Raw genomic sequence first — 121,896 nt, 5'->3', positions numbered from 1 at the left:
TCAAAAAATACTTTTTTTTGAGGTATTGGTTATGTTTTTTTTCGAACCTAATTCCATTTGCTATATTATTATTCTTTATACATACATATATATATATATATATTGCCAGTCCTGGGCTTGAGCTCAGGGCTTGAGCACTGTCCTTGGACTTTCTCAAGGCTAGAGCTCTACCACTTGAGCCTCAGCACCACCTCTGGCTTTTTGCTATGTATGTGGGGTACCAAGGAATTGAACCCGGGTCTTCGTGCATGCTAGGCAAGCACTCTACCACTAGGCCAAACTCCTGGCCCTATACATATATTTTGACTCATGCTTTGATGCTTTGTTACATTTGACATATTTTGTAGTAATTTTTAAAGGCTATCAACCTAGGTATGAGAACAATGGGTGACCGGCTTCATTTGAGCTTATCAATCATTAAATAAATAGTTTGCACTCAAATTGCTTTGCAAATTTTCATGCCATCTTAACAAGATCAAAAATTGAAAAATCAAAACATCCTTTTTTTTTGCCAATCCAGAGGCTTGAACTCACGGCCTAAGCACTGTCCTTGGGTTTTCTCAAGACTAGAGCTCTATCACCTGAGCCGTAACAGCACTTCCAGTTTTTTTCTATGCGTGTGGTACTGAGGAATCAAACCCACGTCTTCCTGCATGGTAGGCAGGCACTTTACCACGAGGCCAAAGTCTCTACCCTAGAATATCCATATATGATTCATGCAAGAAAGTCTTCCAAGTAAAATCCAAAAAGAAAGGGCTCAGCTCTAATATCAAGAGTTGTGAATTATGGTGCTTTATAAGCCTTTAAATGAAAACACCAAATTATATGTTTTGCATATATTTATTTATGTACTCTATGTTTTAAGTTTGAACTCAGTGCCTAACACTTGCTATTACACTTAAGCTATGCTCCAGACCAAATTGTATGTTTTAACTAATGTTTATATAAACATGTTTATATGAATAAATCTATGCTTTTAATTCTTAAATTAACCACCAGTTCTATTCATAGCACGCAAGGGGACATCTCTTCTCTCAAACGTTTAACAAGTGAACTAAAATTTGAACAAAGCTCTGAGGTACTGTGAGGAGGCCATAACAGGATGGCATACCTATTCTATGTGCTTAAAAAATAAGCCTGGGCCTTTACATTTACTCCCCAAGAGAAAAACTAAACACTGTAAAATATTATCAGCAACATGAATCAAGAGACCATCAAACAATAGTCAATGTTGTTTTAGTCACTGCCTTTCACATACCAACCTGAAAGCACTACAGAATTAGTTAAGTGTATAGGAGGGGGTGGGCAGGAGAGATCGATCCTTTATATAGAACGTATGTCTTTTGTATACTTCTGCCTTTCATTACATACTGAAAAAATAGAAGATTCTTCGACATCTGGTCTTCCGTTAGCAGGGCGTTTTTCTTCATCTCCGGAATGGTCAGAAGGTTTGGAGGCTGTCTTAACCATGCTCTGAGTATATCAAAGTAATGTCTTTGTGCACTTCACAAAACCAAAGTGAGAGTGGTGTTGCCAGGATTTGTTCAATTCAGAAAACTAGTTCATTATGGAAAAGTATTCTGCATCTTGAATGTAACCCAGAAAGCACATTAATAGGGAAGACACTGACGTTGCCAATATTATTAAAATTATAAGTTATATGAAACTACACTGCTGTTGAAGGCCATGGCTGAGTGGATTGGTTCGAATGCCAGGAGGTTATAATGGTGTGGATTAGTCAAGGTTTTCCCTCCCCCTCAAACTTAGCATTTCAGAGGCAGTGGAGGACAGCTGAAGAAGAACACGGAGGTGGTCTACAGGCTCATGAAGGCCAGCCACGCGCAGGTCTTGGTTTCCAGAGCAGTGGTTTGCACTCGGGAGGCGGCGCAGGGAGAAGCAGATGGAGAAGCCAGTGGCCCTCCAAGCCCTCCCAGCCCTCCAAGCCCTCCTCCAAGCCCTCCCAGCCCTCCTCCAAGCCCTCCTCCAAGCCCTCCCAGCCCTCCAAGCCCTCCTCCAAGCCCTCCTCCAAGCCCTCCCAGCCCTCCTCCAAGCCCTCCTCCAAGCCCTCCTCCAAGCCCTCCCAGCCCTCCAAGCCCTCCTCCAAGCCCTCCTCCAAGCCCTCCCAGCCCTCCAAGCCCTCCTCCAAGCCCTCCCAGCCCTCCAAGTCCTCCTTCAAGTCCTCCCAGCCCTCCCAGCCCTCCAAGACCTCCTCCAAGCCCTCCCAGCCCTCCAAGCCCTCCTCCAAGCTCTCCAAGTCCTCCTTCAAGTCCTCCCAGCCCTCCCAGCCCTCCAAGCCCTCCTCCAAGCCCTCCAAGCCCTCCAAGTCCTCCTCCAAGCCCTCCAAGTCCTCCTTCAAGTCCTCCCAGCCCTCCCAGCCCTCCAAGCCCGGCCTCCCCTCGGCCCTCCCCGGGCTCCTCCCTTGGGGTCTTCCCCTCCGCCCTCCCATCGGAGCCCCGCCCTGGCCCTCGGAGCCCCGCCCTGGCCCTCGGAGTCCCGCCCTGGTCCTCTGAGCCCCGCCCTGGTCCTCGGAGCCCCGCCCTGGTCCTCGGAGCCCCGCCCTGGTCCTCAGAGCCCCTCCCTGGCCTGTGGAGCCCCGCCCCTGGTCCTCGGAACCCCGCCCTGGTCCTCAGAGCCCCGCCCTGGCCCTCGGAGCCCCGCCCTGGTCCTCGGAGCCCCGCCCTGGTCCTCGGAACCCCGCCCTGGTCCTCAGAGCCCCGCCCTGGTCCTCGGAGCCCCGCCCCTGGTCCTCGGAACCCCGCCCTGGTCCTCAGAGCCCCGCCCTGGCCCTCGGAGCCCCGCCCTGGTCCTCGGAACCCCGCCCTGGTCCTCAGAGCCCCGCCCTGGTCCTCTGAGCCCCGCCCTGTCCTATGGAGCCCCGCCCTGGCCCTCGGAGCCCGGCCCCTAGTCCTCTGAGCCCCGCCCTGGTCCTCGGAGCCCCGCCCCTAGCCCGCGGAGCCCCGCCCCTGGCCCTGGAGCCCCGCCCTGGCCTGTGGAGCCCCGCCCATGGCCTGCAGCGCTCTCCGGCCGCCTCCGGGTTCTCTCGGATTCCCGGTCCCCTCACTGCCCCGTCGCCCTGGCGAGTTCCCCTAGCGGACCCACGGCCTCTCTTTCCCGCGCTGGAGGCGGTGCCGCGCAAGAAAAGGACGCGATGACGTCAGTCCGCCGGCAACGTCCGGGGGGCGGGGTCAGCGCCTTGCACGCTGGGAGAACATGGCCGCTTCCGGCGTCCCGCCTGGGCTGTGGCTGGCCTGACCGTGGGCACCGCCCGAGCCCGCCGCCCTCCGTCCTCCCGCGGCGGTCTCTGACTTGTCCGCCTCCTCGCTCGGCCCGCCGCCATGGACAGGAGCTCCAGCTGCGAGAGTCTGGGCACCCGTCCCGCCGCCGCGCGGCCGCCCAGCGCGGACTCCTTGTCCAGGTAACGGGGCGCGAGCCGCGGGCGACCTGAGGAGACGGCGGGGGGAGCGGGGGACGGGGCCGGCCTGGGGGGGGCGGTCAGGGCGGCCCGGGCGGGGCGGGGCGGCCGGGGGAGACCCGGGCGGGGCGGGAGGGGGCCCCTGGGCCCGGACGCCGGAGGCCCTCCCTGCCCAGCCCCCGCGCCGTCCCCCGCGCCCGCTCCCGGTGCCGTCCCGCCTGAGGCGGCCCCCCTTCCCCCTGTCCCCTCCGCTTCCCGCCTTCCCGGCAGCCTCAACCCTTGGCCCGCCCTCTGCCTCTCCATCTGCGGAAAGTCACCGTCGTGGACTCGGGTGGCCTCGCAGGGACGCTCCCTGCCGAGCCGGCCGGGGGGCGGGGCGGGGGGCGCCCTCTCGGGACGCTGTCACTGGGTCCGTGTGGCTTGGAAATGGTCACCCGGGAACCTTCTCGGAGACCTCGCCGCGCGGATGCCGCGCTCGCTTCCGCGATGGCAGGGCTGTCAGACAGAAACGGCTGCGCAGCAGCGCGCAGCGTCGGTGTTTCCACCGAAGAAACCGCTTTGGCTCCTGTAATGCGTCCGGGCTCCGCCAAGTCAGGGTACTGTCGGGTTTCCTGCACACACAACAGATACCTACCCACTCTTTTCTCGGAGTCCTAATCAGACCGCCTAATTGTTGGTTTAAGTGCATTCTCTACTTGAGGGCAAGAACTCTTTGGCGCTGAACACAGAACCTGCATGACCTAGGTGCAGTAGTTTTTTGTTTGTTTTTACTTTGTACCTCAAATTTTTCAGGAGAAAAGATTTTTTTCTTTGTGTTTGCTTATGTACATATGTTGCAAGCATTTATTTTCACTAGGAGATTTAGAAATTGAGGGTTCACACCATCAGCCATAAAAAATCATTTAGAAAACAAGTAGTAAAAATTATAATTTTAAAATTTAATTTAATTTTAATTTGTATGTTTTGCTAGTCCTAGAGCTTGAAGTCAGGGCCTGGGCACTGTCCTTAAGCTTTCTCAAGGCTAGAGCTCTACCGCTTGAGCCATAGCACCAGTTTTGGCTTTTTTTTTCTTTCTTTCTATGTATGTGGTACCAAGGAATCCTAACCCAGGGGTTTGTGCATGCTAGGTAAACACTTTACCACTGGGCCACCCTCCCGGCCCTACTTTATTCTTATTGTGTATAATCCATTAGTCAGACACTGTAATCGTGGGATGTTGACTGACGGTTCACCTAGTCTTCCTGTTCCTGTTCAAGGATTAGGCATTCTGTTCAGGTCCAGATGCAGGTTAGATTTATGTGAATCCTCCTGCACTATGAGTGGATTTTACCTGTGTACCTAGTCCCCTCTATGTTGAGCTATGTGCTCTTCACTTTTGCTCTTCTTTACTGTGTCTTCTTTTTCTGTATAATATCTTGCCAATCATTTTACTTTTTGTTTCTCTTAGTCATCATCTAGGCTCTGTTTATCCTAGATTATTTTAATTTTGTCAGCTGGTTGCTAGTTGATAAATTTATTAGTATTTTTGAGCCTCGTATAACATGTAAATTACAGTTAAAAAAGAAAAAAAAACTCCCAAGATGTACCTATACCAAAGATAGTTCTCAAAGAATAGCAGCTTTTTATTTTGAGATAGGATTTGCTGATGTAGTCCAAGCTGGCCTTGAACTCAATTTTCCTACTTCATCCTCCGGAGTACTGTCACAGGTGTGTGCCACTGCCTCCTACCTAACTCACTGCAGTGTGAAATTGCATATCCTTCTCAGTTTTTTAATGAACTTTCTGCCTGGAGAGGAACCAGAATTTCCAGAATTTCTCATCTTATTTTGTTGCAAGGTTTCATCTTTGCTTTCATCTTCAGGGTCACTTAAAAGTGCTGTGTTCCAGGAAACCTGCTTTGGGGTTATTTCAGTATTGGTAATAGATTTGTGTATGATCTTATATTGTTGACCATTCATTTGCCTTTTGACTCTTGCCCAGAATTAAATGTTGGAAGCTCTTGCTGTAGGATAAAGTATAAAGCTCTCAGGTTGCAGTCTTCTTGGCAGCTTTCATCAGACACTATCCATTATTTTGGATCTCGTTATTCTTAGGACTCTAAATAACTTGTATGTCCTCTTACACCCAGTATTGTGAACTAAACAGGAAATGGTGTTTAAATTATTCAGAAAGATCACTTAAAGACCATACGTATATCTATGGCAATACTGAAGCTGAGGTTGGTTACCACATGCCTTTGTTCCTGGCTGCTGAAGCTATTGTCAGTAGTTTTCTAGGGCAATCAGTAGTTCTTCAAGTGTGCTGAACCACTATCAACACTATCCCTTGGGAATTCATTATAAATGTAAATTATTGGTCCCTGCTTCAGACTTGATACAGTTAAAAACCCTGTGTTAGAGGAGCATGCCCTCCAAGCAGTCTTGATGCTGCTAAGGCTTAAGACCCTCTTCCTTGGATCTTTTGCTAGTTGATTAAAACTTCATAGCTCCATCAACATTAGTTTAACTGGACCAAATGAGAGTTTATTTTATGGTAGAAATACTATGTCTGTTATTTAAGGTAAGCATGTAAATAAGTCAACTGAATTAGTGATTTTTTGATAATGAAACAGCTTTATTACCAGAGAAAAGTATTATATTTATAGGATACTGAAGACTTAAAGTAACACTTTTGAGCTTTTTCTTAAAAGTAGATACATTAAGCCAGACTCAGTAGCTCACACCTGTAATCCTAGCTACTTGGGAGGCTGAGATCTGAGGATCATAGTTCAAAACCAGCCCCGGCACTAAAGACGATGAGACTCTTATCTCCAGTGAACACCAGAAAGCCAGAAGTGGTGCTGTGGCTCAAGGGGTAGGGTGGTAGCCTTCAGCTGAGCTGAAGAGACAAGCCCCACATTAGACCCCCGCCCTCCCAAATATTAGACTTGTACAAAGGCACTAAACTGGAAAGGAGTATGGAAGAGGTCCTCTTGATGAAAACAGTAACTTTATTGCAAAGAAGGAATTGTGCTTTTTCTCTCCTACTAAGATTCTATGTGTGTGTCAGTGCTGTCCTCTTAGCTATTGTCTTGTGCTTCTTTACTACTTAGTCTAGATTGAATAAGGGTAAATACTACATTAAAATGAACTTTAAACCTCAAAAAAAAACCCTAAATGCTGATATTTGGGGAAGCATTCTTTAAAGTTAGGTTTCATTTTTATGTACTTATTTATGACTCTGGGAATTGTGATCTCTGGGCCTCGCACACTCCTAAGCTAGCTAAGCTCTGAGTTGCATTCCATTTCTTAAGGTTAGGTTTTAGAGTTAGCAGAAGTAAGCAGAAAATTGAGACTAGTAGTGGTCTAAAAAAATAAAAAAGATGTCTTTCCTCTAAAATCTCAAACATAGCTGTACAGACTTGAGGTGAGTCTGTGTGTGAAGGGCCTAGAGTCTCTGGTTTCTAAGCGTCCCTTGTAGACCCAAATTGCTGTTGGAGTTGATGGAGAGATTGTGTTTTCAGGAACTGAAGAAGGGCACAGTCCCTTGATTTAAAGAGTGCATTTTTTGGTGATCATGGATTCTATCTAGGTGGCTATGACTGTGTCTAGCTCCAAGGGAGTCAGGATTCATAGTTCTTCCTTGAGGCCTGGGCTGAGGTAAAAAGGAGAGATTGTGTCGCTGAGGAACAGGGAGTGGCTACTGAAGACAATTGGCTGCTTCTCCCATAGTCTACAGGGGAATCATTCAAAAGCCAGAGGCGCTGACCAATGTCATGATCACATAGAAAGTACACTACCAGACTGGGGCCATACCCTGTAGCAAAACCAAAAAAGAAATCTGCCTCAGAACTCTTTGAACTCTTCTTCAGTTCAGCAGTAATTTGTTTTAATACTAGTTCAGGAGCTTAAACTTAGGGCATAGAGCCTTAAGCCTTAGCTTTTCCAAAGCTTAAAACGTTTTCAAAACAAATGCTCTGTCACTTGAGCCACATCTTCATTTCTGGTCTTTTGGTAGTTACTTGGAGATAAGAATGTCTTCTTGACCTTGCTGCTGGCCTCAAACCACGGACTCTCAGATCTCTACCTCCTAATGGGTATGAGCTACTGTTACCCTACCTTCGCTGTACTTTTTTTGTACATTACTTTTGGGAGCCTGATTTTTACAATCCTGATCCAGGTTCACAAAAGCGAAAGTAGTACATTTAATACATTGCTAGATCAAGATAGGACAACTGTGCTGTTTCATCGGGAAGCTGGGGGGTGGGGGAGGGGTTGGGTGGTTAAGTGGTGGTGGTGGTGAGGCTTGTGGCCTGTGTGGTTTGTTCCTGTCCAGCATGATGTCCATGTCTAAACCCTGCTCCCATGTGTTTGTCTCCTACAGTACCCTCTGTCTTTGACTATGCTTTTTTTGTTCCAGGGCTCAGTGATTGTCTCCCTATGGGAAATATAGCTGTTTTAGATCATGTTATTTTGTGAATACTTTTGCTATTATTTTGTTTGTTTTTATTACTTTGATCTAAACATTTAGTGAAAAATCAAGAGAAATTGAAGGTGTATGCATTTTTGTGTTACTTAACTAAAATACCTTTCTTTGGTGCCTGCTTAGGCTCGAACCTCAGACCCTCAGGTACTGTCTGAGCATTTCACCACTTTAACCACAGCTCCAGTTTTGGTGCACACGTGTGTGTGGGTGTAGAGGGGAAGAGAAAAGGGATGTAGAGAGAGAAGTTTTGTGGGCTTTTCTGACTAGGCTGGTTTGGAATTGTGATTCTCAGTTATCAGCCTGCTAAGTAGCTCGGATTATAGGCATGAGTCAGTCACAGGTGTCTATGTGTGTGTAGAAATTAGGATTGAATTTAGGGTCTCACAGAAGCTGGAAAAGTTTTCTACTTTTGTTTTCCTTCCTTCCTCCCTCCCTCCCTCCCTCCCTCCCCACTCTCCACCCTCCTTCCCCCCACCTCTCTCTTGCCATGGAGCTTGAACACTGGGCCTGGGCACTGTCTCTGAGCTCTTTGGCTCAAGATTAACACTCTACCACTTTGAGTCACAATTGACTGGAGACACAAGTTTCATGGACTTTTGTACCCAGGCTGGCTTTGAACGGTAGTCCTCAGATCTCAGCTTTCTGAGTAGCTAGGATTACAGGCACCCAGCTTCCTTTTGTTTTCTATTTTGTTTCTGTGATAGGCTGTCTGCCAACTCTACCCCCAGGGACCACACTACCCTGCCCAATTTGGGCATATAATCTCAAATATAAGAAAGTTAATCATTTAAGATGCAAATATAGTAAATAATATCTTCTGAGTTGATAATGACATTTAATCAAGAGACTGAGGATCTTATAGACATGACTAACAAATATATCTATTACTCTGCTAAACTGAATTACTGAGTGGCAAATGAACAGCTATTGGAATCAAGCTTTGTCAGAAGTTTGTGCATTAATAGGGGAAAAAAAGGATAGTTCACAGTGAGCTGCTGATTATAATCCTTAATTTTCTTGATCTTAGCCAAGATTTCACTAAAGCAAAGAACAAACCTTTGCTATTAATATTCCTCCAGCAAACCAAAGGCAGTAACTATAAGTAAAAATAGGAATGCCTAAGATAAATCTTGCTCTGTAAGTGATAAATATTTTAGTAATTAATTTAAAACATTAGTAATGAGTAAATGCAATAAAACAATAGCACCTAATTTTTATACTTAATATGTGCTAGACAAAATAACTTCCTCTATTTTCTCATGTGATCTTCACAACTGCATAAAGTAGTAGGAGTGATTTTTTTTTTATCATACAGATAAAGCTGAACATCAGAGTGAACCCAAGTCTGTGTGACTTCATAGTCCATGTACTACAAAGATCTTAACACGCTGGAACAGATACTCTGATCTGGGCTGAAACTTTTCAGTGAGAGCAAGGAGGGCTCACTCCCACTGGGTGAAAGTTGAGGGCCTTCTCTTGACAGGATGCCATTTTGTTGGGGGAGATGAAAGTATATAATGCTTTGCATACTGAATCTGTCCACATTTGGAGAGAATGTTTTCTAGCGCTGAGGATTTTTTTTATATAGCTAAAAAGCAGAAGGGTATTTTTTCTTCATCTGATGAAAAAAAGAACAGTTTTATATTTTGATGACCCAAGCTATGAAGTAAATCAAAACCTCTGCTATTTCTTCTTCTGCCCCCACACAGTTATTTAGGACACTGAACTCTTGGGTTCATTCAATATCTGAATTCCCCTAAGTTCCTTTGTGTTTGTTTACAGTTAATGTGTTAAGAGCCATGACATTTGAAGATCATCTGAAGTGAAGATAAAACATCTCAAAAATTATAATGTAAGTGAATGGGAAAATACAAAAAAGTGGATAGAAGTTATATTGTCAACAGTATGTCTGAAACCATATATAATGAATCTCAAATGGATTTGTGCATATGAGGAAAAAGTAACTTCAACCAGGCACAGTGGCTCATGCCTGGCATACGAGCTACTCGGGAGACTGAGATCTCAGGATCGCAGTTTGAAGCCAGTCTGGATGGGGTAATCATGAAACACTTATATCCAGTTAACCACCAGACAGCTGAAGTGGAGCTGTAGCTCAAAGTGTACAGTATTGGCCTTGCGCAAAAAAGCTCAGGGACAGTGCCCAAGTCCTGAGTTCAAGCCTCAGGACTGGCACCACCCCCTAAAATGAGTAATTTCAGATTTTATTCTCCATTCAGAATCCCTGTCCTGAAAATGCCGTGTTCTCTTACAGCTGCAGAAAACACTCATTAAGCTTTCACCATCCACTGCTTTTGGTCTCCATGGTCGACCACTTTCCTTTCCCTCTTTTATACGTGACATGTGACAGAAAGGTGATGGCAAAGGTTTTAGAAGTAAATACGTGGCTCCAGGCGCCAAGGTCAAGCCCTAGGGAGATTCGCACAAAATGTATTCAGCTATGTGGCTGTAAACCATTGTGTGATGTGATGAGGTCACATCACAAGGTCATGAGTCTATAGTCCTGATCTTGCTTTTTCTTTATGATTCTGGATGAGTCACTTGTGTAGTTTTCTAATGAGAAACTGGAGGAAATGGTAATCTCTTGTCCCGTACTTACAGAATTGTGAGAGACTAGAAATGATGGTGGTTGATGACAGAACCATCAGTGTGCTGTACAGGTGTACATACTCTAATTTACTTGCATTAATTTAACCCTCACAGCAGATTTTCCAGTATTAGAAATGTCATTCCCACTACACAGATGAGGAAACTGAGGTACAGAGAGGTTAAATAACATCAACTCACGCAAGGTACTTGCCACCAGAAATCAGTTCTGGGCAGTCTAGCCCCAGAATTGGTAGTTTTTGTGGGAAAACATGTAATGTGAGGGGTGAAAGCACTGTTAACATTTTGTGGAGGGTTACAATGTGCATCGTTGATTTGTACAGAGAAATTATATCTTGTTACATTGAAAGAGTTTAGTTTCTTGGGAAACTAATGGTTATATGACTGATTTACATAATGAATTTAGATTTGCATAATAGAGAACAATACCTAAGAACTTTTTGTTTCAAGACCTAAATTCCCTTGTGTTTTCTATACTTGCCTAGATTCAAGTGTTGTTTGGTGAGTATTAGCTCAATGAATTGCCTATTTGTTTTCAAGCTTCTGCTCTTATACTTTAGTTTGGGACAAAATATTGTTCCTGGCTACTGTGCTTTGAGCTCTAATAAATCAACCAATTTTCAGATTATTCCAGTGTCTCTCATAGTTAACCAATATGTAAAGAACATCTTTTCTCTCTGTTACTTTTGAGTTCATAGAAGTTTTTGTTTAAAACTTAAAACTGTCCTTTGAGTTTGGATCTTGAATTTTGCGTGGATTCTGACAAGCCTTATTTCTTTCGTTTCTCATTTCCTAGAATTCATTTCAAATATTATTTTATACCATCAGGGGCACTGGCACCTTGCACCTTTGTGTCTCTTCCCTACCAGTATCCTCCTTTGGTCTGTCTGTATGAGGCTGAGACGCTCTTTAATAGGGTGTAGTGGCTTTTGGAAGTTGGGGGCTAGGACTTGTTTCTCCTGCCCTTCTCTCTTATCTCCTGTACCCACACTCATATTTGACCAGAATAATTTGGCTTTTACCAGCTTTATTTAAATTTCAGATAAGATCTCTGGAAAAACTTGCGAAGAAAACACTTTTACAGACTATTTTCTGTGCAAACTGGTTGTTTAGACTTGCTGCTGACATTACCTATAATATGCCGTGGTTTTTAGTTGAATAAACATAATTGATGTGACAACTTTAGCTATCCTGGTCAGGTATACCTAATACTTTGGGGTTTTCCAGAACAAGTGCCAGCAAGCAACAGCTCAAATCCCTTTGTTTTCCTAAAAAGTATGGAGTGCAGCCTCTCAAATACATCATTTATACTATCTCTCTTGTTCTATAGATTGGTTAAATTAAAAAAATGAAGCTTCCTGACATAGCATTGTTTTAAATTTATTTTTCTGCCAGTCCTGAAGTCAGGGCCTGAGCACTGTCCTTGGGCTTTTTTTCCTCAAGGCTAGAGCTCTACCACCTGAGTCTCAGCACCACTTCCGGCTTTTTTCTATGTATGTGGTACCAAGGAATCGAACCCAGGTCTGCGTGCATGCTAGGCAAGCACTCTAACCATTAGGCCAGACTCCTAGCCCTGAACTAGCATTTTTTTTAACAAGATGCTGATTAGTTTTAGTGACTGTTTTTTGATTTTAGAGATTTTGCAAATATTCTGACAATGAGTCTTTTGTGTCCCCATGCATTATACACATACAGGCCTTTATTTTTTTTTAAATAAAAATTTCAACAAAATGACTGAGAGCTTGTGTTTCTGACACTGTGTAGTCCATTGTGTAAATACTGAGCAAAATTTGCATTCCTAGAAAAGCTTGTTTACAGTCAGGATACAGAAAGCATTCTTTAACGCCAGGGGCAAACTTGTGTAAACCTTCAAGACTTTGCTTACCAAAATGCTTTTTTAAAGTATCTTATCTTTCTGGGGTCCTGTAAAATGTAATCAGTGCTAAGAGTAAAGTGACTTAAAGCTAGTACTTTAGAGCTTGTTGTAGTTGTGCTTAGCCAGATTGAAGTGTAAGGAGCACTGTCCAGACCTCCTCTGGACACATTGTTTTCTAGGATAATGAAAAGATTGGTGACTTCTAATTTCCTAGGATATCTTAAATATGGAACATTTATCTGCATTTCTAATTGCCACTCTTTTATGAGTGGGTGATGTCTCTTTGAATTTTAAAGTGCTCAGTGAAGAAAAAAATAATGTTTATCTTTTGGTGTGTGGACTTTATTTTTTATTCATTTATGAAGTATCTCCAACTGAGGATTGACTGATACTGATGAAGTAATGATAAGTTCTATTATTGTCTGCAAACCAGTGCAGACAGTGAAAGTTGTGGTAGTGGACTTAGCTGATTTAAGCTTGAATACATTGTGTTAACTAAGATGTATCCTGGCATGTTTATACATAATTTTAACAAATGGACTCCCATCTAAGAGTAAGAGCCATATAGGAATATTTGTGGATACCATGAGTCATTGTCTGGGGATAGTATCTGGAGATGGGATTCTCTTTGTAGAAATAACAAGGATTTTTTTTTTTCATAGTACTTGTATCAAAATTTGGGCTGAGAGCATGGCCTAGTGGTAGAGGGCTTGCCTAGCATGCATGAAGCCCTGGGTTTGATTCCTCAGTACCACATACACAGGAAAAGCTGGAAGTGGTGCTGTGGCTCAAGTGACAGAGCTCTAGCCTTGAGAAAGCCCAAGGATAGTGCCTCAGCCCTGAAAATCATTTGTTTAAGTGCACTCTATGTGTATGGGTGAATGCACACATGCGTGCATGTGCCCACACGCATGTACTCCCATGCACCTAGATGCCGTCTTTGAGGATTTTTTGCTCAAAGTTAGCGTTCTGCCACTTGAGCCACAGCACCCCTTTGGCTTTTTTGGGGTGGGGGCAGTTAATTAAAGATAAGAGACTCAGACTTTCCTGCCTGGGCTTGCTTCAAACCGTGATCCTCAGATCTCAGCCTCCTGAGATCTAGGTAGGATTGCAGACCATTGGCTCCTGGCTGAGGTATGTTTTTAAAAAAGATCAATGCAGGTGGTATTACAATACCAGATTCAAACTCTACTATAGAGCCATAATAACAAAAACAGCATAGTATTGGCACAAAAACAGACCGGAAGATCAATGGAACAGAATAGAAGATCCAGAAATAGAAACATATACCTATAGTCAACTTGTATTTGATAGAGGAGCCAAAGATATACAGTGGAACAAACACCGTCTATTCAATAATCGGTGCTGGCAAAACTGGGCAGCCACATGTAGAAAGCTAAAAATTGACCCTAGCTTTTCGCCATGCACAAGCATTAACTCAAAGTGGATCAAAGACCTCAGTGTCAGACAGGAAACCGTGAAATTGCTACATGATAGAGTAGGAGAGACACTGGAACTCATAGGCACAGGCAAAAGATTCCTGAACAGAATCCCAGGGTCACAACAGATTGGAGAGACTCGATAAGTGGGACTACCTAAAAATAAAAAGTTTCTGCACGGATAAAAACATAGCCACAAAAGTAGAGAGACAGCCAACCAACTGGGAAAAGATATTTACCAATAATGCATCTGACAAATGCTTAATATCCAGTATCTACAGGGAACTCAGGAAACTAATCCCCCCCAAATCCAACAAACCATTTACTAAATGGGCAAGGGAACTAAAGAGAAACGTATCAAAAGAAGAGATTAAAATGGCAGAAAAGCATATGAGAAAATGTTCATCATCCATGGTCATAAAGGAAATGCAAATAAAAGCAACCCTAAGATACCACCTTACCCCAACAAGAATGGCCAAGATTTTAAACTCAGACAATGACAGATGCTGGTGGGGTTGTGAAGTAAAAGGAACCCTGCTGCACTGCTGGTGGGATTGTAAACTAGTTCAGCGACTCTGGAAAGCAGTGTGGATGGAGGTTTCTTAAAGAACTGAAAATTGACCTTCCCTACGATCTCACCATATCACTTCTGGGCATCTACCCTGAACATCATGACCCAAGATATGATAAGGACACCTGCTCAGCTATGTTTATCTCTGCACTATTCACAATAGCCAGGCGATGGAAACAATCCAGATGCCCTACTGCAGATGAATGGATACAGAAAATGTGGTATATATATACAATGGAATTCTACATAGCCAACAGAAAAGATAAAACAATGGCATTTGCAGGGAAGTGGATGAATCATATTGAGTGAGACAAGTCAAGACCAAAGGAACAAAAGGTGCATGGTACCCTTAATATGTGGCTATTATATCCAAACAGTGCAAGAGCGAGGACTCAATATTTGCATATCCAATGATATGGACATGGTACGGGAAATATAAACACAACTACATAGACATAAAAACTTATGACTCTATAGATACAATGTTTTATTATATTGATTAATACGTATCTATGATCTACAAACCCTTAGCCTAATTTTTATTATGTTCTAAAAATTAAGAGCCTGTGATTGTATATAGAGATTCCCTTCTTAAATACTCGTTTGCTAAACACATCATTTGAAATATGATGTAAAAATGTTAATAAATTCTTAAAAAATTGCACACAATAAATTCTCAGCAATAATTGCAGCTGGAAAAAATTCTCCTAAATTAAACAACAAAAAATAAAAGTAGTGCTTCCTTACTAGTTATTTCCAGTAACTAATGTCTAAGTTCATCTAAGTGCATTTTTGAATAGGCACTTGACCTCAGGACTTGGGTGGAAAATTGCTCTGAGAATAGTGTAGCAGGAGAAAGAGCACTGTGTTGTGACACCAGCAGACCAGCATGTAGGAGGGGCTTAAGAGTCAGATGATGGGATTTGTTTTGTTCTCACTCTGGTGAGATAGTGGCTGGACTTTGGGGAGTGGAGGGTGACTAGTGCCATACTGTACTGTGGGCTCTTCTTTTACTAGAAACCTGAATTCAGGTATGCCTATGCTTATATTCATTTGGCTAATTTCTGGATCCAGAAGCTAGCATTTGAATATAACTGACTTCATTCTTTCTACTTATGAATTGGGAAAAATGTAACAGCATAAATGGCTTGGAGGGGTGACTCAAAATAACTTCATATCTGTGAAGGCCAGGTCCACCTATTTGTAATCTTATAATTATGTAATCTCACTCTTCATCAGGGCTGGTCATCAGAATTATTAAATTAGCCTATAATTGCAGCTTTAGGCTCAGGTATTTTGAGCTTTGGGGGAAAAGAAATCTGTAGATGCATAAATGTAGAGTAATTGATGTCATTAATAGAGTTCCATCATTAATGTCATTCTAGAATGCTGGTTATATTCTGACCAGTGTTGTTGTCTTTCAAATTCTTGTTGTTCTAATAAAGATGATATACAGAGGTTATAGTTGTATAAGTCAGGTAAAGTGTGTATTCCAGTATTGTTTTTGAGAAAATACTTTCTATAACTAGTTCATTAATTTCTGTGATATATGTCTGGGTTACGACTATTTTTGGCTACAGGTATTTTGGGCATATTTATTTGAGTAAAGACCTTAATGTTCTTGAGGATCAGAGTTGTTTTGCTTACCTTAGAGATGTTTCCTGTTGCACCACTGCTTCTGTACATACAGAATACATTTCATTCTCCATTATTTTGAATCTCAGTTGTGTACAGATTATCCAGGGCCCAGATACCTTTTGTTTATGACTTGGATATTTGAGCCCAGTCATTCTGAGGGATTATTGACTTATTTTTATATATTTCTGTTAAAAGGATATGCAGGAACGGAAGGAAATAGTGATTATAATTTTATTTCATAACTTTAAGTTAATGGTTTGGATAGAAATTCCAACAGCATTTATGTGAGGGGCCTTGGTGTAATTAAGAGATGACATTGAAGGACAAGTCCCTGAGTCACATGGCACGGTCGTATGTGAGCATGAAGGCACAACACATGCTTATCTGTGGCACACACTTACCTATGGCATAGGGGAACAAGCTTGTTTGATAGCATGATTAAATGGCTAGAGGGAACTGGGAACTGAAGATGAGTACGTTTTGGGGGCAGATGTTCTGGAAGAACAGCTTCAAGTCTTGCTGCAGAGATGCCTTTTCTTTGCTCTTTAGTTGTTTGATCAAGCCTCTGAGCAGTGGCTTCATTCTGCAAGCTTTAGTGCCGCCATCACTTTCGGATGCCACCCATCTTCCCCTGCAGCTTCCAGCTCCTGTCCCGGAGTACTGGCAGTCTCAGTAGAACAGTAGACCCCACCTGCCTCCTCTTCCAGTCTCCAATTCTTCACACCTTTTGGCTGCTATGAACCACAGCACGGTCTGTGTTGGTGCAGCTGTTTAAATGTGGCTGTGTTTCACGGGGATCTGTGCTCACGTCTCATGGCTGGGCACTGGCTGCGATTTATCTCTTGAGCTACTGCAGAACTGTTCAACTATTTCAACTGGTATTTTAGTACAGATGGCATTTAATCACAAGTTAGCTACAAAAATAAGGAGAAAATGAAAACGTTCTCAGTTGATTAGCTTTTCTTTGTTTCCATTCTAGATCTGGATAGTGTAATTTCTCATGACTAGTTTTATCATTTAGATTCTTGAATGTAAACCAAGTAACTACTTCCATTTTTTAATTTACTTCCCTTCTCTCCTAAGAAATTGCATCCTGTTTATTTTCCGGGCAGGTGATTTTCATGTTGTAATTTAGTCATTTTACAAACAAGTTTGTTTTAAAGACTAAAATTCAGTTCTTTTTGTTGTTGTTGTTGGTCCTGAGACTTGAACTCTGGGCTAGGGTGTTGTCCCTGAGCTCTTCAGCTGAAGGCTATTGCCCTTCCCCTTGAGCCACAGCTCCACTTCCAGTTTTCTAGTGGTTAATTGGAGATAAGAGTCTCACGGACTTTAGTGCCTGGACTGGCTTTGAACTGCGATCCTTAGATCTCAGCCTCCTGAGTAGTTAAGATTACAGGTATGAGCCACGGCACCTGGCTGAACTTCAGTTCTTATATATCAGAACCTCAAAGGGAAAGTCCCCAATACAAATCTGACTTTTGGCTTTAAACACCTGAAAATGTAAAAATAAGTGTTTAAGCCTTAATGCAAAATGTCAGGTTTTTCAGCACTCACTTTTCTTGAAGTATTTGTAACTTTTACTAAGATAATACTAATCATTCCATATGTGGCTATTATTTCTTCTTTAAAATAAATTTAACAATCAGGAATAAAAAGCTCTGAAAGACTTGAAGAAGTAAAAGTAGCTGTAGGGTGTCATTACTTGCTGTGGTAGGAGAGGTAGATATTCAGGTCAGACTTGTAAAAAGTGTATAATCCTTTGTAGTAGAAGTACAAGGTACAGAAAGCCGTCACACTGTCCTCATTTCTGTTCTCTGTACTAACCTTGTAGAACTGTGTATGGTTTCTCAGATGTTCTTTATGTTTCGGCCTTCTACACATTTGCAGTGCCTTTGTTTTCCTAATTCTCTTATGTTTTGGCCTAGCAATTTCCTATATTTTAAGACTCCATTCACACATCTCTTCTCTGAGGCTGTCCCAACATTTTCTGGCCAGAGTAATATGCTTTGGTTTTCATCTCCCTTCCCACCCACTTCTCTCTTACTTCCTGTGGGTTTATAGCCATTCTATTCCACAAGGTGTTTATTTCCCTCTCTGTTATAAGCTTGTGAATGTCTGAACATCAGCACTATGCCATAATGTTTGTCTGCCATCCCTGCACCTAGCATAGTGGGTTTTCTTATTGGAATTCCCCTTCTGAATGGTCTTTAGATGACAGAGTGAATTCACTCAGAATACGTTCACAAGTACCAGTATAGTCTATTCAGCATGAGCTTGACCCTCTAAGGATATAGTTTGTATAGCCAGTGCTGGAAGCAGCAAACACACCGGTGGCCCATGCCTGTAATCCCAGCTAGTCAGGAGGCTGAGACTGAAGGTTTGAGGCGTGAAGCCTTCTCAGGAAGAGTTCATATCCACTTAGGTAGTAACAATGCCAACTGGAGGTGTGACTCAAATGGTAGTGTGCCAGCCATAAGCAGAAATGAAGTCAAGAGCAAGAGGCCAAGGTTAAGATCCCATACCAGCACACAAAAAATGTTTAAAAAATATTGTTTGTAAGTTAGCTGCATTTGGATCCAAAGTTGAGTAAGTAAAGCAGGACTGTTGCCTATTGACAGTGGGCATTTTAATGCACTAAACAATTATAAATGCAACACTTAAAATTGTTTTAAAAACACGCTGTGCTTTTGTATTTTGTAGTGCTTCTACTTCTCACTCCGAGAATTCGGTGCATACAAAATCAGCTTCTGTTGTTTCTTCAGATTCCATTTCAACTTCTGCAGACAACTTTTCTCCTGATTTGAGGGTATGTGTGCTGTGGGGAACGTCTGATGGAGTACTTGCTGTTGGATGTTGGTAATCAGGGCCTGAAGGTAGCTTTCAGTCAGATGGACAGGAGACAGTAATCTAGGGGGTAACCCTTAAGGCCTCCTCTCCCCTCCTCCTCTTGTCTTCCTCTCTACTTTTCCTCGTGTTCCCTCTCGCTTTCCCTCACTCCCTTCAGCATAAAACTTATGTCACATAATGGGAAAGGACATTAAGCAGTCAGTGAATCCTATATGATAGACACTGTGATGAAAGTAAAGCTAGGGTACACAGCTGAGAGAACATTCTAGAGCAGTCTACTTCGTAAACTAATGCAGTTCAAGGCTGGGTGTGGTGGTGCACATTTCCAGTTACGTTATTTAGGAAGCTGAGGCAGGAGGATTGAGAGTTCGAAGGAAGTCTGGACTACATAGTGAATCTGAGGTCAGCTGAGGCTCTCCAACACCAGGCAAATGTCAGATATCACCTGTTTTGTTTGTGAGACCCTGTCACAAACAGGGCTACTGTTTAAAAATAAAAATCCTGTACTGGAAGATATTTACAAAAATAAGAACTTAAGGAAGGGGGTGCACCTATAATCCTAGATACTCAGGAGGCTGAGATCTGAGGAACATGGTTCAAATCCAGCCCAGGCTTAAAAGTCTGTGAGACTCTTATCTCCAATTAACCACCAGAAAGCCAGAAGTGGTTCTGTGACTCAAAGTGGTAGAGAACTAGCCTTGAGCTAAAGAGGTTAGGCATAGCACCCAGGCCCTGAGTTCAGCCCATGATTGACCAAAAGAAAAAAAGGAAAAATAAGCTTATTGGAAAGACCTAAGCATCATTGACAAAGAATGCCTAGAAGGGGGGAGGCATTAGTGAAGATAGGGCCACACATAGAGCTGCGAGCACATTGGTCTGAGAGGTGAAACCAAGATGGTGAGTGATTTTTGTCTTCAATAACCATTACTATGGAAAAGCAGATTCTCTGGAGTAAAGCCTGGCTGCAGGAGTTGGAGAAAGAAACTTACTGTTTGGCAGTGAAAATGGTCGGGAAAGGAGGCTTTTGGTGCCTGTTGAAGAAAAGCTATAGCATATGACAGCTTGAGGTACCTTGTCATAACTCCCTTAGAAAACTGCATTTTCATTCTTGCAGTGCAGTGTGGTGATCTTCACAGCACAACCACTACTGTTGACCAGGAGTTTCTTTTTTTCAACAGAATTCATAATCAACATTATGTTTCTTCTGAACAATGGAATGAGGACATAAAATTTCCTTTATTGTTAGGCTGTTATAGGTTAGATGTTAAATATATAAAGTTATGTGTGGGGCGGGGTGAAAGAGAGAATGTAATGTCTTCTTATATTGAGGTATTTGGTAAATGCCTTTAGAAAAACAACTTCATGTCATGAACTATATAGTTCATAGTTATAGTTTAATGTAATATAAATATATACAAACAGTCATAATCAGTTTAAATGTGAATAAAGAAATAGACTTTTAGTTTTAAAAACAAAAAACTTTTTGCCTGCATCCCATCTAGGTCCTGAGGGAATCTAATAAATTAGCAGAAATGGAAGAACCACCTTTGCTTCCAGGAGAAACCATTAAAGATATGGGTATGTAATTGTATTGTCTTCTTTCTGACAGTAAAAAATACACATAAAGAAAATAGATTTGCTTGCAGAGATGCTTCGTACCTTGACATCAAAGCGAAGACTCATAACAACCATATAGCATCAGCGTCAGTCTTGTATTTTTCTGTCGTGCTTTCAGTTGTAGAAGCACTTTGTGTATATTACCACTTGAGAAGACAGGAAGGGAGCCTAGAGACACTGGACCACCCCACGTAGGTTACAAGACCATAAGCAGATGTCTGTTGTATAGGAAAGCTGGCTCTGGAGGAATAACATTACATTAAGGTTTTCCTAGCTTGTAAGGCAAGTCTCTAAATAATGGTAGCTTTATTTAATTTTAAAAACTTTCCTCTAATTGAAACATGCCTTGAAAATCATGATTTGAAAACTGTAGCTCATAGTTGTGTATCTGAGGGAATGACTTTGAAGGTTAGAAATGGTTGTTACGGGGTCAGTCTGGTTTTAACTTCTCATACAGAGGCAGTAGGCAGGTGCTTCAGAGTGAAAAAGAAGCAAAGCCAGGGTGTTAGGAGCTCTGCCATTTTAAATAATACCTGGAACTCGTTGTTCTTACTGTTTGAAAAGCACAATGCCATATACATTCATCACTTAGCATCTAATAAAACACTGTGATCGTTTCTCTGCAAAATTGATCAGGATTATAATACCCACTTTGGGGGGGGGGCACTGGGGGGATCTCTGTTGGGACTTGAACTCAGGGCCTGGGCAGTGTCCCTGAGTTTTTGTCACTTTGAGCCACAGCACCACTTCCAGGTACCCACTTTGTTTAAAATAGTTTTATTTATATTTCGTTTCACAATATTTCCCTCAATTATAAGCAGATAAGCAGTGTGTGGCATTGTATGCTTGGAATATTGTATTTTTAGAGCTATGCTGACAAACTAGAGATGAGATTAGCACCGAGGACTAGAAATGGTGATGAAGATGGATGTGCACTGTGCCTTGACACATGTAACAGCTGAAGTTAACTGCCTTTAGTGTCATAGCCACGCCAGTTCTAGCCTACATGGATAGCACTGTCTTCTGTTTCTTTCTGTTCTATCTCAGAAGAAGAGATAGGCCTCTACCCCTTGACTCCTTCCCTGTTACTCTACACCCCTTCTCAGGTGAGTGCACAAGATTCTGAGGTTTGGGGAGTCCTCAGTGCTGTGATCTTTTTAGTGTAGTTAACACCAGAATGGCATTATTCTATGAGGAACCCGGAATAGGATACAATGTAGAGTAAACTGGATGTGTTGTCTTCTCAGCCAAAGACGTAACTTATATATGTCCCTTCACTGGTGCTACTCGAGGAACACTGACTGTCACCAACTACAGACTGTATTTCAAAAGCATAGAGCGGGTAAGACTCCTGGGATCCATTTTGTGTCTGTGTATGGTACTTGCAGCCAGTTTTATTCACTTCTGGTCATTAATTAAAGAAATTTTGATTCATATTTCTTGTGTATGCAAGAGGAGGGGAAGGTGAGCTTGACCCCCAGTCCTCCGGTGATGATTTCTGTCTATAGAGTCAGTTGCTTAGTTTTGTGCTTGCTTTTCTCTTAGGATCCTCCATTTGTTCTAGATGCTTCTCTTGGAGTAATTAGTAGAGTAGAAAAAATTGGTGGTGCCTCTAGTCGAGGTGAAAATTCTTATGGACTGGAAACTGTATGCAAGGTAAATTTTATAATATGAATATGATATGATTTTATTCTTTGTGAAAAGCCATTAATTGCAACTTTGTAGTGGAAACTGGTAGAAATGTCATTTTAGTGGAAGAAAACTACATTTATACTTCTCCAGTTCACCATCAACACCCTTGCACATCTCACCTCCAAATCAGTTGTTCCTTTCCTTATTCTACCAGTGCCCAGAGTAAAGGAAATAACACATATGCTGTTTCTTTTGATAGTTTTAGAAGTTATTTTGAGGTCTGGTATACACAAAGTAAATCTGGAACACAGAGTAATTGTGAAGAGCTATAGCAGTAAAATTACCCCATTATAACTAGTAAGCTAATAAAAATATGTAGAACTTCCACGCTAAAAGGAAAGGATTTTTGTTAGAGTAAGCAACACCTCAACTTCAGTTCTTCGCACTTTTTTTTTTAAAGATATGGTAAAGCTGCCATTTCAGTTTTGGATCAGACTTTTAGTGCACTAATATTGCATAGCAGTATAGTCTCTCAGTGTTTGATTTTACACAGTGAGGTATAATAAAGCTCGCAAATTCTGCCTAGAATACAACATTTAAATAAAATAGATAGCCTTGAAATTATTCTTGATCTCATTTTTTTCTAGATGCTGTTAAGATATCCACTAAGAACATGACCATCTGTAATTAGCTAAAGCATAGAAAAGCTTAGGAAATTGCTCAGAGACAAATAATGAAAGATCCTGTCTTCATATCTGTTTGCAGCAGATCCTGGAAGATACTAACCAAACTATTCAGAATTTTCCTGTAGGAGATAAAACTCTGGTACAAAATAGATCTTCAGGCGAAGTTTATCTGTCTAGCAGAAGGGGTTTCTAAGGAGGCCCAGTAGAAAGGTGTCTAGTAGAAATAGTAGGAAAAATCACTGGACACAATGAAAATGTCTAACTGGGTTTTAATAGAGAAATCATGACACAATGGGCATTCACAGGAAAGAACATGTCCTGTAGTGTTAGTCATAATACTAAGCTTCAGATGCAGGATTTCTAAATCTCCAAAGTCTTTCATCACGTGCTGCTTCTCTTGCCAGCTAAGGTTAATATGAAAGTATAGATAACATTTCTTCCCTTGAAGCCTGCCTTGTGTTTCTTTTTCATTTCTCCTGCTTCCAGGAGCTGTCCTCTGTTTTTAAATTCAATTTCGGCAGATCTTAATGGGTTTTTTGTTTGTTTTATTTGTTTACTTTTTGGGCTTTGGGGCTTGAACTCCCAGGGTGCTGTCCCGGGGCAGTTCTGCTCAAGGCTAGCTCTCTACTACTTCGAGTCATGGCATCACTTCCTGTTTTCTGATCATTAGTTGGAGATAAGAGTCTCGTGGACTTTTCTGCCCAAGCTGCCTTTGAACCATGATCCTCAGATCTGAGCCTCCTAAGTGGCTAGGGTGACAGGCAGACGTCATCATTGCCCAGCAATCTTAATGTTTTATTGGATAGTTCCAAGTTATCTTATTTATCAAATAAAACAACTGAACTGTGATTAACCTGGCTTCTAAATCTTTTCTAGGATATTAGGAATTTACGATTTGCTCATAAACCTGAGGGGCGAACAAGAAGATCCATATTTGAGAATCTGATGAAATATGCGTTTCCTGTTTCTAACAGCCTGGTCAGTGTTTTTTATGTGGGATCTGCACATTTAACCAGATGTATATAGTAATTTAGGCTTACTCTAGCTCATTTCAGAGTATCTCCAACATGTAATTGTGTGAACTTTCATCTACAGGGTTTCATGACTCAAAGCTGTATATGATGATCTTCATTATAATGTAGTTGAATTTCTACCATTATGTCTATAAAAATGATATTTTTAAAAATTCAAATTATAAGCCAAAAAATAAGCCCATTGAATGTTTTAGAAAATATAAAAACAACAGAGCTTCCTCATCTCTGCTAGTAACTATGATGTCCTTCTATTACTTACAAGAGAAGAGTCCTTGTTTAAAACAAATTTCATTATTTAGAATTAAGCCTACAGAAGCTAATGATTACAGAAGAAAATATGTTAACAGTATGTCAACAGTTGGTAAATTTCTTGAGTTGATAGCTGCTTTTTTTTGGGGGGGGGGGTCATGGGACTTGAACCCATCCTGGGTGCTGTCCTTAAATCTACCACCCTACCTTTGAGCCAAGCCCCACTGCCCATTTTCTACTGATTAATTGGAAATAAAGAGTCTCACGTCCTTTTGTGCCTGGGCTGGCTTTGAACCTTGATCCTCAGATCTCAGCCTCCTGAGTAGCTAGGATTACAGGCGTGAGCCATCACGCCCAGCTCTCTGCTTTTCTTTACCTTAAAAAATACATAATATATTTTATAAACTAAAAATATAAACTAAAAACTAAAACAACATGAAAATGTAACAAAAATATTCTTGCAAGCAAAAATAAAATAGGAAAATAAGTTAAAACTTTTAAAGGACATATTTCTGATGTATAATGTGATTGCATGTCAGTTAACGATGATCTCTGTTTATGTAGCCTCTATTTGCTTTTGAATACAAAGAAGTATTCCCAGAGAACGGGTGGAAACTCTATGACCCTCTTCTGGAGTATCGAAGGCAGGTATGTGCTGCTTAGTTTTCAGTGTTAGTGTTCTGTGTTCTTTTCATCATAAAAAAAAAAAAAAAAAAATAGGTAGAAGCAAGAAGCCAGGCCGAGTTGTTTTGTTGGGGAGTACTCACCAGTCCTGATTGTTGGGCTTCCGTGCAGGTTCTGCCGATTGCATTCCAGAAGGTCAGTAATCTATGAAACCCATCAGAGAGTTTCTAAGTGTTTCTTTAAAAATGTTTACTCTTCATACAGATAAAAGTATAAGGAGGGCTTGGAGTTAGGCCTAGTAGTAGTGTACACATACACAGAAAAAGCTGGAAGTGGTGCTGAGGCTCAAGCTGAAGAGCGCTAGCCTTGGGAAAGCCCTGAGTCCAAGGTCCAGCACTGGAAAAAAAGAAAAGAAAAGAAAAGAAAAGGGTACGCATATATAAGCGTCCATATTTTTATACAGCACTTAAGAATACTCTGAACTTAATTTAAATATTCTATAATTTAACTCTGAAAGTTTCTTTATAATTGTTCTGATCATAACTGAATTTTTGACAGTTTTGTATTTTAATAAATATAAATGTATAGTGAAATTCCTGTTTGGTGATGTTAAGCACAGCACTGGTTTACCTTGGCTGGTATGTAAAAATGTCAGCATTTTGACATGATTCTATCACGTCTTTTTTGTGCATATTAAAACTTCTGTTGTCCTTCTGAAGTATTTCCCATTGTGTGGATATTTACTAATACCTGTTTGCTCCTTTATCCTCTTGCCTTTTCTATTTGAGACCCTTTTGTTTTTTAATTCTTCACCAGTGTTACCAGCTTTTGAAGGGATCCTCTGTATTTGCTTGGTACTTTTCATGCTCTAGAAGGAAGGTATTCTGCATCTGTTTTCTGACTGCTGCTCGGGGTGTAGGGTAGTGTCTGGCACACACTAGATAACAACTGTGAACAAATGAAAGCATGAAGGAAAGTTAGTTTGCCCATAGTGTCTGCTCTGGATATATTTGTTCACTAATAAATCTCCTTTATGTATTGATGTATTTACTAAGCCATGGGGAACACATGTACATCGTATGTGTGTGTGCCAAGATTTTTGTCAAGCATTTCCTGAATACTAATTCAATTATTTGTCTGCCTTGAGTCTGTGAGCAAGGTACTAATATCTGTACAGAACAAGAGCAAACTGAGGGCAGGAACATTAGATCATCTGTCCAGGTAGCATGCGGCTCAGTGCGGAAACTGGAGTGTGGGTCAGGAAACATGGCTCTAGACCCACGCTCTTCACCATTACAGTTTCTCCCATGGTCAAAGCCATTTTTATAAAAGGGTAAGTTTCTGATCCCAAGAGAGTGTCACTTCCTGCAAAGAAAACTTTCCAGAGTAGCTCTAATAAAGATTGTATTGTCACTGAGAAGAACTGGTTATGATTGAGGACACCGTCAGAGGAAGACCTCCCACAACCCAGAGGCCGGGTGGTGTCTGGCTGGCAGGCTTCCCGCCAGGGCCGCATACCTGTGGAGCTTTTGTACATCGCTGTGTGCATTGCTAACTTACGTCCTGTGGCACACATGCGCACTGTTCAGTTTGGAGATTCTAACATCTCAAAAAGAGCCTCCCTAAATTGATGAGAGCTTTTAAATTGACAAAATTCAAATACTACAATACTCACTGTTCTGATGTTTTCATCCCACTGGTGTTTGGTAGACTCATAGTTTATGCAGATGTCACATTCTAGACCATTGAGAAGACTTGGGTTTGAGCTTTCGCCTTTGCTCTGACTCTCACAATACCTTTGTGATCTCAAGTGAGTCATTTGTGAAAAAGTGCTTTCATTTTGTGGGTGTCTTGTGGGTCCTCCAGCTCCACTTCTCCACTGGAAGCCAGCTTGTTGGAAGGATCATGAGAGTGCCTTGTCTTAGAGCCTGGTGAACTCAGGCCTGGTGAACTCCAGTTCAGGTTCCCTTGGTATTCCTCCAGCCAAGGCACCAAACAGAACATCGGCTGTGGCTGGCTTTTTTTTTTAAGTAGTTGTATTTATCATAAAAACAGGTTCTCCAAAGAATAATGGCATTTATTTGGAGTAAGCAGAGCATTGCATTGGCAGTAGACATGGTATGTGTGCACATTCAAGAAGCTGAGGCAGGAAGGAGGCTTTTAAAGACAAATATGAGGCAGTAGACATGGTATGTGTGCACATTCAAGAAGCTGAGGCAGGAAGGAGGCTTTTAAAGGCAAATATGATGGCGGCACATTAGATATTTTGAAACAATCCAAGCCATCATGAAAGTAGCTCCAGTTTCAGGGTTGGACAGAGGTCCTTGTACAAACACTGTTTATGTTGGTTGTACAAACTTGTGTCTCAGCAGTTGTGTATCACAGCCTTCTTTTCACAACCTCCTGTTTGGGTCAAGGTTGACCCAGGCAAGTCCATTTTCATTCTGGCAGATTCTGGCAGAATGAATAAGATCTACAGTGATGGTACACTGTAACGAATCCTCTGATAGAGATCACTTAGTGATCTGGGAACTGATTTTTTTTTTCTTTTGCCAGTTCTGGGCTTGAACTTAGGGTGTGAGCACTGTCCTTGGGCTTTTTCAAGGCTAAAGCTCTTAACGCTCTGCCGCTTGAGTCACAACTCCGAGCCCTTTTTTTTTCTTTTATGATGAGTTTCCAGGGATCATAAAAGTTAAGAGCTTGTATAAAGTTCCATTCAGGGGCCGGGAGTTTGGCCTAGTGGTAGAGTGCTTGCCTAGCATCACGAAGACCTGGATTTGATTCCTCCGTACCACATACTTAGAAAAAAGCCGGAAGTGGTGCTGAGGCTCAAGTGGTAGAGCTCTAGCCTTGAGAAAGCCCAGGACAGTGCTCAGGCATTGAGTTCAAGCCCAGGGGCTGGCAAAAAAAAAAAAAAAAAAAAAAATTTAAAGTTCTAGTCAGCTTTCTTAATTCCAGCCATTTAATGAGTATATTTCCTATATAAAAGAGGATGGGAATTTTGTAGTATCTTTTTGTGTGTGGTGCTGGTCCTGCAGCTTGAACTCAGAGCCTAGGTGCTGTCCCTGAGCTTTTTGGTTCAAGGTAAACACTCTACCACCTGAAACATAGCTCCATTTCCACCTTTTTGGTGGTTAATTAGAAAGTCTCATAAATTTTTCTGCCCAGGCTGGCCTCAGACTGCAGTCTTCCAGTCTTAGTCTCCTTAATAGCTAGGATTATAGGCACCAGTCACTAGTATCTACTAGTTTGCTGCTTATAAATGATAACTGTGGAGAAGCTTCAGAACTTATGGTTCTAAGGAACTGTTTGGGTGGTGTAGCCTAGTGAAGGGCACTGGCCTCGCCTAGCACACACTCAACTCTGGAATTGTTCCTCAATATTTTAAAAGTAAACAGCATTACAGAATAAACATGAGTGAAAAGACCTTGTTTTAAGCATTTCCCCCGCCCTCTGTCAGCCTTACCATCCTTCCCTTGCTTTTCTAGTGTGCCTTAGATTAGCAACATTGTACCACTACCACAATGCTCCCAAGTGATAGCTGGGAATAGCCCTCTGGAAGATGCTTGAAGCCATGAACCACCAGAGTTCTAATCAGATTAAATGCAATTGTTGGCTTTTGAGATCAGAGGAACATTTGCAGTTCCACTTCCCATATGCTTACACAGTCTGTTAATAGTTAATGAATTCATACATGTTCTTACATCAAATTTGGTACAAAAGTGAACCCATCTCTGTGTTGAAACCTCTCCTCCTTAGAGCCTGGCCACACACCAGGTAGTCACTATGCCAGTTTTAAGAAATGAGTAGTGTGGGGCCGGGATTTGGCCCAGTGGTTAAAGTGCTTGCCTAGCATGCACGAAGACCCGGGTTCAATTCCTCGGCACCACATACATAGAAAAAAGCCGGAAGTGGTGCTGAGGCTCAAGTGGTAGAGCTCTAGCCTTGAGAAAATCCAAGGACAGTGCTCAGGCCCTGAGCTCAAGCCCAGGTCTGGAAAAAAAAAAAAAAGAAAGAAATGAGTAGTGTGGACAGGAGAGGTTGACAGGGACAGCGACTGCCCTGCTGTCTTTTCATGGTGTAGTTCAGCACTGGTCTCTCATTTCACATGTAGGGCATTCCAAATGAGAGCTGGAGGATAACAAAGGTAAATGAGCGCTATGAACTGTGCGACACGTACCCCTCCCTCCTGGTGGTGCCAGCAAATATCCCCGATGAAGAACTAAAGAGAGTGGCATCCTTCAGGTCCCGGGGCCGAATCCCAGTAAGTGTGTGCTTTGATAAGCCTGCTCTGCAGACGCCTTTTGCACTGCCTGATGCGGCAGGAAACGAGTTGAACAATGGGTGCATCAAGTGTCTTTATAGGAATATTGGAGACTGAGTTATTTTGCTAAAATTAAACTATAAATTTAAAATCTGTAAAATTAAAAATGCCTTGTGCTTAAGTTGAAAACATTTCTCTGTGCATTATTAACTATCTCCATGTCTTAGGCAATTTAGTATGGTGATAATGTTCTTTTCCATTAAATCTAAGAAAGAAGAAATAAAGAATGATGATCTAGAAATATCAAATCAGATATTTAGGCATAAAAGTCACAGATTGTGAAGACTTGAGTTACTTATTAGAGTTTTGCTGATTAAAGTAATAAAACCAGGCACCAGGAGTTTGGCCTAGTGGTAGAGTACTTGTCTTGCATGCACGAAGACCCGGGTTTAATTCCTCGGTACCACATACATAGAAAAAAAGCTGGAAGGCCAGGAGTTTGGCCTAGTGGTTAAAGTGCTTGCCTAGCATGCATGAAGACCCGGGTTCGATTCCTCGGTACCACATACATAGAAAAAAGCCATAAGTGGTGCTGAGGCTCAAGTGGTAGAGCTCTAGCCTTGAGAAAGTCCAAGGATAATGCTCAGGCCCTGAGCTCAAGCCCAGGACTGGCAAAAATAAATAAATAAATAAATAAATTAAAGTAATAAAACCAGAACAGTGGTGTTGACTTTGTTTTGGTTTACTACTTTTTCTAAGATAATAATTTCCAGTAGTCAGTGATTTCCACAGGTTAGTACTGGATTCAGAATTAGAACAAGTTTTCCAGATGAGAATGACAGAAGGGTGATTTTTCTTGACAGCTGGAGTTCTAGTGAGGAAGCAGAGTGTTAAAGAAGGTTTTGAGAATTACAGAGGAGCATGTGTTTCTCTTCTCCCCTCTGTAGGTTTTATCATGGATTCATCCTGAAAGTCAAGCCACAATAACTAGATGCAGTCAACCCATGGTAGGAGTGAGTGGAAAGCGAAGCAAGGAGGATGAGAAATACCTTCAGGCCATCATGGATTCCAATGCGCAGTCACATAAAATCTTCATTTTTGATGCTCGCCCCAGTGTTAATGCTGTAGCCAATAAGGTGAGGATTTTATCTACAGTTTGACAAGACAGACACATAAAAAGAAAACACTTTAAAATAGGATGAACTCTGTAAGAGGGAAATAACCATTCGAGTTTGTTTATAGTTCCAGGCCTACATGTTGTTTGCATATACACATTTGAAACAAAGTATGATTTTACTTTTGAAAAAATAACCACCATTTTTCTGCCAGAGAAAATTATTTTGTAGTATCATTTATGGTATAACTAGACAGAACCGTTGTTGGATATTTATGAGTTTTTAAAACTTAAGTTGTGGAGAACGATCCTAATTTTCCCTATCCTGCCCAGGTTTTTGAAGTCCTGGTGGGTTCAGGCATCCTTTATTTTTAAAAAAATCTCTCCTAAAGGAGGTGTGAGGAAGGAGGATGGCACGCTAGATCTTCATGGATGGAAATGTGAGGTGAAATAATTAAGAAAGATCTGGCCTCTGTTCTCAAGAATTGCCTTTTCTCCTCCCTGAGCTTTGTTCATTCATTAGCAGGAATGAAATCAGGACCTAGGAGGAGAGGGAAGGGAGAAAGGGATGTGAGGCAGAAGTTGTGGTAGGGTGGGTGGATGTTAGATTCCTCATCAATCTTTTTTTTTTTTTTTTAATCATTCCCACACCATACTTCTTTTTTTTTTTTTTTTTTCCTGGTCCTGGGCTTGAACTCAGGGTCTGTACTCTGTTCCTGAGTCTCTTTGTGCTCAAGGCTAGCACTCTTATCACTTGAACCACAGCACCACTTTGGCTTTTTCTGAGTAATTGATTGGTGATGAGTCTCACAGACCTCCCTGCCTAGGCTGGCTTTGAATCTCATGGATACTTTTTTTAATTTATAAATTTGTGTCCCTTCTGTCTGCATAGTGGAAATACCTTTGTAGCCCAGGGAATTATATATGACCACTTCTCTGGGAACCATGACCTATGTCAACAATAAAAACTGCCAGCTACGAAGTTCTTCATGTAGACCAACCCCAATTAATTTTGCCCACTAACTCTGCCCAAGGTAGCCACTTTTACAGTAATAATTTTCTTGTATTTTTTAAGGTTTTATTATCAGAATGTGCATCTCCAGACTGTAGTTTAGCCTTACCTTTAAAAATATTCAGTGTGTTTCACACCTCAGTCTACAGCCCCATTACTCACCTTTGTGGAGACGAGGTTATGGCTATTAGGAGTTGCTGAGTTTAGGTTCTTTTGTTTTGTTTTTTTGTACTGGGGATTGAATCTACCCAGGGTCTTGTGCTTGATAGGCAAGCACTACAGCTTGAACATTGCCCCAGTCTTGCTTTAGGTTTTTGAGTTAAAAGATTTTGATAACTTTACCTCGGTTGGTCTTGAACTCACAGTTGTCCCACCTCTCCCACTTTCCAGTAGCTGGGCTAACAGGTAGGTAAGGTATATGCTGCCCAACTAGTCCTAACTTGTTACCTACCCCGTGTTTCTAAGAAGTGTAACTTTATGCATTAAATATATTGTTTCTCGTAAAAATACTAATTCTAGAAAAGTTGAGGTTTTTCTTTTCAGCTAAAGCTTAATTTGAAAAACAAGTATTTTCTCATTCTGAAGATAGTTGTGTTTGGTATTCTATTATGTAGCAAATATATAAGCAGGTTATGATGGTTTACCTTGATTTGCTGTCTTTGACTGCTGTGAGAACCACCTAGGATATTAGTGAAGTGTACCCCTGGTTGTGCCTGAAGGCATTTACAGAGATTAGACCATGGGGGCTCTGACCCCACCATTTACCACACCAGTGGCCTTCAGATCAAAATCGTCTGTTGGGCCGTGGTGAGCTGAAGAGGGTGGAGGCAGTTAGGGAAGGAGAATTGTTGTGGGTGCCTTTCTTCCTGCAGTATTAATCACCACAGGCCCAAAATATGCCAGAGCTTCTGAATCCACAAGGACAAAGAATCCTTGAGCTTTTGTGATGGTGGGAGATGATTACTGGCAAATACGAAATCCATCAGGGCTGCATACAACTATTAGGAGTAATGAGGGTTGGCCAGGAGTTTGGCCTAGTGGTAAAGTGCTTGCCTAGCACGCACAAAGACCCAGGTTTGATTCCTTGGTACCATATAGGTAGAAAAAGCTGGAAATGGTACTGTGGCTCAAGTGGCAGAACTCTACCCTTGAGGGGAAAAAAGCCTAAGACAATGCTCAGGCCCCGAGTTCAAGCCCCAGGACTGGCAAAAGGAAAACAAAAAGAATGAGGGTGACGGCAGGAAGTGAACGAGAGTGGGTGAAGGACACCTGAGACCCTCACACATGGCGTCTGGTCAGTGGGGTAAGTATGAAATAGGGCGAGTGCCTATGTCGGTTTAATAAGGAACGTGAGCCAGGTTGTACTCAGTGGCCTGAGCCATCTATTGTTTCCTATTGTTTGGGTATTGTGTCATTTGTGATGGAATTCTATCTCAGAGGGGCTGTGACATCACTCACCGGTTCCCTTCATGTGCCCTCTCTTCAGGCCAAGGGTGGAGGTTACGAAAGTGAAGATGCATATCAAAATGCAGAGCTGGTTTTTCTGGATATCCATAATATTCATGTTATGAGAGAATCATTGAGAAAGCTTAAAGAGATTGTGTACCCCAACATTGAGGAGACTCACTGGCTGTCTAACTTGGAGTCTACACACTGGCTAGAGCATATTAAGGTGTGTATATGCTACTTTTTTGACAGCTTTGCTCATGTTGCCTCTTGTAATTGAAAGGGAACCTTTATAAACAGTGGCAATTAGACAGCCACTTTAATAACTGGAATAACTGTATTTTGATGTTTTGAGTGACTTGGTTCTGTTGTATTTATTTCCCACCTTACCTGGATGGGATCCTTCAGGTCCCATTCCTGAAGTCTTCCCAGCTTGTATTTATATTTTGTCCTTTTTCCTTCCACTTACTTGCTCTTATGTCGTACAATGTATGTATCCAGACTGTTAGGGAACCACTCCTCCTATGAGCAGGTACCCACTAAATACTCACTGCATGATTCATGGAGTTAAAACCACCTGGTCAAATGAGGTGCACCGTCTGGACACTTAGCATGTCAATGTTTGTCTAATAGGTATGGTAATGTAAACAGCTCTCCCAGGACTCTGTCCCCCAGAGCTTTCCCCTGCATGGACGTGTGGTGCGCTGTCCACTTGTTGCATGGGACCCTGCTCGTTTAAGCAGGGAGCTCTGCCTGTGATTTGTCTCCAGCCCCTGGGGCTGTGGGCCAGACTGTGAATGAGTACCTCTCAGGATAGCTCTTCTCAGTGAGCTGTAACTAAGCCTTTGCATTAGTGATTACTAAGTCTGAATTTGCATTTGTTCACAAATAGTACAGATTGAGGCTGCTTCAGAATACCATTTCCAGATATTCCTCTAGTTACAAATTCTGGTTTCTCATGAGCATCCCAATCCTAATCCTTGTGTGTGATGTCATCCAGATGTTATTACAGCCATGCAAGAGGATGAGATTACATTGTCTTTCTTGCTGGTATTGAGTTCTGAACTCCAGGCCGGGAGCTTGCCTCAGTTTGCTTGCTCAGCTGGCACACTTGAGCCACACCCCCAGCCCTGCTTTTGGCTAGTTGATTTTGTAGATCGATCAGACTTTTCTCCCTGAGCTGGCCTTGAATGGATCTCGGCTTCCTGAGAAACTGAGCCACTGTGCCTGGCTTTGTTACTCATTCTTAAGGATGTTTTGCTTTTGTTAGTTTTCATTCAGGATGTCGAAAAGTTAATTTGCAAATGGTTTCTACACATTTCTCGGAGGTTTTCATGCAGTACCTTTATATTATGCTTGCTATTTGCCATGAAACATTTTAGTCTACACATTCTTTTGGAATAAGTCAAATGTATTGCTTCCAGTAGACAGTAGAAACTTAGACTTGAGCCCTAGTATACCATTACTTTAGTTTATATAGATGTCTCAAATATTTAGAACTAGTTTTGCTAAAAAAAAGTTCTTGAAATGTGTTTGTTTAGCAAGTTTTGAGATGTATCTACAGCTTTTTAAGAAACTGATGCTCATAACTCCTCTTGGCAGCTTATCCTCGCAGGGGCTCTTAGGATTGCCGACAAGGTGGAGTCAGGAAAGACATCAGTGGTTGTGCACTGCAGTGATGGCTGGGACCGCACAGCTCAGCTCACGTCCCTGGCCATGCTGATGCTGGATGGCTACTACAGAACCATACGGGGATTCCAAGTCCTTGTAGAGAAGGAGTGGCTAAGCTTTGGACATCGATTTCAGCTAGTGAGTAAAGAACCTTGACTGCTGATGTGTCACATGCAGGCAGGCCCACCTAAAACCGATGATGTATCTAGACAGGTAGTCTGCCTGTACAACTCTTTTGTTTTAGGATGACTAGAATATTCTAAGCGTGACTGCTATCTGCAACCGGGGCTTAGCAGTCAGGTGTCTGACCCCATCCGTGAGGACTCAGTCATTCAGTCAGATCTGTGGGTGTTTCCTCCCCCAGACTGAGGCTGAGGCAGGAAGACGCAAGTTCCGAACCACCTGGTTATGCAACATCAGATCTTGTCTTAAGGAACAAAACGGTACAAATGGTGATAGGGTCCTAAAGCTTATCTAGCTTATCCAACAGCCTCAAAGACCACAGTGGCTTCCGACTTTTGAAGAAGCTATATAAAGCAGCCTTGTTCACCTAAATGTTAAAAGTTTGAGTTAGGAATACATGACAGTAAAAATAAAAATTCACCTCAGTTGAGAATAAATTATAGCTTTTTATTATGCTACCCAAGACACAAAACTCAAATGACTGACTGTCTATATGCAAAGTACCACACTCATCCTTCATTGTAAGCCACACAAGTTTCCAAGTCTTCCATTAGAAAGACATGTTACCCTGTGTCTGCACACAGCAGCAGGCACACCAAAAAAACTTTCTCACACAGGACCCAAATATGTGTCCCAGGAAGATTTTACTAAGGCTGTTTTTTGCTGTAGAATATAGAGATTACCAGCAGTTCTAGCATGTGCTTGTTGCCTCTGGCTGAAGGCAGAGAGGTTTCAGTTTTACCACTTTTGCTCCATTATTACAAATGCCAATGTGGGGAAAGGCAGATGCTATTGTAGGATTTCTGAAGTTCTTAAGTCTCTGGGCCACAACTTGAGAAGGAATGCCTGCTTTGGGAAAAGGAACTGGGCTGTTTGAATCATGTGGGTTCAGATAAGTGAAGAACCAAGAACCAAACTCAGTGAGTGACTACAGCCTCCTAAGACAGGTCAGGTGCTTCTGAGGTTTCTCCTGTGGAGGAGATTCATTCATTCACTGGCTAACAGTAAAAGAGAAGCATGCTTTCCGATCCCCCTGCGTAAGAAACTCAGAGACTCTCCAGGACTATTGTCTAGGCTTGTTAAACTCCCAGAACTTTTCTGGGGACCCATATATAAAAATGCAGGTATGTTCGTAATTGGCAGGATTGTGAAAGTTTCTATCTCCATACTATGCTTCTGAACAAACCTTTTTTGCTTTCTGTGCTCCAGAGAGTTGGCCATGGAGATAAGAACCACGCGGATGCAGACAGATCACCTGTTTTTCTCCAGTTTATTGACTGTGTCTGGCAAGTGACTAGACAGGTGACTTCCTACATTCCTTCCACCCAGGTGGCTGTGTTACCTGATATTGCCAGGCAGTGGTTTGCAGCATTTCACTTGGAGCATTGATGGTAGCTGGAGAACTTTTCTCCATTTTGAACTAATGTTACTATCAATGTGCTCATTTAGAGGATGATCTCTTAGTAATCTAAGGTAAAGCAATTAGCTAAGTAGTTGTGTGATTTTAGTCATCTTAAGGTAGTTGCATAGACTAAGCTGTCACAAGGTGGGGCTGGGAGCGTGGCCTAGTGGTAGAGTGCTTGCCTAGCATACACAAAGAGCCAAGTTCAATTTCTTGGTACCACATACATAGAAAAAAGCCAGAAGTGGTGCTGTGGCTCAAGTGGTAGAGCTCTAGCCTTGAGAAAGCTTAAGGACAGTGCTCAGGCCCTGAGTACAGGCCCAGGACTGGCAAAAAAAAAAAAAAAAAAAAAAAAACCTGTCACAAGGTAGGTGACAGACACTATTGTCTTTCTAAAAGCTTTGTAATAAGTAGGTGTTAAGTGAGCAAGATAACAACAACAAAAAAACACTTGGAAGAATGGTCTGTTATAAAGAAGGGTCAATCCTAGCTACTCAGGAGGTTGAGATCTGAGGATCTAGGTTTCAAACCCAGTCTGGGCACTATGAAGCCGAGAGACACACCTCCTATTTCTAGAAAATGGAAAGTGGAGCTGTGGTTCAAAGGTAGGGCGGTAGCCTTAAACTGAAGAGCTCAGGGACAGCACACAGGCAAGAGCTTTACTACTACTTCCTGGAGTAGGTTTGTTTCAACTTCTGCTTTGAAATAACAGCTACATAAATCCTATCAACCTTTGGGTATGGGCCCCAGAATAGGGTCCACTTTTGACTGACTGTTGTCCTACTTAACTGTAGGCAGAATTAATTATATTATCTATTTTGGCTAGATGTTATTTTACCTTTTTTTGACTTATGTAAAATATTTGCCTTTAGTAATTGTGTTAACTTTTTCAATCTACACATTTAGAAGCAACGCTGTATTTTATTTTGTTTTCACTGTGAGGAAATGCTCACTGATTAAACCTGTCTTCATTACTGGGCTAGCAGTTTTGCCAAGATGAAAAACTTATAAGCAGCCTGGGCAGTGATAGCTGTGGAGTACCACCTTGGGAGTATGTAGGATCTTACCTGGCCCTTCAGTGCAAGTGGTCTGTCATATCAACGTTGTTTCCATCCTCTGTGCTGTTGCATGCCACTTATACTGTCCTCTACTATCTATTAAGGTCCAGATTTTTATCAACCAGCGGCCCAGGCATAAAAAGGACCTGAGACTCTTACGTCCAGTTAACCTCTAGAAAATGGGGAAATGGGGCCTGGCTCTAGAGTAGGGCAGTAGTCTTGAGCTGGAGAGTTCAGGGACAACATCCAAGCCCAGGGGTAGGGCAAGTAGCCTCAAGATGAAGAGCTCAGGGACAATGTCCAGGCTAAGTTCAAGCCCCATGACCCACAAAAAAAAAAAAAAAGATGGATTTCTGGACCACAAAACCAAACCAGGACATAATGGTTAAATACATAGTCTCAAATGTGGTTATTTTATTACAAAGGGTCTATCATGATGGATGCAATTTAATGTGATAATTACATGTTTGTGCTGTTCACCTTGCAGTTTCCTACAGCCTTTGAATTCAATGAATACTTCCTCATTACCATTTTGGACCACCTCTACAGCTGTTTATTTGGGACATTCCTCTGTAACAGTGAACAGCAAAGAGGAAAAGAGGTGATGTATGAACCAGCCCCTCCCTGTTCCATACTTACACTGCCAATTTCACTTCCTGTATTACTTTTAGGTACTACTTCATCTGACAGGTTGTAATACACTTACTTCCTTATGGATGCGGGCCTAGTCTATTTTGAAGCACCTCTGTCATACTGCTGAAAGCACCAGCCAAAAACTGCTGGCTGAATTCTGGATGAGATGGGATCTCAGAAATACCACTGTCCCTTTATTCATGTAGAATGGAAATGCTTCAAAGTAACTACAGAAAAGATACATTTCACTGGACAACTCAAGTCCCAGAATAGCACCTGCATAAAAATCAGGGTTTTTTTTTTTTTAGAAGTTGTAGAATAGCACTGTACAAGATTCAAACCCTGAAAGGACAGAGGCAGGATGATTCCAGGTTTGAGGATAGCCTCAGGATCCCACCTACATTTTTTTTTTAAAGCATGGGTACCAGTGTAGCTCAGGAATGGAGCACTAAATTGCAAAATACTATCAAACTACTGCATGGCAAGCATATTTTTAAACCCCCTTACACCTTCCATGTCTGGTCATGCAATAAAAGTATTCCCATGCATGGTAGGTATTCAGTATTTTATAGAATGTTATTATTCATTCCTTCTAATGACCACAAAATGCCTCTGTAAATTTTACCTGTTAACAGCTGTTTCTTCTTTCTACAGAATCTACCTAAAAGAACTGTGTCATTGTGGTCTTACATCAATAGCCAGCTAGAAGACTTCACCAATCCTCTCTATGGGAGCTATTCCAATCACGTTCTCTACCCAGTAGCCAGCATGCGCCACCTAGAACTCTGGGTAGGATATTACATAAGGTGGAACCCACGGATGAAACCTCAGGTATGCGTGCTGTACTAGATGCTGGGGGAGCCCCCGTCTGTACATATTTTTAACTCCTTACTCTGGCCTGGTTCCAGTGGCTCATGTCTATAAGTCTAGCCAACTAGAGGGATGGATAACACAGAGGTTAAGGATTTGAAGCTAGCCCAAGGTTCACCTCAACCAGTAGTAATGAGTGTGTCTGTCATCCTGGCTATTAGGGAGGCTGAGATTGGGGAGCAAGGTGGGTGGTATGGTTAAAAGCTAGCTGGGCAAGGTTTGTGCTGGCCATCCCAGCTACAAAAAAAAAAAAAGTGAGACCCCCCCCATCAACTAAGCCCTGTCATTGCTTGAGTTTTGTCCTGTCCTTACTTAAGGGAATACAAAGCAGAATACAAAGCTTTCTCTAGTCTGAAAAAAAAGTGTAGTCCACAGTGAATAACAGCTAATGAAAAGCAGTGGGGGGTACAATCATGCCTGAATGTAACTTCCGCTCCTCACTACTGAGAAAGCACCCATTGCATGTTATGTTTTGTTCTTGTAGGAGCCTATTCATAACAGATATAAGGAACTTCTTGCAAAACGAGCAGAGCTTCAGAAAAAAGTAGAGGAACTACAGAGAGAGATTTCCAACCAGTCCACTTCTTCCTCAGAGAGGGGCAGCTCCCCTGCACAGTGTGCTACTCCTGTCCAGACTGTGGTGTAAGAGGGCTGGGACCCCTTCCATGAGTGAGCTCAACTTTACAGCACAGTGCCTCCAGCTTCTAAAAGATCTGCCTTTTACCTTGGCACCTGAAGGCCAAAATGGGGTAAAATGTGTTACACCAAGGCATATGTTTTGAGAGATCATCTAACATGGGGCCTCAGTGTACAACAGATCAAAATCACACCCTTTCCCCAGTTTTCCTTAGTGTAAGGAACCAAAAAAAAAAAAATTACTGCTGGCATTATTTATATACTATATAAAAGTTTCCAAACAGCGCCTTATATAAAGAGATGCTTCGAGGAGAAAATGGTAGGCACCCATTTGTCCACTTTCTCCCCACTGTAACTTTATGCTACTAAGATTGACTTTTCTGACATCTGTATATAGATAGCTTATGGTAAGAACACTAAGCTTAAATTTTCACAGAATAGTTTACTATTTTTTCCTAATTCTACTGAGTGATAAGTCTACCAAAGAACACATTGCATGTGAAGAATCAAATCTCAAGGCCAGTAGAAAAAAAATCCTGCTTCACTGTCCACTGTACACGTATGGTGCTGGCATGTAAACACGACTCTGGTAAGAGCTACATGTAATGCACTAACAAGGAGAAGAGACATCATACACTGTCCGTGTCTCAAGTCGCCTTTTGCCAGACGAGTTACTTGAAAATATTTAAGGGCATATCTGTCTTCTAACATCCAGATCAAACATCCACTATTTTTTTTCAATCGTTAATTTACTGTTGTATCATAAGTATATACCTGGTATTACCAAATGACTTGGTTGTTGTGTGAAAGTTATTATTTACTACTTATGTCTTCCACTCTATATTTATAAACCTTGTTCATGTTTGTCTAACACAAATGCTCAAAGTTCAAAATGTCAAAACTCCTGTGTGCATGTATGAGAAAAATTCCAGTGAAATCAACCTCCTATTACAAATAAGTGATTGATAGCTTCTCACCTCCTAAGGAACTGCTGTCAGTGGGTATGTACCACCTCTTCAAAGCTTTCCCATGGTGTCCCACACCTCTAGGGTACACACGTGAACGCCTGGACCATGGCTTACATGGAGAAGGACCAAGTAGAGAGCTTCAGTGCTAGACTGGCTGTGCTGCCTTCAATTGAGAGAGGCAGCTTGAATGAATCCTGGCTATGTGTGCACATGTGCTCCTACGGCTCAGTGTCATCACGCTGATCTAAAATAAAGCTGTACTACACTGGCTATCACAAACTCTCAGACAAGAAAACTGTAGTGCTTTCTTGTTTTTTACCTGAGAGTGTCAAAAGCTGAAGTGCCTAGTGTTTGAATCCTAGTTGCAGAATCAGGAAGGGATTTAACACTGTTCAATTACTCTCCTAATTACACAGTTATGTATACGAATGATCTGAAATTCAATTAAGTAGGTAACAAAAGTTTAATAATTAAAATGGTGATTGAGACATAAGCAATATTTACCATGTCACCAGAGCAGTTTCTCACCTTCATTGGGTCTCACTTGTCAATTCAGTGGTGTTGCAAACCTGCTCATCAGAAAACTGCACACACAAGCAAAAGTTTACATACAGTTTCAGGAGATTCACAAATATCTCAAAATCTAAGAATGCTAAATTAGTAATTCTTAACTAAGGAATCATTAATTCAACTTGAATGATTAATTCAAGAGTCTTGACAAACCTACTGTCTGTCCAGTATCTGGAACAATTCATACTGGCTGCCTTTGATAATCTTTATCCTCTGTGTCAAGTTAGCTCCAGGAAAGGGAATCATCAATGCTGCTCCTATTGAAAGTGACCCTTCTCAGTCTCTACACACCACCTGGCAGTTCAAGCTTTTTCAGCTTAGCTTCTACATATATAATAAGAATTCACATCATTACTGGATACCATAGCTCAGGTTTATCGAGATAACAAGCACCCTAACTTAGAAAAACATTCTTGAGAACTTACAACAAAGCCTTTGGTAATTGGCTATTAAGGAAAGTTTCAGTATTTCCTTTTTTTAAAAAAGCTACTTTATTGACGTCAGTGGTAAATTTGTAAGAAGCTAACATCTTGATCTATTATTTATATTAACACAACTGACAAATGTGTGTGTAGAGCTTACGGTGCATACCAAAAATTCAAGGGGTTCACTAATACTAGAAACCACAATGTCTCAAATAGCATCATTACAAATAAGTATCTAAAAACTGCAAATACTGAAGTTGTACATTTTCCCTCATTCTATTTCAAAATCTCTTGTTTTTACAAAAAAAAATGATTCTGTACTTTTTATAGGCAATGACTTAAAATGATCAGGGCTTTAAAAAATGTAATGGATTAAAATGCAATACAAGTGTATTTAATACTGATTAATGTCTGAGCTATCAAAAAAGTAAAACCAAATATGTTAAATATTGAAATATAAAAATCCTCCAATCAGGTAGTATGGAAAGTGAGTACACTTCATGCCAGGGAAAGATTTAAAAATGAGACTTTTCAAGGAAAACACTGCCTACAGATCAGCCTCATATTTTGAAATTTTAAACATAATTTATATGTACAAAGAGCTAGTTTTAAAAAATCACACCCACAAGTAAAAAACTGGTCATTTGTTTACAAAGTGCAAAATATCAGTACAGCAAATTCATCTCAAAGAAACAGTGGCTTTCCTAGCTTCAAAAGTCCTTTGATTTTCCTTTAAATGGTCTAACATTCAGTTATGCTAGGTAACACAAGAAGCTTGCATATGAAGCTTGGGCCCCTTTGATACCTGTTACTCATCCCAAATCAGCCAAGTGTGAACCTTGGAAAGTAAACTTTCAACATCTGATTGATGAAGTACACATTATCTGAATAAAATTTATGACCTGGTACCAGTCAGTAATCCCAACACAAATTACTGCTTTGTAATGAATTCTGTATGGTTTGCATGTCCTTCAATAACTGCAGATTTTTCCTGCTTTTTTCTCCAGGTCTCTGTTTGGCAAAATCCTTCTTACTTGTGGTCCCTGTGACTCCAGGGGAACGGTTACTGCTATTTCCTTCTTCTTCAACAGTCTTTTTGTTAGCTTTGGATTCCTTCTTCTGCCTATCAGTCTTCTGTTTCTCCAGCTACACCAAATAACCAAAGCAGGAAAAAGGATAATTTAGTGAATTTTGACTTTTCTTCTGAGACAGCCTTGCCACATGGGACTCCACTGCTGTCTGTTCCCACCCAGGTACTGGATTACAGGCTTGAACCATCAAGCCCAGACAGCATTGGTATTTTAGAAATAATCCTCAAACTAACCTAGACAGTGCATTCCAAGTATATTAATTTTTAAAGGTTTATCAGCATAAACATCTCAATTCTGGTGCTGTATCACAAATCAAAGTGGTAGGAAACTGGAAGGCTCATGGAGGAGGCAAAAATGAGACTTTTTAAATACAAACTTTGGAAAATGTGCCTTTTTATTCCTTCCACAAATAGGCAAAAAGAGCCAACAAGCCTGTACCCTAGCTCTACCATTAATAGGGGTTGGTGTGTCTTGAGGAAAACAGCTTTTTTTTTCCCCCCTCCCAGTACTGGGGCATGAACTCAGGGCCTGAGCACTGTCCTTGGGCATTTTCAAGACTAGAGCTCTACTACTTGAGCCACAGCACCATTTCCAGCTTTTTTCTAGGTATGTGGTACCAAGGAATTGCACCTGGGTCTTCACACCTGCTAGGCAAGCACTCTACCACTAGGCCAAATTCCTCACCCCCACAACCCTTTTGAACATCTCCTCTCCCTCCATTTTTTATCTACTTCCAGAACATACTTTTTACTCACTTTTCCCCAACTCCAATTTACGGCCCAGTGAGGGTCAACTCTGGTAAAGGCCAGCCTAGTTTGATTCTGCCTCAGCTTATGGGAAACTGGGCATCTTTCATGTGAGGAAAAGCCTTAAAAATAAGACTTTCAAGTAAATACTGCCTCTGGGCTAGCCCTAGCCTGATAATCCCAACAAATTTAGTAATCTCAAATATATGAGTCATGGTGTTTATTTCTGAATAAAAACTGGACTTCATCACTATACCTAAACATACAGAATAAGTAACATCTACAATTACTTGGTTTGTTCACACCTGATATTTTCTTTTGGAGATTAAAAACTTCTGATTTGAGCCGAGCGCAGTGACTCACACCTGTTATGCTAGCTACTCAGGAGGCTGAGATCCGAGGATCATGGATCAAAGCCAGCCCGGCAATACAATACAAAGCCTTGAGCTGAAGAGCTCAGGGACAGCACCCAGGCCCAGGGGTAGGTTGATAGCCTTGAGCTGCCAAATTCAAGCCCCATGACTCGCCCTCCCCCCAAAAAAAAACCTTCTGATTTGTATAACATCAACTGTGTAAATTCATCTCAGAAGTTACCTATAACACTTGTTTCCAACAATATTTTTGGGAAAATGACATTAGAAAGTTGAATGAAACAACACAACTACCTGCGCTTGGTATTTTCGAACTTTAGTTATCTGATTAGCTTTTGCCTCCATCCTCCCCACGAGAGACTCTAGTTCACACTCTAAGTTCTCTTTCAGTTCCACAGTTGGTGACTCCTGGATGAGTTTTGCAAGCTGCTGGTGATCACTATATACAGATCAAAGCAGATAAGGTTAGACCTTACCTTACACACACACGGTTACTGCTTTCTCTGTTAAAAAAAAAAAAAAAAAAAAAAAAAGGCTCAAATTTTTAACAGCAATTTTATTTTTTGGAGGAAGGGGTGGTCATGGAACTTGAACTCTGGGCCTGGGCGCTGTCCCTAAGCTCTTCAGCTCAAGGCTACTGCCCTACCCCCTTAAGCCACAGCACCATTTCCCCATTTTTTAGGTAAGAGTCTCAGTCTGTAGTGCCCAGACTGGCTTTGAACCTCTGTCCTCAAATCTCAGCCTCCTGAGTAGCTAGGATTACAGGTGTGAGCCGCTGTGCCCAGCTAACAAACTACTGGTAATTTTATAAGTTAATGTTCAAATTTCCCTCACAAGAACATTACATATGTAAAAAGCAAAATCTAGAAAATGCTCGTCTTCAGATGTGGTATCCTAACTCATGAGTTTAGTTTACTTAAATATATAAAAGTTTTCAAGGAAATGCAAGTATCAACCACTTTCATCTTCAAACTATTAGAAAAGTCAGATTTTACAGTTTTTAATAGTTCAGGACAGTCACCAAGAAGCTAGAAATCACTGAGAAGCCAGAACTAAATATAATTTTAAAATAAAAATCAAAACTCACAAGCTCATTTGCCCAAATTCATCCTGCAAAGTCTGTAAGACTTCAGACAGCTCTTCATTGATGTTGCTGGTGGAAGACGACGCCCCCAACTTCTTATTCTTACAACTCCTCGAAGACACTTGCTTTGCCAAAGGAACCCTGTTGACTACCCGATCATTGCACAGCACTTTAGTGTGCTGCTTCATCAGATGCAAGACGTGCTGAACGTTGGCTACCACAGCATGGCTAGGACTAGTGGACTGAAGAGAGAAAAACGTGAGCAACGGCATCCTCTCATCCTGCTTTTTACTCCCTAACTGGGTAAAAATAAACCACCTCAAACATCTAGGACTTGACTCTCCAATATACAGAAAAGTCACTTGCCAATCCCATGGATTTAACCTCTCAACTGTCCCTCCCACTTTCCCTACTGCTGCTCATTTGGTTTATACAGCCAGGTCTTTGTAGGGACAAACTTTTGTAACCTAGTCTCTTCTGTTACAGGGACAAACTTTTCTTACCTAGTCTATTCTGTCTCAAACTCTATGGTGCTTTCAGGTATCTTCCTACAGTATTACTCTGACCCCACTGTTCTATTTGAAATCCTCTAATTTAAGACTAAAAGGGGCCAGGCGCAGGTGGCTCAAGCTCGTAATCCTAGCTATTCAGAGCGCTGAGATCCGAGGATCATGGTATAAATCCAGTCAAGGTCAGGAAAGTCCATGAAACTCTTACCTCCAATAAACTACACAGAAAAAGCCAGAAGCAGATTTTTGTTTTTGTTTTTTGAGCCAGAGCCAGCTCTGGCTCAAGTGGTAGAGAGTTAGCCCCCGGCCCAGTGCACGTAACACACAAAAATAGACTACAAGAAAATAGACACCTACAGTTGCAACTATACTTCCTGCTTCCGACTCCATCATCTCCTAACTTGTTTGGGGAACCAATCACACTTAAAGATAACATTTCTTTTGCACAGCAACTTTTATACCATTTTTCAAACCCAGTTAAAATATACTGAAGGCTTTCTTAACATGGCCATTGAAACCTCGGTTCACAGACACTGTCCATTCCACAGTGTGTTTCTGAAGCATAGATGTTTACTAACTCTCTACTGTACAGAATAATTAGGAGTTCCACTCACCTTTCCTGCAACAAATGGCATATCACCCAAGCATAATCTATAATGTGGTTGTGTACCAAAATAATTCCTAGGACCTTTCTGGGGGGGGAAAAAAAAAAAACACCACACGTTGATAAAACCTAGAACACAAGATTTTAGCTTACAAAACAAAAACTACTATTTGCCTTATTTATACTGGTGTATGCTCTTGATTAAGCTCATAACACTACCTGAACATTACGGGAAAAAATGTGCCTGAGAAAGCAGTTATGTCTATATAGAGGCATAAAATTAAGTATCAGAAAGGACTTTAATAACAAAAGGCACTGCTGAATAACACCAAAATACTTCCACATGCATTATCTCATTAGCAAGGCTAAAAGGAGTGTATCTTCCTGTCCTTTTAAGTAAAGCCACAAATGAAAGAGGTTCACTCTCTCAAGCTTATAGTATACATGGTTCCTGAGTGTTCACATAAACTCTAGGATGATTCACAAATATTCACACAAACTATACCAAACAAGCAGCATGTGATCTGACTGCTTCTGCTTACATACCTTATCTGCTGGCTTTGCCTTTTTTTTTTTTATTTTTCTTGTACTGGGAACACATGCAGATGAAGATACCTTATCTTCAAAGATCAGTCTATTTGTTTCTAGACCAGTCTGCAACTAGAAAAAACATGAGAGCTTAAAGTTAATGCTGTGAAAATAAAAAACTATCAAATTTGATATCTGCCAAATAAAACCTTGCAAAGTATGATAGTAGTTTGTGAGACACACATCTTAGTTTTATGATGATGACTTCTGCCAGTCTGTGGGCCTTTGTCTAATATTTTAAACTGACACTAGCTAGTCTCTCAATTTTATCTTGAACTGCTATATTCTAACTGTCCTTTCTTCAGCTTGGAGCCCACAGGTCCACTACTTGTGCTTGTTCCACAAATTCCAAGGATGGGGATAGGAGTGTGGCTCACTCAGCTGGTAGAGTACTAGCCAATGAGCAGACACATCAGGCACCCAAGTTCAAACCAAAGAAGGAAAGGGAGTTTGGGGGATTTGAGCTATTAGCTAAGTATAGTAACACCAACTTAATGGGTTGACATTTTCTCATCAGTTGGAGAGAAAAATATACTTCTTTAACTCCATCTTAAAGTTAAAAGAAATACTTTACATCTAAAGATATCAGAAGTTACTTTGGTCTTTTCTCTAGAAATTTTCTAATTATAGTAATTTAAAATATTATCTTTACAGTAGGTATCCCATGGATTAATGAAGATTGAAAAATTACTAAAGATTAAAACAATTTTTCCTAAGTTAAGTGAGCATATGCCTTTAAAAACAGAAGAGAAACAAAGATAAAAGAAAGTCTGCTAAGTTCTTTAAATCTTTTAAAAACTGAGGGGGGAAAATGGCATTGCCAAGTCTCTCTCCAAACTAATTTTGAAATGTCAATATTAGGGAAGTTTGTATTTTAGTTTTTCAAGAAATATGATGAAGCAAGAGGAACATTCAGAACCATCAAACTAAGTGTAATGAAGTGATGAGATCTTGAGGTCGCTGTACACAGAGGGACTCCTGCCCCCTATTTCCTCCTCCCCCCACCTCTACCCCTGGGACCCACCACCACCACCTCTACCCCCCAGAACATCTCTGCCCTCTCCCCCCAACCACCTCACACTGCACAGGCAATGTACACTGGGCAATAAAATTCAACAGTCTGGAAATTACTTTTCTGGAAAACTTATGAAGTTCATCAGTGGGACCCATAAACAAAATGATGTTTTGACTACTTTAACTCTCTATTCCCTACCAGGGCCAGAGTTTCAACATTTCACAGTGCCTTCATCATCCATTTCATGTCACATAATTGCCCTAATACTAAGATATAAAATGAGAGTCCTTCATCAATGGCAAAGACCAGGCCAGGCTCTGCATGGTTAAACAACCTGACCAGGATATATAAACTAACACCTTCTATACTCAGAACCCTGTATTTTTTTCTCCTACTGCAATAGTGCACACATCAGATTGCCAAATACTCACTGGTAAAATGGTCTCAGCAACAACTGATTTAATTTCTGTTGCTAAATGGAAAAGAAAGCAAAGGTACCACAAACTAATTCAAAAAATGCATGAAACAATGAACTTGTTAACACTGGTTATTTCACACACACTGGTCTCAACACCACAATGTATCTAAGCATAACCCAAGGAGGAAGAGACCCAGTAACAGCCTACCCTGATGTCAGAATAGGCAGAGGAAACGAAAGCCACTACAGCCACGTAATTCAAGAGTGCACACCGAGGGAAATCTAAAATCTGACAGAAGTTAGGCTTTTGAGAAGAAATTACCATCCAGTTTAACAAAATCAGCGAATCAGAGATTTAGAAGAGAATACAGTGCTTCCTGTTCTATGGTGACTTCTGTGAGGAAAGCCCAGGCTAATGATCTGCAGAACCCACGTTCTTGTGTTCGTCTAAGAAGTCTTACAAGTGGGCTTTCTCCTAGAATCCCAGCTACCCAGGAGAATGAGATCCGTAGATCACAACTCATCTCCAAAGAACCAGCAAAAAGAAGCAAGGTTAAAGGAATGGCTCAAGTAACAGAATGACAGCCATGAGTGAAAAAGCCTAATGAGTGTGTGAAGTCCTGAGTACAAGCCCTGTCCTAGCATGCATGCACACATAGGTGTGTGACACACGCGCACAGAGAGAACAAAATTACATTTGAGTTTGTATACTGGACTATTCTAAATTCATTTAAAGTGGCCAAATACAATTTCATATTTATACCCACACAGCAGTAAAAAATCAAGAGCTTACTTGCTCATAATTCAACTTACCTCAGCTGCCTTTGCTTGCATGCGTTTTCTTTCCTCCTCTTCTTCACGAAGTTTTGCTTCCAACTCTTGCATTTTTTTCTAATGATAAAAATAATAAATTATAAGCAGTAAACCTCAAGCCTCTAACAGCTGTGAAGAGGTACATAATGCTCCCAAGCATCTGACATTTAAAAACTTGTCAGAGTAAAAATAATTGTTATTCTCACACCAGAGATACCCATTCTCAGTCTATTCAAAATGTATTCTTCTTCTAACAAACTTTGCTAACACTTCCTAGAAGAAGCATACCAAAAGGGGTAACAGTAAAAAGTGTAACATTTTAATACAGCTCACAGAGCCAAGTTATAAGCTTTAAGTATAGTCAGTATGCTTGTTAGTTCAAACTTGTAATGGACCTAACTAAGCTTGACAGCATCCAGGGTACCCTATTAAATCACTTGAGCAGCTGTGAGTGACCTCTACAGAATCAGGGGTAACATCTAAAGCCAAAGGTTACAGCTGGTATAAAAGCCAACAGGTTATATGGAGGCCCCTGTTAGTACTTTGCTCAGTGGTATTAAATACCTCCCAAACGAATCACAAAACTGAAATTACTTCAGAGAATAGACCCCCTTCAGGATACTCAAAAATAATATTCAACTGATTTTTAAAAATAACCCCTATACCTACCAAGACTGTAAAATGCCAACATTCCTCAAATCTTTAAAAACTACGATTTCTTTGCTATAAGTCCACATCTATTGGCATTAAATTGAGTGATAAGAAACTATTATATTTTAACAATCATGTTTATATTAGGCATAAGCAAGAAAAAGAACCTCCTGGACCTCAGCAAGGGCCTGCATCGTGGTAAGTTTGTTGTACTCCTGTTCCAGAAGGTCCAGCTTTTCAAGTTGACTCTGAACATGTGTTTGATCATGCTGCCGCTCTCTTTCCAGGGAAACCTGAGATACATCCAATGCACAATGATGACACAACGAAACTCTAAAAAAATAACTCTGAGCACATCTTAAAATGCACTATATGTTATTTGGTCTCTCAGGGAACTACATAAACTTACATAGAAGAATCCTACTTAAATTAATACCAGGCTGAAGAGCACCAAGAGATGACTAGTTAAATGAAACACTGCTCTGCCCTGCCATTATCCTACAGAAGGCAGGGTTCTACATGATAAGCATCCTTAGCCAGGGGCTAAGCAAACACTTATTACTTCAGTGGGCAATCTATTACTTAGGATATGTGTCTTTTGTGATTCCTTTGAAATCTTTCTCTACAAAGCCATAGCAGAGACAGTGACATTTTAAAAAAAATACTGCAAATGTCTTCCTTGCAAATGTGCAAGTTACTTAAATAACAAAGACCTCTAGTATAACAAAACTTTTGTTAAATAGCTATTGCAAAGAGCTTGAAGAAAAATCTTCAAAACTGCTCTCATTTGACTCTTTATAGATACTGCTTTTTTATACCACATGCAAAAGACATCATTATTACTTAAAAATATCCCACATGCATAATTTAAAGATAACACTATGAAATATACAAATAATCACAACAAAGAAACAAGATAAATCTTCAATGCCATTTAATGATCCAAGGAATTTCAGACCTGATCTATTATAAAAGTATCATTAGAGCTAGCACAGTGAGGATCAAGGTTCAAAGCCAGCCCAGGCACAAAAGGACCTGAGACTCTAATTTCCAGTTAGCCTCTAGAAAACGGGAAATGGGGCTTGGCTCAAGGGTAGGGCAATAGCTTTGAGCTGAAAAGCTCACGGACAGTGCCCAGGCCCAGTTCAAGCCCTATGACCAAGGGGGGGAAAATCATTAAATCTTCATATTTTGAAAAAGCCTTTAATTCATTTTTCTGGATGTCTGTTCTTGATTATGTCAATGAATCACCCATCATACCTGCTTCTCTAAGACCGATGTCCTCTCCATTTCTGCATGCTTAATCATATTCCGCATATACTCCAATTGTTTCTCTAAAAGATTACATTTATTTTCCGCAGCTAACAACTGGGATGCCAACTCTACAAATGAATATATAAGAAAAGCAGAATAGCTTCAGCAGGTTAAGACTTTGGAACTACTGTGACTCTCTTATAAAAAAAATATATTCTCTAGTCATTTAAGTTTAGATTACTTGTTCCTCACAACAAATCCAGGCACAATGTAATTTATGCTTAACGATAGCATTAGAGAATGCCAAGAATAACTTTACAATATTTAGGGCAAATTTAACTTCCTTTATTTACAATTAACCCATACCTTGATTGTGCTTTGATTCCTCATTCTTTGAATTCTCCCTTTCTTGTATCTGTTCATCCAGTACTTTCTTATATTCAATTGTTTCTCTAGACAAAGTTTTCACACTTTCTTCTGCCTGAATCCTTTCAAGCTCTAAGCGTCGAATCTTATCTTGAAGATTCTTCAAAGCAGAAAATATGGCTGTCAAACATAAAACAGGTAAACAGAATAGTATGAGGAAAGTTCAATAAAAAATTAATCTTAAAAATGTGATGAAGCCAGGCACAGTGGTGGCTCACACATGTAATCCTAGCTTCTCAGGAGGCTGAGATCTGAGAATCAAGGTTCAAAGCCAGCCCAAGTACTAAAGGACCTGAGACTCTTATCTCCAATTAACCTCTAGTAAAGGGTAGTGGGACTTGGCTCCAGGGTAGGGCAGTAGCCTTGAGTTGAAGAGCTCAGGGACAACGCCCAGGCTGTTCAAGTCCTATGACCCACAAAAGAAAAGTGATGAGTAGGTCCAAGGAAGCTCATTCCTTGAGAATAAATTATCTCATAATTTAAAAACAATCCATTTAGAGGCCGGGAGTATGGCCTAGTGATAGAATGCTTGCCTAGCATGCACAAAGTCCTGGGTTCAATTACTTGGTACCACATACACATAGATAGAAAAAGCCAAAAGTGGTGCTGTGGCTCAACTGGTAGAGCTCTAACCTTGAGAAAGCCCAAGGACAGTGCTCAGGCCCTGAATTCAAGCCCCAGGACTGGCAAAACAAAGACACAACCAAAAAAAACCCACAAAAACCACAACTAAAATAGTGGCAGAATAGAAGAATTATAAAGCAGTAGGTAAACACAGACAGCATCTATTTCACTGGATCTTCACCTCTGCTGTTGCTCTCTGGGTAGGCAAGCGTGGGCTTATGTGGAGAGCGTCGCAGATCACTATTAAGGAAAGGCTTATCGGGTGGGTACAGCACATATGGAGATGAAGAATGGCGAACCACACTTCCACTAGATCTTGACGGCTGAGCTTTGATGTTCTGAAAAACAATATAGACATTACCTCTCAAACAGGGAACCAAACGTAGTTATGACTAAGTCTAAGTACCAGACTATCCATGATCAACATGACAACAAAAAAGTGGCCTACTGACTAATTTGAGGAGAAATGCACCTTTTGAAGTATTGCATCTTGTCTAGAAAACACTATAAAACTAAAATCACACTCACATGCCTTGCCTTTGGATTTCTTAACAAGCACCAACACCCTTTTATTCATTTTTACTCTGCCTAGAGAAAGCTCCCTCAGTCTGTCACTGAAGACTGTCCATTCAAAACCCTACTATATGAGATACAGGTTTTTTGCTATAATGAAAAATGTAATCCTAGCTACTCAGGAGATGATATGAGAATCACAATTCAAAAACCCAGCCTGGGCACAAAAGTCCATGAGACTCATCACCAATTAACCCCAGAAAACCGGAATTGGTGCTCTGGCTCAAATGGTAGAGCACTAGTCTTGAGCTGAAACTCAAGGACAATGCCCAGGCCCAGAATTCAAGCCCCAGGACTGACAAAAAAGGAAAACTATCCCCTAGTAAAATTTATCCATGAGGAACAGGATTGTTAATGTTCACACCCTTGAAATCTGAATAGGAATAGCCTTCTGGTGGCATATTTTGATTTCAAAGGATCTTATGCTGTCTTATGACTGGATGTTTGTTAACGTTAAAATTTTTAAACTTCTAAACAAGCCATTTCTCATGCCTGGAGAAACAATTTAAATTTACTAGCCTTTAAGAAACAGTAGTTTCCAAACTAGACATTCTAATGTAGCAGGTTGTTACTTAAGATTATTACATTAGTGCTCGCTTCGGCAGCACATATACTAAAATTGGAACGATACAGAGAAGATTAGCATGGCCCCTGCACAAGGATAACACGCAAATTCGTGAAGCGTTCCATATTTTTACCAAGACGGGTGGGGCGTGTGTGGGGGGAGGGTAATGGTTACCAAGACATGTGAATTAATGCACCTTCTGTCTGGCAAATATCACGTAACCCTTTTACTAATTACAATAAAAAATGCAAAAAAAAACCAAAACAAACAAAAAAAAGATTATTACATTACCAGTTATATAGACAATCTTAATATACCATTACTAATTAAAATGCACTTAAAGTGAAGCTTAGTGCATAACTTTCCTTTGAGTATTTTTGGCCTTTCTGTTCAGACTACCATAGGACTGAGGGTTAGCCACCTCTTTGTGACCCAGGCACAAGGCAACTCAGCTTAAAATTAAATGTTCCTTATTGGGTGCAAAAGTGAAGCTCTCAGAGCCAAGAAAAGCCCTCCTCCTCCAATTTTAATCCTGTATTTATATAATTTATACAACTACTGAAAGTTCCTCTTAATTTTTACCTTCTCATCTAACCTCTGAATTAATGACATTTCGTTCAGTACTTCTTAACCTCCCTAGGCTCTGTCTGCCAAATGATTGCCTCCATTCTGCGGAAATGTTGTGACACTTCTGGGCTCATTATCAGCCTAGCAATATACAGGGAAAGCTGAACCCAAGGAAGACTTTTCACAAGGTGACTTGACTGCTTTTCCTCAACTCAAAACCTCTACGAAATTTTCCTGGTATTCTGGCTTCTTCCCTAGCTTTCAGAGCACTTTCCAGTTCACCTTCAACTGTACCTCAGCACCATCTCCGTTCGCTCCAAATGACCTGAAAACTCTTGTCCAGGAAGAAGCAATTACAGTTCCTTTGCCAGGCCGGTGGCTCCGCGTTGCCTAGCCTGCCAGTCCCCGCTGACCAGCCCCCACTAACTGCGCGCAGGGAGCTTCTCTCCAGCGCTCTTCACTCCTTTGGGGCCATTTCCAACTGGGAACCAAGGTCGAGCGGCTACGAGGGCTGAGCTGGACGCTGCCTCTCGGACGCCGGCGCTCCCGCCAGCGCGGCGCAGCCCCGCACCAGCGCGCGGCCCGCGCCCGCCCGCCCGCGCCCGCCCGCGCGCGTCGGGATGGCCGTTGCGCCGCCGGCCCCGGCTCCGCAGGCCCAGCGCGGAGACGACGCGCTTCGGGGCGGCAGCCCGGAGGCCCCGGGCGGAAGGCGGCCCGACACACGACGGGGCGCCAAGGGGCGCCGGGACCGCCGGAACCCGCCCGAACGCCACCCGCTCCTCACCGAGAACGGAGCATCCGAAGCCGCGGAGACCGACGCCGCCGCCATCTTCCTACCTATCCCTCCCGGGCCTCCGCAGCTCCAGGGCGGTCTCCCAGGTTCGAGAGCCGCCCGCCCGGGGCGACCTGAGCAGACGCCCAGGTGGAAGGGGCGGCCTGCCGGAGAGGGGCCCGGAGAGGGGTCCGGAGCGGGGTCCGGTGCTGGGTCCGGAGCCCCCACCTCACACCCCGCAGGGACGCCCTCTCCCGGTGCTCCCGCCGGGAAGGCTCGACGCCCTAACAGACGCGACCCGCAGCCAATCAGGAGAGCGAACGCCTTCCCGGGTCTCGGGGGCCCGCCCTCGCGGTGACGTCATAAGCCGGCGCGCGGCGGAGGCGCCTGGGCGGTCCTGGCGGCTCACCCGCGGGCCGCCCGGAGCCCTCGGCCGACGGCTCCGGGGAGGCGCGGCCGGCGCTCGGCATCGCGGGGGCAGCCGCGCAGGATGGAGCCGAGCTAACGTAAGCGGGGCCTTCACGCACGGCCTCAGTTCTCCAGAGCGCGCGAGACAGACTCGGGACGCCTCTCAGGTGCGGTACTGACCACCTCGGGCCCACCACGAGTAGGCCAGGGTGTGGCGTCCAGGGTTAGCCCGAGGAAGACCGGGGAGACAAAACGTGAGCCGGGGCGGGCCGGGCGCCTGCGCGGCTCCGGGCGCGCCACTGGCGGAACCGGCCCGGACGGAAGCCGGGGGGCGGGAGCTGTGGGCGGGAACTGTGGGCGGGGCTGAGCCGAAGCGGATTTCGCGCGTGCGGAGCGTCGTTCGCTCATTGGCCAGTGCCTTCCGCTCTTTGTGGGCGCTACCTGCGTCGCGCGGGCGCCGGGCTGGGCGGGGCGGCGCAGTGACGCGGCCTCCCCGCAGCCAATCAGAGAGTGGGATTCGAGGCCGGGAAGGAAGCGGATCTGGCGCCGCGCAGCTAAACGGCAGCCAGGGCCCGCATCGTCTCCCTCCGCCGCCGTGGGGCCTAGGCGGGAGCATTCCGGGTGGCGTCGCTGGGGGGGGGGGACTGGGGAGGAAGTGCTGGCGGAGGGAGACGGCGGCCGCTGCGCTTGGGCCGCGACTCCGGTTCAAACCCCAGTGAGCCCTAGGCCGGGAGGGGAGGTGGAGCCCGCGGCCCGGGCGGCGGCGCCCGAGACCCCGCGGGGCCCTGCCTCGGAGCGGGATGGCGGCCTCGGCCCTGTACGCCTGCACCAAGTGCACCCAGCGTTACCCCTTCGAGGAGCTCTCGCAGGGCCAGCAGCTCTGCAAGGTCGGTGGGCGCCGACTAGGCGGGCGGGGGTGGGGGGCGGTCCTCGGCGGGGCCCCGGGCGGGTGGGCGGGCAGGCGCGCTCCTAGGCCTGGCCCAGGGCGGGGTGTCCGCCGGCCGGGCCCCTCCACAGCGCCCGGGGTCTGGAGACGCCGAGGCCCTGGCGTCAGTCGAGGACGCTCCGGGGGGACAGCTCCCTCTGGTCCCCGGCCAGAGGGCTGGGCCGAACGAGGCCGCCACCTGCCCGCGCCGCGGACCCCACCGGGTGGAGGCGTCCTATCGCTCTTCCGCTGGTCCGTCCTCCCCTTCCGCTGGGAGGTGGGGACGTGTTTGCACTTTCTTGCTAGGAACACGAAGCCGCCAAGCTGATGGCATCCTTCCCTGTCCAGGAAAGCGAAATCGACTGGTTTGGGAACAGAATGCTCTGATTTCCTGCTCCTCCCATCCCAGTAAAGTCGGGGTGCTGTCTGTGAGCAACGGTGCAGAATAATAAGTAGTTTCACACTTAAACAAACCTTGAGATCAGCCTTGACAGCGTTCCTAATCTGTCATAGGCCCCTAGGCCTAATAGAGACAAAGACACCTAGCCTCCCAATAGGAGTTTTACTGTAATTGACCATTGATTTGTTTAATTATCCAGTTTTATGTTTTGTTTTGTTTTTAATGTTTTAGGCATCTAACGATGTTGGGAAATTTCTAACAGGAAAATGAGATTTGGGTCTTTGAGATAGATACTGACTCACAGATATTGTCTCATTACAGGAATGTCGGATTGCACATCCTATTGTAAAATGTACTTACTGCAGATCAGAATTTCAACAAGAAAGGTTTGTATACTGAACTCTCTTTGATTATTTTAAAAAAACGCTAAGTGTAGGGAAGACTTGGATGTAATAATACCATATTTGCATTAAAAGCAGAAATTTGGAGTTACAAACTTTTTATAGGTGGTGGCGAAATAATATTGACCCCAAACAAAACAAAAACTTTGGTGGTTCCTTTACTGCTACATTTAGTTTAAACACCGGGAAATGTGGGTAATGTACAAGCTTCTTAACAAAAAAATGGATACAATTACTCTTAAGCCTTAAAACAAGTAAGATGCTAATGGGTCCAAGGAACAAAATCTATAGTGCTACCAGTTGCCTTCTGAAAGAGAAACCTGGCAAATGGTTAGATGAAGAGTAGTACAGACTTTTATAACTGGTAATTCCACTTAGAGAGCACACATAAAAACAAGTAGCCTGGGAAGAGAACAAGAAATTTTCTTCCAGTAGTAGCAGATATGAAGATTGGGAACTAGACTGGAGGTGAGGACTTAAAAAAAGCAATATACATGAAGCCAGGCATGGTGGAGGATACCTGTAATCCCAGCAATTTGCAGATAAAGTTAGGATTATTGTGAGTTTGTGTTCAGCCTGGGCCAACATAGCAAGAGGCCATCTGAAAAAAGAAAAGTGTGTGTGTGTGTACGTTTATTAAAAATTAGGGAGAGACAGAAATTTGAGTAAAACAAATCTGAAACCTTATGTATATATTTCTTTAAAAAGTACTCTAAATCAGTATGTTTTCACTGCTCCAGACTATAGGTTCATTCATTACTTCAACTTCCTTACTTAACCCCAGGAAACTTCATAAATGTGACTATGTATATAATTTCTTTTTCAGCAAGACTAACACAATTTGTAAGAAGTGTGCTCAAAATGTCAAGCAGTTTGGGACAGTAAGTATGTTTCATTTTAATTCCATATTACTATTAACCAGTTAGTCTTCTGTGAAAATATATGCTGTTATGTGTCATACATTTGAATATGCCAAAATATTTCATGATAGTTTAATAGGTGGCAACATTTATAAGCAGAAATGTAAGTACATGTTTTTAAGTGCTATATACAGAATTTAATGTGAAATTTATAGCACTATTCTTTATAAAGATACAAAATATAGTAAATTACTTATTATGGAGTACCTATTTACTTATAGTGTTTGCATAATCTGTCTCTCTCCCTTGTTTAGAACTGTTTTTATATGGCCACGTTATTCAGGTATTCACAAAATTCATGACAGTGTCCCAGCACAAATTGTCTCATGTTTAGTATTGTATTAATGTGTCGGTATTTATAACTGGTGTTTACTATTAAGGCTAGATACTATCCTGAATTGTTTTCCTTTGAATGTCCAAAAATCAAAGCACATTTATTATAATTAGTACTGAATATCCTTGTGCCAGGTATTGTAAATGAAAACAAAAATATGGATCTCATGTTATTTGTACCTGTGCAGGATAAAAACTTACGGATTTTTAAATTATTTTTTTTTTTTAATAAATGCTGTCACAGACTAGGCTGTTGAATTAGAAGTTCATTTTTTTTCAAGTCCTGAATTCGTGAACCTTCTAAGTGTCCATACATTCATTTTCATTTTTGAGACCTTTGTCATGAGTGGTTTTTATATTATGTAACAATTGCAAATTATGAATACATAATCTTTTTTTTTTTCCTTTTTTTTGGTCAGTTCGTGGCTTGAGCTCAAGGCCTGAGCTTTGTCCTTGAGCTTTCTCAAGGCTAGAGCTCTACCTCTTGAGCCCAGCACCACTTCGGGCTTTTTCTGTGTATGTGCTATCTAATCAAATAACAGCTTCATGACTCTAGACATAAATATTAGTTGAAAAAAGAGAAACATGATGAATGTCTTTGAATATGACAAGATGATTGACTTGGCAGAAAAAATATAATTTTTATTAGTTTCATTAATCCTAGAAATGTCAGTTGCACTGGTCATGTTACATTATTTTAAACATCACAATTGAGGAAAATGTTTTCTCTTTTGTAGCCAAAACCCTGTCAGTACTGTAACATCATTGCAGCATTTATTGGTACCAAGTGTCAGCGCTGCACAAATTCTGAAAAAAAGTATGGACCTCCCCAGACCTGTGAACAGTGCAAACAGCAGTGTGCTTTTGATCGGAAGGAGGAAGGGAGAAGGAAGGTATGTTTTACCTGTTATAAGATCTTGCAGAAGTAAAATACCCAACAAGGTAGAAAGTATCTGGATCACTACATGTTCTATTCTTTAGGTCCCTGAAAACACGGAATTAGATGGAAGGGTAGGAATAGTGAATTGCCTCCTTACATGTCTCCCATGTTCTATACTTTAAAACTGTTCTTGCCCAGCCTGATGGCACAGACTTTAGAGTTCCAGCCACTCAGGATTCTGAAGTAGGATTATTTTTGCCCAGGATTCAAGATCTTGTACATCATAATGTGACCTTGTCTCAAAAAAAAAAATATATATATATATACACATATATATGTATATATAGCATGATAGCTGTTTTTTATGTATATCCCTTGATTTGGGATACTTACAGATTTTTAAGTCCCTTCACCGACTTTTTGCTAGTTCCTTGAAGTCACTGTTGTGGGGGGGGAAAAGTATCTGATGGCATAATAGCTCACTACTCTTCTGCTTTTTGATAGGGGCTTCTATTTAAAACCATTGTTTTTTTCCTCTACCTACAGTGGTAAGAGTATGTGTGTGGTATTCCTCTGCTGGTCAGCATTCTCACAGGGCCTCCTGTTGTCTGTCAGTTTCAGTTGATGAGGAGGGTGACTATATTTTCGAGAGTCCCCTCAGGTCCCTTCCAGCACTTTAGTGGCAAGACATGTCCCATGTCCGTCCTTAAACAAGACAGAAATCTGATCATATTTTTATAGGTTTTAGTGTTGGGAAGAAGTCTCCCTCCCCCTTGATTGACACACAATTGATTTTCCTTATTCCCTGTACTTATGTTCTATAAGGTTGCCACAAACACTGAATTAGTAAACCATTCATTCTTAAGGAGGGGAAAAAAATGATTAGATCCTGCATCTACTCAGAACATATTGGTTACTGACCACATGTTTTGTTTTTAAAGTCACCTCTTTCATGAACATTTTTGATTATTGACTCTTTGCCAGTGGCACTGACAATGCCTAGACAAAGCCTAAACAAAGCTTATCTGAAGTCCTTTTTTTCCCCCTAAAGAATGCCAAAGACTTCTTCAGCTTAGAAATGCAAACCCCTCAGCACTTCTGGAAACATTTTAAAATGACAGTCAATCACAGAAACTCAGAAGGCACAGCACTAATAGTCTGAAAAGTACAATTGTTTTCTGTGTGAAAGCTGAAGTGAAGTTGAGCATGACCTTCCTCTACTGGAGCTGGAAATGTGCTGGTGGTGATAGGTGTCTCACCTGTCTGCATCTGCACATCATAAATGTGCTACAGATGTATTGGTTTTTGAGTTACGTATTTTAGCAAAAAAATGAGATTGAAAATAATGAGGATTGTGTTATTGAAGCTTTCATGGTTTTTGTAAGTTCAGAGTATGTTATAGTGAGAAACACTTAATACTAATAATTACACGCTAAGCATTTAGGGTAGATTTCTTAGCAGTTTATTGTCAACTTAAACCTTCAAAGAATGAAAAGAAAGGTTAATATGTCTCTAGAAACTAAAAATGTCCTAAGATTAGTGGAAATTCATATATTCAGAATAATTCATATAATTGTAATTCATATATTCATTTGTCCAAATATCTAAGAGTATATTTTTACTGCCATTTTCCAACAATCTGTGTGTGAAATACCACTGGAAGTTGAGTAGTTTGTCTTATTAGTTTCACTTATACCCAGTGTTTGAGTGCATTTGATTTAATGCAGATCTTTTCTTAAAAGGTTGATGGGAAGTTGTTATGCTGGCTTTGTACTTTATCATACAAAAGAGTTTTACAGAAGACAAAAGAGCAGAGGAAGAGTTTAGGATCTTCACATTCAAATTCTTCATCCTCATCTCTTACTGAGAAAGACCAGCATCATTCAAAACACCACCACCACCACCACCATCGGCATGGCACCCATCACAAGTAAGTACTTTGAAGTCATGCTTTCCAAGATTCTAATTGGCCTGACCCAGTAGCACTAACAATGTCTGAAAAAGCCTTCTCTAACATGTTGTTTTCTTAGAAATATTGATGAAGTGCTGGTATGGTTTCTATTTACATGGTAAGCTTTTTCAGTATATCATTGTGAGCATTCAAAAGGTACCTCCATCCCCCCCACACACATACACTTTTTGTGAGAGGTAACACAGATGCATATGCTGAATCACAAGCTCTGTTACTGAGCTATATCTTTAGCCCCATAGAAGCATTCTAAATTGTGGAAGTCCACAAAGTTTGAGAGATACTTTTAGCCATTGGTATTTCACATTCTTGTGGGGGTTTTTTTGCTTGTTTTGTGCCATTCTCGGGGCTTGAACTCATGGCCTGGGCACTGCACCTGAGGTTTTGTGCTCAAGGCTAGTGCTCTAGCACTTTAAGCCACAGCTCCATTTCCTGGGGTTTGGTAGTAGGTTGAGATAAGCTTTTTCCTGCCCAGGTTGGCTTTGAACCATGATACTTAAATCTCAGCTTCCTGAGAAGCTAGGGTTACAAGTATGTGCCCAGCTTTGGGGGTTTTTTTGCTTTTTAAAACTTGTTTTTGTTTTGATCAGTCCTGGGGCTTGAACTCAGGGGTCTGAGTTTTTGTACTCAACGCTGGCACTCCACCACTTAAAGCCACAGTGCCTCTTCTGGTTTTCTGATGGTTAGTTGTAGATAAGCCTCACAGACTTTGCTGCCCACAATCCTTAGATGTCAGCCTCCTGAGTAGTGAGGATTACAGGTGTGAGCCACCAGTGCCCAGTTAAAACAGATGCTTTGAAAAAAAATTGCTAACTGTTCAAATACAAGTACTTGATTCTTAGTGGCTTCAAGTGGGGAAGGAGAAAAGTTAATAATATCTTTTAAGTATATAGCCTAAAGCATTTTTAAGATATAATTGTAAGTTTTGTGGAAACACTAATAACTAAAAAAAAAAATGCACAAACACGATGCCATTAGTTTATCCCTTCCAATTTAATATGAATCTTACAGAATTTTAGGTAACTGTTTATGAGAAACATTTTACATTTAGGAACATAATAGTTGTAAGATTTGGTATTTGTATGCAAACATCTGTTAGATTGATGGCTCACAACTGATGGTTGTCATGTTTCCTGGGTATGACAGTGGTCTCTGCCGTGGAGTGCAAATTTGAAAAAAGCTTATAATCTTCCTCTCAGAGGAACCCAGGGAGTCCAGGAACATAAATCTCCCTTGGCTGTGCTTCTTCATATCATCATGGCTCTGGCAGATCTATCATTCTGCCAGGAGGCTCTTTATTTTCATCCTTGATAGATAAATTTATCCTGGCATTATGTGGAAGGACAAATCAGTATGTCTGAAAAGATCATTATGTGACCCTAATTCTGTGTTATGAAAGGACAGTTTCTAAAGGAGAAGAGGACTGTACTACCTTTTACTTCTTCCCCCCCCTTTTGGTTACTTTAAGAAAAAAAATACAGTCACACTTTGGTATCCCCCAAGAGACTGGGGACAGGTGACCCCCAAGGACACCAAAAAATCCCACACGCTGAAGTCCTTATGTAAAATTGCATAGTGTTTACATATAACCTAAGTCTATGTTTTCATGTACTTTAAATTGTGTAAACTGTAATATGTAATACAGTATATGTGGTACATAAATAGTTGTCATACTTTAAGAGAATAAGCACAAGGAAAAATGTTACTTGGTCTTCATAGCCTAACTACATTTTCTGCCTGCAGCTGGTTGACTCATAGGATGCAGAATGCTACTTTTTTGTTTGATGGGTAGATACCATTATGGACAGGCTCCATAAAGTTCAGTAGAAACATAAATATTGATGATAGAATTAGACAGTTGGTGAGAAGAGAGTAGTAGTTGTGGCGCAAGTAGCACAGGGTTAGTTTGTATCCAGAAACTGACAATTTTGAAAAGTAAGGTAAGAATTCCAAATGTTTCCGATAAATTGTTCGTATGGTTATTTTCTAAGATTTGGCTAGTGCCTAATTGGTATGTAATTGTGTGGCCATCTGATGTGCACATGGTATTGAGATTTGTAAAACAAGTTCCTTGCCATTTGTTGTCACAAAGAATGGCTCACATTAATAGAAGTTAATAGCTATAATTACAGCTATTATTTCCCAACTTATTTTCAACTGGTTCTTTAGAACTTAGCCTTTTATTTTTGTTAGCAAAGTTAATGGTGTTATTTTTATGATACTGGGGTTTGAACTCAAAGCTTGAACTTGCTAAGCAGATGCTCTACCACTTTTCACTGTTACTGTGAAATTTCTCAGGTTTTTCAACGAGTCCTTTCTAGGGTACTGATGATATTCTAGCAGATTTGGTGGAAGCCCTTGAAAAAATAAGAAAGAATCAAATTAAGATACTTGACCATCTGAACATATATTCTCAGTTCATTGATTTATCTGAGGTTTCAATTTTCACTATGGAAAAGTAGTATAACTTGAAAAGGACAAATTTTTGTATGAAATAGTGGAGAGCAAAAAGTTTATGATTCCAAGACTGTATAATTCTGGAATCCTATAAACTCCTACAACAGCATTCCGTAGTTAAACGCTTACACACCTCATCCATTGACACAGTATTAAACTAATTAAGAAGAAAATCACCACTTCACTGTGCCTGCTTTAAAGAGTTTTTAAGATGGCTTAGTAATTACCTTAAAATTTATCTCATGCAAATATGACTTATTCAGTATACTACTTAAACATGTGCTTCTCTGCACAAAGAATTTGCAGTTTTAACAACATAATTTGATTATGAGAATTACATTAAATAAGTATTAAACTAAACATTACTGTCATGTTATTTATGTTTTTCAGAATTAGCAGTCTAAGCCCAGAACAAGAGCCAGGACTATGGAAACAGAGGTAAATATATACTCATTTCCTGAAGTATTTGAAATGTGTTTTTGTAAATGTGATAACCTCTGTAGCTTTGGTTACTTAGAGTAAGAATAACTTTATTTCTGTCCTTTTTACTCTAATTACTTTTATTAATGTTTGGTTTCAGCCATAAATCCTCTGCAGCAATTCAGAATGAAACTCCAAAGAAAAAGCCCAAATTGGAGTCTAAGCCATCTAATGGAGATAGGTAAAAATGAATTCCTTCAGTGCTGTAAAATTCTTAGTTGAATTGTTTTTAGTCGATTGCCAATTATTACTAGATAGAAGAATATGAGTAGAATACAGTGTCTTCAACACTGACTTCTTTGGGTCACCTAGAAAAGTAACAGGATCAATTACAATTTTAACTTACTTTTGGCAATGAGAAAGTGGCACTGTTTCTAGTTGGGAAGTAAATTTGGGGTTTAAAAAAGAGAACAAGTCTGAATAAAGATTATTCTCTTTAATTGTTTATCAGAGAGACACAAATCTGACTGTGATATTTCTTAATTGACCTGCTTAGAAAATGTTTATATTTTTAAAATTCTCTGACTTTATTTTAGCCAAAAAGTTTTTCATTAGCCAAAAGTTTACTGATGTTACTGTACAAATTGGCTGCCTATTGCTTTACGCTAGAAGTATTGACCCCCTAAAAGCTAATACTGAATTATATTTCTGCAGGTGTATGTAATGTGTGCCATTAGTAAGGTAATTTGCCAGTTGCATCCATATCTGTCAGGTACATATTTTTTTGCATTAGCCTTAAGGATGTTTGTGGAATTGTCTAATTTAAGCAATTTGAACACCTGCTAGCTTTCATTCTACTTCATTTAACTCTGGTTTGCTTTTTTTTTTTTTTCTTCTAGTAGCTCTATAAATCAGTCAGCAGATAGTGGGGGAACAGACAATTTTGTCCTTATAAGTCAACTGAAAGAAGAAGTGATGTCACTCAAGCGTCTCTTACAGCAAAGGGACCAGACCATTTTAGAAAAAGATAAAAAGGTAAAGATATGGTTTGCTATATCTTGATACTATTCACATCATAGCTGATAGTTGCCAAGTTTTTTTCTGTACATTATTCTAAGGCAAACTAAAGGGACAGTGGCAGTCTGAACCATCTAGTGAAAATAATTAAAAATGGGCCTTCCAACTTTTTATAGTTGTAGGAATTGACTGAAGCTAATTAAAGTAGTAATGATTTTTGAACTTTAATTTTTAGTAAGCATATGACTTAAGCGTTAATTTTAATCTGAAATGTAAGTGGAATGTATATATTTTCTATTGAAAAATGGCCAACTGGAGCCAGTAACTGAAGAGACATAATAAATAGTGGCTTTGTAAGGTCTTTTTTAAGAAGGAATTATAATTACTTGAGACTTGAGTCAAAAGAAGTCCCCCATGTTAGTGAAAAGACAAATGTTAACAGAAATACAGATAGGTTTATGGTTTTCTTACACTGGTATCATCATAGCAAAGTCATGGGCAGGCATAGAGCAAGTGCCATTTAGTCATACTCAGGTTCAAATCCAGCTCTAACACTGCTGGGTGCTTTTGAACAGAAGGCTTTCTGTCGTGAGGCCTTGAATAGTTGTATTTTGTGGGAGGATTGTAATGTCTGAAGGAGGATGTGAGGTATCTGTCACAAGTTCTAACACATGTCCCTGCTCCTTGGTGCTGTTACTGAAAAGTCTTGGAATCCTGGCATGTAGAGTCTACTTGTTGTACTCATTTTACAGTCTACGTATAACATAGATAGATATAATATAGACGATGGTTCATATTTAAGCATCATACCCAACAGAAACGTGTTGAAAACTTTCAAATTTTTTAGTAAACCATAATTATAAATGTAGATAAGAATTGTTTGCCTTTGTATATCCTAAGTAGAACTTGAGTTGGTTTTTTTCCTTCTGACATTCAAGGACTCTCATGGTACAATTTCCCACACTTTCGTGGTTAGTGAACTTGTTATTTTTTAATACATGTCCTTCACTTGAAGTGAATTAAATATGTGAAAACTAGCCATAACTGTAAAATAGAAAATAGGGTAGTTGAACTAGGCCCCTATGGCTCATACCTGTAATCCTAACAACTCAGGAAGTTGAGATTTGAGTATTGGGACTCAAAACCAAAAAGCCAAAAGTAGAGCTGTGGCTCAAGTGGTAGGGCACTAGCTTTGAGCACAAAAAGCTCAGGAACAGCATCCAGGCTCTGAGTTGAACCTCCAGTACTGCTACCATAAGAAAGAAAGAAAAAAAAAAGATTATGGTTCTATTGATAGCAGTTTTTAAGTTGGCATTTAGATATATTTGTTTCACAAAACAGTGTATTTATATTAACTTTGAAAAAAGCTTAAAAAAAATGCCATGGTTACTGGAAAGCAGCAATAAATTCAAAACTAAGTTGCAATGAGTTGTAGAATGAATTATTTATGTTGCAATAGCTACCTGCCTGTAACTTTTCTTATAAATGTATGACAATTTGGTTGTTTTTCTGTACTACTTCACATTCAGTGACTTATAGAGCCAGACACTAGATTATTAGTATACAAAACATAAAAAGGGCAGTTTTCAGGTAGAGTTGGAGGTCTTGGGTAGTGAACAGAGAAATTATTTGGTTGTTCTATTGTAAATTCATATTTCAGCCTGCAGAATGTATAGAATATAGAAAAATTAGTTTAATTTGAAGTTGATAAAGACAGTTTTGATTTGGAAAGGCAAATGTAAAGCCGTGACCTCTTTTGCCCCTATATGTATTACATTAAGGATTGAATAATTACAGGGAAAACATCAGCTTCTTCAGCTTTGATACATACCCTTAAAAAATATCCTGAAGCTGGCTGGCATGGTGGCTCACACCTGTAATCCAAGGTACTCAGGAGGCTGAGATCTGAGGATGAAGTTCTAAGCCAGCCCAGGCACAAAAGGACCTGAGACTCTTATCTCCAATTAACCTCTAGAAAACAGAAGTGGGTCTTGACTCAAGGGTAGGGCGGTAGACTTGAGCTGAAGAGCTCAGGGACAGCACCCAGGCAGAGTTCAAGCCCCATGACCCACCAAAAAATAAAAATACACACACACACACACACACCTACTCACCTGTCTACACCTGTACTCCCTCCTGATCAAGTGGCTGACATTTGAGAATAGTGGTTCCAAGCTAGCCTGGCAGAAAAGCCCAGAGATTCTTATCTCCAGCTAACCACAAAAAGCTAAAAGTAGAGCTGAGTGGCTTAAGTGGTAGAGTGCTAGCCTTAAGCACAAAATCTCAGGAACAGTGCCCAGACCCAGAGTTTAAGCCCCAAGACCAGTAAAAATGAAATATAAACAAATAATGGTTTTATGATGATGTATTTAGAAATACTAAAACAGCTCTTGGTTACTAAGTCCAGTCTTAAACTTTATTTCTTTTAGCAATGGCTTGTTTTAACCCAGAATCAGTTTAAATGTTTACTTTGCTTTTGTTCTTATTAATGTGAAGTACAGATTTTTCAAGAGTTGTCCAAGATTTTAGCCATTAAGCCAGGTTGTCTTATAACATAAAAATTACACTGAACATAGGAGATAGAATTCATCATTTCACCACATTGGCGGTAAAACCCAGGGGAACTAATAAACAACTACTTTCATTATGAACATGCACTTATTTTGAAGAACACTTAAAATTGTGTTATTGTGTTTGTGAGCAAATACGTAGGTATGGATATGTGTGTATGTTTATATACATAGAAATGCAATGTCCTTTTTCTTTTAATCACTCAGTTAACGGAGCTAAAAGCAGATTTTCAGTATCAGGAGTCAAATTTGCGAACAAAGATGAACAGTATGGAAAAAGCCCATAAAGAAACCGTGGAACAACTTCAGGTAAATGACATTACTTATATAACATGCTAGTCCCAGAGGACTGAACTTGGGAAACAGAGGTTGGTATTAATCTCCCTGTTTTATGCATACATGGTGCATTTTCAAGTGTGTTTTGTTTTGTGTTGTTTTTTCTTTTTAAATATTACTTAGGTTAAAATTAGGTCCTGACTTAGGCTTGCTAGACCAGGCACACTATCACGTGAGCCACTGCTCTTTTTAAATTAATACACGTTTTAGATAGTCTGTTTTTGCCTGAGGCTAATCCCAAACTTGGATCCTACTGTCTGTAACTCCCTTGTAGCTGGGATTGCAGGCACATACCACCATGCCTTACTTGCTAGTTGATAAGGAGTCTTGCTAACTTGCCTCAGCTATCCTTGAACCACGATCGTGGATTTCTGCCATTGAATTAAGTGTATTGGTGTATTTTACCACATCTAATCTGTTTTGATTTTTGGTTTTGTTTTTGATCCTGATTCCATTAAAAATTACTGTTTGAAAGCACTTGAAAAGTGATGATCTATTCATGTTGAGAACTTTTGCCTAAACTTCAAATGAAGTTTTTCAGAAGGAGATACCTTTGGAGTATATTCAAAAATTGAGTAAAAAACAACAACAACAAAAAACCCTAAGTGACATGTAAAACTAAAGTGAAAAGGGTGTGTCTTTAGTAGTGATTGTTCTGGATGGGTTTCTCCATGTAGTGGGGAGGGTGGTAGATAATAGCAAACCACCTCCCCAAGACATAACTGCAAGGGGAGGTGTTGCTTTATGCAAACCCTGCAAGTCAGACGTTGTGTTGAAACTGTGAACTGTTCTGCAACGTGCTGAACAGCACTTTCTTTGTACCGGTAGCTTGTCATCTCTGCACAGTCTTGTCACCCAGTCTGCAAAGGAGGCCGTAAACACACAGAAACAGCGTAGTGGTACATGGAGAGGCAGGGTGGACCCCAAGGTCTGGCATGTGGGGATGAGTGCCCATCACATGTACCACTTTCCCACCATCTACAGCTTGTTCTCATATGGGTTCCATAAACAAACTGCCATGCATGTTTTTGACACTTGGAGAATCTTTTGAGTAACAAATCTTGTCAGTAGCAGGTTTAAGGTTATTTCTCTCTTTTTCTTTTCTTGAATGCTGGGGATCAAACCCAGGTTCTCACTAGACAAGTGCTTTAGGAATTTGAATGATGCCTTTAGCGTGGATGGTCTTTGTAGATTTTAGGTTAAGGGAAGAGCTCAGCTTTCAAAGAGAGGAGTTAATGCTATTCCGTTTTAAGTTTTTCTAAAGTTTAATAGCAATACCAAGGAATATTTCCTGTTCTTATCTCATGGTTTTATATTCTACATATATCTTTGTTAGCAGCTTAAATTGAATATAGGTAAACTTGTAAGACAGACAGTCTGGTCTTATACCTGTTTCAGAAAGTGGTTTTAGATTATTGTCTGCCCTCTCTTCTGAGGATTTTGTACATACATACAGTTCTCATCCTCATTGCTTAAGTTTTAGGATGCTGATTACCTGAAATACTATCTTCCTCCAGAACTCTGACTTAATGTGGTGTAATCAAAGCTCTGAGGTGAATACAGAAAGAGTTTAATCACAGAATACCTATGAACAGTGCTGTGAGGATAAACTACTACTCAGAAGAGCCATTTGTTTTTGCTTTTTAAGTTATACTTGCAAGCCCAAAGAAACCGTTTTTCTATTGTGCCAATTCTGAAGTTTCATAGTCCCAGATGCTTACCTAGGATGGAAATGTTCTCCCCATACTTTCTTAAAATGACTTTTTATGCCCACTACACAGAGGGAATTTTAGTCACACCACTTGTCAATAGGGACATAGAAACTATCAGCTTTCCTGGATTTAGTTCAGCTCTTACCTGCTCTGCACTCATTCCCACTGGTTACTTTCACTTTCTCTTGTCTTTATTACCAGAAGACTTCTGTATCTTTTGAGTTATTGCTACAGACATTGTTACAGCTAAGTGTCATCCTACCTACTCCCTTTAGCAGCAATTGTGCTAGTAAGTTTTTTTACCGAAACAAGTAAACATAATCATTTAATCCTTTTGAATCTTGCTGTCCTGGAAAGCATAGTCCTTGTAAACTATTTAATCCTGAGAATAAGTACCGAGCATCACCCCTAGAATTGTATGACATGTCCCCCCCCCCCCCAAATATCAAAAATATTGCGGGATCGGGAGTTTGGCCTAGTGGTAGAATGCTTGCCTAGCATGCACAAAGACCCGGGTTCGATTCCTCAGTACCACATGCATAGAAAAAAGCCAGAAGTGGTGCTGAGGCTCAAATGGTAGAGCTCTAGCCTTGAGAAAGTCCAAGGACAGTGCCCAGGACTGACAAAAAAAAAAAAAAGAATATTGCGTTAAAGTGATGCTTATTTAGTAGGTAAGTGGCTTAAAGGGAAAAGGAAACATGTAAACGCTTAGTAGGTGCTTTTTTTATGTATTTGATTAGTTCTAAAATTCCTCTTACAAGCAAGAACTTCAGGTTACAATACTGGGAATGCTGCAGAGACAGGATTTAAGTCAGGATCTATGGAATTCTTTCTTAACTGTGATAATTTTCCCTTTAGACTGGCATTTCTAATTTTTTTGTTGTTTTATTTTTGTTTTTTGTTTTGTTTTACTTGCTTAAAGAGTTTTTAAGCCAGGCAGTGGCTTGAGGCTGAGATCTGAGAATCAAGGTTCAAAGCCAGCCCGGCACAAGAGAACCTGGGACCACTTAAACTCTAGAAGTGGGGCTTGGCCCAAGGGTAGGGCCATAGCCTTGAGCTATAGAGCTCAGAGACAATGCCCAGGGACAGCTCCCAGGCTGAGTTCAAGCCCTATGACCCACCAAAAAAAAAAAAAGTTTAAAATTTCCCTGACTTTTGTAAGCTGCGTGACAAAATAGTATTTCCAGGATAAAAACAAATTTGTATTTAAATATTGCATTATAAAACTGATGAGTTAAAATCACATATATTAATACCCATTTAATATCAGGGGTCATTGTTTAAAGGCCTTTTCTTTATAGTTTACCAGCAGACCTGGTACTGAAAAATCAATTACAACATTTAAAACAAAATCTGCTTTCCAAGACATTTTATAGCATTTCATGCCTAAAGCATAAAAATCATAGGTCTAATATTTTTAAATTCTTGTTTTTAAAGGGGTATCTAGAGCAAGTATGTGAGATTTTTTGAACTTGGGGTTAAATTTCTTCCCTCATGTTCACAAGACAGGTACTCTACCAGTTGGTCCTTATTTATAACTTCTTTGCATTCGTTGTTTTTCAGATACTTACATTCTCTGTCGGCTTCAGGCCACAATCCTCCTACCTACACCTCTGTACTAGTTGAGATGACAGGGGTGCACTTCCACACCTAGCTTATCAGTAGAGATGAATCTCAAACCCTGGTGACTGCACTGCTATCTTCCACATTTCTGCTACCCAGGTAGCTGGCATGTGCTGTCTTGCCCAGCTTCTGGGGTGGGGTTATATGCCCTTTATTACTTGGCATTCTGAAATGTATGCTGCTTAAATTTACTATTTTTAGCCAGTGGGTCTATTTTACCTGTAGATTAAATAATATGATTAACAAGTAATGGAAAAAATTAAATCACGCTAAGTGGTATATGGAATGATTTAGTGTGCTACTTGGTCCCCCTAGCTGACGGTGTCTTCTGAGTTTTTCTGTTTAAAGGCAAGGTAAAAATGCTTCCCAATTTTAGGTAGGTAGGTGTGTGTGTGTGTGTGTGTGTGTGTGTGTGTGTGTGTGTGTGTGCAGGTGCAGTCTACCATGTGAGCTGCACTTTTGGGTTTTTGCTAGTAAATTGGAGCTAAGGTTCTTGCCCTCTGACGTCCAGCCTGGCTTTGAACTACCGTCCTCAGATTGCAGCCTCCTGAGTAGCTAGCCAGTATTATAGGCATGAGCAGTCTACCCCCAACTTCAGATTGTTCTTTAAATTTGAAACTCATAATTGAACTTGAAATTGAAACTTAATTACTCCCTTTTTATTTAATTGCTATTTAATAGAGACCATATTCAAATCCTTTAAAATGTGACCTGATTGCATGCATGAGATAGCACTGAGCATACTGGATTTGGAAGTCATACAAAGAATTTGGAGAAAGGCAGGGGAGGAGAAGGAAGCCAGATAGCACTGCGAAATACCAGTTTTGGAAACCATGGGTATTGGTATAAAGAGTTTTGGGAATCTGGAGTGTCTACATGAACAGCTTGGAGACTGGCAGGGGAAGGACCCAGGGACCCTGGGACCCCGGGAAAGCTGGCATCCACAGAGGACAACCCCCAGGCGCTTATGAGTAGAAAAATGAGTACCATGGCCACTCCGTCTGTTTTCTTTGTGTTCCAAGAGCAGTCAGTGGTCCCTGGAAGACTGGGCGGCTGCACTGTTTATGTGTTATATTTTTGTATTTAATAAACATACCTTTTACTAATTTTTATTTCTGAGTTTTTAAAGGACATTAGAAACACATTCAAGAGATTTTATGTGAGAAACTATAGATACAGAATATTAGTTCTGTGAAAAATATGAAGATAATATTGGCAAATAATTTTTATAAAATGGCTAGAATCTCTTATACGAAAAAAACATGAGTGTTTAAAATGGCTATTTAAAATAATTTTGGAATCCATTGTGATATAAAATGGTTTGCAAATTTTAGCCAAAGGATTTCTTCAAAATTTTGTTACTTTTGAAGCAGCAGTGGTCAGTTTCTAAACTTTGTATCACTCTTCACATTTTGGGCAGAGACTTAACAGACATTTGCTCCTTTGTATTATATATAGAAGGGAATCTGTTCAAAAATTTACACACACAGGAGACAAAGGCAGAATATTGACTGATGAAGAGAAGTGGGCATCTGCTTACCTAGCTCGACTTTTTTTTGTTAGAAAAAGAGAGATTTCAGGGCTTGGGAGTTTGGCCCAGTGGTAGAGTGCTTGCCTAGCATGCACAAAGGCCCAGGTTCAATTCCTCTGTACCACATACATAGAAACAAAGCCAGAAGTGGTGCTGAGGCTCAAGTGGTAGAGCTCTAGCCTTGAGAAAGTCCAAGGAAAGTGCTCAGGCCCTGAGCTCAAGCCCAGGACTGGCAAAAAAAAAAAAATTTTTTTCATGAAATTAAAAACAATGCTTCAATCATAAAGCCAATAAAAATGACTAAGGCAAGTAAACTGAGATAAGATCAGAAAGGTAGGTCTTATACACTCTTTAGAAACAAAAATACAGGGCCTGGTGGCATGGCTCCAGTACTGAACACTTGCCCTGCAAGTGCAAGACTGAGTCAGACCCCAGGAAAGGGGGAGGGGTAGGCAGCAGGAGGCGTGGCTCAAGTGGTAGAGTGCCAACCATGAACAGAAAGCCAGACTTTTTTGTGTGCACACAAGTACCGCGTGCACTCGCACGTGTGCACACACACACACACAGGCAAATTGAAAGGGGGTGTTGATCAAGATACATTGTACTTAGAAGCTGATTTTTTTTGGATTTTAACTTTGTGCAACTACTTAAAGATTATATATATGTAGGTATATATAATATCAAGAAGAGGCTTTTTACGAACTGATAAAAGTAAATTTTTGCAAAAACAATTTCCAGTGCTTTTTTTTTTTTTAACAAGACATTAGAAATGAAAGACCTCATACAGTTAACTGAGAAAGAAAGCCCGTGACTTATACTTTGGGGGTTTTTTTTGTTTGTTTGTTGTTTGTTTTGCAAGTCCTGGGCTTGAGCTCAGGGCCTGAGCACTGTCCTTGGACTTTCTCAAGGCTAGAGCTCTACCACTTGAGCCTCTCAGCACCACTTCAGCTTTTTTCTATGTATGTGGTACTGAAGAATTGAACCCAGGTCTTCATGCATGCTAGGCAAGCACGCTACCACTAGGCCAAACTCCTACCCCTATTTTGATTTTTTTTTTTTTAATTACGAAATTCAGCTTGTTTAGTTTTCATGTGTTAAGGTAAAGGTCCAGTTTAAAATTCGAACCTTCTTTTAAATGGATCCATATATATAGCCCTTTTTTTTTTTTTTTTTTTTTTTTTTTTTTTTTTTTTTGGTGTAGTGAGCTTTGTTTTTATTACTGACATTTACCAAGAGATCCAGTAAACTCGTACGAAATTTTTCTTAGCATTTTAATGAGACACTTTGAGACTGAGACAGAGATGAAAAGGACATGTTAAAGTATTACTGTCTTCGTCATGGCACTTAGTAGTACTTCAATCTTTTTAAACCTTGAATTTTTGTCTCTCACAGGCCAAAAACAGAGAACTACTCAAACAGGTTGCAGCATTGTCAAAGGGTAAAAAGTTTGACAAAAGTGGAAGCATACTAACATCTCCTTGAAAAAAGTTATTTGCTCAGTGTTTCTGTTCACAATGTAAATTTAGAGGGCAGGGTGGGGAGGGATCTGTGAAGCCCTTAAATTCTGTGTGGTAGAAAATATTTTTGCACACCAAATGAATTGGTGTGTTTCCTATTAACTTTTGTAACTGATGTATAGCCTTTTTTAAGTTGTAAAACATTCAAATAAAGCTTCAACTGGTTTGAAGTAACTTTGATTATTTGATATCCAGAAGCTTTTTGCCAGCAATAGTATGAAACAGTTGAAATGGATGCATGAATAGTGCTCTTTATAAAATGCAATAACAGAGTGGACTTGGTTTTAAGAAGTCATGGCAGCAGGGCTTTTTGGTTTGTTTTGTTTTTTGTTTTTTGTTGTTGTTCAACACTATGCTGATTTCAGATAGTTTTTAAGTTAGAAATGCAAAACTTAAGGAAAATGGTGGACACTGGTTTGGGGGAAATTGTATTTTTACTTTGCATCAATATGAACTAGGAGGGAACTGTGGTGCTTTTACTAAATGGACTTCAGAATATATGTACATATGTTTTTATAAGTTCCATCATTAATGTCAGTAATCTAGCATAGGATTTAATGTTTATTGTACAATATCCAAGATAAAACATGTTTCTGTTTTGTAAAAACTGTAGATTTTTACTTACAAGTGCCTTTTTGCCACCCAATGTTTTTATTTATAGGAATGCTGATCTTTTGTATATACAGGTTGTTTTAAAATCATGTTTAATAAATGTTTGTATATAAATGCTTATGTACAAAAAGCCTATTTCAAGAAGAAATCAAAGTTGCTAGTAATGCGTTTCAGGTTGCATATTGAAAACTGACTGATAATGCATATAAACAAGATTTTGTGTTTTTTTTTCTGTGTGCTAAGGGAAGCAGTTGGCTATTGAATTCATTAATTATGTTGAGATGTTTCTCTAAAGATTTAATTTTAACTCATTTCTGATAGATTAATTTTATTTTGGGGGCTTATGGCTTCGTGTCATTTTGTAATATTTTGCTTTATTTTTTATATAAAAATTTGTTTCTACAGTGGTTCATATATCTGTTCTCCTTATATTATGTGGTTATCTAATATTTATGTATACATCATACTTAATTTGTAAGCTTAGTGCAAACCTGGAAAAATTTAAATAACTTTTTATCATCTAATCTGCTTATCTTTGAATAAATTTGAACCTACTGTAAGTTCCAGCACTGTATTTAGGAAATTACCTTCAAGTCTTTAAATTTAGCTATAAAACTAAGATAATGTGGAATAGATTATATGAAGTTACTTATTATATTCTGGTCTAGTTGGGTGTTTTTTTTTCGGTCTGTAATGAAAATTGATATTCTACTTAGTAATCAGTTCTATTTTAAAACCTCAAACATTGTTAGATACACTGTGTAGATTAAAAGGTTTCTTTCCTTTAGGAATTTATGGGCAGAGATACATTGTTTGAAGTCCACAGATAACTCAGTTTTGAAAGTTTCATTTTTAGACATTGATTGTGAATTTCATATCAAAGATAAGCTTTCTAAAAAAAACATGGTGATTGTATCAATTCTTTTTAACATGATTCATGTTTCAGTAGACTACTTGTAGTTGTTTATTATCAGTGGTAATAAATATTTATCCAATTTGGAAACACATCATCTGGGGTGATTTTCAAGTAATGGTATGATTGAATCAGTCAGATTTGGAAAAACTAAACCAGCTATTTTTATGAGATCTTCACACAAGTAATCTTAAATTTACTACTATTAGCCATGGTGGATAATACTTATTTATGAGATTTTCACACAAGTAATCTTAAATTCACTGTTTTCAAACATGATTGATGATAATGCCTTAACATGGACTTTAATGTTTTAAAGATTCACTAATTTCACAAGATAGTCGTACTTTTCTTTAAAATTTGTAAGGCTTTATATTCTGGGTTTATACCTTTTTGTCAATCCACAGTGGTCATTATGGTTCTAAAATAACCTGTAGTAGTTCTAATAGCTTGTTGGAGATGCTACAAAAGAAAGTTACCCTTCTCCCTTTAGCTAACAAAAAAAGTTTTGTAAATTCTAAGGTTAAATCTATTTAGGGGCTCCATGGTACTTAGCCCAAATATCCTCTCTTTCTTCAATTATCTTATTTTATAACAAAACCTTGCAGCTGTATAAACTAGTAATTAAGTCCCAGTCCTGGATCTGTAGTGTATTGACATAATGAGCTGATACTCTTTAAATGTGGACCTGTAAGAAGATACTATGGTGTGCTGTATTGTGCTTTTAGCCTGATTAATTAGCATTTACCAGTGAGGGTCATTTTGGCTCAAGTTATTTATGTATTCATAGCCTGTGAATATTGCAGTCCTTTTTAGGTTGTATTGATCTAAATATGCATTCTTCCGTGAACCCTATAAGCTGTTCACATGTATAGATGATCAAAATACTGTACTTATACACATCTGACTGTTGACATTTTGTACTTTTTCTAAATTCAATATTTCACAATAAAAATTTGTCAAATGCTTTGTATTAGTTTTGTTTTTGCTTCGACAAATTATCACATGCTTAATGGCTCAAAACAACAAAGTTCCTTGTGTTCTATTTGCTCGTTGACCTGCCCTGTCTTTAAGTTTGTCTTTGCGTTTGCCATCACATGGCCTCTTAAGTTGTGCTGTCTCACTGTCCCTGTGATAAGGACCCTAGAGCATCCCTGGGCCCACCTGAATGAGCAGGAAAACCTCTCCATCACAGCCGCACAGTCCTGCATGACTCCATATTCGTGGACTCCAAGGATTTTCAGCCAGACATCTTTGGGGACCATTACCCAGCCTGCTGTACACTTTGTCCTTTTTGTCCTCAAAATGAAGTCCCAGGAAAACAGATACCAAATAAATGTCTCAGGCTAAACATTAGAAAGTATTTCCCTATCCATTCAGTGTGTGTTAGTACAACAGTTAACTTTCCTGGGGTGAGGGGAAAGGAATAAATTACACTTTGGAAGCAAAAATACATTAAAACAAGCCATGGATGGTTCCCACTTTGAAAATCAGTGCTCTGTGAAAAGCCATGAAATATAGGAGGAGGATGTGGACAAAAGTACATCAGATTTGTGACCTAAGACCAGATGATTTTACATCTTAAGGAAACTAGCAGTTATTTTTTCTAAAGTTTATGATGTAAAGACAAAAGAATAAATATATTGATTTTCGCTAACATGCTATTTTCAAAATAACTTGAGATGGGCTAAAGTGTGTCTTGGCATGTAGCAAGTTTGCTGCAGAAATGATAGTTTAAATTTCATATGCAGTTACATCAGATTAAGCCTAGAGTAAAATGTGAGTGAATGGGCTAGGAAAAATCTAAACCCTGACTCTACATGTAAGGTACAAGAGGTTTGGGGTGATTTGAAAAGCTATATCTTCCTCATATTTGAAACTGGTACGGTGCATTTGAGGTGTGCTATGCTAATCGCTCCACAGAAGCTATCATCTGGGGACTAAAAGTGGAGAGACTCATTTCCTACATTTAAAGACAGCAGCTTAGGTGCTGGTGTGTTATGCCTGTAATCAACTATTCGGGAGGCTGAGATCTGAGGATTGCCCTTAAAGCCAGCCCAGGCGGGACGGTCCATGAAATTCGTCCTCCAGAAAACCATCAGAAAGCCAGAAGTGGAGACGTGGCTCAAAGTGGTAGAGCACTGGCCTTGAGCAAAAGAGCTCAGGGACAGTGCCCAGGCCCAGAGTTCAAATCCCACGAACAACAACAAAAAAAAAACCCATAAAATGACCATAGTAAGTAGTTTGTAGGAGAAAAAAAAAATTCAAATTTAATCATGAGAAGATGCAGCAAAATAGTTAAAATACAAAGGTGGATTTTGTTAAAAATGCAGAATAGTGAATATATCCAATTATACTTCCGTGTAACAATTCAGTTACTAGGGATCTCACCAATACACTTGAACAAACGTATACGTGTGGGGCCGGGAGTTTGGCCTAGTAGTAGGGTGCCTGCCTAGCATGCACGAAGACCTGGGTTCGATTCCTCGATACCACATACATAGAAAAAGCCAGAAGTGGTGCTGCAGCTCAGGGTAGAACACTAGCCCTGAGGAAAGCCCAAGGAGAGTGCTCAGGACTGGCAAAAAAAAAAAAAAAAAAAAACGTATAAGGCTGAAGTGGTAGAGTGCCTTTCTAGCAAGGCTTAAGGTTAACACCTTGGTACCAACTATCCAAAATCATGCACAACAGTATTACAAGTTACTTGTAGTAGTCATCAGAAGATCATCAAAACCAGTAAGAGATTAGTTAAAAATTACGGCATGTCCACACGGTTTTAAAAGAACTCGGCTACTCCACGGTACATTTAAGTAAGAGCAGTATCTTCTAGCACCATTTTGTGTAGGAGGGAAGGGCCATACACACTTGTTGCTGGGGAGTTTTTTTGCTGTAGCACTAGGGTTTGGACTTAGGACTTGCTTGCTATAGGTCGGAGTTCTACTACCTGAGCCACATCTTTAACCCTTTTGGCTGTGTGTGTGTGTGTTTCCCCCAAATCGGGGCCTGGGCACTGTCCTTGGACTTTCTCAAGGCTAGCCCTCTCCCACTTCCCACTTCCACAGCACCACTTCAACCCTTTCTATTTGTGTGGTTCTGAGGAATCGAACCCAGGGTTTCATGCATGCTAGGCAAGCACTCTACCACTAGGCCATGCTCCCAGCCCCTGTGCTGATTAATGTTGAAAAGGTTTTGCTTTTTGCCTAAACTGATCCTAGACACTTCACTTGAGGTCTGGCCTCAAATGGTGATCTTCCTGATCTCCTCTAAATAGCTAAGAATAGAAGTATGAGCCAAAATTGCCTGGCTTGTTTTTCAACTGAAGTCTTAGCTAGAAGTTAGAAAATGGTTATTAGAAGTGGGAAGAAAGAGGTTTGTTTTTTTTTTCCAATAAACAGTGTATACTAATTGTACAAAGGGGTTGTGATTTTTTTTCATACATTGGTATAATGACTTTGGTCATACTTTGAAGCATGTTGCTTCTCTTATTGCCCCTCCCTTTTTAAACAATTTCCTACTCTTTTTAATGGATGCATGCAATATGCTCGCATCTTACCACCTTTCATTCCATACCCTCTTTTCCATTCTTTGTTTTCACTTTTTTGGGTCTAGATTCTGCATATAAAAGAAAGCATGTGCTGATAATTATTTGAGTCTGGCTTATTTCTGTCACACAGGTGACCTCTAAATCCATCATTACAATTGTATCCCATAGTGTATATGTATTACATTTTCTCTTTATCTAAGCACCTGGGCGGATTCCATAGTGTAGCTATTTGGGAATAGTGCAGTAATGGGCCTGGGTATGAGGTGTGTATGCAGACTTACGAGTTTTCAACCATATGTCCAGGAGTGGTAAGGAGACCTAGGGTAGATTTAATTTCATCTTTCTGTTGGCCCTCCATACTTATTTCCATAGTGGGTGTGCTAGTTTGTATTCCCACCAGTGGTATTCAAGGTCCCTTCTCCTTTATGCTTTCTAGAATTTGTTGTTTGCTATTCACTATTCTGTCTGGGGTTGAGATGGAATCTATGTTGTTTGCCTGCATGTTCTTTATAGCTAAGGATGTAGAGCATTTTTCTTCGTGTATTAGCCATTTGTACTTAAGAGCTATCTACTCAAATCGGTTGTGTATTTCCTAATTGGATTATATATATATTATATATTATATATTTTATATACTGAATATTAACCCATTTCTGTGATGAATACTTGGCAAGGATTTTCTCGCATTCTGTAGAAGGTCTCTTCATTCTAGAAATTGTAGTAGTTTCAGAGTTTCCATTTTATATTAGTCTTTGGTCTCTTTTGGATTGGTTTTTAGCACATCTCAGTCATTTCCCAACACCATTTGTTGAAAAGGCTGTCTTATCTTCAGTGTGTATTTTTGGCACCTTTGTCAAAAATAAGATGGCTGGGGCCCAGAGTTTGGCCTAGTGGGTAGAGTGCTTGCCTAGCATGCATGAAGACCCGGGTTCAATTCCTTGGTACCACAAATTTAAAAAAGTCAGAAATGGTGCTGTGGCTCGAGTGGTAGAGCACTAGCCTTGAGAAAGCCCAAGGACAGTGCAAAGGTCCTGAATTTAAGCTCCAGGACTGGCAAAAAAAAAATATATATATATAATAAGATGGCTGTGGCCATGTGAATTCTGGGTGGATTTATTCCTCTTCTATTTCTGAGTCTGTTTTTGTGCCAGTACTACATTGATATTGTTACTATAGCTGTACAGTATAATTTCAAGTCTAGTATTGTGATAACTCTAACATTGCTCTTTTTATTTAGGATTACTTTGGCTACTTGAGGTATTTTATGTTTTAATATGAATTTTCTCAGTTCTCAAAATTTCTCAATTCTGTGAAAAATGACATTGTGATTTGATGGGGATTGTACTGAATCTGTATATTGCAGCAGTATAGCTACTTTCACAAAATTCCCTGATTCCCAAAAGTGGGGAGTTTTTCAAACTGCTGGTGTTCTTATTTGTTGAGTGTTTTATTTTTTTATTGTACAAGATCTTCACTCCTTGGTGTTAAGTTCACTGCAGTGTATTTTAATTTTTTTTTAGTCCATTGTGAATGGGATTGTTTCCTGATTTCAAATTTCTGGCATATTAAAAAGCTACTGATGCCAGGTGCTGGTGATTCACCCTTGTAATCCTAGCTGCTCAGGAGGCTGAGCTCTGAGGCTGAAACTAACCTGTGCAGAAAAATCACTGAGACGCTTATTAATTTCCAATTAATCACCAGAAAACCTCAGTGGCACTGTAGTTCCAAAAGGTAGTGTGCTAGCCTTGAGATAAGAGCTCAGGGACAAGGCCCAGGCCCTGAGTTCAAGCCCCACAACCAACCCGATTTTTAGCTTCTGATACTTTGCTAGAACCTTCATCAGATCTTAAGTTTTTGAAGCCTTTAGGATCCTCTCGGTATAAGATTTTAACATTGACAAATAGGGACAATTTGACTTCTTTCTTTCCTACTTGTATCCCTTCGTTATTGCTGTGGCTAGAAATCTAGGACTATGTTGAATAACAGTAGAATGGACATCCTGTCATATTTGTTACTGTAGAAGAAATAGTTCTGTTTTGTTTTTTTTTCCCCTGCCTCATCAAGGAAACTGATCAATAATTTTCTTTATTGTTGTTTTTCAGTCCATGTCCAGTTTTGGTATCAGGGTAATACTGGCTTCACAGCATGAAATGCTAACATTCCTTCCCTTTGTCTTTCATGGAAAAAAGTTGAGGTGTATTGGTGTCAGCTGTATTTTACATGTCTGATGGAATTCACCAGTAATCTGTCATATTCTGGGCTTTCCTTTGTTTGAGAAACTGCTTCAAGCTCATTGTGTGTTATAATCTGTTCAGGTGTTTTATATTCTCTTGGTTAGGTCACATGCCTCTAGAAATATATTGATTTCTTGTAGATTTTATAGCTTATTGGAATATTAGTTTTCAGGTATTCTCTAATCTTTGAATTTTATTGGCGTTTGGGGGATATCCTCTTCTCTTGTCTTTGGTTACTTTTAGCTAGTTTGGCTAAAGGTGCCAGTCATGTAAATAATCAACTCCTGTTTCATTGACAACTTAGAATATATAGAATACATAGAAAAAATCTGGAAATGGTGTTGTGGCTCAAGTGGTAGAGCTCTGGCTTTGAGAAAACCCAAGGACAGTTGCTCAGGCCCCGAGTTCAAGCCCCAGGACTGGAAAAAAAAAAAAAAGTTGGAATATAAATGAAGCCATATTACTAAACATTTATATTTAGTAGGAAGTATATAGTTTATGATGGCTCATCATACTGTGTTCAGTTTTTGTGTTAGTTTGAGGGTTTTTCATCATAAAAAGCTAGCACTCTACCACTTGAGCCACTGGCTTTTTTTCTGTTTATGTGGTGCTGAAGAATCAAACCCAGGGTTTCATGCATGCTAGGCAAGCACTCTACCACTAAGCCATATTCGCAACCAAGCACCAACTCTTCATAGTCGTTTCACCGCAGTATGTGTGTGGCACCAAGACTTAGAATTAAAGATCACTGTTTTTGGAGTCATATCTGGTTTCAAATCCAGATGTGGTTAGAATATGAAATATGCCCCACAGGTGCCTTGGAGAAGGTTTGGTGGCCAGCAGAGGGCACTGATGTGGAAGATTCAGGAAATCTTAGAAGGCAGCCTGGTAGAGGAAGTAGGGTGTCTTTGGGGCTGGGCGTCCCGTGGTAAGGGTGTGTGTATTTCCTTTCCTCTTTCTGCTTCTTGAATGCCACGAACTATTCAAAATCTATCCTTAACACCCTTAAATCTGTGAACTTACTTCTTAAGTAAGTTCTTGTTCTCCTCTCAAATGTCTCCTGGGACATTTGGGATCGGGCTGATAATTGCCATCAAATGAGTAGAGGCCATAAAACAGAATAAGAAATTCTTAGCCAGAAATGTCAACAATGCTCCTAGTCTACTTGAGTTACTATAACTCAGAACATCATAAACAAGATAAATCTATTCCTCACAGTTCCACAACCCAAGTCCACAGCAGTGCAGCAAGGGCCTGTTCTCATAGATGGTTTGTCCTCATGGTGCCCTACCTGGCCAAAGGGGACCCACTTCTGCCCCTCCTCTATAGGTAGTAATCCATTCATGAAAGCAGCTCTTACCCTCTGATCGCCTCATAGAGACCAGCACGTTGGTGGTGAGGAATCAGTGGATTGTTCTCAAAAACACTTAATTGTGGGTTTCTATTTCAACCTCTCCAGTGACCTAAAAGGTCTTCATTTGAAGGTGTATTTATCAAAGAGAAGTCTTTATATGGCAAATGGGGTTAGTTGTTATTTCCCCTTTCTTTAATTTGTAAATATGCAAAGGACATAAAAAGTATTTGAAAGATTTCTGTCTTGATTAAATCCTACTTCTGTCCATGGGGGGAGCTCTTCACCGCTAAACCATCCTGTGCAGCAGTGTTTGCCTTTGACACAGGTCACAGGAATCACTGTAATAAGACCAAGCACTCTACTTCCTCTTCCTGTTAGGTTGCATGGGTAATGCATCCTCACAAGCAGTTGCTTTGTTGTTGGGGAGCTAGTATATAGTGACTTTACAAGAGTCCTTGTGATGTGTCTGTATATGTATATAACGTGGATTTGTGGTGCTGCTGTAAACATGGACATGCAGGTGTCTGCTGTGTGCTGACTACCCCCACTGAATATCTGCCCAAGAAAGTGTGCAAGAACACATGGTAATTCTGTTAGTTGTGAGGAGCTCTCATACCAGTGCTCATGGTAACTGCACCCCTGTCCTTGCCAGCATGTATTATGGATGACAGTCATCTGACAAGTGAAATGGGATCTGAGTCATTTTCAAATGCATTTCCTTTATGGTGAAGGAGCTGTTCAGCTCTTTTCATAAAACAGAGTTTCAAACTGAAGGAATTCAGAGTTGGCCCCATGGGGGTTCTGTCCAAATGCCAGGGAGATGACATTCTTAAGTGCTTAGTTTTGCATGATATTGCCAAACGTTATGGCAATACCAGAGCATCTGCAGACTTCTTTAGACATGTGACAAAAAAGTCTTGTTTCTGTTTGGAGGAACAATGGGGATGTTGGGAACAGAAGGCGCAGAGTAAGTGGGACTGGAGCGGTTGCCGGTGGGTACGTCGCTGTGGGAACGGGTACCCAGGTTGTTCTTGGCTCAGTACAGGGATAAGTCCCTGGCTAAGATAAGAGTCAGGCCTTAGGAAATGCTGTGATGATTGCTTAGCTCTCTCCATAGTTTATGTTGAAGAAAGTAGGGCATTTTATCTTTGTAAGCTTTCCTTTAAGTTTTTTTTTTCCAAAAGACCTCAAAAACATTCTTGAGTGTTAAAGTAGAATCAGCAGATCCATTACCAGCTCTGTGACATATTAGTCAGACTCCTTTCCTTTCCCTTCCTGTCCCCCCCTCCTCTTGTGAGTTCCCTGGTGGTCCTTGGCAGTGATGGCTACTTACTTTACCATTCTCCACTCCACTGCCCACCCACCGTCTCCTCTACAACACACCCTGTGCCATGTGTATGAAGCTTAGTTTCCCAGTTCCTCTGGTGCCATCATGACTTAAAAGATAACCGTCATCACATGTTTGCCTGTCTCGTTACTTGGCCCAATTCACAATATATAGACTGTGTTCCATTTGTTCTGAAGAATAAGGCAACCTCCCAGGACTTATTATAAGATCACTCTTTTCTTCCCAGTCGCTTCTTAAACGTGGGACCAGCTTTAACGGTTAGTGTGGAGATACACAGCCTTCCCAGTTTCTCAAGTCTGTGGGTGAAACTGAAAAGGTCATTTTGTAGAAAGAGGTTAAGTTTGGGCTGAACTGAGGATCATAAGACTTAAAAGGATTGAAAGCAGGTGGTGGTAAAAGTTTTAGTCAAATCATAAAATACCTTTTATAAGCACCATTGTGTAGAAATGCCACAATTCAAGCTGCTGAGAAAAATGGTTATGTGTGTGTTCGTATGCCACTTTCTCATCTCCAGTGCTTCTCTGTGAGTCACTGCCTCCTCCCCTCCAATAGTTAATCATTACATACTGAATTAACCAAAAAGGCATCCAGCAGTATTTTGTTATTATTATAAATCAGTAGGAACCAAAAGGCTGTTAGCACGATAGGTTTGGACTCCTCGGACTTTATGTATCCTTAATCAAGAGAATAGCAAGTCTGTGTCTTGAGATTGCTTCCTGTTTGGCAGAGGAACTGACTAGAAAAAAATAACTTTTTTTTTTTTTTGCTAGTCCTTGAACTCAAGGCCTGAGCATTGTCCTTGAGCTTTTTTTCCTCAAGACTAGCGCTCTACCACTTGAGCCACAGCACCACTTCATGCTTTTTCTGTGTATGTAGTAGGACTCAAACCCAGGGCTTTGTGCATACTAGACAACTTTGTGCATACTCAACCACTAAGCCACACCCCTAGCCCCTATATAGTTTTTTTCAGAAAAATATTCCTATAGATACTGTCTTGAATACTTTGCTCAACAGGTTTCTTATTGTGAGTTTTCTTTATTGGAGTGAAGGAAGTTAAAATGTTGGAAGAACTTGAAACTGCCTTATTCAGCATTTAACCCTGTAATAAAAGGTACTCAGGATATGTTTGTTGAAAAGGCAGCTCTAATACACTGCTCAACTCCTTTCTCTATTAGTAAAAAAACAAATGTAGTCTTGGCACACAAACTGTAATCTGGAACTGGGTAGTAGAAGTCCATTGTATTAAATAAATAGGCCATGTGAGCCTATCATGTATGAGGTTATGAGATACATTAGTCTAGGTAGAAATAACTACATCTAAGATGTACATAAAGAAAAATTGTAGCCTCCAAATTTTTATCTGCCGAATATTTTGACGTTTGTAAAAGTAGAATAGTATCTGGAAATGATCAGGCATTGCGAGAGCTAATATCTTTGTTCCTACTTTAACAGTACTCTATCTGCTTCTGTCCAGAGACATGTGCTTTTGAATCAGAAGCAAAAAACTTCGTAAGTGGCCATGGGCAGAGCATCCCTAGGCTCCAATTTCCTTAGGGGAGATGAAGAAGGACGGGTGACATCTGAGCTAGTCCATGCTGATGGGTAACGACCATGTCTGCCCTTTGCTCTGGAGAAGAGACTCTGTCTTCTAAGACTGCTTTTTATGCAGACATCCCTGAAAAGATGGTCCGGAGCAAAGGGTAGCAGTGCATCTAAGTAGTTCTCTTTGCCTCCAGTTTTTGCTTTCAAACCTGACATGAAGTTTCTGTGCTTATTTTCCTGAAGACTGACCCTTGAGAGTTCGTAAGAAGTTCTGCAGTCTGGAAAGCAACAATGCAAGTGAGTCTCTGGTGAAAGAAAATTTTTGCAAGCAAATAGTGATACCAATAGATGTAGACTGGGGAACAGAGAGTGATCAGGAGAGAAGACAAGGCAAATCAAGCATGAGAGAGGAAGTAGGAGATTTCTCTTCCTTTTCCTCCTCTCAGCAGAAGGCTATTCCAGAGGATGAGGATAGAGAGGACAATGACCTAATGGAGGCTGACAACCACAGAGTGCGACAAACAGCTCGGTGAGTAGAAAGCAAAAAGGAGAGGAGGACAAAAAGGTGGGGATTCCCCACCCCCCCAGCATAGTTCAAAATAACTGCATTACATTTTTCCTAGAATATTTTTATCTTCCATTTTCAGTAGAACCAGGGACAGTATTTAGCACCTGCTTATGAAAAGTAAAGTGGTGAGTCACAGATTACTGGGAAGGCTAGGGCCCAGAAGAAACTGTGTGGGTAGCAGAGAAGGCAAGCTAATATATATTGCGCTAGCTAGCTGCAAGATAATCCTTTTTTAAGAAAAAAACAAAACTAAGCCTTCAGTTCAGTAGAATGAACAATTTAAAGGAAACTTGAGGCAAACATGTTACAAAAGTAAAAAGTGATTGTTGTCTGTACTTCCAGAGAAGTTTAAATTATTCTAGATTGTTTTTCAAGGAGCCTGGAGACTCAGTACTAAAATGTGACCCTGGGTCTTCACTGATCCAGCAGACTTCATGAGTAATGCCTGGGTCCCTAAGGCACCGTTTCGGGTGAGCTTTCTGATCTCAGTCTGCACAAGGCACTATCACACCTCTTTCACGGCAGTATGAAAGCCAAACAGCCTGTCCATCAAGGGACCAGAACCTTGAGCCAGACCATCAGACTTCAAGACTGGGTTTTGACCTGCCGTGTTAAATGGTATTAGAAACTAAAGGCTAATAATGTGCGCACACTCTTGTTTGCACGTGCTCTTTCTCTCTTGCTCTCCAGCCCCGCCTCACTCTGTTCTCTGCCTCTCCTGTCCTTCATCTGTCTGTCTATGTTCACAGTTGACCCTCTGCCCTGAGATGCCCACTGGCACTGCAACAGCTCCCTCCTTTGAGGTCGGGGGCATGCTGCTCTGTGAAGGGATCATCAGTACATCTTTAAAAACTCTTACTCTTGGGGCCGGGAGTTTGGCCTAGTGGTTAAAGTGCTTGCCTAGCATGCATGAAGACCCGGGTTCGATTCCTCGGTACCACATACATAGAACAAAGCCAGAAGTGGTGCTGAGGCTCCAGTGGTAGAGCTCTAGCCTTGAGAAAGTCCAAGGACAGTGCTCAGGCCCTGAGCTCAAGCCCAGGACTGGCAAAAAAAAAAAAAATTCTTACTCTTGTTATTTTTAAATTCAGCTGAATGCCCTCATGAAACTGTGGCCTCATTCATCAGTAAAGTGACTCAGTGGGTGGCACTGGAGCTTTGAGGGTAGGTATAGCTCTCCACGGCTGAGCCACACGGTCTTACCCAGGTCCTGGACTGTAGATAGGCGCATCATAACCCGTGTTAAATCTCAGGTGAGTGATAGTAACAATCACTGTACGTAAGCAGCACCCCAGACCAACTCTCCTAAGACAAAGACAGCTTCACTACCCCTACTCAGAAAAGAAATGGCCCATAAACTTCTTTTTATCTGAAATCCCTGACTGGAAATCTCTCAAGGGCATAAGTTCTGTTACTGTGCATTTTATCCACAAAAGTAGATAGCAAATCTTTTTTTTTTTTTTTTTTGTTTCCAGTCCTGGGCTTGAGCTCAGGGCCTGAGCACTGTCCTTGGACTTTCTTAAGGCTAGAGCTCTGCCACTTGAGCCTCAGCACCACTTCTGGCTTTGTTCTATGTATGTGGTACCGAGGAATTGAACCCAGGTCCTCATGCATGCTAGGCAAGCACTTTAACCACTAGGCCAAACTCCCGGCCCCTAGATAGCAAATCTTAATTTATGTTAACTTGGAGACCAGGTGTCAGTGACCTTCACAGCTGAAGAGGAGGTGCATGGATTCCTCTTTTCCTCGGGAAAAAGAACTTCATAAGCATTCAGAGTCGTGGTGACAGAACAAAATGTCACTTAAAAACAAAAAGGAAGAGCAGCGTCCCATTCTTGTCCTTTTAAATACACAGAAAACGTCTCTTCTCATACATTCTATCATGTATGAAAATCAACATGCCTTAAGCCAAACTGTTTTTCCTCTCAAAGCAAACTTCCTGATTACTGACCCTGATTCAGATTTATTCTCAGCTTTCCAAGCAGTGCCACCTGTATGCATTCGTATCCAGTCAGCTATCAATCCTGTTATTGCAGCCTTCAAAATAATATATCTTTCCTCTTCCAGTAACCATGGATACCATTGCATTTCCCTTTTTTGCTTTAAGCCTGGACAACTGTGGTAACTTCCTGAACCTCTCAGCTCCAGTCTAGCCTGCCCATGGCTACTTCTAGAATAATTTATTTCTTGTGTTATAGAGATAAAGGGCCTAGGAACTTCCAGTTCAAAGTTCCTCTCTGTCTTCTCACTACACTTGGAATAAAAACTTAAATTCTCCACCAAAGGGTCGGGTTTTGGTTCCCTCTGTGGTTTCACCTACCGTTTGTCTCTTCCTGTACCACTTTGCTGTACTTGCTTTCAAATTCTTGGACCCTCATCCTAGAGCTGTTCTTTATACCTGGAACTCACGTCCTCCAAATCTCATTGTTACTGTCTCCCTAAAGCAATTTTGATCTTAACTTTCTCTATCTGCAATGATCATATTTACATGTTTATCATCTTCTCTCAATATAGTACAAATTCCAAATTGTCCCGTTGCTTAGTTCCCTGAGTGTAGAAGAGTGGATAAGGGAGGTAGACGTACAGTACTTCTGTGCCAACCAGAAAAGGAAACTCTTTCCACCTATGCTGGTGGCTGAAGCAGAGAACAGGCAGGGCACACTATTCAGAATGGATTTTTGCTCTTTTGATAATATAGTATTCAACTAATGAACAACCACAGTTCTGGATTCTTCTAGTTGCTGTGCAAGTATGTCTGAAGCTAGAAGAAATGTGGTACCACCTCCATTCCTGGCCTTGCAAAGAACCAGGAAGATGAAATCAAGGTTGCAATGTGAGCCACTGGAAGCAAGTGGCTTTCAGAGACTACACCTTGAAATTTAAACCAAGTGACAATGAGTATACATATCTTACACCTTATCAACTGATCAATTCAGAGCAGGTTTTCTGGTAAAAGTGTTGTATTAGGCCACAAGGAATGGTTATTCTAGATATTTGTAGATGGCTATTTTTCTGCTAGCTGATGATTCCTAGTTGCTGTAAGTGCTGTGTGTGTGTGTGTGTGTGTGTGTACATCTACACTAGAAATGTGGTGCTCACTGCCTTCACATGTGCACACCCTGAATGACTTTCTCAGCAAGCCTCTGGAAGTCACTTCTTTCCTATTTTGGTGCCTGTGCACCAGAGTTTGTTTTCCCTTTTGAGATTCTTGGGGCCTGGAGTGTGACCTAGTAGTAGAGTGATTGCTTGGCACACATGAAGCTCTGGGTTCAAGTCCTAGGTACCACATACACAGAAAAAGCCAGAGTGGTGCTGTGGCTCAAGTGGTAGAGCACTAGCCTTAAGAAAACCCAAGTACAGTGTTCAGGCCCTGAGCTCAAGCCCCGGACCGGCAAAAATAGATAGATAGATAGATAGATAGATAGATATTGGACTTACCTCATAACTGGGATCATGTAATAAACTCCCAAATTTAAAAAATACACATGCAATCCAATCTATTATTTATATGGGAAATAACTTCCCCTCCCCCATCTATTGCTCCTGCACTATGTACAATTTAACTCAAGATTTCACTGCACTGCCAAACTTTTAATTCTGATTTGGTGCTTGCAATTACTATGAAGTCTTGGTTCCACCACTCAGTTTGGGGAATATCCCCCTCTCCCAGGGGGAGGCTTGCCTTTGGAAGAGCACAGGGTTCAGGACAAAGGACTGTTGGATCTCTGTGCCCACTTCCCACAGCAACCATCTGCTGGGTCCTGCCACATCACCCCTGGGCTCCTTTCACCTCATCCATGCTCCTGGACTACCTTGTGGACAGGCCTCTTCTCCTTGCTTTCTAGCCCTTTATGTTTCCTAACTCTGCTTTCGTGCTTCCTGAAGAGTGGGGTGTGCAAGTGTGGCCATTCCAAGAGCTCCTCTCCTCTTTTTGTCTGGGGGTCAATTAGACCCTCTCCATTGGTGGTTTCTTCAAGTTCCTTATCCATTTTTTAATCTGGAACTGGTCCAGAAGTCAAATGGCTCGAGTCTCTAATTATAATAGCCAGGGTCTTTGTTTATATAATTGTAATAATAGTATTCCATATTCAACATATTCAGCATGACAGAATTCACAGAACTGAGTTAGAGGCTGCATTTTTCAGGAAGCCTCAGCTTAGTCCTGGGAGTAAATGGTCTTTGAGTTGCTGATGTTGCAGAAAGATGCAATTCTTTTATCTCACTAGGTTTTAGGGAATCCATAATCAGTTAAAAGTGATGCACCATAAAAAGGAAAGCAGCTGAGCCGGGAGTTTGGTCTAGTGGTAGAGTGCTTGCCTAGCATGCACAAAGACCAGGGTTCAATTCCTCTGTACCACAAACAGAAAAATCCAGCAGTGGTGCTGGGCTCAAGTGGTAAAGCTCTAACTAACCTTGAGAAAGCCCAAGGACCGTGCCCAGGCCCTGAGTTCAAGCCCCAGGACTGGAGGGAAAAAAAAAAGGAAAGCACCCTCCTGTCTATCCTGATGGTGAAGAGATGCTGAGTGGAGAAATGAGAGGAGGCAGGTGGAGATGAGAGAGAGGGAGGTGGAGGTAAGAGGCAGGTAGAGGAGGAGGTAAGGAGGGACAGGTGGAGAGGAGTGAGGGAGGCAGAGGTGAGAAGAGGCAGGTGGAGATGAGATGAGGCAGGTGGAGATGAGAAGAGGCAGATGAGATTCAGGTGAGAGATGACTTAATATCTGGAGGTCGCTCTGTTTGAACAGGAGGATATGATTTGGATGTTTACTGAGTAGATTCTGAATTAGAAAGTTACTTGCCAATTGTCTGAGGGCATTATCTGAGTTAAGACCAACCTAAAGGTCACTGTGCCTTGCTTAGAGAAGGCAGGCATTCCGATGTTAGGAGAGGAGAAGCCTAGGAGCTCAGAAGAGTCATCACACGTCATTGGAACTGTACGTACCTGTTGCTCTAGACTGGATAGGCGCTCAGAGGTCAAGCAGGATAACAGAACTCATGGAGATGAATGTGTAAATCGAGATTTGAATTACTTATCTGAGGAGTCGATGTTTCTTCCCAGTATCTAAGTTGTATATAACTATTATCTGTGTCCTCTGTTTTAGCTAGTCTAGGGAAAATGGAGCTAGTATATTTCTAGGATCTTGAAGTGATTGTAATAGTTTGCAGCACCTGTTTATTGCTCCTTTTTGGAAGTCAAAACCTAATAACATGCTTTTGTTGTTTTCATTGGAGGATGCTTCCAAATACTAAGATGTTAATGTGGAAACATTTACCTCTCGCTGTGTCTCGGGAGGGAGGACACAGTAACAGTTCAGCAACTGCAGAAGTCCAGAGGAAAACACTGGGCCATGTGGCCTGGCAGCTCCCAAACCCCTCAAGGTCCTAGGCTGGCATCTGGAAGGGGTGGAAGGCGGGCCTAAGCAAGCAGGTGCAATTCTAGGAAAGAGTAAGAAGTGTAATGTGGAAAAGTCATAAACTTAGTTTCAGCATCTGATTACTCTAGAGTGAAGTTGTAATATTTAAAGAGTAGGAAATATTCATGAAGACAATAGTTATCTGAATTTCTTTCACACGTGAGGTATGGAGACAGAGGGTAGTCTCTCCCTTGTGGACCTGACAGCTCAAATAGAGAGACGAAGGTGCTGCACTCCACACCTGGGCAGTGCAGGGACAGGACAGCCATATCCTGTGCTCAGGACAGAGCTGGAACAAGCTGAGAGGGAGGGGCTCAATCTCTGCCCTCCTGTGTATATACATCACAATTAAGATCCACTCTTATTTGGTTAGTACTAGAGTTTGAACTCAGGGCCTTGTGTCTACTGGGCAAGCACTCTACCAGTTAAGTTCTTCTTGCTTTTTTGTCATGTTTTGAGTAGAATCTTGCATTTATGTTTGTGTTAGTCAAGACTGAGATTAACACTTTCTGAGTAGCTGAGATGACAGGTGTGTGCCACCACACTCTGTTTTTTTCTTTGTTGAGATAGAGTCTCATGAACTCTGATTCAGTCTTGAATTTTGATCCCCTCAGTATACCTGTTGAGTAGCTGGACTTACCTTAGTTTTACAAGTTTTTTTCTTGGTTTTGTTTTGGGGTTTTTTTTTCCTGTTATTGTTGTTTCTATAATTCTCCTTTTACAGGTAAGAAAAACAGAAGTTCATGGAGTTTGAATGACCCATCTCATGTCACATGCACAGTCACTAGCATGGCTGGGACTCAGGCTTCCATGCGTAGGTTCAAATCTGCATTTTGAACGCGCCCTCCACAGAGAGCAGGCTGGAGCCCAGGGCCTCTATGTTAGCCACATGCCCAGGCCTTCCACGCAGGGCACAGAGGCAGAGAATGTACACTCCCTTTGTGTTTTAGCCTCAAGTTTGTTTGGGTTTTTTGTTGTGGTGGTGGTGGTCATGGGGCTTGAGCTCTGGACCTGGGCACTGCCCCTGAGCTCTTCAGCTCAAGGCTATGGCCCTACCCCTGGAACCAAAGTGCCACTTCCTTAGCTACAAGTTTTTGCAAACAGATAATTCACCCACAGTGCCACATATGTACTAGAAACTGTCACTTAGCCCCAGTGAAGCTAGAGTCAGCAAAAGTCATGCTCTTGTGTGCCGTGCTCATGCATCACACACATCCAGAATGCCACACAAGCCACTTAGTGAACAAGTGCAAAGAATACTTTGGGAGCAGAGGAGCTGCTTCCATGGCATGTGGATGTACTAAATGCTGCTGGTTTCATGTTCCAGTGGTGATCTTATGTCATGGGAGCTCTACTGTCTCCATGTAGATGAGAGACATGTAGGGCCGGTCAGGAGTACATTGGTGTCTTGGGCCTGTCTATTTGTACTTGAATGTTCATTTGCATCAGTACAGGGGGCTTCATTTTGACATGTCTGTCTATGTCCACAGTTATCTCATCAGACTCACCTCCTCCATCCTCCTTTCCCAAGCCAGTCTAACAAGCTTCATGATGACATTTTCAGTACATGTGCATTCAACATTTTCACCAGATTCGCCCTCCTTCACCCTCTTCGCCTCTCCCCTCCTTTCTAGTATCACTGCCCTGTCAGGATTTGTTTTACGTTTCTCTCATTCATCTTTTTAGGTGAAAATTCTGTGTTGAAAGGCATTCCCCACTGTGCTTCATTCGTGCCTTTTACCAATGGAGGCCCAGGCTGCTTCTTGCCTCTACGGCCATCACTCGGCAGCTCTCAGTGGACTTCCTTGTGCCACTCCCACGGACAGGTGCTCGCCCTCCAGCCTTCCCGTCCATCTTGGTTTATGCCACCATTGCCCATGCAACCCCCAGCTCTTCAGCACAGGCCTTCCCCACTGCTGTTTTAAGCAGAGACAGAAAAGACCCCAACCATGAGTCCCTAGAACAGTGGAGTTGGAGAAATCGGAGCATAAAAGGGACATGAGAAGCAGTGTGGCATTGTTCAATGCTTCACCCTGCAGAAGGCTCAAGTGGCCCAGAGTACGTAGACATCTCTGCAAAGCAGATTCTGGTGTACTTGGTCTGAAGGTTTCTTATTTGTCTATAATCTTAGGGTGAATTTTCAACATGGCTGAAAAAATCCAATAGATCAGCTCTACTACCATCTTGGGAGCAGTCTGTTCAAAGAGTTGCCGTCGTGGTTACATGCTGGATTTCCCTCACTCCTCATGTCGACATCATAGATGTATTTTTTCAAGGCAGCATGGGTTATTTAGAAATGTCATTCCCCTCTTGGGTCAGATGGCCCAGAAAATGCGCCCATCAAACCGTGTAAGATAGGCTTTTTGGGCTTCAGTCCCCTGTAGTGTGTTGCTTGTTGACACCATAGTACCATGGTAACCATTAGTAGGGAGATGCAAGAACATTTCTGTTACGTGTTGATAGCCTTGGTTATTTCTTGAGAAAGGAGGGAATGAGAAGGATTGAATTGTATTGAGGATAACTGCAGAAGTTTCCAGACATATTTTAATTGCAATTTCTTCCTCGTCTTCTCCCTAACTCTTCCAAGTCTTAACTTAAATAGTAAGTGTTCTTGGCATTGAGAAGTGAGTTAGTGATAACGTGGAAGAGACTCTGGCTAATAAAGCTTTACAATCAAGTTGATGGTAAACATAAATTAACCAGCCATGAGACCTTCAATCCAGCAGTCACATTCTCTGTAACTTTTGTGCGGGGTTATGAAAGAGAGCTCTGATTCTGCCATCTCCAAGGAGAGATTATGATAAAGGGCCTAATTCTTGTATATTAGACTATATTTAACATGTCCTTCTGACTGCCTCCTCCCTCAAGCTTTTGTTGTTGTTGTTGTTGTCAGTCATGAGTCTTGAGCCTGGGTAGGCACTGTCCCTGCGCTCTTCAGCTCAAGGCTGCTGCTCTGCCACTCTTGAGCCAAGCGCTACTTCTGGTTTTCTAGTTAATTGGAGATAAGAGTCTCACAGATGTAGGGCCGGGAGTTTGACCTACTGGTAGAGTGCTTGCCGGGTTCAATTCCTCAGTACCACAGACATAGAAAAAAGCCTGAAATGGTGCTGTGGCTCAAGTGGTAGAGCTCTAGACTTGAAAAACCACAAGAACAATGCTCAGGCCCTGAGTACAAGGCCCAGGACTGGCAAAAAAAAAAAAAAAAAGTCTCATAGACCTTCATACACAGGCTAGCTTTGAAGTGCAATCCTCAGATCTCAGCCTCCTGAGTAGCTAGGATTACAGGCATGAGCCACCAGTACCCAGCTTAAGCTTTCTTACTACCATTTTTAAGCAGTTTGCTTATGATGTGTATGAGTATGTTTTTCTTTGTTTCTTATGCTAGTAGTTTGTTGATGTTCTTAGAGTTATAGTTTTCATTAAATTTGACAAGTTTCTGATTCTTGTTTGTGTCTTCAGCTTCCTCCCCTCTAGGGTCAGAATTACCCACATTAATCTACTTGAAGTTAATCCATACATGACTGCAGTTCCTTTCATTTCTCTCTGTGTGCTTTGTGTTATACAACATTTAATACTACCAAGTTCATTATTCTGCATTGCCTCATCTGCTCTTTATATATTGTATTTTTTCTCTCTCGGTTGTTTCTATCCTGGGACTTTTTTTATATGTGTCTCAATTTTCTGTACTTCTAGAATAATATATTGTTAGCGTTTGTCTTTCCCTGTGTCATTTTGAATTGTGTTGACTGATTTTCTCATGACTATGGGTCATGTTTTTCTGCATTTTTCACAAATTTAAGTACATAGACCAGTTCTGCCCTTTCCCATGTCTAGAAAGTGAAGTGTCAGGCGGAGTTCAGGAAGGTGTTTTGTCCAAATAGAATTCTTACTGTATTTTCTGTTTAGAGCAGTCCTTACTTTTTTGTCATTAGCGCATTACCTGGGCTTAATTCCATGCTGTAAAACTCGTGTGGAGGAGGGTAAGTGGGTAGCAGCATATTTGCAAAGATTATGTCCACATGTTGCACTGTTGGAGTGAGGGGTGGCAGTTAGAAAGGAACCATGAACTTGGTGTCAGACAGCCCTAATAGAAACCAGGCTGGTGACATCTTACAACTATGTGTTGTTCCTTTGAGTTGATATCTGGGACCAGGGCCAGAAAAATAAATGAGAACCAGAGACCAAATTAAAATCTCCTGATCATTCTGTCAAAGACAAAAGCAGGAAGATAAAAATCTCAAAACCAAATAGATGCACAACAGAGGGGGAATAATGACAGCTGTAGCTACAGTGTGGAGCTAAGAAGTGGAACAAATGAAGCTAGACTTAATTCCCGTTGGCTCAGAGCCAGCACTGGGTTTCCTAGATTGGTGTGGTTTCTTAGTGGACCTGGGAAAGCAGCCTGTTCCCCTGGATTCTCATCTTCTCATCTGTGGAATGGCAATAACAATATCACTCCCCACTTCTTTTTTGTTTAATAAGATAAACCAAAATTAGTTTTCTGACAGCTTTCCTCATTCAGCCAGTACCGAGCTTCCAGCTTCTCTCATTTTTTTTAGCCATCTGTGGAAAGCATTGTTTCTGTACTTTAGCAACAATATGTAGTGAACTAGCTAAATCAGTCCAGTGTTCCAATCTTTCCTGCATGTAGATAATCTTGAAATATTACTTATCTTCTGTGGACCTCATTTTACCCAAACTCATATGACACAATGTCTGGCTACAGCCCTATTTCTTGAGCAACAGTGCCACTTCCAGTTTTCTGGTGGTTGATCAGAGATAAGAGTCTCACAGACTTTAATGCCAGAGCTGGCTTTGAACCACAATCCTCAGATCTCAGCCTCCTGAGTAGCTAGGATTACAGATGTGAGCCACCGCGCCCAGCTTGACATTACACTCTTAAAAACATATATATGTCAAGCATATGCTGAAAATGTGTTTACCCAACTGGTAAAGAAACAGGATGTAAATGAAGAAGTCTCTGTACTTAAGTTAAAAGAAATGCTAAAATGAAGTTAGGAAAAGAATTAATGCCCTAAAAGGCAAAAATAATAACAACTAATGTTCCAAGGTTATTTTACTTTATTGGGTTCTGCTATATTTCTCTCTCCTGGACAAAGATACTTTATAACTTACCAATCTTCTTCAAGTTAGCAGCTAGCTTTTCCCAGAGTCTGATCCCCAATTAACCAACAGTATTAAGAATAACCATCATGAATATCTAGCACAAAGTAAATATTGAGTCAGATGACTTGCTGTGAAGTGCTTTCATGATCACGAGTTCTGGATATTTATTTCATTTGGATTTCATCAGTGAATTAATGGCCAGTCAAGACCTTTGCCTTGTAGGACCTCACCTTGGTGGTCAAGCTAGAATTTTCTACCTTTTAAGTCTTTGTAACCAGATCAAATATTAAATTACCATAAATATCTTTAGGATTTTCCCTTGTAATTATGACAGAGCAATTAGAAGATAGAGAGGTCTGATACAGAAGTCCTATCTGTTGAGTCTGGCAGCTGCTCTGGGGATGGGCTGATAGATGAGCCTGGTGGAGTGGGATTCAGAGATGGATCTGCACGTCTATGGAAATGCCGGGCAAGGTGGTATTTAAAACCAGTCTGCATTCTATGGACAGAGTTCATTAGCCTCTAGGAGTGCCATCTGCACCCCTCTCCTCCCAAATTATCTGGTTAAAAGCAGAGCCACTGCTGATGCAATAGAAATTCTCATAACCAGTGTTTCACACTTGTAAAGTTGTATCCTTCAAGTTCACGTTGCATCCCCAGGGAAGAGGAGAGTTATATAGAATTAACAGGGGAGCCTGAGTCTCCTTGGGATCCTTGGCAAGGGTGAGCAAGGAGAAATGCTACGTGGGGAGCTTTTTCACACTTGTCTTTTGCTTTAATCCATAGATAACAGATTGTTGCTAGAGATGGGCTGCAACTCAGATCTCATTCTCCAGTTTTTATCTTTACTTGAAAAAGGCAGTTCTAGATGCTACATGAGTATCTTCCAGACAGCTTACAAAACCTGCCTTAAGTTGAAACACAGAGTGGTAGAGAAGAAAATCTAAGAAAAGGACATAAGTTCACTTCAATCATTTTGTGAGCCCAGAGCAGAAAAGAACCGTTGATTTGGTCTCCTCCATATTTGTGCAGCGTGCCTCAATTCACTACAATAATTTAAAGACCTTTAACTTTTTAACATACCAACACTTAGGAGCCTCAGCTTGCTACCTGAGTCCTGCCACACAATTTCTATGTTGGAGTTGGCTTTTACATATCTGTAAGCCTTTATTTTCCTTAAGCAGAAATGAAAAGAAAATAATATTGACATATTTATGAAGTTCAAGGGCACCATGTTGCATGTAACAAACAAGGTCTCCTCGTAGCTGACATAGAGAGCTATGCTGGGAACAGTAAATTATCTTCTAGCATATAGCCCAGGCTGCCAAACAGAAAAGATTAGTGCTATGGAGTACAGTCCTGTAGTCACCAAAGAGTAACATCATCTCATACTAAATTAATAGAGTTAATTTTGAATTATATTGGTTTTGTAAGTCAAAAGAATAAAGAATTTATACTCAGATTTATGCTTGTGCATTTTTTTTTTTGCCAGTCCTGGGCTTGAGCTCAGGGCCTGAGCACTATCCTTGGACTTTCTCAAGGCTAGAGCTCTACCACTTGAGCCTCAGCACCACTTCCGGCTTTTTTCTATATATGTGGTACCGAGGAATCGAACCCGGGTCTTCATGCATGCTAGGCAAGCACTTTAACCACTAGGCCAAACTCCCAGCCCCTTGTGCATTTTTTTTTTAACCAGTCGTGGGCTTGAGCTTGGGGCCTTAGCACTGTCCTTGGGCTTTCTTGGTGGGTGAGTTGGCACAGGCTTGGTAGAAGGCAGTTTAGCACAGCCAGGAATGAGCTGAACATGAAAGTGACTGTGAATCGTTTAAGTGCTGAAGCAATCGAGTCTCCTCTCAGTTTCCTCCTTACTGGATACTAGTAGTGCCAGTGGATACTGTAGTGTGTCTTGATGCTAGGGAAAGTAGTAAAGAGAACACTCACAGGGTGCGTAAGAAACAGAGGTTTTAGTGAACTTTATTTAAACTGCATTTTAGATTTATCCATTTTAAAAATAAAAACTGCCAGTATACTGATACAACTTCCTCCAAGATCTTGAATGAGATCTTACAAGCCTAGGAAACCTGAAGGTTGAGACATTTTTCAGCCTCAGGCTAAGACTGTCTCTGGCAATATCTTACTGTATGTGGATGGCCACGGCCCTGGCACAGTTGAGTGGACTGTGAAAGGTCACACACACTCCTGGGCCACTCTGCAGAGCTCCAGAGCAAAGTCACCAAATGGCACGATGGGACTATGCACAGAGCCTTAGATATTGAGTGATTTCCCAGAGTCGAAGAGAGAAGCTACTAACCAAACAAGCAGGAGAGAAAATTGGAAGACCGAGAGAAAAAAAGGAAACTCTGCCATTATTCAGGAGAAGGAAAAATGAGCCTGCTAAGTTAATAGAAATTACATGCTCTGGAGAGAAGAGAAAAACTTGAATAAAAACAGAGCTTCAATGTCACATTGGAATGATACGGAGAGTGTAAGATGTGACTGATATCCCAAAAGAACAAAAGAGAAAGTGCAGAAAAAAAATTATATGGCAACAGTTAATGAAATTCTGTAATGAAGCATCTCATTAAATCTCAAGCACAGAAAGCAATGAGACAATTCCTGGTTGTATCATAGTTGACCTGTGGATAGCTAAACAAAAAAAAAATCTTGAAAATGTCATTAGAAATGATATTTTGAATAAAAACGTCCAATTATATACATCAAAGGATTTCTGCTCACTAATGAAAGATGGAAATTAATAGAATGCCATCTTCATGGTGTTTTACAAAAGAAAATATGATCATTACACAGAACAGATATATTCATTGAAAATGTTCCTCAAGAGTAAAGGCAAACTGAAGGCATTTTCAAGTAACTGAAAGCTAGCCAGGCACTGCTGACTCACACCTGTAATCCTAGCTACTCAACAGGCTGAGATCTGAGGATCACTGCATGAAGTTAGCCAAGGCAGGAAAGTCTGAATGACATCTTCAATTAAGTACCAAAAAGCTGGAAGTAGAATTATGGCTCAAGTGGTAGAGCACCAGCCTTGAGAAGGAAAAAAAAAAAAGCTCAGGGACTATACTAAAACCCTGAGTTCAAACCCCAACACCAGCAGGAAAGAAATAACTGAAAGCTAAAGGCATTTGTTGCTACAGATCTGCACTTCTGCAGATGCCAAAAGAAGTTCCAAAGTTAATGAGCTGCGAGGCAACATGAATTTGCAGCAAAGAATGAAAAACAAAAAAAGAGCAAAGGTGTTTCCTTCCACTGCTCACTCATTCAACAGCTGCTGGTTGACCTCTACGCAGCATGGAGCACAGAGTGTCGTGAGGTCACAGGGGAGGTCTTGATGGCCCCAGAGAAGCCCCTGGATGGGAGCCATGCCTGTGAGCTGGTGAGAGGAGACCTGGAAGAGGATGTGGCACTCCAGGCCGAGGGGTGGGATTGTGTGGAGATGGCTGGTGCACACAAACCTGGGGTGGCCTCACACACGGTCTGACATTGTTGGAACGTAAGTGGTAGAGGTAGTTACTGGATGCAAGAATAATTGGGACATAATCTAGTAAGTACTGTAGGCACATGAGAGAAATGGGTTTTCTCCATCCTTTCAATCCCAGAGACAGTGTGTGTGATATTGGAGGGAAAGTGTGTGCTTTTATCCCTCACCTCTAAGTAGGTCAGTATTTGCTAACACTCAGGAAGTCTGTGTTATTTCCCAGTCTGCCAGAACATTGTGCTAATGAACAGCAGGTCACAGGTTTAATCCCCCTTTGGGCCTCTGAGCTTCTCTCTGCTCTGTAGCCACAGGCAGGGCCCCTAGCCCTGCAGTGCCGCCTTTTTTTTTTTTTTTTCCAGTCCTGGACCTTGAACTCAGGGCCTGAGCACTGTCCTTGGGTTTTCTCAAGGCTAGAGCTCTACCCCTTAGGCTACAGCACCATTTCAGGCTTCTTTCTATGTATGTGGTACCAAGTAATTGAACCCAGGTCTTCATGCATGCTAGGCAAGCACTCTACCACTAGGCCAAACTCTCAGCCCTCCAGCAGTGCCTTCTGCAGTGCCAGCTGCTGGCAGGAAGGGTCTGCTGAGACCTTGGGGACTAGACTAGAGAGAACTTACCACACAGCACCTCACAGCTCAGCTTCCAGAGAATTTTCCACACAGTACATAATCATTGCTAATTGTGGTTTTCTAAGAATCTGGACACTTCAGCACTCCTCCTCCTAAGCCCTGTAAACCTTGTGCTCTGTGGAAGTTTGAAGTAGGGAGCCTGCAGTGATGTAGTCAATTCTGAAGGTTCTACTAGATTCTGTAACAAGAAGACCTTAGAAGTAATATCCATCCATAGAGGTGTAAGGTTTTATACACACACACACACATATGCATACACACACACACATGCATACACACACACATGCATACACACAATCTGTAGGCCTAGTTCTGTGCCTCGCACAAGAAAAATAATAATCAGGGGCCGAGAGTTTGGCCTAGTGGTTAAAGTGCTTGCCTAGCATGCATGAAGACCCGGGTTCGATTCCTCGGTACCACATACATAGAAAAAAGCCAGAAGTGGTGCTGAGGCTCAAGTGGTAGAGCTCTAGCCTTGAGAAAGTCCAAGGACAGTGCTCAGGCCCTGAGCCCAAGCCCAGGACTGGCAAAAAAAAAAAAAGAAAAAAAGAAAAATAATAATTAACATGTATTGAATAGGTCTTTGTGCCAAGCATTTGGATAAGCACTTTACATAAGTTAATTCATTTCATGCAAAACAAAGCAAAACACCCTTAAACTGTGGAAAATTCCTATGTACTCTCCTCCCTAACCCAGGCCCTCCCTCTTCCCTGGGATATGAAGTTAGAAAGCACACAGCATTGTTATCAGTTTACTCCCAGGCTGCAAGGTCTGTATTTGCAATACTATTACTAACTCGCCACATGGTAGGCACTTCCTAAATAAATACCTTATGCTGATCAAACTCCTTAATCTGCTGCCAGTCCCATGAAGAAGGCCCTGTTATAGTTTATTTCTGAGGATAAGGATACAGAGGACAGATGCTAGCCTATTCCCAGTCACATGGGAATGAGCTGTGCACAGTACACAGTCCATCTTTGGGGGTTGTTTTGTACGGGTGTGTGTGTGTGTGTGTGTGTGTGTGTGTGTGTCCGTGTCCATCCTGGGGCATGAATTCAGGGTGTAGACAATGTCCTTGAGCTTTCTTGCTCAAGGCTAGATAGAGCTCTATCACTTGAGCCTCAGTTCCACTTTCAGCCTTTTTTTTTTGGTGCTTAATTGGACAGCCCGACTCTCATCAGACCCCAGAATCACAATTCCTCTGTTGCTAGGTTGGGTAGTTTCTGCTGTTCTGTCTTCAAGCACACCTTTCCTCTCTGTGTTGAGCCAGTGCATTATTTTCCTTCAGCTATTGAACTTCTTTCATTCTAAACTTCCTGTTTGTTCCTCCTTGATGTCTTCTGTGTTGCTGCTGCCATTTTCTTTGCTGAGCACTTCCATTTTATTCATTGCTTGTGCATGTTTGTCATATGTACAGAATTTCAGAATGGTTGCATTAAAATCATGGCTGACACTTTCAAGGTCTGTGGGGTTTTTTTGTTTTTCATGAATATAGGTTGATTGTATTTTTCACTCAAGATGAAATTTTGTTGATTCTCGGCATAAAGGCAGTTTGTGTTGAAATCTGAACATCTTGAGTGGTATGTAATAAGACTGTAAATCTTTTCAAAAATCTGTTCTAAGAGGTGACATTGTCCAAAAATAGTGCTCTTTACCTGATTTATGTAACTATAACCACTCTGTACATCACCTCTATAATAACAATTTAAATTTTTGTTTTAATCTTATGTTCTAACAATCTTCCTCGCACACAGTGCTAGTGGAACAGGGAGGTGTGGCCTCTCCTCTCGGCCTCTGTTAGCATCCAGGGCAGATGGGATAGTGGGACTTACTGTTTCTGAAGGTTAGAGTCAGGAACTTAAGTTTCCACTGGTAGCATCTGGTTTTGAGCATCTATGATGTACTTTCTCTTTGTATGTGGCGTAAGCCACAATGTGTGGGAAGCCAAGGGAGGAGCACTGTACCCAGAGTGGGGAAAAGTCTCCATGAAGGTGATGTTCTTTGTCAGAGTACAAGTAGTGACGGGGAGAGGAGGTTCTACCAGAAGGAGAAATGTTTATAAAGGTCTGGGATGTGGTGAGCACGATTCTCTGCCATCTGTCATTTGTTTTGACTGGGGCTCAGGGAGATAAGGCTGAATGGGTAGGCAGGGTTCAGACCATGAAAGGGCTGTTGTACTTCTTGGTCACAAGGGAGGCTGAATGGAAGCGTGGGCAAAGCGGTATTAATTTATATCCACACAGAATAAACAGCTCAAAGTACAAGGCTGGCTGCTGACAAGCCAGTTGTCTAAGATGTGTGTGTGTGTTAGATCCCGCATGGAGGGGCGGGGGTGCAGAAGTGCCAGTGACTGGCTGGGTCTAGTTTCCCAGGAAGAGAGGAAACTCTGCCCTCTGGGCAAACCTGGACTGTTTTTGAGTGGTGGTAACTCACTTGGGGGTGGATGATGGAAGTTGGTTCCTGAGACAGAAGTAGCCCTGCCTGGACTTGTGCGGGTTCTCAAGGTTGCAAGCAGACCACAAGAAGCTGAGAAACCCAGAGAAGCAAGGACATGGTGGAAAGTGCCCTGGCCAAGGCCAAGCAAGGGAGCAGAGCGAGGAGCCCTGCGTCCACACCAGCCTTCTCCACCTGGTCATTAGCCACAGCGGGGCGCTGAGCAGCTTCTTTGCATGTGTAGTAATGACTAGATGTTGAGTGCTTATTTTTGTCACGTGTATGGTTGTAGGCTCATTGGTTTTACTGATCTCACCAAGGAGTTTGACCCAATGAAATTAGACCCATGGTTCCTTTCACTATGCCACTGTAAATATTATTGCCCCTGACTACAGAAGCTCAGGGCTCTTAAGTAAAGAAGGTGCACTGGACTTTGCCCTCAGACTCCTCTGCTGGCCACTTTGGCCATTGAGCTCCATATTTTCCCTGAGGACAAAAAAAATGGATGTTGAGGGGGCCAAGAGTTTGGCCTAGTGGTAGAGTGCTTGCCTAGCATACACAAAGACCCAGGTTTGATTCCTCAGTTACCACATGCATAGAAAAAAGCCAGAAGAGGTGCTGAGGCTCAAGTGGTAGAGCTCTAGCCTTGAGAAAGTCCAAGGACAGGGCTCAGGCCCTGAGCTCAAGCCCAGGACTGGCCAAAATAAATAAATAAATAACAGATGTTGGTACAACCTAGAGGTGTATCCAAGACTCCCACAGCAGTCCTGACCACAGAGGCAGGCTTCCTGAGGGCAAGGGTAACAGGCAGGTAGTCCCGCTGCCCTCTCTTCACATTCAGCCTCAACCACCATGGGAGCTGGGCTTTGGAAAGAAAAGTAGAGAAAGGCATGGACCACTTTTCCTGACTCTAGGGAGTCAGGAAAGCTATGAGAAAACTCCTTCCCACTCCAATGCCCTAAGCCCAGACTGTGCTGGAGTTAGTGATAGCAAATTAGCTGTATTTGAGAACTTTAAACCAGATAAGACTTCTGTTCTAAAAAAGAAAGAAAGAGAGAGAGAGAGAGAAAGAGAGAGAGAGAGAGAGAGAGAGAGAAAGAAAGAAAGAAAGAAAGAAAGAAAGAAAGAAAGAAAGAAAGAAAGAAAGAAAGCCATCATGGAACTAGATAGGGTTTGGAAACTGCTCAGGGCATCATTAGGAGAATGGAAGAGTTCAGAGCATAGACAATAATAAAAATATAAAATTGTTCCATGAGACACTCAGTTGACCGGATGCCCACTCAGACACTTCTCCACAGCCCGCCTTTAGTAATCAGATGTCCTAACATTACCTCTGATCCTCAGAAAGACTGTTCAAGCCCAACACTTCTGGAGGAGAAACTTTTCATCTCTCTGTTAAGTGCTGATACCTGATTTTTTTCTCTAGGATTCATATTATGACCCTAATGCAGATTTTTAAACCAGCTAAGGTCCAAAGCACAGTGTGACAGGATAGGTAGATGAAGTTTGGTTAGATAATCACAAATGAGGTCTTAAGTACTACAGCCAGACAGATTCTAAACTCTGTGGAGACAGCATGCCAGCAGCAGTGCAGGAGCTGAGCAGAGGCCTTTGTGGACAGTGGAGAAGTGGTCAGCCTGTCCTCCTACAAAGATCAGGTGTCCTGGGGCAGAATCGGGATCTGTAGGGCCAGAGGAAGAGCCAGAGCTCCAAGGCCTTGCATCTCATCCTGAAAGGCATAGCTTTGCGGAATTGCAGAAGTTTGTACAGGATCTTGGCCTCTATGAATGGAGTGGCAGCCGTGTTTGAGAAGACCATGCCTTTGTGGAAAAGATACCCTGTGGCTACAAGCTATTGGTGTAAGATGCTTCTTAGAAATGCAGTTCTTCTAAGATGCCCCGACTCTCATCAGACCCCAGATGTCTCCCCTAAACCAAGCATACTGAGTAAGCTGTTGCTTAGAGCCATGTTGTGATTCCTGCACAAAGACAAAGGACAGAATATGGGAAATTGACTTATCATTCAAGAATGGAAACTTGTCAGCTAGCTTTTTTATCATTTTATTTTTAGTGTCTACCTTATGTGAGGGAAAATAAACTGTTCTATTTTAGGTAATTATTATCTTGGAACATCCAATAATCCATTCACACATTCATAACTTACATGCCAGGTACCTGAGCTTCAATTCCCATGTTCCAAACAGTTCCAGTCTACAGGAGGCAGCAGACAGGGAGGCACCATTCATGTCAAAAATATAAAGCAGGGACTTTACTCCAGCTGCAGCAAGAATATGATAGGTATGATGGAAAAAGTCACACATTTCAGGACAGCCAAAGGCTTTCTAGAGGGGAAAAAAGAAAATGAAAAAACATGACTTTCTCCTTGTGTTCCTATTTTCTGGTGCTTAAATCACAGAAGTTTGTCAGTCTTCAGTGTGGAGATTGCAGTGGCGAGCAGGAAGCAACTCTGCTTCTCCCTTCCAGTGCTGGGAGGTTGAAATTAGCTGTTGGGGGACCATAGACTACTTGAATGGTTTAGAAGGAGGGCTTCTTCAGGCTGGAAAAAATGTCTTTTATGGTAACAGTTTTTATGTTGATAATTTACAAGGTAAAAGTAGGCTTTTACAGTTTATAAACTTATTGTCATGTCCACTAGAAAGTTCCACCACACCCCCCAATGTTGAAATCATATTTTGCTCTCACTTGTGTTAGGACTGGGCTAGGAGCCCTCGGGGCGCGGGGAGGCCGTAGGTGAGGATGAGAGGCAGCTCCCTTTAAAGAGGACTTCCTCACCTGCTCTGGCCATCTCTGTGTCTGCAGTGAAGTGCATTCCCTCTTAGTCCCACTCTCACAGAGGTGCAGAAATTAGCATGAGCTCACCCTGGGCTCCGGGCCTGGCTTTCATGCCCGTACATCTATGACAGTAGACTCAGTAGCACACCAAATGCCTCTACCTTCACTCTAATCTCAGATAAGCTGGGTTCAGTTTCTCTTAACTTCCAAAGTCTGTGGCTTTTTTCTGTGACACTTTTTATCAGGAAGGAGCGATCAAGGAAGAGGAATAAAAGGGGAAGAGAAAGACATGAAATCTTTCCTAATGTTTTCTGGCAGAATTCTTTTTCACATGGAGCAGAGGCAGGCAGGACACGCAGGCAGGCCTTTATGGGTATGCACAAGAATGCAGCAGATAGATAATTAGTGTGGCTTTGAGCAAGCTGGAGCCCTTTTAGAATGCTCCCCACCGTTCAGGACCCTGCAAAGCTCCACTGCCGTCTGGCTTGCTGGAGTGGTCAGTTTGACCTGCAAAACATTCCTAGAATCCCAGCCCTTGGTGTCCCTTAGATGAATGTGCCAGGCAGTATGCCTGCTTTGCCTGTGGCCTCTCAGCGGGGCCTTGGCACTGGTTCTTTGCTTGACTCAAGCACTTTAAATAAAAACTGAATACTCAGCAGAGCCCCATGGAGCTTTACGGTAGGAGAGTGGCCCTGTCTGGCCTGGCCTGTCTCATCTCCCTATCCTCATGCCTACCCCTGGCTGCCATACTGACACTGGCGGGGGTGGGCGGAGAGAGCTGGTGGGGGGACCAGCAGGAATGGGGGGAGACAGCTGGTTTGGGGACCAACAGGAACTGCAGTTCTCCTTTACCCACAATCACATTGCTGATAGCAGTGACCCCTCTCCTGAGGAAAGCATTTAACACTGGGCTATGGGAAGAGACCCCACCATGTGTCCTCTGTAATACCAGCTACTCAGGAGGCAGAGATGGGAGAATTGTGCTGTTCAAAGTCGGCTTCGGCAGGAAGTTGGCAAGACCCTATGTCAATAGTTCTGTACATTTGTGACCCCAGTTACATGGTAGGCTATCGGTAAGAGGCCTGCCCTGAGCAAAACCACTAAGCCTTATCAGATAATTCTTTTGCCAACCCTGGGGCTTGACCTCAGGGCTTGAGCACTGTCCTTGGGCTTTCTTAAGGCTAGAGCTCTACCACTTGAGCCAGAGAACCACTTCTGGCTTTTTCTATGTATGTGGTACTGAGGAATTGAACCCGGGTCTTCGTGCATGCTAGGCAAACGCTCTACCACTAGGCCAAACTCCCGGCCCTAGATAAATTTATTTATTTATTTATTTATTTATTTATTTATTTTTGCCAGTGGTGGGCTTGAGCTCAGAGCCTGAGCACTGTCCTTGGACTTTCTCAAGGCTAGAGCTCTACCACCGGAGCCTCAGCACCACTTCGGCTTTTTTCTATGTATGTGGTACCGAGGAACCGGACCCAGGTCTTCTTGCATGCTAGGCAAGCACTCAACCACTAGGCCAAACTCCTGGCCCAGATAAATAATTTTTTAAAGGCTGAAAAGCCTAATGCCTAGCAATTGCAAGGCTTGAGGTCAAAACTGCAGTACTGCCTAAAAGAAAAAAAAAAAATAGAACCAGCCTCTTAGGACTGGGGAAGTGAGAGTTGAGGGGGGTGGGGGCCTTGTAGGGATGGACTTGGGTCAAGAATAGTCTTTCATGGTGGTATAAATGGCTAGAACAGCGTGTCACGAGAGCTAGAGCTCATCCTCAGCTCTGTCATCCATTGTCTACTTTTCAGATGTCCACACGAGAGGGCCACCTGCACTGCTCCTGTGTCCGAGAATTCAACTCTATTCCGATGCGTGCCCAGCTGCACCACAGCACAAACACTTCCTCAGTGTTTGGTGGCCTGAACCAAATGTCACTGCGTTTGAGGAAGAAGATTACGAGAGACAAGATGGAGCTAGATGGGAAATGGTACGTTTTCTCTTCCTGTCTGTCGCACAGCTGGAACTCTCTCGGAGTCAAAGATTTCTGAGAAGTTTTGCAGAAGGTTCGCTTGCGTGGCAGGAAGTAAGGTAACAACTGACTTCCTTTACTTTCCTGCAAGGCTGTAAAGCTGGTGGTACTACATGTGCTGTGGATGAAGGGATGAGGCTTGAGGGGAATGCTGTGGCTCACAGGGTTAGCCATGCAGGACCTCCTAAGGCAAGGCTGCATGCCTCCACCTTTTGGCCTTTGCCCCTACAGGGTACGGAGCGTAGGAAGTCGCCGGTCTGTTTGGGTTGTCCTAAGGTGCGGTGGCAGTTCTGCCCACTTGCTAGCAAGCAACACTACTCACACTTGCCTAGTAGAAAAGAGTGCTGACTCGCTCATTTCACTGTAAAAAGCAGTCTCAGTGCAAGAAGCCAAACAGTCTTGGTAAATATTTTGTACTTGGTTATAAGCAGGGGCTGAGTGCAGTTGCTGTGCCCAGTGTGTGTGGTGCTCAGTAGTGTTAGGAAGTGTGTAGGCAGGTTCAACTCCAGCGTGAAGGCATTGTTGTATTTCAGGGACCTTTTCATCTACATAGGCTTGTTTTTGAGTTCAGCACAGTTTGTTCCTGTCACAGTTTGTGGTCAGGTTTGCTACAAAGCCCCTGACTGTGGGCCTGGTTTCCTTAGACCACCAAGCCCTGACAAGCTTGGAGAGTCTAGGGGAAGCTGTGTCCAAAGACGGTGTGTGAGCCATGGACCAGGCTGGTAACAAGGATTCTGGCAGCCACCCAGCTGGATAACCTTCATGCTTCAACTGTGTGATCATATTACTTTAAAACAAAAAAAAAAGTGAGGGCCAGGAGTATGGCCTAGTGGTAGGGTGCTTGTCTAGCATACACCAAGACCCAGGTTCGAGTCCTCAGTACATAGAAAAAAGCCAGAAGTGGTGCTGAGCTCTAGCCTTGAGAAAAGCTAAGGACAGTACTCATGCCCTGTATTCAAGAAAAAAAAGGAGGAGGAGGAGGAGGAGGAGAAGAAGAAGAGGAGGAGGAGGAGGAGGAAGAAGAGGAGGAGGAAGAAGAAGAAGATAAAAAGAAGTGAAATTAAGTTCTAGTAGCAGATTTATTTAACCCAATATGTTAAAAAAAAAAAAAAGTCATTGCAGCTGGGTGTGATGGCTCATACCTAGCTACTAAGAGGGCTCAGATCTGAGAATCAAGGTTCAAAGCCAGCCAAGGCACTAAAGAACAAGAGACTCTTATCTCCAGTTAGCCACTGGAAGTGGGGCTGTGGCTCCAGGGGTAGGGCAGTAGCTTTGAGCTGAAGAGCTCAGGGACAGTGCCCAGGCCCAGAGTTCAAGCCCCACAACCAACAACAACAACAACAAAAAAGTCACTGCAACATGTAACCACTATAAATAACGATTAAATCTGATCTGTATTTCATACCCACAAATGTATCCCAGAACAGATGGACTATGTCTCGGGCACAGGGCTGGTGCCAGTGGCGCGGGCCAGGGTCTGCTCCGGTGAGGGAGCAGGTGTTGATTTTGTTGTTGTCATTCATGAGGATGAGGCACATATCCTCTGACTGGGAAACAAAAGTGTGTGCAGTCCCCTACTTTGTACTTGACTCTTTCCTCAGCTTGGCCTGTGAAGCTCCTGAGGGACGGTGGTGAGGGGTCATGTGGGACCCTGCTGTGGGACCCTGCCCTCCCCGGGTGGGGCCATTTGATATTTATAACACTATCTGTGGGCCCACATTCATTAAATTTTGCTTCGGAAAAAAAGATCCCAGACTTACTGAATTTCAGATCCTGCCTATGGGTGCCTTGGCAGGGCTAGAACAAATGATTTCATGGCTTTCCATGGCCTGTGGGCCGGACAGTCCCTCCATCTGGCCAGCTGCCATTGCTATAAAACGCTCTTCTTAACTGCTGGACACCCTCCCATTCTTGTTTCTTTGTGGTTCTAAACTTCGGAGCTATATGGAGAGTTTGGTCTGATTGCTTTCACTGACTCCTTTTGTATTGGCAACAACTAGCATGCTTCATGTGTTAATCCAGTTCAGATAAATGGATTTCCTTCATCACATCCTAATAGCATCCAGTCTCGTTTACTATCTCATGAACTAGTTCCAGGTAGTATCCCCAGCACCCCAAAGTTGAATACACTTGTAAGCCCTCGGTCCTGCTACTCACTTCTGCCACAACACAAGTCACTGCTGTCTCATGCTGAGCTTCTTGACACTAGATGGCTAAACACAGCTTCCATCCACACCTTCCTGTGCGACCCTGAAATTGTATCTGGGCTCAGTACCATAAACCATGTGAAGACATGCATGGCTGCAGAACTGAGGTTCCAGGATCTAATCCACAAAGGTAGTCCCAGATCTCCCTGCACAGCACTGTGCTGGAAGCTTCCTAACAACCCTAGACCTCTGTAATCTTGATGAAGCTAGCACTTAAAAGATGACCTTCTGCAATAAGGAGAATGAGCCTATGTTCTTGTTATACAGACCCACGCAAATCAGCTTTGAGTAATCTCTCCATGTCCCATAGAAAGTGCCTGACAATTATTTAAGGCTAAAGACAAAGCCTACCAAGTTCAATACCCCGGGTTTAAGCCTCAGAACTGACAGAAACAGACTTGGTCCTTGATACTCTTTGTTGCCCTCTCCATATTTCCAGAGTCTGAAAGCTGAGCTCCAGAGTGGGCAGAGGCCTCTGTTTTTAAGCCAGCCCCTTATCTCTGCCAGCAGTGCCACCCCGGTGGTGATAGTGCCTAGTGGTAGAGTGCTTGCCTAGCATTCATGAAGACCTGAGTTTGATTCCTCAGTACCACATACACAGAAAAGGCTGGAAGTAGTATTGTGGCTGAAATGGTAGAGCTCTAGCCTTGAGAAAGCCGAAGGACAGTGCTCAGGCCCCGACTAGCAAAAAAAAAAAAAAAAGAAAAGAAAAGAAAGGAAAAAGAAATGATACCTTCTTGCATACTTTTAGGGTTATCTCCAACATTAGATTCTGCAAACAACGTGGCAATGTTTAGACATTTGCACACATGAGTTTTTTTTTGTTTTGTTTTGTTTTGTTGCCCGTCATGGGACTTGAATTCAAGGCCTGAGCACTGTCCTTGGACACTTTTTGCTCAAGGCTAGTACTCTGCCACTTGGGCCACAGTGCTGCTTACAGCCATTTCTATGTATGTGGTATTGAGTAATCGAACCCAGGGCTTTGTCCCTGCTAGGCAAGCACTCTATTATGAGGCTTCACTCCCAGCTTCACACATGACTGTTTAAGAAGGGTTTTTTTGGACACACACTGAACTGGGCCTTATTAGGGTGAAAGCTGCCCATAACTGGGCCCTGAGCTCAATGCACACACAGGACGTGGACCCTTGGCAGTCGGGTAGAATCAGGGCCACAGTCCCCACCTCAGAACCTGGGTTAGACTTGGTCCTTGAAATTCCTTGTTGCCCTCTCCATACTTCCAGAGTCTGAAAGCTGAGCTCCAGAGTGGACAGAGGCCTCTGGTTTCAAGCCAGCCCCTTATCTCTGCCAGCAGTACCACCCCTGTGCCAGTGCCAAATCCAGGGGAAAGCGAATTGAGAATGACCATGATGAGAGAAGAGGTCATCTCTGCCCCAGAGGCTGTGGGGGAGGAGATGGGGATGGGGCAGGAGAGAAAAGGAAGAGAGGTCAAGAAGGGGGCGGGGGGAGAATGGAGAGAAGAGAGAAAAGAGGAAGAGAGCTGGAGGAGAGAAAGAGAAGCGGGAAAGAGCGAGAGAAGAGTGAAAAGGGAGGAGGAAGAGCACACAACTATACAAGATGTGCATATGCTCTCTCTTCTATTTTACTCCTGAAGGAGAAAAGGACAGCGTAAGTTAATGCTTCCTTACAGTGCCCTGAATGGGCGTGCCTGAGCGAAGTGGCTTGTCACTGCCCTGCATGACCCTTACGAGATCCAAGAAAACATAAGGTGAGCTCACGGTGGCAGACAGCATGCCCAGTGCCTTGAGAACAAGTGAACTTTTCTTTCATGTTAGTTACAAACATCTCTTTTCTTCTGCTTATTCAGTGCTCCAAGAAGCATGCACTAACCTCTGAAAGTTCAGGGAAGGCCTGTGAGGAAGCTGTAAGCTGCTGTAGCCACATCCTGAGGATGGATGGGTTCTGCCCAGCCCAGCCCTCTCTGGGTGACCACATTGATTCACACTTCTCCCACTGCAGAGAGATGGATGGTTTCAAAGATCTACTGTTTGCCCCTCTGTGTCCACCCATCCACCTCAGGTTTGCACCACCTGATGTTACACACACAGTACACCTGGTGCTTCGTCTGTCTTTGAAGAGTGTCTCAATAGAAGGAATCCCAGACGGCCATCAAGTGACAGCTGCAGGCAGGGGACTATGACAGGAAAATTTTAGTAACAGGACTGACAAAGGCAGTTAATCCAAGCACCTACAGGAAGCTGTCCAGGAAAGGTATCATTATGACGTTGTTATTGATATTTAATCCTAGTGGATGGTTGAGCTACTTTGCAAAGGGGCAAAGATAGAGCAGTTCCAGAGCAGCTGTAGGCTCCTGTGGGCCAGGAGCCAGGGCCTGGAGAAAGGCCTAGCAATTGTCAGCTAGGGAGTGAAGTTTCCTCAGCTCCTAACATCGCAGCAGGTTTAACTTTCAAAAAAGTGCTTTCTAGAAAGGTTTATTAGGACCAGGAGTTTGTCCCAGTATAGAGTGCTTGCCTAGCATGCACGAAGACCCAGACTCGATTCCTCACTACCACATACGTAGAAAAAAGTTGGAAGTGGTGCTGAGACTCAAGTGGTAGAGCACTAGCCTTGAGGAAGGGAAAAAAACAAAAACAAAACTGTGCTCAGGCCCTGAGCCCAAACCCAGGACTGGCATAAATAAATAAATAAATAAATAAATAAATAAATAAATAAGAAAGGCTTATGAGTAACAGCATTTTAACAATATTTAGCATTGCTCAAATAATCCTATTCTTCTCTAGTGTCCCGGAGAGAGGCAGCTCCCTATCATCTGTCTCATAACGAAAGTCCTTTAATATTTTTATATAGACCTCAGGACATAATGTAAACTCCTTAGCTTCGTGTGAACACTGTTTAAGCTTCTTGAATTTCCCAGAATAACAGTACAAATGGAGCCCAAATACCATTTGGCAGATTATAAAGAACGCTATCTTAAGACAGGATCTACCTAAATAACTTTGACAACTACAGCTTCCTCTGGGCATAGAAGGGCTGATTCAGGGTCAGCATCGTCTCCCCACGAAGGAGCTGAGGACCAGAGCTCCTGCCTGCCCTCCTGTCCTTTGCTACATACGCAGAGGCCTTGCATACCAGCCGATGCACCTCAGTTTGTGTGTCCAGCATCAGGACAGGCCCCTGCCTGTCTTTGGGAGTCAGGTCAGTTCAGGATCTCTGATGCCAAGGCCAGTGTGGTGGAGGACGTCATTTCCAGGTGGACTAGGCTTTCTGACCTCCCAAGGCCTCATCCCACGAGGACTGAGATGAGTGTGTGTGCGAGGAGCTTCCCCAAAGTGTGCATCCTGGAGCAGGTTCCCAGCTCATCTGGTCCTGGGGCCTTTTCCCTTGTGGCCACCCCTCACCTCAACACACTCCCCACCGCAGCGCTGTGAAGATGCTCAGATTGCTTGGGGTCCATGCTCTCCCCATCTCTGCCCTTCCATCTCCTGTCCACCCATCCCTTGACCTCCTTCCTCCTCCTTCCAGGTCTCAGTTGTGATATCTGAGAGTTGTTTACTGGAATTTTTTCTCTTGGAGGTCTGAGCTTCCAGATAAGAAATATGGCTATGATGGATTTGGAACAGTAGTCTCCACTCAGCCCGTTCTTCCAGCACTCCATGGTGAGGGAGACATCTTGGATTCTATGTGCTAGCTCATACTTTAGATGAATTCTACCATAGTGGCCTCGCCCCCTGCTTTGTGCGCCTCTTAGTCAAACAAAAGCAGCCTCCAACACTAGTGAGGGTTTCTCTCCATCTGCCTTCCCACTTCTGGGGACTCTGTATTGTCTCACAGTAGACCCACAGAACTAATCATGAATATATTTGCATCTGTGGCTTTTTGTTTATTGAAATTTTATAAATTGAGGCATAAGAAACTACTATGATCTGAATATTTTCCCTAAAATTAATATGCTTAAATTTAATGGCATTATTAAGAAACAGAGCCCTTAGTGGTGAAGGCAGAGATTATATTATGTCCTGTGGAAAGGCCTGGGAAGGGGGTCTACTTTCCCTGCCCCTCTGTCTCAAGAGGAGCTTTTGCCCTTTGGTCTCCTGCTCTGTGAGTACCACCGACTCTCCCTACCTGACAGGACACCTCAGGACACCTTGATCCTAGGTTTCTTAGAATTTAGAACTTGGAAAAATAAAACCTGGCACTGGCCACTGACTCCTGTCATCCTAGCTACTCAGTAGGCTAAGATCTGAGGATCACGGTTCAAAGCCAACCCAATATGAAAGTCCTTGAGACTCTTATCTCCAGTTAACTACCAAAAAATCAGAAGTGGTACTGTGGCTCAAGTGGTAGAGTGCTAGCCTTGAGCTGAACTTCTCAGAGAGGGAGCCCAGACTGAGTTCAAGCCCCAGGACAGACCAAAAAAAAAAAAAAAAACTTGGGGCCGGGAGTTTGGCCTAGTGGTTAAAGTGCTTCCCTACCATGCATGAAGACCCAGGTTCGATTCCTCAGTACCACATACATAGAAAAAAGCCGGAAGTGGTGCTGAGGCTCAAGTGGTAGAGCTCCAGTCTTGAGAAACTCCAAGGACAGTGCTCAGGCCCTGAGTTCAAGCCCGGACTGGCAAAAAAAAAAAAAACTTGGAAAAATAAATTTCTATTGTTTATGAATCATCTTGCCTCAGATGTTTTTGGTATATCAGCAAAAAAAGATGAAGACAGAAAACCACAAAGGTTTTAAAGGAATTGTAACCATGTGAAATGAAAGATTCAGAAACAATACAAAGAGAAAAAACTTGGGTCTGTGATCTTCTCAGAGCAAGAAGCGCACTGAGAAAGTTACTTAACTGTCAACATACATGAGAATGATTCAGAGGGTGGAGGTGAGAACCCAGAGCGTGGAGCAGTGAGTCTTCCTTAAAGCAACATGTAGGCACATGTAGAACACACACCACAGCACACACACCTCGCAAGAAATGAGCCGTGGCCCTACTCTGCTCTCTCATTGGGCAGCTGGTGTGCTGGGTGGTGCCAATACTTCCAGAAGTTTGTTCAGAAATCACCCTGGAAACCCATTTAGTGTCATCTTCTGAGGAAAGTATCAAACTAGAACTTGACATCACAAGACAGGAGTTATACAAGAAATAAAGAGATGCTCCAGTTTGTCTTTAGTTCACGACTCGCCATTTCCCTACCACGTCAAACACAGAGTTCTGTCATTACCACGACCATATTTTCTGAATTAAAAATAGGGACACGTGTTCTTAACAGAGCAACAAAAGACTTTGTATTTTAAATTGGGACTGCTCTAGAAAAATGTAGGCCATATGGTAACCACACTCAGCATTCTCAAGCCAGATGCTGACTGGCTCCAAGAGGGGAAACTAAAACAATCAGAATCTCTCCTATTTGCCAAAACAAATCTTGTGTCTCTCCCAATGTTATTCCTACAGATATTTGTTTAAACTGGGCCTGTTCAGCAGTTACATTTCTGCTACCATCTCTGGGGATGAGGAAAGAAAATAGCTCATGTTCACTCATATTAACAACAGATTCTTTTTGGGATAGATTTTAAAAGTAGTGAAAATGGAACATCTTTTCTTCCATTTCTGGGCTTTTTTTTTTTTTTTTTACTTCACTTACACAGTCTTCAACTATAACTTTTCCTGCTGAGTATTGGTGGCTCATGCCTGTAATCCTAGCAACTCAGGAGACCAAGTGCTGAGGATTGTGGTTCAAAGCCAGCCCACCCAGGAAAGTCTGTCTCCAGATCCTGAGTTCAACAGAAGAAGAAGGAAGAGGAAGCAGCAGCAGCAGCAGCAGCAGCTTTTCCTTGTGTTCCTCACTAACTACTGATGACCACAATACTGTTGTTACTAAATTCATTTTGAGGTATTTATCATGTATTTTCTCCTAGAGATACTCAGTCCTAATAGTGATGTGCAAGGTAAATGTCATTATCCCCAGGTTATGGGCTAAACACAGAAGAGAATATAAAGAGGCTCAAATTCATGAAATGAATGAATGGTAAAATAGGTATTCAAATACAAACTTCTGACTTACATATTCACTTACATATATATCACTTGAATAAGTTAGAATTGGACTCAGGTAATCTTCTGAGTATCCACCAAATAGTTCATAAACTATGTCCTCTGACTCTCACAGCAATCCCATGATAAAAGTTATACCATCATTTTGGGAAGCAAAATGTAGAACCAAAAGATTTTAAAATTTTCTAGAGTTAGAGCAAAGAATCCAATTTTCCCTTTTGGTTAAAGGTTTAAAATCCTTTCTAAAGCTCAGTAGCTCATCAGCTAGCAGACATTCAAAATGTAAAATGTGGGGCCAGGAGTTTGGCCTAGTGGTAGAGTGCTTGCCTAGCATGCACAAAGACACGGGTTCGATTCCTTGGTACCACATACTTAGAAAAAGCTGGAAGTGGTGCTGAGGCTCAAGTGGTAGAGCTCTAGGCTTGAGAAAGTCCAAGGACAGTGCTCAGGCCCTGAGCTTAAGCCCAGGACTGGCAAAAAAAAAATTAAAATGTTCAGAACCTTGAGTATGAGAATATGGAGAGTGCAAAGCGAGTGAACTCCACAGAGTTCTGCTCCTCTGTAGGAATGAGAGACTTAGCCAGACTCACAGGGAGGGAAGATTTATTCTGATTCACAGCTTCAGAGGTTGCTGGCTTTGTTGCTTCGGGTCATCACAGTGGCAGGAGGTACTAGAGGAGGTGGCAGTGGAGTGGCAGATTTGGAAGATAGCCACTTCTGTTTTCCGCCCTTTCTTCAAACCTTTAAAGCCTCACTGAGAATGTTGAGAAACAGTAATAAAAATATCGAAAACTTTGAATATTGCTTATTGCAAAACATACATTCACACACACCACTGCTGGTATATTTATGGAATTCCAGGTTGAAAAGGCAAGAGCTTCAAGTCATAAGAAAAAAAGCACACATACAAACATCAACTGAAGCCTCGGTGAACAAAACCACTTAGTCATCCTGGAAAAGGGATTCTAAGTCTTAGTTTGTGAAGTCAATAGCACCTCTACCCTGCTGAATAGAGGAGATGAAAAGTACCCCATGGAGTCTCCTGGTCTGTCTGTGGGGGAGACAGTGGGAAGGAGGTGCTGTTTTCTAGGTTGTTTCCAGATCGAGGTGAATTCCTGCAGTGCTGGACGATTCCTCACAGGCCCTCGCCAGAAGAGGACGAGCCACTCCAGCTCCCACCGACAGCAGTGCCAATCTTGGAACACCCCATAATCGTCATGGTGATCAGTAGTAAGTGATACTGAAATCGAACTTGACTTGAAAATTTTCCAGCCAGTGCTGCTGGACACGAGGTGGGTTTCCTGCTTACCTCGCTTTCCCTGGCTGGCCATGGGGACAATTCAGGGGACTGTCACCACCGCTCATCCTGGGTCCCCTTTCTCTGCTTCTGTGTCTTGGAGCCAAGGCAGTTTCCCGAAGAGCCTGCATTGCAGGTGATCACTGGCCCTTTATGGCTTTCCCACTTTTCTTACTATCAGCACTAGAGGGTCTGGGGCAAGAGTTCTCCAGCACTAGCCAAGCCATTCAAGAGTGGGCCCCCACGGTAGCCCTCTGTGAGCCTTGCCAGCTCCAGGCCCTCTCAGCCCTTAGAAATGGATTGTATTTTCACCTGTGACTCTCTGCCAGGTCTGATTTCCAGATCTGAAGAAAGGGAAGCTGTGCTGAGCGAGTCCATCTTGAAGGCTGGGGAAGTGGAGCAGAAGGGTCAGGTGGGGCTCTGCCACAGGCGGCTGTCCTGACCGCAGGCGCTATGCTCTGCAGCCTTCGTGCCTGGCACTGCCCAACAAAATGCAATCCACCAAACTCGGTTTCCCCATCCCACGTCTCCTCCGAGGCCCCTACTACTGTGTTTTAGAATTAAATTGATTTCCAAAAGCAGCTCAGAATGTTTTCTAGTATTGTCTGTGCATAAAGGGAGGAAAGTCTGCTTTAATACTTTTGTTGTTGCTTTTTTACTACAGTTCCAACTTCAGTTCCATAGTAGGAATTTTGTGATGGTAAAGACAAGGCATCTCTCAGGGGCAGGCAAATAATATCCTATACTGCCTGAGAATTCTCAGTTTTAGCAAGTGATTTTGCTGCTATGATTCTGGATTCTCACAGGCCCATGAAAATAGCAGCTAGTGGCCAAGCTTGTGGTTCTCAAAGTTAATCTCTAGACCATCTACATCAAAAATTTCCTGGAGTGTTCTATAAAAAGCAAAGTCCTGTATCACAAGTAGATCTATGACTGCAGGAATGGCATGTCACTATCTGGTTTTCACATGCCACTGGTCCCCTCCCCTCCCCTCCTCTCCCCTGAGTATTAATCCCAGTAGTAGTCCTTAGTAAACCTTTTGTGTGCTTATTTTGATCCATCCAGGCTGCAATTACAAAACAGCCTAGACTGGGCTAAGTTTGGGCTCTGAACCTGTGGTAGACACTGATACACAATACCCACACCTCTCATAATAGTAGACGTTTGTGTCCCACAGTTCTGGAAATTGGAAGCTCGGGGTTAGGGTAGCCAGGGAGCAGCTGGAGTAAGAAGAGGAGGGGCCCTGGTCCTGGAAGTACAGAATCATGTTCTTGGTGGCCCAGGAAAGGCTTTTTCCTATTAGAGATATGTGGATGAAAGAAATGTTCTTTTTAAGTTGTCTGAAGGAATCTGTCATTGAAAATTGTACCCCTGGATAAGGAACATATCCCAGAAATTTCACTCTGCCATTCAAGTTGCCATTTGTATTCTCTACCAATATGATCAGAGTTGTTAGATTTACTGAGTTAAGAATAATGGAGTTTCTATTGTCAGAGGATAGAAAGCATTGTTCCTGTTGCTTGATTGATTCATACATCCACTTCACACTTTGTTTTTGGATGCCTACTATATAAGAGGATCTAGGAATCAAAAACTTTCTCTCTGAATCTACTTTCTAAATTAGGGGAATCAGAAAAATAAATATAAATATGAGATGATTTGAATTACTTGTAAGTACTTCACTCTCTTTTAAGAGAGTGATGTGATAGGAGATTATCTAGGCCAACTGGTGAAGAGTCGTCAGGGAACATGTAGTTCTGCTAGCCCGGCAAGAAAAGATGGCACCTGAGCCATGGAAAGACAAGAAAAGATGTTCTCTAAGGATAATGCCAGAAACACTGAGATAGTACACGCTCCTGGTTGGAGTATGCTGTACAAGGTTGAAAGGAGAAGGCAGCGGTCTCCTTACTCCCACAATTTTAGTCAAAGCCATTGGGTGGTTTGGTGCCATTTTTTGGGAGGACTTTTGAGTTCCCCAACGTGTTTTGCCCTGAGCAGTAGTACCTTCTCCTCCTGACAGAAGGACTGACAAACACTGCTAGATTTTTCATTCTTCTAACAGCCCCACTTGCCGCCCCTGGGGTGTTGTGAATGCCAGAGCGAGCCATTCTTCAGCCTTGCCAGATTCTCTTCTGAAACTTGTTATGTTCCAGTGCACAGGGCACTGTATAATAAATGAGTAGCTAAAGGCAAGCTATAATTAGGGGCAAGGGTAGTGGGGCATGTAAAGCTGGCATCGCCAGAAGCTTAGCATCCCTATGCAGGTGCTAAATTTGTGTGACACTGTTGTCCTGTACGGTAGCACCGCAGGTCCAGGCCCGCCTCCCACCACATACTCTGAAGCATAGAGACAAAGTCTGGAGTTCTCAACAACCAGTGCCAGGGCATGCCTATTAGGAGACCATCTTACACAAGGCACCAATAAAAATAATCAGGATTAATTGGTGTAACCAAACTGATAGTAGCAGAAGGCACTGTGGATGGTACTTCGTTGACTGATGGCTGACAGGGATTTTTAGTCTTTATATTTAACATTAAAGGGATTTCATCCAATAGAACATGCTGGCTTAACTGGAAATTTTCACAACTGCTTTTTTCAGAGATGTGTGTTTTATTTAGGTGTAGGTTTTATTAGCTATTGCAGATCTCTGCTGTGTTTTCTTACCTGATCAGTCCTGTTTTGTGTTAACTTGGGTTTCTCTTTTTTCCATTGCCACCACCCCAGCACATAAGACACTGAGACATGGACTCCCTTTTCTGATGGATTTGTTATAACTGAATACCCTTATTTCCCCTTTTTATTACTTGTCCATTATTTGGCTTTTGTGTACATCTTTAGAAGTTGCTTTGAACAAAGTAGAGTTTATATCCTGTGTATATTTCTAACCACTTGTGCCCTCGTGCATATACTGTCAAAAATTCACTTTTTGTTTGAATCCCAGTGTCTTAGAGTTTAGAGATTTTTTTTTCCCTGTTTGTTTCAGGCAAACTCACAATGGCCCATTGGAACATTCAGAATTCCTTTCAGGTAGTTTTCACAGATGCATCATTTTGGTGGTGATATACATGGTTATTTGTTTTTCTGATTCCACTTCAGGTTCTCCTGAATTTTGTAATTGTAGTCTTTGTTTTTCTTGCATCAGGTAGGGTCTCACTAATGTAGCCCCAAATGGCCTCTGAATATTGTGTCCATCCCCCTGGCCTCACCTTCAGGTGATCTACTCTGTCCTCTGTTGTCATTTACAAATGCTGCTTTGACAGTGATCTACCCTTTCTCCCGCTTGACATGTTTACTCAGAGCTTCTGTAATAACCCTTTCCCTGTCAAATATTTGCTAGAATTCAAAGCTTCATTTGGACAGTCTTCCTCTGTAGCTCAGGCTGGCTTTGAACTCCCCACTCCTGAGATTATAGGCCTGTAGATGGGATGAGGCTATGGCAGATTCTTACCTTGCTCACCTTACTATTTCCTGTAGACCATCTTATCCCATGGCCAGTGAGAGAGTGAGGGGTGCTGAATTTTTTTTTTTTGGTAGGTCATGGGACTTGAACTCAGATTGAACGCTGTCCCCGAGCTCAGCTCAAGGCTACCACCCTACTCTTGAACCGAGCCCCACTTCCTGTTTTCTAGAGGTTAATTGGAGATAAGAGTCTCAGGTCCTTTTGTGCCAGGGCTGGCTTAGAGCTTGGTCCTCAGATCTCAGCCTCCTGTGTAGCTAGGATTACAGGCGTGAGCCACCTCACCCCGGCCAGTGCTGAATATTTTTGTAAGGACTCTATCTTATTCTGTTTTATACTGAAATGTACATATTTCTCTTTTGTGTGCACTTTGTGCAAAATGCTGGATAAATAAGCGAAATAATACCAACAGTTTCAAAAGTTTTTCTCAGCATAGAATCGTGGTATCTCTTGACAAGTGACCAAAATGGTGCATTTAAGATAGGACAGTTATAGTTCCTTCCCTAGATGTAATTGTTTAAAAATTTGTGATCGCCAGATAAGCAAGTGGCCAGCAGAAGCCCTCTCCTTTCATAGTCAGGCTATGCTCTTCTGCATCTGAAGAGCAGAGCAGGGTACAGGGTTCCTTGGTTTGCAGTGACATTGTCGGCCCAGCTCCAGGACCCTGCACTGATTCTGTGTAGCTCTCTTGAGATGAACACAGCCCAGGCTCCACAGGCAGGACCACAGAGAGCCAGCTTCCGAGTGATGTTGATAGTCTCCCAGGCAGTACAACCCAAACTTTCCACTACACCTGGGCAGTTTAATGAACTCCCCATCAACACTGAGTGGAAACTCCTCCCATGCTGCGCAAATACAGTAATTACCATGCCAGCTTGCAATAAGATACCATTTCACTGGATTGGAAAACATGCTCTGTTGTCAATTACCAATAGCCAGATTATAATCTGAAATATGCCACACTTTTAATTGCTACCTTTATGTGATTATCACAAAATTACTTCTGTTATGAGGCATTAAATCATCGTAGCAATGTTGGGAATTGGGTAGAGGGAAATGAAAAAGTTCTCACTATTTTTGATGAAGCAGGAATAGAAGCATAAAACTTGTCCCCTGCTGTGTTGGCTTTTGACGGGGGAAAAAATAAATCAAAACCCCCAGAGAACATCAGCTATGCAAACAATCCTAAACAAACCCCGCCGCCACATTCGCAGAACGGAGTCTGACCCCCTGACCTGTGCTTTCTGCTGCTGCCTTTCTGATTTCTCTCTCCCAGGCTTGTTTTAAGCTTCATTTTTATAGAGCATTTATTTCTTTTGAGGACGTGTTTCAGTTGGCACCAGAGGTCATTGGAGAGACTCAGATTTGCAGATTTGAAGCCTATGCAACGTGCCTCATTCAAAGAATCCTGCTGGTGTGTGCTGGCAGCTGCAGACAGCCCTCACCCAGCTCCAGGGAAACCTCACTGCCTGGTACAAAAGAAGCATTGGAGGCTTTCCTGTGGCTTCCTCCACCTGCCCCAGACACAGAGGAAGATGTGCCTGAGTCAGCTCTAAAAAGAGGGACAGTCATCCCCCCAGCCAGCTAAGTACAGGCAAAATTTATCATTATCAGTATTATCATCATTACTGTTATTAAGAATAACACTCAGGTGCTGGGAGTTTGGCCTAGTAGTAGAGTGCTCACCTAACATGCATGAAGCCCTAGATTCAATTCCTTGGCACCACATGCATAGAAGAAGTCGAAGTGGTGCTGAGGCTCAAATGGAAGAACGCTACCCTTGAGAAAACCCAAGGACAGTGCCCAGGCCCTGAGTTCAAGCCTAGG

General features: G+C 41.9%; 3 protein-coding genes, 1 long non-coding RNA gene and 1 other non-coding gene across 19 annotated transcripts in view; 3 read left to right on the top strand and 2 right to left on the bottom strand.

Moving 5' to 3' along the window:
• The first annotated feature begins 3,189 nt into the window (after positions 1-3,189).
• Positions 3,190-39,019, top strand: Mtmr2 (myotubularin related protein 2). Of its 4 annotated transcripts, none has more exons than XM_090319209.1 (16): positions 3,327-3,415; positions 9,659-9,728; positions 18,726-18,831; positions 20,375-20,450; positions 21,737-21,831; positions 22,035-22,145; positions 23,684-23,785; positions 24,655-24,738; positions 28,829-28,978; positions 29,926-30,114; positions 32,591-32,776; positions 34,153-34,359; positions 35,614-35,706; positions 37,352-37,465; positions 38,152-38,328; positions 38,852-39,019. In XM_090319209.1, the coding sequence occupies exons 4-16, from the start codon at positions 20,405-20,407 to the stop codon at positions 39,011-39,013; spliced, it is 1,716 nt and encodes a 571-aa protein (XP_090175335.1). In that variant the 5' UTR covers positions 3,327-3,415; positions 9,659-9,728; positions 18,726-18,831; positions 20,375-20,404; the 3' UTR covers positions 39,014-39,019. The 4 variants fall into 4 exon arrangements, with proteins under 4 accessions (XP_090175334.1, XP_090175335.1, XP_090175336.1 ...); XM_090319210.1 differs by lacking the exon at positions 3,327-3,415 and adding an exon at positions 3,791-4,008; XM_090319211.1 differs by lacking the exon at positions 3,327-3,415 and adding an exon at positions 4,080-4,156.
• A 1,386-nt stretch (positions 39,020-40,405) lies between these two features.
• Positions 40,406-53,913, bottom strand: Cep57 (centrosomal protein 57). Of its 6 annotated transcripts, none has more exons than XM_090319215.1 (12): positions 53,650-53,913; positions 51,342-51,498; positions 50,477-50,656; positions 50,117-50,238; positions 49,024-49,149; positions 48,206-48,283; positions 45,918-46,031; positions 45,382-45,459; positions 44,262-44,500; positions 43,469-43,613; positions 42,001-42,112; positions 40,406-40,798 (listed from the first exon to the last, which is right to left on the bottom strand). In XM_090319215.1, exons 1-12 carry the CDS (start codon positions 53,692-53,694, stop codon positions 40,695-40,697), a joined length of 1,500 nt encoding a protein of 499 aa, XP_090175341.1. In that variant the 5' UTR covers positions 53,695-53,913; the 3' UTR covers positions 40,406-40,694. The 6 variants fall into 6 exon arrangements, with proteins under 6 accessions (XP_090175341.1, XP_090175344.1, XP_090175338.1 ...); XM_090319218.1 differs by having other exon boundaries at positions 40,409-40,555; positions 53,650-53,912; XM_090319212.1 differs by lacking the exon at positions 40,406-40,798 and having other exon boundaries at positions 41,596-42,112; positions 53,650-53,912.
• Positions 52,323-52,429, top strand: LOC150045389 (U6 spliceosomal RNA). Its single transcript, XR_016532902.1, has one exon. It is a non-coding gene; the product is annotated as a U6 spliceosomal RNA (small nuclear RNA).
• Positions 53,914-54,665: 752 nt separating the features above from the next.
• Positions 54,666-86,234, top strand: Fam76b (family with sequence similarity 76 member B). Of its 7 annotated transcripts, XR_016532782.1 has the most exons (11): positions 54,669-54,932; positions 55,692-55,756; positions 56,598-56,652; positions 57,762-57,917; positions 59,647-59,834; positions 62,721-62,768; positions 62,911-62,991; positions 63,650-63,785; positions 66,545-66,646; positions 84,514-85,132; positions 85,697-86,234. XR_016532782.1 is itself a non-coding variant. In XM_090319220.1 (10 exons), the coding sequence occupies exons 1-10, from the start codon at positions 54,846-54,848 to the stop codon at positions 84,613-84,615; spliced, it is 1,017 nt and encodes a 338-aa protein (XP_090175346.1). In that variant the 5' UTR covers positions 54,666-54,845; the 3' UTR covers positions 84,616-86,234. The 7 variants fall into 7 exon arrangements, 6 of the variants coding, with proteins under 6 accessions (XP_090175346.1, XP_090175345.1, XP_090175348.1 ...); XM_090319220.1 differs by having other exon boundaries at positions 54,666-54,932; positions 63,653-63,785; positions 84,514-86,234; XM_090319219.1 differs by having other exon boundaries at positions 84,514-86,234.
• Positions 86,235-115,982: 29,748 nt separating this feature from the next.
• The window catches only part of LOC150045386 (uncharacterized), a 6,455-nt gene continuing 541 nt past the window's right edge, over positions 115,983-121,896 (bottom strand). Inside the window, exons 2-3 of the long non-coding RNA XR_016532781.1 lie at positions 116,924-116,997; positions 115,983-116,068 (exon numbers count right to left, since the gene is read on the bottom strand). This is a non-coding gene — a long non-coding RNA (uncharacterized LOC150045386). The remainder of the gene's footprint in view (positions 116,069-116,923; positions 116,998-121,896) is intronic.

Source organism: Megascapheus bottae, chromosome 27 (assembly GCF_031878675.1).
Source record: "Megascapheus bottae isolate mThoBot1 chromosome 27, mThoBot2.hap1, whole genome shotgun sequence".
In the NCBI taxonomy this organism is placed as follows: Eukaryota; Metazoa; Chordata; class Mammalia; order Rodentia; family Geomyidae; genus Megascapheus; species Megascapheus bottae.
This window is presented reverse-complemented; position numbering and strand designations above follow the sequence as displayed.

Bases quoted from the DNA above. Each gene is read 5' to 3' on its own strand.
- Mtmr2 (XM_090319208.1), top strand. From the start codon at position 3,336: ATGGACAGGAGCTCCAGCTGCGAGAGTCTGGGCACCCGTCCCGCCGCC. The intron at 37,466-38,151 runs GTGATGTATGAA...TTCTTTCTACAG, and splicing joins AACAGCAAAGAGGAAAAGAG to AATCTACCTAAAAGAACTGT. The intron at 38,329-38,851 runs GTATGCGTGCTG...TTGTTCTTGTAG, and splicing joins ACCCACGGATGAAACCTCAG to GAGCCTATTCATAACAGATA.
- Cep57 (XM_090319212.1), bottom strand. From the start codon at position 53,694: ATGGCGGCGGCGTCGGTCTCCGCGGCTTCGGATGCTCCGTTCTCG. The intron at 48,284-49,023 runs GTTCTTTTTCTT...TTTTATCATTAG, and splicing joins CCCTTGCTGAGGTCCAGGAG to AAAAAAATGCAAGAGTTGGA. The intron at 43,614-44,261 runs GTGAGTTTTGAT...ATCTGTATATAG, and splicing joins GAATTTGGGCAAATGAGCTT to TGATCACCAGCAGCTTGCAA.
- Fam76b (XM_090319219.1), top strand. From the start codon at position 54,846: ATGGCGGCCTCGGCCCTGTACGCCTGCACCAAGTGCACCCAGCGTTAC. The intron at 59,835-62,720 runs GTAAGTACTTTG...TATGTTTTTCAG, and splicing joins CGGCATGGCACCCATCACAA to AATTAGCAGTCTAAGCCCAG. The intron at 62,992-63,649 runs GTAAAAATGAAT...TTTTTCTTCTAG, and splicing joins AAGCCATCTAATGGAGATAG to TAGCTCTATAAATCAGTCAG.